Raw genomic sequence first — 144,179 nt, 5'->3', positions numbered from 1 at the left:
CTGCAAATCCTTAGTTTAATGTTGATATATGAACCCAGGAGACCCATTTTAGGGACCCATTTTCAAAAATGTTGGCCTACTTGATTTCAAGGAGGGTTGGTTCAGCCACTTTGGTTATAATCAAGTCTGTGTGCGCCCCACAGTAACCTGGACCTAGATGCTGATAAGATGAGGCCCCCTGTGTTTAATAATACAGGTGACTACAAATCCTGTGTCAGCTTCATGTAAATTTAAAAGAGGAGGGAGTCATTGAACTATTAAAATCAAGAAGGTGATCGGTACAATATTCTGTGTTATTTAATCTCATATTACAATCAGTGTGCTATACTTTGCCTCACATTTTCAGTTTACAGAGTGTGCCAGAATTTTGTCTTGAAAATGAATAGTTGCATGTGAGGGGGAAGCTGGCAGAGGTACTTGGCATCCAGGAAGGCATGAGAGGTGATATGAAATTGTCACCCAGAAATCCATTCATCATTATTATTACTGCTGATTTGTATTATGGTAGCAAGTGTGAGCCCCAGTCAAAGATTAGGAACAAAATCAGAACAAAAAGATAGTACCTGCTTCAAAAAGCTCACATTGTAGGTATAAGATGAGAGGCAACCAGCAAATACCACAAACAGTAGGGGGGGGGACACAAAGTGCCAATGAGATGCAGGTGACAAGCCGCACACCGGCTGCCTCACTCTTGTCAAGGATTTTGTAGGCATCACAACAGAGAAGAGTTTAAGGGAGGACAAGGCGGTGGCTTTGTGGAGAGTTCCTTCCATGCACAGAGGAGAGAGTACAAGGGTGCTTGACAGGGAGGGAATTCATGTTTCTCTCTCTCACCCTCCTGCATAGGAGCGGAGGAGATGTTATTACATTTGGAGAGAGGGCTTGAACTCCTAATTCCTTACCTCAACAACTCTTGAGAGCAACCAACTGGCCCTGGTTCAAGTCTTCAGCACTGTTCAAAGAACAGGGGATATGCGCAGTAGCTGAATGTTTCTGCTAAAGTGGCTTCAGTGAACTAATTAACAAGATGCCATTTGAACGGACATCACTAGGGTTAGAGCCAGCACCCCGGTGAGACTAAGGGAGGTAGCTCATCCCTCTCGCAGCTATTGCTTCAGGCTTCCTGGAGACTCTGGAAAACAATCGTGTAGTGTTTTGCACTCACTTTACATTTGTAAGGTTAACTTCACAATCAGAAAGGGTAACAACATTTTTAAAAAATGACTCTGGAACCCGCTCAGTAGCAATGGGTCAATTCTGCAGAAAAGTCAGTGGCCACAAGATCACAGGATACTCTGGGCACTACTTTAAAACTTTCCAGAGCAGGGACCTAGTCTTTTTACTTTCCTGATTGTCTAATAAATAATAGACATAAAGGAGAGAAACCTGAGATTTTTCTGATTAGCCCTAATACACAGAACTATCCTGTTAAAACAGGGAGATGAGGTGATGGAAAATTCACATATTCTTGCTCAAACCATTGGATTGCTTCACATTGCAGCAGCTGGTACTGCAGTGGCAACAACTAAAGGGTGCTATTTTCTGGGAGATCTTTCTCTGCTGGCAATAGTCTAGTACAATGGAGTTTTACTGCAAAATTTTACACCTCTCCCATCACTCATTAAAGGTCTTCAATGTATATGCCCTATTTTGGGTCTTGAAAACTCCATTCTCTGGCCAGATGTTGACATATCTGGAGGTTCCCTTGGGGCCCTGGATCACACAAGACAGGCATGCTAATTGGTATCTACAGCAGCTCCAAAGGAGTTAGTTACATGCTTCTCCCTTGTCAACATCCATCAGGAACTACACATTAATAACTCTGCCATCTTTTCTCAGGTGAAGGAAGAAAAAGGTAATGATTGACAGTCTTTATATTTTCAAACAATGTGAGAGTCTTAGTTCCCCACTATTAGGTTTAGTGTGTGCAGGTAGAATAACGATGAGATGGGTATAAAAATTGTGTACACACACACACACAAGGTAAAACCAAAAGAGGGACTTCTTGCTCTCCAACATAGCCTGTGCCAGAAGTGCTTCTTGAGCACAGATTAAAATCTGTAGAGCAAATGGTAAGTCACAGCCAGTTCAGGATAAAGTGAACAGCCTCATGCTTCACATTCCTGTAATGATCATGTGCTGTTGTTCCCATACTTGCTTGCTTCTTGTTCTATGCTATTTTTGCTAATGCCAGTGCATTAGTAGTTTATAGAATGTGTTTTTACTTAGTATTTTTCAAATTGATACTAAAACACATCAGTGAGTTATTAGATATTAGGGAGCAAACCTTGGCTGGTGTAAGCCATGGCTACATTTACACCAACTGAGGATCTGGCCCTGGTAGTGCAGTAAGGGTTTCATTGATTTCAATTCTCTTTAAATCAGACCTTAATTGTTTAGGCAAATGCATTATATGCAGAACACTAGCTCAGACACAACCTTAGAAATTAAAATGTCGTTTACTCCGAGTCAGACTATAATAGGCCCTGATAAAGTGGTTCTCACTCCCAGTCTTCAGAAGATCCAGGGGTTTTTTAACCCACAAGTTACAAGGGGAAAAAAGCTCTGAACATTTGACAGCTATTGAGAGAATGAATCTCTACTTAGTGGCTCATCTAAAGAATAAAATCTCTCCCAGCACAAACCCTCCTTTGGACTGCAATACAGATACAGCCTTGCCTGTCAGAACAAAGGTAACATTTTCAAAAGCACCTAAGTCCTATTTTCAAAAGTGAGTTTTTCACTTAGGTGCCTGAGTCCTGATGACTTCTCATGAGACTTTTGCACCTAAGTACCTAACTGTGAAAATAGAACTTAAGCTCCTAAGTCACTTGGGTGATTTTTAAAATTTTACCCTAATTCGTATGTAATTAGAGTTCACAGCCTTTTACCACAGAGATGAGATTACAACATGCTAAATCATATTGGATTCACTATTTCTTGGATGTAATCTGTATACACACAGTAGTCATGCCCACTTCATTGAAACGAAGCCCTTTGGTGGACACCCATGATCCAGATCACACAGCACCCAATAGCATTATTTTTGCAGGTGGGCTCCAAAGCATTTGTATGAATCATCGTTGTTTTTCCACTGTTAGTTTTCTTGCCTTCACCTTTGCTTTCCTTACCACTGGCTGCTGATTTGAATAAGAAAAAGACCTGTTCATCCTGGTTTTCTCTTTGTCATTGTACACATTATGGTCCCTATCCAGAAACCCTTACTCACATCACTAGTGGAACTGTGGAACTAGAGGACAATGGATTTAGCCACCTGATTAAGGACCGCAGGATCAAGCCCTATGTCTGTTGATCGTTAATTATTGATTGTGCATTGGAATGTAGGCAGGTAGGTTAATAATAAAGAACATGATTAGAAAATTATCACACACAAAGTCTTGACATGTGCACCTAAAACTCCATGGATTTATTTATTTTACATATAGAGTATTCAATACTGAGACATCTTGACACCACACACACACAATTATAAACACCAATTTGTAACCTTTCACACTAGGTAACAATGCCAACCAACTCCCCATTTAGCTAAAACCAGGAAGGAAAATCAGAGAAGTAAGAAGTTAGTTTAGATTCATCTGGCAAAGACTTGGACAAACCATCCAGAGTTACAAATGTAAGGATAACAAAACTAAAGAGTTTGGGAAAAGAAATAAACTCTCATGCTGCAAAGCGTATGTCAACCTCTGACTAATGGGGCTTAAGGGAAAAATGCCTACTGTGGGGTTTCTTGCATCTTCCTCTGAAGCACCTGGTGCTGGCCACTCTCAAAGTCAGAAATCTTGCCTGGATGGATCACTGGTCTGGCATGGTATAGCAATTCCTATGTTCCTATACTGTATACTATATTTTAGGAGGTTAGGAGCTTGCTTTGTTGACTGCCCCCCCAAAAGAGTTTTACAGTCAAGAACCCCTTCACTGTAAATGCCTTGTCTCCAGTCCCTCAGAAGAGCTGACACAGATGCATCTGCCAAGCTCATTGTGAGGCATATGTGCATTTCTTTAGTCTCAGTGAAAGGGAAGAAATAGCCCTTTTCTATATGAAGAGATGAAGGCATAGGGTATGTCTACACAACGAAATTAGGTCAAATTTATAGAAGTCGGTTTTGTAGAAAGCGTTTTTATACAGTCGAGTGTGTGTGTCCCCACACAAATGCTCTAAGTGCATGTAGTCGGCGGACTGTGTCCACAGTACCGAGGCAACAGTCAACTTCCGGAGCTTTGCACTGTGGGTAGCTATCCCACAGTTCCCGCAGTCTCCACTGCCCATTTGAATTCTGGGTAGAAATCCCAGTGCCTGATGGGGCTAAAACATTGTCGCGGGTGGTTCTGGGTACATATCGTCAGGCCCCCATTCCCTCCCTCCCTCCATAAAAGCAACGGCAAACAATCGTTTTGCACCTTTTTTCTTGAGTTACCTGTGCAGATGCCATACCACGGCAAGCATGGAACCCGCTCAGCTAACCATCACCATATGTCTCCTGGGTGCTGGCGGACATGGTACTGCACTGCTACACAGCAGCAGTTTATTGCCTTTTGACAGCAGACAGTGCAGTATGACTGGTAGCCATCGTCGACGTAGTCCTGGGTGCTCTTTTAACCAGGTGCCTGGGCAAACATGGGAGTGACTCAGCCAGGTCATTTCCCTTGTTTCATCTCATAGCGATTGAGTCCTACTGGTAGTGCACTGTCTTTTAATTTTCAGCCAGCAGAAGACGATGGCCAGTAGTCATACTGCACCGTCTTCTGCCGAGCACCCAGGAAGTGACGATGGCTAGTGGTTGTACTGCTCAGTCTGCTGCCAGCATGATGTATAAAGATAGATGAAGTGGCTCAAAACAAGAAATAGACCAGATTTGTTTTGTATTCATTTTCTCCTCCTTCCCTCCCTCTGTGAAATCGACGGCCTGCTAAACCCAGTTTTGAGTTCTATCCTTGAGGTTTTGAGTTCTATCCTTGAGGCGGCCATTCAGTTTCTCACAAAGCCACCACCTTTGTTGATTTTAATTCCCTGTAAGCCAACCCTGTAAGCCACGTTGTCAGTCACCCCTCCCTCTGTCAGGGCAACAGCAGACAATTGTTCCGCACCTTTTTTCTGTGCAGATGCCAGACCACGGCAAGCATGGATCCCGCTTAGATCACTTTGGCAATTAGGAGCACATTAAACATCACACACATTATCCAGCAGTATATGCAGCACCAGAACCTGGCAAAGCAAAACCAGGCGAGTAGGCGACATCAGTGCGGTGACAAGAGTGATGAGGACATGGACACAGACTTCTCTCAAAGCACGGGCCCTGCCAATGTGGGCATCATGGTGCTAATGGGACAGGTTCATGCGGTGGAATGCCGATTCTGGGCTCGGGAAACAAGCACAGACTGGTGGGACCACATAGTGTTGCAAGTCTGGGACAATTCCCAGTGGCTGTGAAACTTTCGCATGCATAAGGGCACTTTCATGGAACTTTGTGACTTGCTTTCCCCTGCCCTGAGGCGCAAGAATACCAAGATGAGAGCAGCCCTCACAGTTGAGAAGTGAGTGGCAATAGCCCTGTGGAATCTTGCAATGCCAGACAGCTACCGGTCAGTTGGGAATCAATTTGGAGTGGGCAAATCTACTGTGGGGGCTGCTGTGATGCAAGTAACCAATGCAATCAAAGATCTGCTGATATCAAGGGTAATGACCCTGGGAAATGTGAGGGTCATAGTAGATGGCTTTGTTGCAATGGGATTCCCTAACTGTGGTGAGGCCATAGATGGAACCCATATCCCTACTTGGCACCAGAGCACCAAGCCAGCGAGTACATAAACCTCAAGGGGTACTTTTCAATAGTGCTGCAAGCACTGGTGGATCACAAGGGACGTTTCACCAATATCAACGTGGGATGTCCAGGAAAGGTACATGACGCTTGCATCTTCAGGAACTCTGATCTGTTTCAAAAGCTGCAGGAAGGGACTTTCTTCCCAGACCAGAAAATAACCGTTGGGGATATTGAAATGCCTATAGTTATCCTTGGGGACCCAGCCTACCCCTTAATGCCATGGCTCATGAAGCCATACATAGGCAGCCTGGACAGTAGTCAGGAGCTGTTCAACTACAGGCTGAGCAAGTGCAGAATGGTGGTAGAATGTGCATTTGGACATTTAAAAGTGCGCTGGTGCAGTTTACTGACTCGGTTAGACCTCAGCAAAACCAATATTCCCACTGTTATTACTGCTTGCTGTGCGCTCCACAATATCTGTGAGAGTAAGGGGGAGACGTTTATGGCGGGGTGGGAGGTTGAGGCAAATCGTCTGGCTGCTGGTTACGCACAGCCAGACACTAGGGCGGTTAGAAGAGCACAGGAGGGTGCGGTGCGCATCAGAGAAGTTTTGAAAACTAGTTTCATGACTTGCCAGGCTATGGTGTGAAAGTTCTGTTTGTTTCTCCTTGATGAAATCCCCCGCCCCTTGGTTCACTCTACTACCCTGTAAGCTAACCACCCTCTCCACCTCCCTTCGATCACCACTTGCAGAGGCAATAAAGTCATTGTTGCTTCACATTCATGCATTCTTTATTAATTCATCACACAAATAGGGGGATAATTACCAAGGTAGCCCAGGAGGGGTGGTGGAGGAGGGAAGGACAAGGCCACACAGCACTTTAAAAGTTTAAAACTTATTGAATGCCAGCCTTCTGTTACTTGGACAATCCTCTGGGGTGGAGTGGCTGGGTGGCCAGAGGCCCCCCCACCGCATTTTTGGGCGTCTGGGTGAGGAGGCTATGGAACTCAGGGAGGAGGACGGTTGGTTACACAGGGGCTGTAGCGGCAGTCTGTGCTCCTGCTGCCTTTCCTGCAGCTCAACCATACAATGGAGCATATTAGTTTGATCCTCCAGCAGCCTCAGCATTGAATCCTGCCTCCTCTCATCACACTGCCACCACCTTTCAGCTTCAGCCCTCTCTTCAGCCCGCCACGTACTCTCTTCAGCCTGCCACCTCTCCTCCCCAGTCATTTTGTGCTTTCCTGCACTCTGACATTGTCTGCCTCCATGCATTCATCTGTGCTCTGTCAGTGTGGGAGGACAGCATCAGCTCAGAGAACATTTTACTGCGAGTGTGTTTTTTTCACCTTCTAATCTTTGCTAGCCTCTGGGAAGGAGAAGATCCTGTGATCCTTAAAACACATGCAGCTGGTGGAGAAAAAAATTGGGACAGTGGTATTTGAAAAGACTCATTTTATAAACATTGGGTACACTCTTTCACGGTAAACCTTGCTGTTAACATTACATACATAACACATGTGCTTTCGTTACAAGGTCGCATTTTGCCTCCCCCCACCGGGTGGCTAACAGCAGGGAACATTTCTGTTCAGTCATAGGCAAACAGCCCAGCAGGAACAGGTACCTCTGAATGTCCCCTTAAGAAAAGCACCCTATTTCAACGCGGTGACCATGAATGATATCACTCTCCTGAGGATAACACAGAGAGATAAAGAACGGATGTTGTTTGAACACCAGCAAACATACACTGCAATGCTTTGTTCTACAATGATTCCCGAGTACGTGCTACTGGCCTGGAGTGGTAAAGTGTCCTACCATGGTGGATGGAATAAGGCTGCCCTCCCCAGAAACCTTTTGCAAAGGCTTTGGGAGTATACCCAGGAGAGCCACGAATGCCAGGGCAAATTAATCATTAAACATGCTGGCTTTTAAACCTTGTATAGTATTTTAAAAGGTACACTCACCAGAGGTCCCTTCTCTGCCTGGTGGGTCCGGGAGGCAGCCTTGGGTGGGTTCAGGGGGTACTGGCTCCAGGTCCAGGGTGAGAAACGGTTCCTGGCTGTTGGGAAAACCGGTTTCTCCGCTTGTTTGCTGTGAGCTATCTACAGCCTGCTCATCATCGTCTTCCTCGTCCCCAAAACCTGCTTCCGTGTTGCCTCCATCTCCATTGAAGGAGTCGAACAACACGGCTGGGGTAGTGGTGGCTGAACCCCCTAAAATGGAATGCAGCTCATCATAGAAGCGGCATGTCTGGGGCCAGAGCGGCCGTTCACCTCTCTGGTTTTCTGGTAGGCTTGCCTCAGTTCCTTAAGTTTCATGCGGCACTGCTTCGGGTCCCTGTTATGGTCTCTGTCCTTCATGCCCTGGGAGATTTTCACAAATGTTTTGGCATTTTGAAAACTGGAACGTAGTTCTGATAGCACGGATTCCTCTCCCCATACAGTGATCAGATCCTGTACCTCCCATTCGGTCCATGCTGTAGCTCTTTTGCGATTTTGGGACTCCATCATGGTCACCTCTGCTGATGAGCTCTGCATGGTCACCTGCAGCTTGCCACACTGGCCAAACAGGAAATTGAAATTCAAAAGTTCGCGGACCTTTTCCTGTCTACCTGGTCAGTGCGTCTGAGTTGAGAGTCCTGTCTAGAACGGTCACAATGGAGCACTCTGGGATAGCTCCTGGAGGCCAATACCATCTAATTGTGTCCACAGTACCCCAAATTCGACCCAGCAAAACCAATTTCAGCACTAATCCCCTTGTCGGGGGTGGAGTAAGGAAATCGATTTTAAGAGCCCTTTAAGTTGAAAAAAAGGGCTTCGTCATGTGGACGGGTGCAGGGTTACATCGATTTAACGCTGCTAAATTCGACCTCAATGCCTAGTGTAGACCAGGGCATAGAGACATATCAAAAAAAAAAAAAAAAAAAAAAGCTTGCAAGTCTGAGGACTGGCTTTTCCTTCTCTCCTGCCTTATCCATAGAACTGAAATCAGCAATTTCTTAGCAACTTTTCTTCCTAGACATCATAAGCCAGCTCCTCAGTTGGTATAAGTCGATGTACCTTCACTCAGCTCATTGGAGCCTTGCTGGTTTATACCAGTTGAGGATTGGCCCCAGGTTTACAGGATAAAGAATGATATAGCAGTTCTGGGTTCAAATTCATTGGCTCTGTGATAGTCCTTGAAAAGAGAGAAAGAAATGCAGTAAAATCCTAAAGTTGACAAACTTTCTGAAACCTTTATTTCTAAAAAGATAAATCTCCCCTCTGAATCTCACAGGGAGACCTTCTATTAAACACAGCTACATGAGTACAGGCCCAGCAGCTCCGGCTGATTTCTAGCAGTAATTTTCTAGCCGTCCTGAAGGTGGAGCTACTTGCTTAGCTAACTTGTAACCTCCACCCATACTGTTCACCTGTCTGGCTGGAATCAGGGTGATTTCCAGCAGGTCCTCATAATTGTGTAAAAATGTACATGAAGTATTAGCTAGGAATCAAAGCTATTAATTCAGTGCAATAATGAGAAAATTCTAAATACTAATCAAATTGGGTTGTTCAGTGCTGCGTGATTTTTTGGAGGGAGGGGAGATTTATAATTATTAGCTCTAGTGCTCAAAGGGGGAGTATACAAGCTACAAATTTCACTAGTATTTTATATGAACTAGTATTTATATGAACGTCAAGCAGAAGTGAAATGGCACATGTCCAATTTGTTATATTTTTGATTACCAAAGGCCTTGAAAACGAGAAACTAAGTTCACCAGGGAAGATATAAACTTATTTAATGCAGTTCTCAAAACACTGGTAGGAAAAACTCAAAATGTGGTATTCAAACGTGAACAAAAACATCCCAAGTTAGTCTATAGAGGGATTCATGACATTTTAGACTGATTTTTCATAAATTCAGATGGATTAGCTTGGTGCATTAAGAACAACTGAATGCAGCTAAAATTATTCATTAAGTTAAAATTCAAGGACAAGACAAATGATTAAACATTGCATCTCAGGAGCTTTCCTGTAAAATAAAGCTTTAACAAACAAACTAAGCTAGCAGCAAAGTATGTAATGACTTAAGTATAAATTGTGGAATGAAAACAGGAATGGACTTTAAATCATCATCTATGAAAAGTAGCTATGCAAACTATGCAGGATAGCACTAAAAGTAAGACTGGGTGAACACTAAAAAAACCCAACTTTCAAATAAAAACTGCAAATTTATTTTAACAGTATTCACAACCTTCTTAATTATCTTTCTGTGTACATTCATCTGAGTGATTTTATTGTTGTTGCTGTTGCTCACAAAGAATACTAGTGGAAAGAGAAAGTATTGTGAATATTCACATGAATACATTTTTACCCTGTTAGCGACTTATGCAAGCTCTTTCCAAATTATGATATACTCAGCCATCCAGTCAGGAAACAGAACAAATACCATTGTGGCATAGATGCCCTGTCATACAGCATGAACTACAAAGAGTAAATACACAAAGAAATGTTGAATAGTTCATGAGCAATCAATAAGTTGAAATGTATTTCCATAAATATTCAATCATTTCAATAGCAAACAAAAATAATAAAAATTGCAAACAACTTCACAGGCCTTATTTGCAAGCAGGAGAAGTGATTAAATTTGTCAAGTAAATTGTTTGCTTTGTATAGTTCACTTAGCTTTAGTTAAGAGGTATTTCCTAAAGTCATTTCTTTCATCTTTTGATAAATCAGTTTAAACATGAGGGAGACAAGGTAGATGAAGCAATATGTTTCATTGGACTGACTTCTGTTGGTGGAAGGGACAAGCTTTTGAGCTTCATAGAGTTCTTCCTCAGGTCTGGAGAAGGTAACCAGAGTGTGAGAGCTAAATATAAGGCAGGATAGACACCTACCTTGTCTCTCTCATATCTTGGGGCCAATAGGACTACAACATGGAAAAAAAAATTAAAAATAGACAGAGAACAAAGCAAGACAAGAAGGAGTTAACACTTTTTAAACAAAGCCAGAAGAAAAGAGGAAATAATAATCTTGTGGTAGAGAGAACAGGAGTACTTGTGGCCCCTTAGAGACTAACAAATTTATTTGAGCATAAGCTTTCGTGGGCTACAGCCTACTTCATCGGATGCATAGAATGGAACATATAGTAAGAAGATACACATACATACAGAGAACATGAAAAGGTGGAGTAAGGCTAATTAATTAAGATGAGCTATTATCAGCAGGAGAAAAAAAAACTTTTGTAGTGATAATCAAGATGGCCCATTTAGACAGTTGACAAGAAGGTGTGAGGATACTTAACATGGGGAAATAGATTCAATATGTGTAATGACCCAGCCACTCCCAGTCTCTATTCAAACCCAAGTTAATGGTATCTAGTTTGCATATTAATTCAAGCTCAGCAGTTTCTCACTGGAGTCTGTTGGTGTGGCTAATGTGATTAGGTCCTATGATGGTGTCACTTGAATAAATATGTGGAAAGAGTTGGCATTGGACTTTGTTGCAAGGATAGGTTGCTGGGTTAGTGTTTTTGTTATGTGGTGTGTGGTTCCTGAAGAGTATTTGCTTCAGGTTGGGTGGCTGTCTGTAAGCGAGGAGTGGTCTGTCTCCCAAGATCTGTGAGAGTGAGGGATCACTTTTCAGGATAGGTTGTAGATCTTTGATGATGCGCTGGAGAGGTTTTAGTGGGGGGCTAAAGATGTCATCAATATAGTGCAAGTTAGGGGATGAGAGCTAACGAATGTGTGGAATGTTGGTGTCTCCCAGCTATCTCTGAGACACCACTGACTTCCTGAGGAAACTACAATCCATCGGTCATCTTCCAGAAAACACCATCCTGGCCACTATTGATGTAGAAGCCCTCTACACCAACATTCCACACAAAGATGGACTACAAGCTATCAGGAACAGTATCCCCGATAATGTCACGGCAAACCTGGTGGCTGAACTTTGTGACTTTGTCCTCACCCACAACTGTTTCACATTTGGGGACAATATATACCTTCAAGTCAGCGGCACTGCGATGGGTACCCACATGGCCCCACAGTATGCCAACATTTTTATGGCTGACTTAGAACAACGCTTCCTTAGCTTTCGTCCCCTAACGCCCCTACTCTACTTGCGCTACATTGATGACATCTTCATTGTCTGGACCCATGGAAAAGAAGCCCTTGAGGAATTCCACCATGATTTCAACAATTTCCATCCCACCATCAACCTCAGCCTGGACCAATCCACTCAAGTGGTCCATTTCCTGGACACCACTGTGCTAATAAGCGATGGTCACATAAACACCCCCTATACCGGAAACCTACTGACTGCTGTACTTACCTACATGCCTCTAGCTTCCATCCAGGATACACCACATGATCTATTGTCTACAGCCAAGCTCTAAGATACAACCGCATTTGCTCCAACCCCTCAGACAGAGACAAACCCCTACAAGATCTCTATCAAGCGTTCTTACAACTACAATACCCATCTGCTGAAGTGAAGAAACAGACTGACAGAGACAGAAGAGTACCCAGAAGTCACCTACTACAGGACAGGCCAAACAAAGAAAGTAACAGAACGCCACTAGCTGTCACCTTCAATCCCCAACTAAAACCTCTCTAGCTCATCATCAAGGATCTACAACCTATCCTGAAGGACAATCCATCACTCTCACAGATCTTGGGAGACAGGCCAGTCCTTGCTTACAGACAGCCCCCCAACCTGAAGCAAATACTCACCAGCAACCACACACCACACCACGAAAACACTAAACCAGGAACCTATCCTAGCAACAAAGCCTGATGCCAAATCTGTCCACATATTTATTCAAGTGACACCATCATAGGACCTAATCACATTAGCCACACCATCAGGGGCTCATTCAACTGCACATCTACCAATGTGATATATGCCATCATGTGCCAGCAATGCCTCTCTGCCATGTACATTGGCCAAACCGGACTGTCTCTAAGCAAAAGAATAAATGGACACAAATCTGACATCAGGAATCATAACATTCAAAAATGAGTAGGAGAACACTTCAACCTCTCTGGCCACTCAGTAACAGATTTAAAGGTGGCAATTTTGCAACAGAAAAACTTCAAAAACAGACTCCAACGAGAAACTGCTGAGCTTGAATTAATATGCAAACTAGATACCATTAACTTGGGTTTCAATAGAGGCTGGGAGTGGCTGGGTCATTACACATCTTGACTATATTTCCTTAAGTTAAGTATCCTCACACCTTCTTATCAACTGCTGGAAATGGCCTACCTTGATTATCACTACAAAAGTTTTTTTTCTCCTGCTAATAATAGCTCATCTTAATTAATTAGCCTCTTACTCCATCTTTTCATGTTCTCTGTATGTATGTGTATCTTCTTACTTTATGTTCCATTCTATGCATCCGATGAAGTGGGCTGTAGCCCACAAAAGCTTATGCTCAAATAAATTTGTTAGTCTCTAAGGGGCCACAAGTACTCCTGTTCTTTGAGGATACAGACTAACATGGTTGCTACTCTGAAACTAGTGGTAGAGAGACAATCTAAACCAATGACAAGATAAAATATAAGAAATGGACAACAGATGGGCCAACTGGAGAACACATGGCTTCTGTAATTAACCTTGATAATTAATGATGATGATGATTAACAATCCTTACCTATCACTTATTCCAAAACAAGAAATGCAGGCTTTATGGGCCTTATCAAAAACCTGCTGAAAGCAAAGACAAGAATCCCATTGGCTTCAATGAGCTTTGGATCAAATTCAAGCCCTTTGAAAACGTATTTAATTTCAAGAAAAGTTACAGTATTTGAAGAAATAGAACTTGAAAGCAATCTCTTCCTCCCTGTATAACTTCAATAAAATCACATGTGCTAGTTATCCTCTGCCACTAAAACCTGAAAGGTTTTAAAATTCTGCTGTCCATCTCTTATGGCCATTGGATTTGATTTGATACTATTCAGAAACTTGCAGAAGTGATCCTGTTGTGCTAAGAATGAGAGTAAAGCCAAGAGAAGCTTATGTTTTATTATTTTTAATATTTGCTAGAGCTGGTAAAAATAGCAAAAATTCTTCTTAAAAATGTTCATTAAAAAATTCTTGCCATTTTCCACTGAAATTTCAAAAATGTGCATCAGTGTTATACCGAACAACTGCATTTATTCAGTCATGGGACAGAAATATGCCATGTCACCTGTGTGTCCAGTCAAACAGCTCACATTCTGAATATTAATACTCAAAAGAACTGTTCAAAAATGAGCTACAGGCCAATAAATATTCACAGAAATTATCAAATGCATCACTTTGATAAATGAAAACATTTGAGAAAAATCACAGCTTGCATGTAGATAATCAGTGAAACAAAAAGAAGGCAATATTCACTAGATAAGTTATTCTTTACAAATTATTCACCATTATATTAGGCATTGAAATAGCAGTTGAAACATTCTCTAGAGATAAATGTAATCCATCATCGTGGCCTATTGAATTCTTTTCTATTTTCCAACAAGTTCCATACATTCAAAACTTGTTTTCGAATCCGAATTCTCCTGTTCCTAAGGCCTACATTAGGAGGTTGTTTCCTAAGGATAACAATGGTTCCTAAGGATAACCATTCAATTCCATCTTCTATTACGCATGGTCATCTGGAAGACATGCAATGGGGGTGGACTTTGGAGTTGGAGGATGAAAACTCTAGACTTGTTCAGGGATTTCTTGGTAATAAATGGCAGGGTGGCCTATTCCAGCTCTCATATTTGGCAGCAGCTGGAGCTCAGAGGTGAACCCAGGTATATAGATATAAGCACGACTAGTAATAAGAGTTTCAAGAGAGCCTGTCAGGACTCAAACCATTTGTATGCATCAATCAGGCAGTTATTCATGCTCCTAATCCTTATTGACAGTGGACACTCCATACACCTGTATGGAATTGTCAAATTCTGGCTCACCCTGCCTACTGTTTGCCTGATCGTGCGTACATCAATAGATGTTTTGATCAGAGACTGCAAAGGAAACATTTGTATGGCTTCTCTGTTTTTTAATTATTATTATTTAATTACAGTTGTCTCTTTATTATGCATTAATTTATTATATTTATTAGTTAGTTTCCCAGTGTATTCCTTTCAACACTTATAAATGCTTTACATGATCTGTGAATTAGTAGGTGAGTGTTCAAGTAGTTCTTTGGGGCAGAGACTATCTGTGATTCTGGGTTTATACAGTACCTAGAACAAGGGGGTCCTAGTCCATGACTAGGACTCTAAGGTGTTATGATATAATCATCATCATAAACCATATGAACATACCCATGGATATGGATATTATTTAACTCCCCGAGTATGTCTTTTTTTCTGTTCTTCCTCAGTGTTTTTATTTCCCCTCTACACTGTATATTTACTCCTTTTAGAGCATAACTTAGGGCCTTCTCATTCCTCAGAAACTAACAGAGTTTATGGGATGGGAAGGAGGATGGAGAGAGTGCCATCCTGACTTCACAGAAGCTCCTCCATAGGGTCTGTGCAGGGAATGGGTTCTGTACTGGGATGGTGATGGAGGGATAGCTGCTGTCTATATTATCCCTACTCAAAACTCATTGGGTTCTGACAGGAGCAGCATTAACTTATCCATTAACATTCCTACTGTTACCCAGTATGGTGTCAAACACCCCAAAATGGGTATTCTGGGAACAGTGATCACTGGCAGATTGGAGACTGAGGGGACTGTAGGGAAATGCAGAGGTACAGGATCTCCGCATGAATGGCCCAAGATCCACACAGATGCTAAGAGATCCAATCATTTTGGAGAGTAAAGCTTCTGCCATTTCAGAGGGGTGAAGCCAAAATCCACAAGGAAAGAAAAAGGAAATGGCATGAGTGAGAAATGACAGTCCCATAAGTAGATTACACTTGCATGGGGAATGGCAGGGAGCTAAGTGACAAAGACAGGAGCCCATTCATGACACATGAATACAGCAGCATTTTGATAGGGCCGTTCTAGATCTGAAACAAAATTATATATATGAAAATTCAGTAGGAAAAGGTATCATTTTGCTGTATTAACTGCTGCTTTACAGGTGCCAGATCTTGACATAGGGCTCATCTTTCTGCTTTTGAACAGAACAAGGATTGATTACTGTGTGCAACTCTGCCATTCCATTGGAGACTATTCACACTCAGTATCACAGGATAGATCACGTAAGCAGCGACACAACCAGGCAGAGGAGGGAGCTGTCTTCTGATGATGGGAGTATCCACTTTCCTCTGCTTATAACGTAGACGCAGATAATCACCTATTGGTCAATCACTGGTGGTAAAATGGCAGGCTTCCTCTATTCAAACTGGTGTATTTACATGTGGTGCTGCATAGTCAGAATCACAGTACATAGCTGCTCCAGCTACATAACACACATGGAGCTAATAGGCTCAGTTGTCCTGTTTCTTGCACAACTATTACACTTGAAAAAGAGGTGCACATTGCTCTCAGTGGCACTGAAAATCCCATTGCTAAGGGCCTGTCCATACTAGAGTTTTGTCTAGATCAGGAAAAATTGTCAAGTTAAGGATCGACTTAGTTAACACAAGCTATCTATCTTGGCCTAAACCCAACTACGTCCCCTGGTGTACACCTGGATCAGCTAACTTGTATCAAAATACTATTTACCTTGTCTACAAAAGAGTTTTCAAACGTGTTTGTTCAACTGTGTTAGCTAGCTAGCTATGTTTTAAAAGCACATGACTCATGTCCAACCAGAACTAACTAATACAGCTCAAACTGTTTTGAATTCTTGCAGTCGATAGTTCATGTGACAAAGTGCTCATGCATGATCTATAGGATAAGATCAATGCACAGTCAACCTGTGGAACTCTTTTCCAGAGGATGTTGTGAAGGCCAAGACTATAACAGAGTTTAAAAAAGAGCTAGATAAGTTCATGGAGGATAGGTCCATCAATGGCAATTAGCCAGAATGGGCAGGGATGGTGTCCCTAGCCTCTGTTTGCCAAAGGTGGGAATGGGCGACAGGGAATGAAACACTTGATGATTACCTGTTCTGTTCATTCCCCCTGGCGCACTTAGCATTACCACTGTCGGAAGACAGCATACTGGGCGAGATGGACCTTTTGTCTGACTCACTATGGCTGTTCTTATGTTCTTAAGGATTACTTGCTTCAATTATTCAAATAATTTCAAACCACAAATAAATTCAAGGAAAATGTACACTGCCTGTGGACATACTGCAAAAGAAAAACAGGCATATAATTACTTTTTTAACTAATTATATGTCCAGCTCTAACTGACATGATTATTGCCAAGGTACTGTAATTAAAGAAATTACATTTTGAGATATAAACTTGATTCTCTTGAAGAATTACAAATTTCACAGTGAAGAGGGGCTTCAGCTTTTTGGGTTTCCCAAAACTAGAAATGCAGTTTCAAAACAATAATTGACAGACATATTGAATTACAGGAGGTCTCAGGAATAGTGAAGTTAGAATCAGTGAGATTTCTCCCTCTTAAAAATATGGATAAACAGAAAACTGTATAATCTTCTTTAATTACACATATCTCCCAATTTGTCTTGTTTTTTTCCTTATGCCAGTGCAGAGAGAAAGATCATTTGTTCTTACAAGACAGAATTTTCTATTTATCTTGTTTATACTCATTCTTTGTTTAAAAGAAGTCCTTCTGAAATATTAAAAAGCAACTAAGAAATTTAAACTAAGATATGCTTTGCCTGGCAAGGCTCCAGATGAATTTCCGAGGGAACATTTGCATTTTCCCTTCATTGCTAAATTTGTGGATCATGTCGATCAGTAAATATGAGGTGGAAACAGAGTAACTAGGATTGTGCACTTTGGACTAGGACTGTACAATTTAAAAGGCATATTTTGTGACGCATTATCTGTTTCAGAGTGCAATGTTAAGAGCTACTGGGCCTGTTTCTCACTTCTCTTGCCATTTGTTGGTTGCTTTTTTCAATGTCAAAGAGATTTAGCAAAAAACAACAGAATTAAATGATAAAATAGAGCTATAGGAATGCAAAAATAATGGCCCTTGTTCTCTACTGCTTTGCACAATACCCATGCCACACACATATAACAGAATCTACAGGAGCAATATGTAGGGTCCTAGAAAATGGAGCGAGTTGATGATCACAAAGGTGATACATGGGCTGAACAAAACCAGGATACGGGGCCTGATTCAAAGTTAATTAAAGGCTATGGGAGTCTCTGCTGACTTCAATGGTGTTTGGATCAGATCCATGAAGAGCCACATCCATGCATGGACTCGAGAAATGATTCCCTAAGCAGCAACCACCCTTACTGTTGTTTGTAACAAGAGGTGCTGTTTGATATCTAAAGTGTACCCAATACCACATCTTTCAAATATTTTATACCCATTTGGACACTTGTTCCTTGATTAAGATGCTTGGAGAGAACATTAGTGTGGTGAGAAAGAATGCAGGATGCAACAGTACAGGGTTCTGATTAAAAGAAGATTCACAGCTGGGATGGATGATTTTTGACAGCTGTCAGAAAGTGGATTGCTTTTTGTGTCAACACTTCTAAAGAGCTGTTAAAAACAAGACACGCTTTACACTACACCATGTCATAGTGGTTTCTAAATTGACTGAAATGCCACTGGGTAATGCAGGTGGTGGAGATTGGGGGGAGAAAAGGAAGGGAAGATCCCTCAAAGCAATTGTATTGTATATAATGTATGATGTACCTCTAGAGAATTTACACCTTGTAGCCAAATTCACTCACCGCTAGGCATCCTGTCATGGCATAGCAGTTCTTTCACCACTAGCACCCCTTACCAACAGCTGCTCCAGAGCAGTGGTGCTATCTCTGACAGGAACTCTCAAAGCAGTCACTGTCTCAAGTCCATGCCTTCTAGGGTCACAATAGTCCAAACTAATAGTCTCAAAAACACCTTTAACACAAAGATGTGGAGCTCTTCCTCAGCCTGTCTTCAGATCAGCCTGCAGACCCCTGGCTATGCTCAATAACCCTTATGATAGGCCTGTACACCCCCTTCCTTGGGGCTGGTAGGAGAACCAGGTCCCACCCTTTTTTCTGGATTTCAACCCAGAGCCCTTTACTAAAAAGATATGTCTGCTCCTGTACCTGTGTTGTAATTTCCCTAGGCTACTTCTTACCCAGCCTCTTAAGTTCTCCTCTGGGTGTCTCCATCTTTTCCCTGATTAATCAGGGTCTCTCCTGGGCCTCAGTGCCTGAAGAGCTTTCCTGCCAGGCTTTATCACCACTTAAAGATGGGTCTTATTCCTATTACTGCTACCACCTTCTGCTCTTTATGGGGAAGTGCCTGATTCTCCTCAGTTGGGGCTCATTCTGTAATCAGGTTGGCTTAGGGCAAACAACCTATTACATACCTACCCTGCTTAGAAAGAAACAACTTGAAGTGGGCTGATTCTACAAGGATAGGAGTTTTCTTTATTGGACTGTGATAGACAAAGAATTTTCCATGATGTCCAGTTCTCTGCAGAATGTTTGAAATACAGACTGAGTTGAGTTGGAGAGGTAGAAACAAAGCTGCATTATATAAGATATAATTATGACTGGAATATCTTTTTTCATTCCAATGGATCATTGATTTAACATTCTTTGTTTTATTATCAGTGGATACCTACAACAGCCACATTTTGAATGTGATTTAGAATCATTTTGTATGTACTATTACAGTGTTCTGATAACAGTTTCAGTATCATTTTGATGGGGGAACTCAAACAGAGCTAATATTTTTGCTCAGAATTCAGCAGAACATTCAGTTTGTGAGTGAATGGACAGGGTATTGTAAGTATTTTCAGACTAATTATTTTCTAAGGAGGGAAAACAAAAGCAGTCCCTTTAAAGACAACACTAAGGAGATTTCTATTTAGAGGATATGTAATAACTCATATTGAGACAGCATTTTAATCTCACCAAAGCTTTAGATAATCTGCTGGCACCTGTGTTTGTTCCTCTTCCATCCCATTATAGTCCTTAGACTTAGGGTCAAAGGTCTGACCTTGCAGGTTTTACGCATGGCAGTGGCCCCATTAAAGTCAGTGAGATTCTTGACATGAGCAAGGCAAGCAGGATTTGGCCCTGAAAGTGTCACCCATGAGGAAGTGGTCCCAGTGTCCCCGTCAGTTTATCTCCATTGAGACATTTTGCTCTTCTTTTGAGTGCCACTTTCTGTACAGTATTTCCTGTGATTTGTGTTGGAAATGTGGCAGCGATTACTAGAGGAAAGTAGGACCTGTGGTATCAGTAGACAACATAGTGCATGTATAGTATAGTTACACATGGGTCCTGCATAAACAAGACCAAAACTGTCTTAGTAAATCAGATGAATATGTATTAGCTAGGATCATAGAATATCAGGGTTGGCAGGGACCTCAGGAGATTATCTAGTGCAACCCCCTGCTCAAAGCAGGACCAATCCCAAATTTTTGCCCCAGATCCCTAAATAGCCCCCTCAAGAATTGAACTTACAATCCTGGGTTTAGCAGGCCAATGCTCAAACCACTGAGCTATCCCTCCCCCATGATTATTAAAGAATTATCCAAGAGCTTTCTCTAAGAAGTGGCTATTGTATTCCACATCATTCTCTATATAGTGTCTATATACTATATAATCTAGGTTACTGGATAGCTTTATAGGCTGTAAACTCTTTGGGGTAGGGGCTAGCTATCATGATGGGTAAACAGGGGGCCTAGCAGGATGGAGCTCCTTCTCTGTTGGGGCCTTTAGGCTCTACTGAAATACAAATAAGTAATAATAATTGCATAACCCCAAGTCCAGTCCATGAAGTCTGGAGGAAGGGGAGAGAAACAGAAAAATATATCTTTGTGTGTATAGTTTGTAATGGGGGGGGACAGACGAGATTTAGTGGACACAATGCTGGGCACTGTACAGGAGCACAAAAAGGCAGATGGTGAGAGGGAAAGAGATTCTTTATGTCCTATACTTTTAATAATATAGGTTTGCTTCCTTAAAAACCGATACGCATAATTTTGAAAAGGTTAAAATAACGTCACATTTATCTAATTCTTTGATGCTTTAATGCATGATTCCCTTTTTAAAGTGTACACCTAGGAAGAATGGTGCGTCATTAAGGAAAGGAAAGAGGCTTGCAGCGGACAGAAAGCAATTTCCCGTAGCAGGTGCATATAGCAGGTGGTACACAGTGTACCTGCAACGAAAAGGTAGATTTAGCCTAAGATTTTATTTAATATGGAAACCTTATTGCATCCTGAGCCACTACTGGGGATGTGCCAAGAAATCGTGTCTGCAGCATGATTTATTACGTGAAAATACCACCGAACTAATCAGTGGAGTTACTAATTAATACAAATCTGCATTTTTGCATAAGCAATTAGTGCAAAGAGAGTGCAATGAAAGAGGAAGTTTGACTCGTTTAATCTCAGTGCCTATTCAAGCGGAAAGACCCACCAGGGCAAGGCACTGGGATCTACATTTGGATTTTTTTCTCTTTTGATTAGTTAAAGGAACTAAAAGGTCAAATTATCAATATTTAATTCAAATGGAAATGCGTTTGTTAAAGAGGAAAGAAAAGACTTTATTTAAACAAGGTGAGACTCTGGGGGTAAATGCCGGGATCAAAAATAATTAGATTTTTCGGTTACAACAGCGTCTAAATCCCATCTGATAAGAATCCTAGTTCCTAATAATAGAGGTGGTTTGACACCAATAGCACAGATTTATTGACAGTCCTTAAACTGTAGCCCAGGCGGTTGCTGGCCTAACAATACCATCTAAATATTTGTTTTAGTGGCACACACTTCTGTGATTTGTTTGGGAGTTTTTTAATCAAGTAGAATGATATTTTAAATCTATTGTGATTTCATAATTGTATGTACTTGACCAAAGGAGTCACTTAGCAAGCTGATAATTAAACCTTAGTCGTGATGTATTTTCCATTAACTAAATAGAAGTTTACATTTATAAAATTAAAAAAAAACTAGCACATTGAGGCCATTGAAATTAAAACACTCCCTCCGAGGGGGCAAAAACCTACTAGAAAAGAATTTAGAATGTGTATTAATCTCTAGCATAGCCCTGAACACATTCTAAAATAATATATTATAAGATACTAACAGATTCCAGTTTGGGCAATACATGTATATTTTTAAAATCCATAAGTCTATCTAAACGATATGCAAGAAAAGCTGCCTGTATCTGAACCAGAAATACGATAACCCCATTTGGTTTGGACAGTTTGCACTGCGATTGCTTGTGTCGTACTTTCCCTTGAAGTAATCTGCAGTCGTTTGAAGGAAATAAGATGGGGGCCGGTGATTTAACTGAAATGAGGAATTAAAATTGCTCCTCTCTTTAAAAGTTAATGCGCAACAGCGGAGAAGAAAAGCTATTTGACATATGTAAACAGCGGAGGAGGGTGGAGGTGATGTCCGGTGGCCTAGACCGGGTAACTGACACTGGGAGCTGGCCTTGGTGCTGATTCGCTCCCCGTTTGCCCCCTGCGATTTTTGCTATCAAATTCATCGGCTGGCTACACAGTTGTCCAGAATGTAAACTAACAGGGACTATTTCAATTTTGCTCCCAGTCTAGGAAGATTAAAAATCCCAACCCGCTTATCGAAGGCTTCTGCTGGGAGATCGGCCTTTGTCCGTTACCTGGCTCTGGGTTCCCATTCGGGCTGCAATCTGCTTCCGAACCCTACTGTAAAACAGGTGTGAGACCTTTTGATCAAACCACTGCAAATATGGGGACGCCTCCAAACGCCTAACCAACATACAAAGCCCTTCTAAGTCTTTTTTAATGAGCTGTAAGTGGCGACATCCACCAACGGCTGGGGATGGAGGGATTCTATATTGGCAACTTTTTATTTTAAACACTCGTGTTCTGTCCTTGTTTGATCCCGTTCATTGTTTGGGAAGACAGCAGCAAATGTAAATAACAAATACAGGAGAGACAGGCAAACCGGGCTGTTGATACAGTAAATCATTCACTAAATTACAAGCAAGGCTTCCTCTCTACGATAGCTTAAAGCTATTTGGGGTGGGGGGTGGGAATCCTTTTTTCTTCGTTCTCGCAGGTGCAATATGAATCAATTATCTTAATTAAGATAATGCAGCAAACCCAGGAGATTTACTTGGGACGGATTTTTCACTCTGGACAACTGTAAGGCATTTTAATAGCATTTCCACGCCTTCCTCGCCTCGATCAGCAACACACACTTCCCTGTAGTTTACGAAAGCATTTGCTCTGGTACATTTGATTTGTCTTTCTTTAAAAAATAAAATGAAGTAAAAAAAAATAAAAGCCCCAGTATTACCGAATCTGTAAATCTTTCGCCCCGATTGTCTGCTTTGTGTTAACTGTTAATTTAGCAGCTCAGCTGAGTCCAGAAATGGGAGCGGGGAAAGAGGGAACTAATGTTAGAGACCTGCAGCTTTCTGGACGTTGGGAATTGTTTTTGTTTTAAGGGAGGAAAGACACCTCCTTTGGGGAAAGTCACAGCAGTGCAGAGAAGCAGACGAGAAGCATTGCCCAGAGAAGCATTGCTCAGAAGTCCAGTCCTACTCCATTGTTTTCTCAGCCCGTCTTCCCTTTGCCCTGCCGCCCCCCCTCCCCCCGCCACGCTTTCTCTCCCTCCACCCTTGCGTGCCCCTCGGCCGGTGATTCTTCCTTCTGCTCCTGCTGCCGAAGTAACCGTTAGGCCAGGAGCAGGCGCCAGCAGATGAACTGCAAGCGGGCAGCAGAGAGGAGCAGATTTGGGGGCAGTGAGCCGTGAAAGGGGCTTTTGTTTACAACGCGTGCGGTTCGCGTGCCGCTCTGCGAACAGGAGCCCCCAAGCCCGGGCGGGGGGAGGAGGAAAGAAAGAAAGAAAGAAAGAAAGAAAGAAAGAAAGAAAGAAAGAAAGAAAGAAAGAAAGAAAGAAAGAAAGAAAGAAAGAAAGAAAGAAAGAAAGAAAGAAAGAAAGAAAGAGAAGCCTGAATGGAAGCAAGGGGAAGCTGAGTCAGAAGCCAGATGGAGAAGGAGGAGGCTGAAAGTCAGGAAAAAGGGAGATGCTTAAACATGATCAAACATACAGGTTAGGAGAAAAGGAGAGAGATCGGAATTCCAGAGATGCAGAGCCAAAGCGTGACAGTCAGAAACAAGTTAGGGAGAAAGAAGGTAAAGCAGAATGGATGGGAGCGAGGGCTAGATACGAATAGAGACCGAGAAGCAGAGGGGAAGACGGAACCAGAGAGTGAGTGGCAGACAGGGTGAATTTGAAACAGTCTACAGATAAAGCTCCCTCATTCTCTGATCATCCTGCCTGTTGGCCCTTGCCGTCAATTTCTCTCCAACTGCACCAAGAAACGTATTCTGTACCTGCAACCTCCAGCTTCTTCTCCTCACCGAACTTGTCTCCTGTCTCTAATTTAGAAATCAGAACCTGTCAGTCCTCCATATCAAACCCAGTTATCGTTGGATAATTTTGGCGAACTAGCGAGTTCAGTTTTCCCATATAAACCGGGAATATGTAAAATATTCAAATAGATATGTGCATTAAAATATGCTTGCTGCTTATTGCAAACTTCACCTGATTACAGTTTTCTACTGTTTATTATTGGTTTTTTCACGTAGCCACTGTATCCATGTTTTGATCTTTTGTCATTCTAGTTTATCTCAAAGTTGTACATTTTAATACTGAATAAATATAAAATGTAATCAAAATACGATTTAAAACATTTCAGAAGCTGAAATAAAAAGTATATCTAACTATTCCTAACCTCACCCCCGCCACTTGAAACCAGTCCATTTAAAGAATGCAAAAGTGTAATTTGCATTACATTAGTAGGTTGAGAGGAGAATCCATCCAGTTTGACTATTTGTCCCGTCCGATCGTTAAAGTGGACCTAAAAGTACAATGTCAAAAACAACAATTTCCAAGCCAATACCTACAACATTCTGTCGATCTGAGGGTATTTCTGCCTCATAGTAAGAGAGATGGAAGCCAGAGACAAACAACACAAAGTAAACGGGTTTAGATTAGTAGGCAGACAGTTCTATTGCATCTTTGCTTCCCATAGAAGAGGTTAGCCGAACCTCTATTCGTGATTTTATATTCAGATGTGCAAAGAGACGCATCACCTTTCCACACGAAGCGAACATAATGGTATGTAATATGAGAACAATTTAAAATAGAAACATGTCCAGATCCAGACTGGGTCCGTTCATCGTAGTTAAAATAATTAGTACTGTCCGTTATTAAATACCAGATACATTTTACACGTTACCAAAGTTTAACTTGAAACAAACCAACACAAAGTAACTAGATAATGGGCAGATATCCTTAATCAATAACTATGATCAAGACAAAAAAGTCTTATTCTAGTGTTTTATGTTTACCTCTAAGCCAGGGCGATATGTAGGGTGATCAATGTGATGAAAATACTTTAAAAATAACACGACCTGAAAATAACAAAAAATATGTTTCAAATCTGTTCCTGAAAGATAGAGTTATTAGTTTCACATTTAAAGCCGCATGAAGCCAAAACAAATTATTTTCTTTCTTTCTTTCCCTGTCGTGATTAAATCCTTAGATAATGTGTACCAGTCATAAAGCTCCACTTGTTACCATGCAAGTCAGGATACTTCCTTGTTAAAATGCATCCCTATGAAACTTGGCAATGTTTGCGAACTCAAGAGATCTGTTTAAAGACTTTTAGAGTAATTGCCTATAAATGGTCTTTTAAAATACAGTGTTGACAATTGATTTTTAAAGAAGGGGATTAATTTCGAGCAGAAATGGGAGGAAAGTATGCCTCACAAACTCCAAACCATAGAAAGAGCTGTCCGATTCTGTTAAGATTACCAGCCATCAAGACTCGACACCTTCATCAACGCACAGCACCTTAATTCTTCATCTTGAATCGTAATTTAAATGTAAAGATCTATACATATTTACTCTTAGCCCTCCGTTGAAGTGGATGCATTAATAAAGGGGTCTGAAAAGTAGAGCACAGCACGCTGCTCTTGTTTTCACTTCATATTACAGATTTGCACTTGAGCTACTGAACAGTGAGAAGGCACCTAGCATTGCTTTCAAACTAGAACTAAACAGCCTATCATTCTTCCCCAAATAACCAATAAAGCAAGAACCATTCTGATAAAGTATTAATAGAAACGCTCACTGGTCCCTAGGTATAACATTTACTTTACCTACATCTTTAAAAGATGTTCATTTTCTGGTGACAAAGTTAAATTCTATTTAAACGTGCAAAGCTTGATTCGTGACACATACAAAGGAGACTGTTTCAGAGTAGCAGCCGTGTTAGTCTGTATTCGCAAAAAGAAAAGGAGTACTTGTGGCACCTTAGAGACGAACAAATTTATTAGAGCATAAGCTTTCGTGAGCTACAGCTCACTTCATCGGATGCAAAGGAGACTGTGTAATACTTTCAAGGAAATGTACAACCCGACCTAGCACGTGGCCTTTTATATAGATAAAAAGATATATGCCTGGATGATAACCGAAGGCAATGACACTCCGATAGTGAAATATATCATCAAAATGTGCGTTTGTTTGTGTGAATCTGTGTGGGGGTGTTAACAAGCGCACAGGACTGGATGAAAAGTGCCTGAGAGGAATTCAGGAAATCAGGTTTTGAGCTGTTTAGGTGAGTGTGACAGTGCAATCATTGACATTTAAGGTCTACAAGATCTTTAAAAGTTGCTCAACTGTGTTTCCAGTGAGGAAAACAAATACACTAAGGAAGGAAAATGCTAAACGGTGCCTTCACTGGCAAAGTGGAGAAATTGCAAACGCCCGCTCCCGGGGCAGAGGTGAGGAGTGGGGTTGAAGGCACCAGACTAGGAGATAGTAACAATTACCGTGAAAAGAGGATATGTACATGCTGAAACCGCAGTGGATCTGTTCCCCGTCCCTGCTAACCAACTCTACGGGAAATTTCTTCTCTTCAAAAAACCAACAAGACACAAATCCCAGCGCAACAACAGCAGCGCCAGGAAAGGGCTCCCCTTCCCAGCGGCGAAAGGGTTAATCTCTCCTGCGGGTACAAACAGGTCCGCAGACTCTCTCTCTGGCGACAGATGGCCACTTTCTTTGGGCCACAAAGGGCTGGAATCGAGAGCTCCGCTGAATACAAAATGGGCAGGTCACGTGAGCAGCCCGGACCCCTTTGCCTGACGTGGATTGCCATATGGCGCGTGCCGGGGAAAGCGGAGGGAGGAGGGGAAAGAGGAGGGAGGAGGCACAGGGGCGCAGGCGCTGTAGGCTATTAACAGGGAGCGCCTAGATCCCCTCGACCCCTCCCTCTCCTTTAGCATCGCTGGCCCCGCTATATAACCTGCGCGTCCTGCACCCAGCCCCTAGAAAAAAGAGAAAACATCCTCCCACAGGAGAGCTCTCCAGGAGTAACAGGGTTATGAGACCATCACTGCAAAGGACACGCTAAAGAAAAGAAGGTAATTATAACCCCCGACTTCCTCCCCCGAAACAGAATTTCAGTACAGATACCTGCAGCTGTATCTAGCTACAATGTGCGGGTGTTTAATGCAGTTTTTTAATCTGCCTACAACGGAAACAGTGTAATGCCCCAGCATCTCAGTGTGTTTCATTCTAAAACATTATTTCCACAGATTGCGATTATGGGAACTTGGGGTTTTTTTTTAAAAAACCCGATTAATTTTTTTCACATATTTAGTTGGTACTCCTCCTCTTCCTCAAGCCCCAGTGTAAGTTTGGTCTGAATAGCATGGTTTTCTGTCTATTTTGTAATTTGCCACTTATATTTGGGGGGTGGCGGTGGGAATAGAGGTAATACGGGGAGTTAATTATAGAATGGACTTGATGGTCAAAGGGTTTGAATGAGAAGGGTATTATTTCCCATAAAAGCAGAGAAGGTTGTTGGGAAAAGACGTTGGAAGAAATACTGCTGCAATTTATGGTAAAGCTGCTGAAGTGTAAATCGGGCTTGGAGGGTCGTTTAGGTAAGCGGTGAAGAGTTTGGAGAGGAGAGAGAAAAGCGCGTAGGAACTGCAAGAGCTGCTACCTGTTACCGTGTCGGAGGTACCAAAGGCTTCAGAAGCCACCCACAGCCCTGCGCTCACTCAATTGTTGCACCGACGCCCTTGCGTTCACCTCGGCAGAGACTTTGCCAGCATGGAACGCTGCAGCTCTGCGAATGATACTTGGTTTCATCTCTTTGTGAAAGGGCTCAGCGGAACTTTGAGAATCCTGAAATGAAAGGAACAAGTAGTTTTCAGGTGGACAGTTTTTTAGAGAGAGTGTCACACCTGATCCCCCATCTGGAGAGCTGAGCCTTGCTTGGCTCTGAACAGTTCTGGAGATTGCATTCTGGCTATGGTACCGGGGGGAATTGCAGCTACTATAGGGAGGCGGTGGGAAGACAAGGAGAGCAAGAAAATGAATAAAACCTGTGGTTACTGGATCTTTGTTTACAACTTTTCCCCCGTAGAATCTGCAAACGTTCACAAAACTGCTTCATGTACTCCGATCGTGTCAATCACATTTTCTTCTGCATACTCAATTTATATTCCCCGCTAATATTAGCAAGTTGCATAATGGCATTGGAACATAAATGCATCAATTATAAGCGAGAAGCGCAGGCACAATTAAAAGTTTAATTTCTTATTTTGGGGAAAACATGCCTTTGGCCACCTCTCCCCCCCCCACACACACACACATTTTGTATATATGGAAAGAGAGAGGGACGGCTGTGGGAGGAGGGTTGTGTTTCTTCTGTTTAAAATGTTTCTTCTTTTTTTCGTCCCCTCTTAAATGCAGGACTTCAAAAATGACCAAATCGTACAGCGAGAGCGGGCTGATGGGGGAGCCCCAGCCCCAGGGTCCCCCGAGCTGGACCGATGAATGCCTCAGCTCTCAGGACGAGGAACACGAGGTGGACAAGAAGGAGGAGGATCTCGAAGCCATGCAAGCCGAGACCGAAGAGGACTCGCTGAGAAATGGCGATGAGGAGGATGAAGACGACGACTTAGAGGAAGAGGAAGAAGAGGAAGAGGAAGAAGACGATGATCAAAAGCCCAAAAGACGGGGTCCCAAGAAGAAGAAGATGACTAAGGCGCGCATGGAGAGGTTCAAGCTGAGGCGCATGAAGGCTAATGCCCGGGAGCGGAACCGCATGCATGGGCTGAACGCGGCTCTGGACAACCTGCGCAAGGTGGTGCCCTGTTACTCCAAGACGCAGAAGCTCTCCAAGATCGAGACCCTGCGCTTGGCCAAGAACTATATCTGGGCGCTCTCCGAGATCCTGCGCTCCGGCAAGAGCCCGGACCTCGTTTCATTTGTACAGACCCTGTGCAAGGGCTTGTCCCAACCCACTACCAACTTAGTAGCCGGCTGCCTCCAGCTCAACCCCAGGACTTTCCTTCCCGAGCAGAACCAAGACATGCCGCCCCACATGCAGCCGGCCAGTGCTTCCTTCCCAGTGCACCCTTACGCCTACCAGTCCCCGGGTCTTCCCAGTCCGCCCTATGGCACCATGGACAGCTCCCATATCTTCCACGTGAAGCCTCCGCACTCGTTTGGGGCTACTCTGGAGCCATTTTTTGAAAGCACCCTCACTGATTGCACCAGCCCTTCCTTTGACGGACCCCTCAGCCCGCCCCTCAGCATCAATGGGAACTTCTCTTTCAAACATGAACCTTCCAACGAGTTCGATAAAAATTATGCCTTTACCATGCACTATCCCGCAGCTAATCTGGCAGGAGCCTCAGGCCACGGATCAATCTTCTCTGGCTCTGCCTCTCGCTGTGAGATCCCTATAGACAACATTATGCCCTATGAGAGCCATTCCCATCACGAACGAGTCATGAGTGCCCAGCTCAATGCCATCTTTCACGATTAACCCTTCAAAGCGCATCAGCCTCACCACAGAGAAGGAAACAAATCGACTGTATGTACAGTGACTGACTTGTTTACAAAGGGCAGCCCTTTGGGTACCACTGCTACGAAGTGCAAATACTCCAAGATTCAAGTGATATATGTATTTATTGTCGTTTCTGCCTTTAGGTGAAACCGGGATGCAAAGTTCCTATTCACCTTCTGTATTATTTTCTAATAGCTCTTGAAAACTACACTGTAAATTTGGTGTAGGGGTATTCAGATCGTTTTAATTATCTGATCGGGATAACAAAATCACAAGCAATAATTAGGATCTATGCAATTTTTAAACCAGTAATGGGCCAATTACAAAATATATATAAATCTATATTTTTCAACCAACATTTTACTACTTGTTACCTTTCCCATGCTGAATTATTTTGTTGTGATTTTGTACAGAATTTTTAATGACTTTTTATAACGTGGATTTCCTATTTTAAACCATGCAGCTTCATCAATTTTTATACATATCGGAAAAGTAGAATTATATCTAATTTATACAAAATAATTTAACTAATTTAAACCAGCAGAAAAGTGCTTAGAAAAGTTATGTTGCCTTAGCACTTCTTTTTTTTCAAATCGCTAACAAAATGCACAGTCCTGGCAATTTCTTTCCCATGAATTTATGTCCCCCCCTTACAATTAGAACCAGATCTCTAATTCTTGAGAGGATATAAGAATGAGATACTTATTTTCTATTAAAACATATCAATTCAACACATTACTTGCACAAACTTGTATATAAATATTATAAGCAAATGCCAACACCATTCTAGAATCAAAAGCTGCTTGACTATCACATACAATTTGCACTGTTTCTTTTAAGTCTTTGAACCCCTTTGCATTCCGTAATTTTGAAGAGAATTTGAAAATGATGTTTCCAGACAATATAAATGCATGATTTTATACATATTCACACAATCGGTGGTTTGTCACATGCTCATATTATGAATTGGACCCTAAAACTAATCCGGATGTTAACGTTGGGCTATATATACCTATTGTAGTCAATTAGTACAGTAGCTTAAAACAAATTCAAACCATTTAACCCATAATTAGAACAATAGCTATTGCATGTACAATGCAGTCCAGAATAAGTGCTGTCTGAAATGTAATGCTGGTTCAACTGGAATCAATCTGTACTGTAATTTTGTTTGTAATCCTGTATATTATGATGTAATGCACACTGGGATTTTAGAAACATTCATCCATTTGCAACAACATAGTATTGGACATTTGATCGAATGTTGCATTTCTCTTAATATGTGATTTTTTTTCTTAGTGTAAGTAATTCCTATGGGATTATTGTTTTACTTGGATAGCTCATGAAAGGTGCAACATTTATTATTTGTAGAATAAAACGGACTCAAAAGCAAAGTCCTGGATTCTTTCTTTGTTTTTATTTTTGTTTTGTTTACTGTAAAACTACACTATTTTGTATTGCTTGTCTGTTTAATTGTTTAATTGCAAAGGATGTAAATAGAAATGTAGTACAAATTTTTGAGTAATATGAAGATGTCTGAATTTGAGTTTTTAACTTCAGGTTGCTGGTTTTGACTTTTGTGTACTCTTTGTGACTGATGTGACCCTTCACATTAAAAAAAAAGACAGAAGTGTTAACATTTGTGGGCTACCAAAAACTCACAAAATTTGCCTCTACTCTCCATTTTTTAATCCTTGTCACAACACAGCAGGGTTGAGAGTTGGAGTGGATTTCTTTAAACTTCAGGAAGCATCTTCATGTCTCTATCTTCCCTTGATTTTTAATACTTACAGATTTTCCTGGTGCTCAGTGCTCAGAGAGCCCTGAGGGAAAATGTACATTTTAGCCATTATTTTCAAATAGAAAGTGATTCAGCAATCACTAATGTAGTTTAAGTGAACCAGTCATTAAAGGATTAATTCTGACTCATTAAGGATTCCCTAAGTGGTACATAAAAAGCGAGTTATCCAAAGTTGTTTGCCCACAATATGGGAAGAATTGAGCATTTATGATCCAACTATTTGTTCATTAGAATGTGCTTCTCCGCCAGAGTCTTTTCCCGGCAGCAGGTGCTGGCCTATGATTGGCTTCCATGGGCCACACCTCTTATGGCCATACCTCTCTTGAGCCATTGGGCAGGCTCTTCCTGAGTTTGACCCCAGTTCAGAAGTCTCTAGAACTAATTGCTCGCTCCACTCTGGAAGATCTTGGCTCTCAACTCCACCATAAAGGTGGTGGCTAAGAATGAAGTATCTGGAGAATACTATTTTGGCACCATCCCTTCGCCCCTCAGCAGTGTTTCATTCTTCTCCTTAGCAGCTGCACAGTTGTTGTTTTTCTCTAACCAAGGCCATGATCCTGACACTACCAATTCACCAGGCACTGTTCTCCTTCTTTCGAGACATGAAACATATGGTCCTTTAATTCTTAATCTTCAGTGGCCTCCTGGGGCTGTAGAAACCTACAGACATAAGTTGCTGGAGAAACCTGAATAATCTAATGACCATGAACAATCTAGAAATGAAATTATCAACAGATTTATCACAGACTGGTGCAAATGAAATGAGTGACCTTTTAAATGTCTCCTGGAAACACATTGTACAAAAGTCCTTCATCACGAGTGGGAGATACTTTATAAAGTGCCTTAAAATGAATCCCAAATGAATGAGCTTTCTTCTGAATGAGTGAAACTTGGCAGGTCTAACCATATTATTATCTCCTATTTCAAAAGGTGCTTTATGGAAAAAAAAATCAAAGAACCAAAACAATATTTATATTTGCAATGTGTTTATTGCCAGTCTTTTGGCCTAAAAACAAACACACTAAAAGTTTATTGCTAGGCTAGCTGATTCACTTTGCAGCAACTCGAATTCATTTGGCTGTAGTTGGATAAAGTGTGTTGCTCTGCAGTCTAGAAACTGTTGCTGAGTGAAAAAGAAAAACAATCATTAGAGAACAACTTTTCAAGTACTCCATTGTTCTTTCCAAGACAGAAAGGATAGCTAAATATAGTCCTGAATATCCTAAGGGGAAACACTGAATGACAATTTCTGTGACAAAATTTAAAAAAATCTGACCTAGGTTTGCATGCCTCTTGGTTATATGTCTTCTTCTTAAACATAAGGATTCTTCTAGTCAGTCAAGGGGCAACTCACTTACCACCATCTTTTATTCAAAGGCAGGCACAGATGTTCCTTCTGCAGGGGAGGTTTTAATTTATGAAAATTATATTGTTTATGCATGAATGCACTCTGCATAACACACAGTATTTCCATGTGATGAAAGAAATACCACAAAACCAGTGCCAATGTCAGGAACATATTCTGCAAATTTAGTCGCTTAAATGTTTAATGAATATTTGGAAGGCATTTTCAAACCACAAGAAACCTTTTTAATTACCTTCTCTTTTTTGCAGCTATTAACAAAATTCAATTCCTCTAACCAATGCAATTTACTTTAAAGGCCTGACTATGCTTTTGAATATTTGTTACCATGGTACTTCAAAAGAAATAATAATTAATAGAACAAACAAACTAATAAAGAAAATAAATTATATATTTTGGTAGATACTCCATTTTATACTTTTTCTTGTGAGTTTTGTTGTTTCTATTAGTGTTTCCCCATCACCATCATGACCCTCAGGCAAGACCAATATATTTTGAGTTATTTTTTCATGGTGCCTTTTCTTATGATGGTACAATATTATTTTTCATACTGGAAATCATAATACGCCAAATCCTGAAGTCCTTATTCAGGGTCTGATTGTTGTACCCCATCAGATAGTGTTTAAAGAGAAGAAAGTACCTGCACAGTTCTCCTCACAGATATCAGTAAGCTGGTGGGGTTACCCACCATCCTTATGTGGAGTAAGATGAAAGCATGATTCTCCAGCACATATGGATCCCAGGTAATCAGCAGGAGGTTGGGACCATCTGCACAGAGGCCCTGTGCTTTCATTCCAGCTCTGTGCACTGGTGGCCCTTTCCCTATCTCAGTAACATAGCTCCCTTAGAACAGAATGTTTGGCAGTTGGCAACTGCCCAAGAAGCCACACTTAAAAGGAGATCACCATCATTCAGGGGGCTTAGTAGAATAGTCTTTTCACCATGATCTTCTTAGGGCTGACGTGTGGATGGTATTCATGGCCTGACCACTCTTTCCTCATCCCCATCCACTTCTTGCTTTCTTTTCCTGCATGGGCCTCTGAACCCATCAAAAGCACTCCATAGGCTCTGGGATAAGTAGGATCACTGCTACAGAGGTGGCTGAGCCCCCTCGTTATGCTTGGGAAGGATGTGATACATGGGTGAAGGATTATAATTGGGAACCTCAGATTTAATCAATACTTACTTCATTGACTTCAAACAGTTGAGTAAACCACTAAATGATAACAATGTATGATCTCAGAGGCTACTAACAGGGCAATAAATATTCTAAACTCAATCTTGGCATAAATATACCAGCCATTAAAGCAAAGCTTTTTTAATTAAAAAGAAAAACAACTTTCAGTCACCCAACACAAGTTTAATGTAAAATAAGTTAGAGCTGGTGAACTCCTAGCCTATATATTGCTTTCACTGTTCTAAAAATAAAGGATTTGAAGTGCCTCGGATACTAAATTTTGAAAAGAAGGGTACATTTGATAGGATAGTACATAACTGCCATAAGGAACCCTACCAAACAATTTAAATAATTATAGAGCCAAATGCTACTTATCTTATTTATGCAGACCTTACTCATTCCTTATTCAGGAAAAACTCAGAGAAATCAAATCTGCCATAGTGGGAATTTTGCAAGACAGAGTCTGGAGAAGAACTGCAGAATTTGGTCCTTGTGTTTTTTTATTTAAAAAAATATAAATATGTTTAGTTTTTAGCTATCAAGCTGGGTTGTCTTGAAAAGTATGAGTTAAAATGTACATTTAAAAATGGTCTAAATACATTATTTAGCTAACAGACATATTACAAAGAGTTTAAGATATATTAATGTGGCTTGAAATGATGGGTTGAAGAACTGTTCTGTATAAATGTGTACATAAGTGTTTTTTAAATAATTAAAATACATATTTAACAAACTGTCAGAAGCGAGGTAATCGAAAATTAAGGCTGATGTTGCTCTTTAAGCATTTCTTTTATGTATTTAGGTTGCCTATGGGGTGTGTTAAGCATAGAATATCAGTCCTGATTTGCAATTTCCTGGCCTGAACCAGTTTGCATCACAGACTTAATTGCATGTAAGATAAAATAAAGTATAAGTCATTGTGGTCTACATTCTGGTGAGAGCAGGACAAAAACCAGAATTCTGATTATAGTGTTATTGTACATTTTTAACATAACATATCAAACTTAATGCAAAGAAGAAATAAAATGCCATTCTGACCTATGCATTCTTTTTTCATCTTACTTCATCCATATTATATCTTCTTTTGTTTGTCTTGTTCTCCCCGATCTTCCAACTCCTTCACTTTTCAAAATTCCTTTTGCCTTGTATTGCCTACCAGTTGCCTCTTGTAACTAACTGTTCAATCTTCCCCATGTCTTCTTTGCAGCCATTTTGTTCTTTGCCTTTTTTCAAGTTTACTTTGTCCTTCAGAGCTTAAAGCTCTCTCTCTCTCTCTTTGCCCCCCTCCCTCTTCCTTGATCTAGCTTTCCTGTGATAGGACACCAATAAAGCTCACCCACAGAAAAGGTTTCTACTGCTAGAGTTCTCAATAGTATTTCACCCATGGCTATATCAATCTTAGAATTTTAGAAAAAGCTGAAGCTGATGTTTGATATTTCTGATTTAAAATCAAGACAGAAAAAATTAAAGTGTCTGGGTTGAAACAATATTGAAAACTGTAGGTACACGGACTACTTTAGACTTTAGGTTCTTCTCTAGAGTAAACATTCTAGAGGGTACATACTTAAAAAAAAAAGGTGATGCTCCAGGTTTAAAAATCCACGGCATAGTATGGACTTTACACACTGGACCTAATATTGTAACAAAGAGTGGTCATAGCCAGAAAAATATGTAAGCCAGTGATGTGCTTCCAATGTCTAAATCCAGGGTCTTCCAGAAATTTCTCTCTCTTAGCTTCTGATACAGTCCAGCAACCAGCAGTTTTCAATTTCACTCTCCAGTCACAACCTGGTCATCAACACTTATTGATTCCCAACAGCACTTTCAATCCTCCCCTAGTTCTGATTTTTCTTCCCTGAGTTCAGCATCTGACAATCCCTCCCCAGTCAAAAACTGGTCATCCAGATTATCCTCAGTCCTGACCATCATCCCAAGCCCTTTTCTACTTGCAAACTTCTTGCTGGGAGAGGACATGTGATATGAACTTCTCCATCTCTTGGTGGTTGTTCCTCCTCCATTCTTTCCCCCACACGGCTGCTATCCCTTAATGTTCTTCCCCTCTTCTCCTACCAGGAAGTTGTCCCAACTTTTCTTCCCTCACTTGGCAAAGTTCTTCAGGAAAAATGTTTCTGGCCCTTGTCCTGCTCTCTCACATGAGTACAGCAAAAGAGACAGAGCTTTCTACAGCAGGGGAGGGGTAGCTCTGGAGGAAGAAGGGTTGGCAGCTTTCCCTGTTTCCTGCTACTCCTCTTCTCTCCTTGTTAGCATCTTCTCTGGTTTTGCCTCTCCTATTACCAGCTGCTACCATCTCCTGCCCTTTCTGTTGCTTTGCTCCATGTGTGAGTAGCAGGGGAAATGAAACCAATCTGATTCAGTTCCAATGGTCCTACGTATTACAAGTACAACAGAGAAGCAATAATAGGTGACTACTGAGTTTCAAACATAAAGGATAACTTATGTAAAATATAGCACAAATCTATTTTTAAAGGACATCATTCAACAATGTTTTATTCATGGTGCAAAATCATACTCACTACAAAATCAGACATTTGAATCACAGTGCATGATCTTTTGCACAATTATTGCTGAAATAAGGGGCAAAGTGTGTCCTCCGTTGACTTGATGGGAGTGCACTGTGGAACATTAGATACAATAACTGATAACAGATCATCTTTAAAGTGATGTACATTCCTTAATATAAAGACTGCCAGTCTTTTTAAACATAGAAAATAACCAACATTTTAATATGAGGCTCCCGTGTAGCCCCTCTAAAGCCCTTCCAGGCAGCAGGAAAAAGTCATCTGAAGATTTTTTACACCAAATCCATCTGTGGTTATGTTCTGCAACTTACCTCCTTATCTACCCACATTGCTCTAGGCTTCCCTACTCTCATTGGTTTATTGTCACTATATTAGCATGCCTATTTGCAATAGGAGGACACACATGACGAGTTACAGAATCTTTGAGCAACTTGTAACAGTATTCTTACTATCTTATCCATATTTCTGGTAGCAGTGAGCAGCATGTCTCCCACATGTTGCTGACCATGCCACAATCAGAAATAGCCATGGGCCTCACCTCCACACCTAGGACATCCTGTGAGATCTGCAGAAAGCCAAGACTATAGTGTGGAGACCTTGTACCTTTGTATTCAGTCTGGACCCTGGTGGCTTCCCTCCATTAGGGACTTAACCAAGATGTTGCTGTCTCTTGGATCTCCAGGAGAAGAGGCCTTGGTGGAAGATGTAATTTGGTATTACCTTTTCCCTGGACTCTCCAGCATGCCTCTCCTCCCCAGCAAGATGGGGATGACATGTCCTGCTCAATCTCAGACCCCTCTCTCAACTCAGATCCCAGATCTGCAGAGAGGCTTTTGTGCTATCCAGAGAAGCAGGAACAGGAATATGTAGGCAACTGAGGTCCTTTCTACCAAGGAGATGGGAGATCTAAATAGGGAGGTTTAGAAGACCATAGCCAGAATCTACTGAAAGGCAGATCTACACCAGTGCCAGGTGGAAATGATTATAGTTAGTATGTATAGAAAAACTCTTCTGTTGTGACAGCTAATCTATGAACTGAAATTACATCTGAATTTAAATATATTTTTATACACCAAATTAATTAAGTATATTGGAAATCCATGTATTATGCATAGAATAACAGTTGTCTTGGGAGAAAATACCAGCCTGGAATTTACTCAAAGGTTTTGATAATGGAGTATTTATTAATGGCAGCAGAGGCCAATAAATCTAATGTTCCCTCTAAGGATTTCCTTTGCTACATACATTATGTATATATTTAATTTTATTCTTTTATGTTTTTAATCTATTTAATTAAAAATATTAAGTTATTGATTTACTATCACCTTAAAGTAAAATTAATACAAGGCTATTACAACGTTCATTGATGTCAGTTGAAGGGTATTACAAGTCTCTTGGGAACTGTAATACTCTTTCACTGATGTCAGTAAAAACTGTAATACCATTCCACGGACACAAAGGAGTTATCAGAAATAAATTGGCATTTATTATTTGAGATATACAGGATAGGCTAATAAGTGGTTCCAGAGACAAATAAAGATTGCTGAAGCAGTTAGTATAGAGCATAGAGCCTGAAAGTTGATGTACCTATTCTTATTTTTATCATATATTGTACTTTACCTTCTAGTTAATGATTTAACTTTCCTTCTAAGTGACATCAGTGAAAATACATTAAAGCTCTAATTGCTGTCAAATAACTGATACAGGTTTTATTGGTTCATCTACTGTTATAGTTGTCTTAATAATACTCTGGAAAGTATATTTGGTCTGCAGTTTTTTATCCTGCTATACCAACTTGTGGCATGAGTTCTGTTTAAACAAAAGACAGATTTTCTACATAATTTAAAAGTTTTGCATTTTATTTTGTTATTTCGCAAAGTATATAGATTCCACCAAAGAAGATCCACATGGAAAAAAGTATTTGGTACAACTTACAAAAAAACAAGCAAAAAAGAAGTCAGAATAGTTCCCTTATTGCTAAGAGTTTTAAGCAAGCAGAAGTTTTATATGATTAGATATTTGTCCCTTGTAAAATAATCCTTGTTAAAACAAGCTTTTAATTATTTGTTATAAAATATGGTAATATACTACTATATTTTTATTTTTCAAATTTCATGTACAAGTACTGCACTTAAAATATTTTCACAGAAAGGTTGACATGATGATCCTATAACAGCTGTATAGTGGTCACTGGTGGAGACCTTGCTGTTTATCATTCTTGACCTGTAATTCTCTTTTTCTAAAATCTCTATCTGTACTTTTTATGTAAACAAAATATGTTAAAGCCAAATTGTGCCATCAGATTTGCACACACAAGTCGCAATCTGAAACAATTATACATTAATCTTCAGACAGAAAAGTACTGACCTATTTTCTCTTTTTATTAAGAAAGTGCTGATATGACAGGGCTATTATTACACTGTCATGTATGATGGCAATCCTGAGATAAATAATAACAATACTGTGTTCTGACAATTGTGATTGTATTCCAATTATCCATGAAGGGACAAATGAAATCTAATTTCCCAATCCCACAGTTTCCTATTTTTGGTAACACTGGTGCATGCCGGGATGGGAGCCCTACCATTGGTAAGGTTTCTGTGGATGCCAGGGTTTTCACACCATAATTTTGGTGTGCTCCAAGCAGCTTTAGGGAACAAGGATGAAATCCTGGCCCCATTGAAATCAATGGCAAAATACGTATTGACTGCACAAGGGCCAGAATTTCACTCATTTAAAATGACTCCACCACCTTGTTTACGTTATTCCGGCATATTGCTATCAATGGTGGTGTTGAATTGGTGTAGAAATGGTGGGAAATGTTTGCCTAAAACACAGCCCTTCAGATCTATGTTTGGTGGCTGACACTCAGTCGACCCTAGAGAAAACTAGTTTTGAGTATAACTTTTTGTTTATAAAAGTTGTAACAAAAGGGTCATCAGGAACTGTTGTGCAAATCATGTGAGCTGGTTAGCCAGCATAACTGGTATTACATAGTAATAATGTTTTGCAATTGCACAGGGCCCTTTTTTTTGAGAATCTCGCTGCAAACATTTGCTCATCTCCCCTTCATACAGCGTTGCTAAGTCCAGCCATTCAAAAATCATGAGTCAGCTCTCCCAAATCATAAGAGTGTCTTAACAAATCATGATTTGCGTGTGTGTCTCTCCCCTCAGAAGGGTATTTTAAAACGAACCCAAATCAACCCGGATTTGAATCTTTACCCTGCACGCTGATCCCACCTTTGTAAGCTTTTCTCTGCAGCCATGAGGGCAAGAAACTTTTTTAAAAATGAAAAGCAACATTCTTATGTATCCCATGACCCCAGGAGCTATGTCTTTAATACAAACCACAACTATTGCCAGGCTTGAGAAAAAAAATCTGAGAGCTGTTTGCCATCTATTTATTTAGGAAAACAAGCTTACAAATTCCCTGCCATGGTAACTACCAGAAACAAAACAGTCCTTCCAAGCCCTAGCTTTTGTGTAGAGAGACATTATACACGACCATAATCATCAGATCTTTCGGTGCAACCGGGTGTTACCGTATTACAACACTTATAAGTGACAGCATGTCGTTGCTGGTGACTTTCGTAAGAGGAGTGAAATCTCCAGGTAGAGGTAAAAGAGGGAGCGGCAGCAACACTTGGAAGAGGGGGGCGAGGGGGTCTGAGGCTCAGGGGATGATCCTGCTCCCATTGGCTTCTGCGTGGTGGGGTCCAGCCTCTCCAGACAACCTGGGCAAGCTCACAGCAAAGGGCCTGATCCTATTAAAGGCACCTCAGGCTTCGCATGGGCTAGGGCCAAGGGACCCCTGCCCCACGCCGCCAGCAGCGGGCAGGGCGGGCGGCATCCAGCCCTTTCCTCCTTTAAGGAGGCGGGCCCGTGGTGAAGGCTGCGCGGCGGGCACCCCGCTGAGTAACGAGTCCTAAGGGGCTCCAGCCGGCGGCATTCCGCGCGCGCGCGCCCGCCTCCCTCCCGCCGCGCGCGTGCGCGCGCGCGCCCGCCTCCTTCCCGCCGGCTCGCGCCCTCTCACGGGCGGGGCGGGGGAGCCGCTGCCTTGGCAGCCGCCGGGACGCGGAGAGTCTCTCGCTTCCACTTGGCTTGGAGGGGGGCGCCGCCGCCATGCTGGGGGCCGAGACCCCCTTCCCCCGCCCCAGGAGGGAAGCTTGGCCCGAGCTCGCGGAGGACCCTTCGCCGCCGGGGAGCGGGGCGGAAGACTCGGCTGGGCAGGGGATCGCCGCCACCGCCTCTTCCTCCTCCTCGGGGGCGCAGCGGTGCGGGGAGGGGGAGGAGAGGCGGGGGGCGCCCCCCCTGGACAGAGACCCCCCGCGCGGCGGGGAGGCGGCCGGGGGCGAAGAGGAGCCGCTCCTGAGGGGCATCTTCCAGATCGGGAAGAGGAGCTGCGACGTGGTGCTGAGCGCCAGGCAGCTCAGGTGGAGCCCCATCCAGCCCGAGAGCCGCGGGGGTGAGTGAGGGGAGCAGGCTGGGGGGACCCTGCTGCTGCTGCTGCGATGCACCCCCACCAGCCTTCAATGTGCTGTCAAGGAGAAGGTGGTTTGGGGCTGGCGTAGTCCCCCCCTCCAACCAAAACTGACGGATAAGTCTCCAACTCGTTCCCGGAAATGATCCGGCCCCATCCCATCCTGAAGGCGCATGGGGGACTGTGCATCGCCCCTTTTGCCACTTTAGTTGGTCTTGTTTTGAACACTGGCTAAACTAATTGAGGACAGTTCAGGCCGGGAGGGATCAGGGACGCCTGCAAGCTCTACAAGGGGCTGAGCAGCCACAGGGCAGAGAGCAGCAGCGGGAGGAGGTAGTTGCCAGAGTATGTTGGCTGCAAACGTATTAAGTTACTATAACAGCTAAAGTACAAAAAGAAAAGGAGGACTTGTGGCACCTTAGAGACTAACAAATTTATTAGAGCATAAGCTTCATCGGATGCATTTGGTGGAAATGTATTTTGCGAATACAGACTAACACGGCTACTACTCTGACACTAAAGTACAGCATCACTAAAGTACCATTTGCCCCTTCTGGGGAGGGCCAACCCTTTGTGTTCAGTTTTTGGACCAGTATCACTTTATGCTTCTGTGGTTATTTCCTTTTTTGCCAGACCTCAGATTTTACCTATGAAAGGAAGACAATTTGCATCAGATGAAATTTTCAGAACAAAACTGCTGAATTTCTAGTAGAAGAGGGCTTTTTGCTAGGGTTCCATCTTACAAATCAGTTTATGGAAATTGAAAGCTTACTTAAAACAGGATTACAGTAAATTAGTTAAAAGAGATAATTACTGGCATCACTCTCCACTTTAAATCTGTGCCAGCAATAAAAGTGGGGAATTTAATTAAATAAGGTTATCAACCCTAAAACAAAGTATCTCTGGACAGTTTTTCATTATTATTATAGTATATAAACACTATGGAAACATGAAATAGTGTGTCTTACAACTTTTAGCCATAGGCAGAATAGTAAAAGGATGTTTATTGATTCTGCAGCATCAGTTTTTTGCAGGGCTTTGGAACTGTGCTCTGGCTCTGCTCCAGCTTCAGGCAAAAACCTGCAGCTCCACTGCTCTGGAGCTGCTTTGCACTCCAGCTCCAGGCTCTGCTCCAAAGCCCTGGCTTTTTGCCTTTTAATCTAAATGACAGCTGTATATATGTTATATAGTAATTTCTTGTGAGATGTGTCTAAGTTTTAGAGTGAAGTTTGTGGATCAAATCCTGCTCCACCTACTCAGCTGAGTAGTTCTTCATATTTCGAATGTGAGTAAAGCGGACAGGATTTAGCTTAGTGTCTTTATCTCAGGGTTTTGTGTCAAACTCCTTGATATTTATTATGGTGCAATTTGAAAGGCAACAGCAAAAGAAATTAAGCTCCAGCAAGTTGTCCTGATAAAACAATCTTCAATGAGCAAAGCTGTTGATTGAGTAAAACAAAATCTGTTTTGCAAAAGATTTTACAAAGGGAAATTTTTCAAATATCTGCATGCTCTTAATTCAGAGTTACAGATAAAAATTTGTTTTTCCAGCAACTTGGCTCTTTCAGCAATTGCTAAATCATAATCTCTGCTCACATCTTCTCCAGGGTGTCCACAGTGGGACTCTACTGTACTTATCTTTTAGAGCTGGGTCTCCGCAGAAGGCAAATGGTATGTTTAATAAATGCTGAGAGGTGCTTATTGTATGAGAGAATTTTGTGTTCAGCTGTAAAAAGGAACTTTGAGACATGGTAATGACACCAAACAATCCTGTTTTTCAGGGTTCCCCCAATCACAACAGCTCAAAACTGTATGATACTCCTGGGGCATATGACTGTGCACATATGTAGTCCAACATGCCAGGCTGCATCTCCAGACTCTTCAGAGTTGTCTGGCCTCTGTTTATTCACCAAATCATCACCATCTGAACATGGTGCCCTTGTGAATACTGACTTCACTAGATTGGTGGACAGACCCCCTCAGTGTTTGTGTGGGAGTTCCCTTTGTCCACTGTTAGCCTTTGCTGACACTGGTGACGAACACATCTGCCCTGTGATGGGGAGCTCATCTGGGTCCCCTCTGAACTCAAGGTTTGTGGTCCTCAAGGATCTCCTATCTTCATATCAATGTCAGAGAGCTAAGAGCTGTCTGCCTCACCTGTCAGGCTTTCCTATTTTGTGTCCAGGGAAAAAGCCTGTTTGTTCTTACAGACAACACTGTGGTGATGTTTGGTTTACCTCAACAGGCAGTGGGGAGCTCACTCTTTTCTGCTTTATCAGGAATCAATTCACCAATGGAACTTTAACTGAACTCAAAGCCTCTTACCGTCCAAGGGTGCAGAATGAGCTGGTGGACCACCTAAGCAGATAATTTCCAAGCTATCATGAGTGGTCTCTCCACCTGGATGTAGCCAGATGAATTTCCAGCAGTAGGGGACTCCCCAGATAGACCTATTTGCAAAGAAAGCTGTCAGGAAATAACTACAGTTTTGCTCCCTACAAGGCCACAGTCCCGGTTCCATCACAGATACTTTCCTGCTTCCCTGGACAAGCAAGCTGTACTATACTTTTCCCCCAGTCCCACTCCTACACATAGTGCGGCTAAAGATCAAACAGGACCAGGCTAAGTTATATTAATAGCCCCAGAGTGGCCTCCCCTTTATTGGATCTGTCATTGGCAGCTCCAATTTCATTCCCATTGCACCCAGACTTGATCTCCTAAGATCATGGTTGACTGCTCCATCCAAACCTACGGGCCCTTCATTTAGCAGCCTCTAGGCTCTATGGATAAATTGTAGGGAGGCGTCTTGGTCAGAGCAAGTTTTCCATGCATTGTTAAATAGTGGAAAGCCCACTATCAGAGCTGTTTACATGTTAAAATAAAGGCGCTTTCCTATCTGGTCATGTCAGTTTGGGGTCTCCAATGCAGTTTTCTATCCAGGATATACTGGATAATCTCTTGCACCTAAAACAGGTCTGTCAAGGTCCAATTGGCAGCAGTATCAGCTTTCCAGCCGCATGTGAATAACCATTCTATGTTTTCTAATGATGTGAAGGGCTGGAAAGATTTTACCTTAAAATAAGGGAACCTATAATCCTGGCACTTGAATCTAGTTTTGTCGACGCTCAAGGGCCATTGTTTGAGGGTCTAGTTCCTTACTGCACCTACCTCTAAAGGTGGCTTTTCTAATAGGTAGCGCTTCAGCCAGAAGAGTGGCTGAACTGTGTGCTCTGACATCTGAACCACCTTGTACAATTTTTTTTTTAAGGATAAGGCGTACTTGCGGCCTCATCTGAGATTTCTCTCTAAAGTAGTATCTAACTGTCATATTAAAGTGTTAATTTATTTACCTCTGTTTTACCCCAAACCACGTGCCAATAAAGAGGAGTAACATCTGCAAATTGTACTCATTTAAGAGAGCTGGCGTTCTACATAGACAGAACTAGTTTCATTTGTTAACCCAACTGTTTGTGGCCGTAGCAAACAGAATGAAACGTCTCATGATCTGTTCACAAATAATTTTGTCTTGTATAACTTTCTGCATGTGTTTGTTATGATCTGGCAGGCATTTCCCCACTGGGAAAACTGACACCATGTTCTGCAGGATCACAAGCAGCCTCAATGGTGTTCTTTGTGCAAGTCCTTATCCAGGACATTTGGAAAGTGGCAACTTGGTCTTCAGTTTATACCTTCTCATCCCATTATGCTTCTGCTGAGTACTCCAGAGAGAATGCTAAATTTGGATGAGTTGTACTCCAGTCTGTGTGTACGTGAACTCCAATCCTTCCTCCTACATTACAGCTTGTAAGTCACGAAGAGTGGAATACACACATGCAATCACTCAAAGAAGAAAAAATGATTACTAACCTTTTGTAACTGCTGATCTTTAATATGTGTTGCACGTGTCCATTCCATGACTTGCTGTCCTACTCCAGAGTTGTCTGTCAAGAAGGGACTGAGGGAACTTGGGGGCAGCTGGGCCTTCTGTACTGGCACTCAGTGGCACGCATCAGCAGAGGTCTCTGGAGCCGCCTTGATGGGTACCACTGAGGGGAAAAATGTCCAGTTCACTCTGTGTGCATGTGCCCACATGCAGAATTGCTAGACGTGCAACACATCTTGACAAATAACTGTTGGAAAAGGTTAGTGACTTTTTTTTCCCAGCAGACGTGCACTTCATTTAACTTTAGAGTTGGTTGATCTTTTCCTTTTGTTTTAGATCTCGGTGAACATGGCCAGGAAATCCTCTAGTATTTTCAGTTATGGAGTTGTTTCCAGGTGGATTTGAGAGAGGCTGCTCTGCTATCTCTTTTAGGATCCAAGCCTTTGCCACAGCATAAAAGATTTTTCAGTGAAGTCTCACCCCCTCATAACCAGGCTCTTTATGGTAATCTTTCTTTAGGCCACCTATTAAGTTACGCATTTGCCTTTGGAGCCTAAATTTACTGCTGAGTATCCTTTGTGTTTGAATTTATCCTGCCACTCTACATTTGTTTGAGGAAAGCAGTTTTTCTGCTATCAGTCACCTCAGCCCAGAGAGTCAAAGTACTTACAGTTCTGACTTATGATAACTCTGTACTTCATGTTCCACATGATAACGTAGTTCTCCAAGTACGTTCCAGTTTTCTCCCCTGTGTGGTCCCAGCCATCCGCCTTAGCTAGGAAATCTTACTGACCAACTTCTGTTATAAACACAAGACTAGATAAGAGGCCCAATGGCATTTCCTGGACATCCACTGAAAACATAGTCTTCCTTTCCTGAAGTGAAGGGAGCCTTCTGTGTTAGCCCTGGGGTTGCTGTCCTCAGGAGGTGGTCAGCTCTCCTCAGTGGGCTTCCATTGGTCTGTTTCTAAGAACATAATAATGGCCATATTGGGTCAGACCAATTATCCAGATAGCCCAGTATCCTGTCTTCTGACAGTGGCCAGTGCCAGATGGCTTCAGGGCAATTTCAAGTGATCCGTGACCTGCCTTGTACAGTCTCAGCTTGTGGCAGTTGGAGGTTTAGGGATATCTGGAGGATGGGCTTGTATCTCTGGCCATCTTGGCTTCTCCTCTCCTGTCACTTTAGCCTAGCCTTTCTTAGCTTCTCTATAGTTACTCTGTCTCCTTGGTTACTGCTAGTCAGACCCATTTTTCCATACTGATAGGCATAAAAGAAAATCAGATTTCTTATCTTATTAAGAAAAGGAGTACTTGTGGCACCTTGGAGACTAACAAATTTATTTGAGCATAAGCTTTCGTGAGCTACAGCTCACTTCATCGGATGCATTTGGTGGAAAATACAGTGGGGAGATTTATATACACACACAGAGAACATGAAACAATGGGTTTTATCATACACACTGTAAGGAGAGTGATCACTTAAGATGAGCCATCACCAGCAGTAGGGGGGGAAGGAGGAAAACCTTTCATGGTGACAAGCAAGGTAGGCTATTTCCAGCAGTTAACAAGAACATCCTGAGGAACAGTGGAGGGTAGGGTGGGGTGGAGGGGGGAGAAATAACATGGGGAAATAGTTTTACTTTGTGTAATGACTCATCCATTCCCAGTCTCTAGTCAAGCCTAAGTTAATTGTATCCAGTTTGCAAATTAATTCCAATTCAGCAGTCTCTCGTTGGAGTCTGTTTTTGAAGTTTTTTTTGTTGAAGGATAGCCACCCTCAGTCTGTAATCGAGTGACTGGAGAGGTTGAAGTGTTCTCTGACTGGTTTTTGAATGTTATAATTCTTGACGTCTGATTTGTGTCCATTTATTCTTTTATGTAGAGACTGTCCAGTTTGACCAATGTACGTGGCAGAGGGGCATTGCTGGCACATGATGACATGTATCACATTGGTAGATGTGCAGGTGAATTGTTGTTTTTAGTGATGTTAGAGCACCAGAATGGACACCCTCTCAGGATGTTGCAGTGGGAAATTGGCTCTGACAAAGTGACTGATCAGGATAGTGTGGTCTAACCATAATTTTTCCCCAGTTCTGGAAATTATCTGTTGGTGGAGGAGGTAGAATGAGGTACCCAGACCCTGCCCCGGTTGGCTGTTACTTTCCTCCCTGAGTGAAAAGGAGGGCTCACCTATGTGTCAATAATGGTGTTACCACATCAGGGAAAATAATGGATGAAGAAAGGGGAAAAGTTTTTTTTCCAATGCTATCAATATATAACCTGAGATAGTATAGCTGCTCATGCCTGAGCAGCACTTAAAAATCATAGAAAAGAATTAAAAATTTGCAGTGTGGGGTTATTTGAAAACTTAAAGATTTATAATACTTTTTGCTAACAAACAGCTAAAGTGAAATTTAATACTTATGAAAGATACTGGATTAACAGCACTGGAAATTGGAGTCACTTGCATATTAGAATAGCTACAGCTCCAGGAATGGCAAGCTTTTCTGGGCTGTTCTCCCAATATACCTTTTCCCTATCCTGGGAAGATTCTTTGTAGTTGAAAAAGGACTTTATTCTCAATTACTTTTATTCTTGGGCCTCTGTCTTGAGACTGCCAACAAGAATTTCAATTTGTGGCAATTTTGGTATTGGTTTATGATGCAGATGCTTGTCACCTTGGAAATGTACAGAGATTGCCAACTGATTTAATATTGGCCATGGGTCTAAAACTCAGTATCTGTAGATGTGGGGGCTTCTGATAACTAAAGATAGTTTTGGCATGTTTCTTCATTCTTGAAGACCTCTAGGCACATCTAAAAATGTGTGGAATCAAATAATTTATATTAGCATGTAACTAAGGTACCTGGAGAGCTCCAAGCAAATCTTTTTTTATAATACTGAACAATATGTTTTTGTAGAAAATTTTAAAAAACTGTAGAGGAATGTTGTTTTTTAAAAGCATAATAAGGGGGGGGGGATATCAAAACAACAACGAGAGTAAGTCCTTAGTAATAAATGATTTAGGATTAATTCCAAGTACATAGTAGTCTGCTGCCAACGCTATTTAGGAACAGATGTGGGTGAAATAGATACCAGTAGTCTGTTCAGGATATTAAAGTAAGACATCTGTCAGTCTATTGGGTAGTCAAGAATAATGGAAATAGGAACAATACCAAAAATGGCCTATAACAAAATGTGAATTATTGAAGTTGATCAAATTAGAAGGTTTTGATTTTGGCTGCTGATATACAGAGAACATTTTCTTTAATATTTGAACTAGTGGGCTATCTGGTGTCCAGATACAAATGTGATTATATATTCAAGTGGTGGACATAAAAATGAGTAATACTAGATACATCTGACAAAGTCAGCTTTGTATTACACGGTTTAATTTTCATTTTTAAAATTATCTGAATATCTTTAGCAGTTTCACATATTCTAAACTTTAAAGACTCAGCTATTTCCTGAGAGAAACAAAACAAGATTTTATATTAGTATGTCTTCTCTATATCCTTTTTGTTTAATAATGTATAAATAGTCATCTGCTTCTTTCTGCACAGGAACATTAATTTGTGAGACTATTTTTATAAGTGGAATGTGCTGATGAACATTTGTCTTATAATTTATCTTTTATCTTTTGCCACTTTCAGGCATTACTTCTTTGATTCTCAAGTGTGGGAGCAGAAATTGAGTAGAATTAATAAACTGAGTGCATGCTGGTGCTTGTGTCTAGTTTGTGCATACATTAAATTTTTCTGCATACACGCATGAGAGAGAGAAGTGAAAAAAATATAAATACATATTTCTGTATTGGACCCTGGTCCTGCAAACATACATGTGCTTAAGTTAGTGAGTTGGGAATATTCATGCTTTAAATTTAAGTGCTTTAAGTTTTTTAAATTTAAGCCTGTGATAAGGGCATGCAAAGTTGGGGTCCTAGTGCTATTTGGGTTTCAAACAGTAGTGCCCTCATAATATTTGGATTTCAAACAATGCAAGGGAAATCTAATTTATAGGAATTTTTTCAAAACATAGAAATAGTTCTATTGGATTTAGGTTTAAAACAACAACTCCTCCCCACCTCCAAATGCCTCCACTTTGTTTTTATGAAATGTAAATCTTGGACAAATATTAAATTGAGTGGTGTTCTGCACTAAGGAATTATTAGACTTAACTATCTGTAAGCACTGTAAATGGAAAGATACTCTCATTGTAACGCTGTAATTGAAGTCATGACTTGCCACTGGCACTTCCTTTGTGAGTGAGTGTGTGTGCATATAAGGGTGGAGAATATCAGTCATGAGTATGTGGAGAGTCAGAATGTGAGTTCATTGTTGGATAGCTTTGCTTTGATTTTGCTTTGTACAGCGTGTGTTTTGGCAATTCAGTGTTTGTCAAAATATGTTCATCAGCATTTCAAAACTGTTTGAAGAAATCCTGGCTGTACTGAAGTTATTAGCAAAATTGTGACTTGGAATCCATAGAATATCAGGGGTTGGAAGAGACCTCAGGAGGTCATCTAATCCAAACCCCTGCTCAAAGCAGAACCAATCCCCAATTTTTGCCCCAGATCCCTAAATGGCCCCCTCAAGGATTGAACTCACAACCCTGGGTTTAGCAGGCCAATGTTCAAATTACTGAGCTATCCTGTATGTCTGCATGCATTCACTCACTCACCCACCCTCTGATGCTCTCTTGGTTGAACCGTGGTCTTTACTGGAATTGCATAGGATCAAGGACATAGGCAATACCAGTCTGAATAGATAAACTCAAATGTTGCAGTACAAATTGCTACTTTACTTGTAAGTGAGAAAGCTTTGCTCTTTTTTTTTCAAATATTTTTTTCCTTTATTGTGCTACCAAAGCCGACAACTTCAAATAGCTAGAGTTTAGTCCTCTCCTTCTGATTTTTTTTCCACTTTGCCATGCCAAGAATCAGAACCAAGGTGCTCTGCACGGTGGTGAGATCATCCCATGCACTAATTGCTTCTGGTACCTTTCTACCTTCCAGTACCTCTGAATTATCATCTCTGTGTGTGTGCACGAGAGAAGAGCGTTTCACAGTATGATGTTGTTATGATGTACGTTAATGCTGATGGGGTCAGCAAATAGCTTAAATAGATTCACTTGAGGGAAAGGGGGAAGAATGCAGCTATCCATGGTTCCTACCTTTACCCTGCCAGATATGCTTTTGCTTGCTCTTTTCACTGAAATGAAGGGAGCTCAGATTGTGGCCAGCATGTGCTACATGAAAAGGAGTACTTGTGGCACCTTAGAGACGAACAAATTTATTAGAGCATAAGCTTTCGTGAGCTACAGCTCACTTCATCGGATGCATTTGGTGGAAAAAACAGAGGAGAGATTTATATACACACACAGAGAGAACATGAAACAATGGGTTTATCATACACACTGTAAGGAGAGTGATCACTTAAGATAAGCCATCACCAGCAGCAGGGGGGGGGAAAGGAGGAAAACCTTTCATGGTGACAAGCAAGGTAGGCTAATTCCAGCAGTTAACAAGAATATCAGAGGAACAGTGGGGGGCGGTGGGGGGGTGGGAGGGAGAAATTACATGGGGAAATAGTTTTACTTTGTGTAATGACTCATCCATTCCCAGTCTCTATTCAAGCCTAAGTTAATTGTATCCAGTTTGCAATTTAATTCCAATTCAGCAGTCTCTCGTTGGAGTCTGTTTTTGAAGCTTTTTTTTTTTTTTGAAGTATAGCCACTCTTAGGTCTGTGATCGAGTGACCGGAGAGATTGAAGTGTTCTCCAACTGGTTTTTGAATGTTATAATTCTTGACGTCTGATTTGTGTCCATTCATTCTTTTACGTAGAGACTGTCCAGTTTGGCCAATGTACATGGCAGAGGGGCATTGCTGGCACATGATGGCATATATCACATTGGTAGATGCGCAGGTGAACGAGCCTCTGATACTGTGGCTGATGTGATTAGGCCCTATGATGGTATCCCCTGAATAGATATGTGGACAGAGTTGGCAAGGGGCTTTGTTGCAAGGATAGGTTCCTGGGTTAGTGGTTCTGTTGTGTGGTGTGTGGTTGCTGGTGAGTATTTGCTTCAGATTGGGGGGCTGTCTGTAAGCAAGGACTGGTCTGTCTCCCAAGATCTGTGAGAGTGATGGGTCGTCCTTCAGGATAGGTTGTAGATCCTTGATGATGCGTTGGAGAGGTTTTAGTTGGGGGCTGAAGGTGATGGCTAGTGGCGTTCTGTTGTTTTCTTTGTTGGACCTGTCCTGTAGTAGGTGACTTCTGGGTACTCTTCTGGCTCTGTCAATCTGTTTCTTCACTTCAGCAGGTGGGTATTGTAGTTGTAGGAATGCATGATAGAGATCTTGTAGGTGTTTGTCTCTGTCTGAGGGGTTGGAGCAAATGCGGTTATATCGTAGCGCTTGGCTGTAGACAATGGATCGAGTGGTATGATCTGGATGAAAGCTAGAGGCATGTAGGTAGGAATAGCGGTCAGTAGGTTTCCGATATAGGATGGTGTTTATGTGACCATCGCTTATTAGCACCATAGTGTCCAGGAAGTGGATCTCTTGTGTGGACTGGTCCAGGCTGAGGTTGATGGTGGGATGGAAATTGTTGAAATCATGGTGGTGGAATTCCTCAAGAGCTTCTTTTCGCCAGAAGAGTACCCAGAAGTCACCTACTACAGGACAGATCCAACAAAGAAAACAACAGAACTGTCTGAAGCAAATACTCACCAGCAACCACACACCACACAACAGAACCACTAACCCAGGAACCCATCCTTGCAACAAAGCTCCTTGCCAACTCTGTCCACATATCTATTCAGGGGATACCATCATAGGGCCTAATCACATCAGCCACACTATCAGAGGCTCGTTCACCTGCACATCTACCAATGTGATATATGCCATCATGTGCCAGCAATGCCCCTCTGCCATGTACATTGGCCAAACCAGACAGTCTCTACGTAAAAGAATGAATGGACACAAATCGGACGTCAAGAATTATAACATTCAAAAACCAGTTGGAGAACACTTCAATCTCTCTGGTCACTCTAATACAGACCTAAGAGTGGCTATCCTTCAACAAAAAAGCTTCAAAAACAGACTCCAACGAGAGACTGCTGAATTGGAATTTGCAAACTGGATACAATTAACTTAGGCTTGAATAGAGATTGGGAATGGATGAGTCATTACACAAAGTAAAACTATTTCCCCATGGTATTTCTCCCTCTCACCCCCCCCCCCACTGTTCCTCTGATATTCTTGTTAACTGCTGGAATTAGCCTACCTTGCTTGTCACCATGAAAGGTTTTCCTCCTTTCCCCCCCCCTGCTGCTGGTGATGGCTTATCTTAAGTGATCACTCTCCTTACAGTGTGTATGATAAACCCATTGTTTCATGTTCTCTGTGTGTGTGTATATAAATCTCTCCTCTGTTTTTTCCACCAAATGCATCCGATGAAGTGAGCTGTAGCTCACGAAAGCTTATGCTCTAATAAATTTGTTAGTCTCTAAGGTGCCACAAGTACTCCTTTTCTTTTTGTGAATACAGACTAACACGGCTGCTACTCTGAAACATGTGCTACATAGTAAGTATCATAAAGCATTTTTAAAAATGTTACTTTGTGCCTTACATTAGAGGGTCTGAAACAGACTTGCAGGCAATTAGTTAAACTCCATTGCATCCCTTTGAGATGAATAAGTATTAGATTATTTTTACAGGTAGGTAAATTGAGGGGGGGGAAGAGAGTGGTTGCGGAGGAGGAGTTAGTTTCACTTCAATTACAGCAAACTAATGGTTTTGTCTATTAATTTTGGAGGAGAATCTTTCTGACAAATGCTAATCAATCTTTCTTTCATTATTTTCGTTATTTAAAAGAACCTGTGGGCCAAAATTTACTTTTAATTAATTAATTACACCTCCATTGAGTTCAACAGTGTCTTGCCTGAAATCTTATAGCTAACAAATAGTTCTAATCCTGACTCCGTCACAGAAGCTGTAAATTAAGGTAACTCTAATGATGAAGTCAGTTAGATTCACATGAATGGATTTGTTTCTTAGCTATTTCCAAATATTTCTGAATGGCCATATTGTTCTGTGCTAGGGATTTTTTTTTTTTTTTTAGGTTTATTGAAGCCCTGGCCCTACACCTACACCTTAACTTTTACTGGCACTTATGCTTTTTGTCACTTTCATTCTGACCAGGTTACTGATTTGAGCTGTGATATTTTCAAACTTACTTCTATAATGATAAGTTTGTTCTCCATATGTAAAATGAAAAATTGCTGAGTATGTCTTTTTGTGTATTTTTCTTTTTAACTCTATTTTTCCCCTCCAAATACTTCCAAAAAACTTCTGTGCTGACCAACCTGCATTTTTTCATTTGGTAAATTCCCATTATAAATATTCAGATTGAGTAGTTTGAGTGTACTGTATGAAACAGTAACAAGAATGACTGGGAAACAGTGCATCTGCTTTTGTTGGGTCATTGTGTTCACCCTTAAGATAATCTTCCTGTCAATATAGGCATGTTTTATTTGTTAACAATGTGCATTACAAAACAGGAAATAATAAGGAAGTATGTTTGCACCAGAAAACAAGAGAAGTAATCTATAGACATAGAAGAAATCTTGTTTGCTTGCTGTTTCATTGATGTAAATTGTAGTGATTGCATCTTTTGACATTGTCTTTTGGAACACGAACTTTATATTTATTAACCACAGACCTTAAAAATATTTTTATCCACACCAGAAGTATTTACAAACAAAAATAAATATCTGAAAATTCTGTGAACTCTGAATATGCATTCTTGTGTTCTTATTAAGCTGTATTTTAAACTTGACGGATCATACAACGTGTATTTTTCTCTCTTAACCTATTGGCCCCCATTTCTAGTACTTATGTGCTTTTTTTTTTTGTCTGCACATACTGTTGCAACATAACATGTTGAGTATTTGATACATATATTACCATATTGCCATAAGGAGCTGCTATTATTTTAGACACCAACTGATTTCATGAGTGTGTCAGATTTCTTTCACATATGCCTATGTTTTTGTGCAGATGACCCCAAAGAACATCTGTTAGTTTTGTAGTGGTATCTGCTGTTTCCTTTTAGAATTTGACCTTTTTGTCAATTGTCAGTGGGACTCTTACAGAATTTCATTATGAGGTCCTTTCTAAATTGATTTCTGTTCCACTGATATTAACTGTCAGAGTTCTGAGTTAATTGTGTTCTGGCATATCATGACAGTGAGTGTAAGTGTGAAGTGGATTATAAATGAAACTTTAAAAAAATCCTCTCAGGATTGCTGTATTTTGCAGTGCAGCTCTGTTGTTTAAAGTAAGTGAATAAAACATTGTTTTTTAACTGGTATCTCTATCTTTATATATAGTCAGATAGTATATTTACATCCCCTAATTCAGTGGTTCTCAGCCTTTTTCATACTGTGACGTTATGTTACAAGAGAAGAAAGTTTTGGAAAGTTAACCCTCTCCCATTTAACCATAAAGAATGAGAGGATTGTTGAGACCCTTCAGGATGAGAACTTATGCCCTAATATTTCTCTTAGAGTGGTATTCCTTTCATCCACATACTGCCTGAATAATTCGGATTTACATGGATAATGTGTAGGAGAGCTGGAAGCAGCAATATCCATATTCCCAACTTTCGGACTGGTTACAGGGCCTTTAGCTTTATGTTGTGGATCCTGAGGCCTCTTCTCCTGCCTGCTCTAAATGTTTCTCAATATGTAAAACTGGAGTGGGACTCCCTCTCTGACCCATGGAAAATGTTCAGCCAAATTTGGTCTTTCAGCAGTGCAAAGGGACTTCTTCAGGCCCTCTCCACAAGGTTGAGTTTTTCCCAAAGAACAAGGAACTTTTACTACATACAGCTAAAAGAGAGAAAACGTGCATTTGTTGATAACATGGTGTTTAATCTGAAAACCATTTAATGTTTCAGTTGAAATGAATAAGATCTCCATCCTGCAAAGACTTGAGCATGTGTGTGTGTGGTTTTTTGTTGTTGTTGTTGTTGTTGTTTGTTTAAGACATAGCCTGTAGTCCCATAGTTTTCAATAGGAATACCCTCAGCATGTAGTTAAATGCACACAAGTCTTTGCAGGACTGGGGTCTAATACAGCCCTGTTTAATGCATTGAAAAGATATTTAGCCTATCTCTGTTGTATTTGCTGGTGTTTCTATAGCTTTATTCAGTAGTAAATGTTATGAACTAGCATATAGTTACTTTAAATTTAGAAGTGTCTTGCATTACGTAGATGATTATCAAGTCAAAAGGAAACTACTAATTTTTTTTCTCTCCCAGTTTAATACTTTTCAGTAGTGATGTCAAATTAGTAGAGCATGTTTTTATGTAACATCTAAAATGCTGTTATAACTTTCAAATTTCACACATTTTGAAATGTCTTTGCTAAATCTTTATATTGTATTCTGCTAATTCAAAATAGCAGATTGAAATGCACTGCTTCCAGTGAATATGGAAAACTTTGACTGTTCCCTGCAATGACTCAAAATAATAACTCTGTGTTTCCTGGCACAGTGTTATAAAATAGTAAATCTTCAGTCAACCATGAGAAACATACCTCATAAAACTGGAAGTTGTACAGCAATAAATATATCAGTTAACTCGTGAGACTAAATTAGTAAGTAGTCTGTCTTCCTGAGTATTGAAAGGAGTTACTCACTGACATCAGCTATGGCTCTGATATGGTATGAAACAGTAGTATTTAGGTCCTATACTTTGCTTGTTTCTCATGGAAGAATAAGCTTTTCAGCATTGATATGAACTTTACACTAGTCTATGATTTGACAAGATACCAGATACAGTGCAATGCTTTATGTGTGTTTGTATTGCTATTGCTAATTTGAGTAGACAAGTCCTGACTTTTTTCCTCCAAAGTCTTCAAGTCATGAAGTTGGAACTTCGTAGACGTATTATTGACAGCCATAACGTCAAAACACACTACATGGTTTTGAATCAAATGATGTTAAATCATATATTTGTCATCATATTTCTGCATTTCTTTCTGAATCGTCACTGGAACACTTATCACTGTCTTTCTCATAAAATGATCCGTCTTTCAGAATAGACTGAAAGATGTATGCATTGCAGCCATATGAGCCTCCTCATCAGTGCCCTTGGGCTTGTATAAATCCCCATCTATAATAGTCTCACAAGAGCACTCCTCTAAGAGAATACTGACATCCCCAAGAACAAGCGGACTCGCTGACTCCAATGCCACCACAGAGTGAAATTCTGTAATAGCTAAAGTAGAGAGCCTGTGAAAGCGGATAGTATTATACCAATCACATTTTAACTCCATTCTTGAGTTTTCTGGATGCAGGGCCTGCAACAGAGCTAGTCTCTGGGCAACGTAACAACCACAGGTGGCTTATGGTAGACTGCCTGATCTGCTACACTGTCTGGTTGGTTGGTTGGTTGGAGGAGTCAGCAGAACAGCTCTTAAGCCCAGCAGCAGCAGTTCAGTGGCTGCTCAAATTGTCACCCACAGCTGTGAAAGCTCCTGTGCCTGTCTTGCCTCACTCCAGATAACCCATTTCTGACCCTTGGCTCAGATTCCTGACCTCTGACTTCACTCTGACCCTTGGCTCTGGCCTCTGAGGTAGTCTACATGTCAAAGAAAAATCCTTGGCTGGCTTGTCAACCAACTCAGGTTCTCGAGGCTCGGGCTGTTTTATTGCTGTGTAGGCCTCCAGGCTTTGGCTGAAGCCTGGACTCTAGTACCCTCCAAGTTGTGAGGGTCCCAGAGCTTGGACTTCAGCCTGAGCCCAGAAGTCTACACAACAAAGGAACAATCCCATAGCCTGAGCCCAGAGAGCCCAAGTTGGCTGGTACGGGCCAGGTGACTGTTTGTTTTTCTTTGCTGTGTAGACATACCTTGACTCTAGTTCTGACCCTGGGCTCTGACTCCTCACTCTGGCTCTTATTCTGGGCTTCAATTTCTGGCTTTACTAACTCCTGCTTTGACCATTATGTCTGTCTGACTCCTCCAACCATTAGATATGACTGCCCACATCCTGGTCATGTGACACTGACCTTGATATAGTTACATTCAAATGTGGAATGCAGACAGTTCTGACTTTAGCATCTGTGATCTCACATACATCTGTCTGTAATATATATACACTCTAATATTGAAATAGAAGGAGAACACAGTGTGGTAGGGTGACAGTTTTTTCAATATGATTTTTGGGAGGATGCGTTATTCACGAGTGGCAAAGATATGAGTTACATATATCTTCCCAATTGAGTGAGTATTCATAACCTTTTTGCAACCCTGCAACATGATCTATTCTGCATATGCCACCTAATTAACAGTGTTTTACAAAAAATTAAAGATTTTTTTTTCTTTTGGACTTTTTTATATACAGTTGCTTATGAAGCCTGGTGTCTTAGTTACTTTGGGGTTGATGTTGTATAGTGCAGAACACTTGAGCCACATATGCTCCAGAGCTTTGCTAATTTTAATGCTTTGGATCAAGGCCAGAATGTTCAATACCTTGCAGGATTGAGTCTCATGAACCAAATTGTTACAGTGCTCAGAGTGAGCCATTAAAGCCATCCTAAAATAGCTTTTATATACTCAAAACAGATCACAATTTCAAAGGCTCTCATGGGACTTCCTAAACTAGGAGTGAGTGCCAGGTCCCTTTGGAAAATTGAGAATAACCTCTTTCCAGGAGTACAAAGGTCCTGTTTCTAGCCCTGCAAGATCATGAAGTAACACTATAAATTGAGCAAGTGTGTATATGTGGAAGACCTCAGAACTGGTGTAGGACTGAATCTTACTGATCAGGGGACTTGGGTTGGGGATAACCTTTGGGGGAATGTGGAATTCCACATTTCGGAGGAGAGAAGCAGGGACCAATTCTATGGCAGTATTTTTTTTTTAATATTGTTTTCTTTTTAATTATTCAGTCCCACTTTTTGAAGCTGTTTGAGTTTAGAATGTAAGAATGTTCTTGGGTGAGGTAGAAAAAGGTGCATGTAAATATACTTGCCACATGGTTCTGCTGTTTATCACATGGAAATCGTGTGTGTGTGTGTGTGTGTGTGTGTTGCAATTCCTAAACAAATAAGGAAGTTTATAAACAGAATTTGATCCCTGACTGATTTTCCTGGCTTTTGTCTATTTAGGCTACATAAATAGCTAGTTACTTAAATGGCTTTCAGTATGAAATTAGTTGTCACTGTTAGTTTATTTGAACTGTGACCATATATCTTTTCTGTCAGTTCATATACTCAAGTGAGTGTAGGAAAGCGTGCTTAGCTAGGTTTTGTAAAGCTCTGGAAATGCAAAGCAACAGATGTTATGCTCAGCACAATTGCATGTATCCTGGAAACAAATCTTTATAGAGTACAGACTGATGCTTAGAAAAACAAAAATTTGCCATACAAATGACAAAGTTAAAGGTATCATCAGTAAAAACTTATGACTGAATATAATGCTGTTTTGCAATATTGTACCTGAATGTGAACTTTTAAAAACATAAAGATATAGTTATAAAAACATTAAAAGGAATGCATAAAGTTCTATGGAAAAAAAAGACTTTATTGTATTTAAGATAGGGTTATCATAGTTTTTTTTTTTCCATTTATGTTAATTGTTGTGATGTAGCAGAAATGGAAAAAATATACATAATGAAAATTCTTTTTTTTTTAAGTGAACTTGTGGGGAAATGAACTTGTGTATTACATTTTTTTTTTGCTTTCTGTGATAGGTTTTATTTACTATATTATTGCAACTTTGTAGAAAATTATTTGCATGAGTAGATGTCTCTGATAATTTTGCTTTTAAAAACTTATGTAAAAAACACATCCTGCCCCTTTGAACATATTGAGGAAATTGCATGACAGAACCAGATTACCGTTCTACTTTTCCATTTTTTTAAAGTGACTTTTGTGCTTGCAATAGCTAGAAGCTTAAGTCAACTCATCAATAACAGAATAAATGTAGTGGTCTTTTGTTGTATACTTCAGAGTGAGGTCTTTCTCTATTCCATTTCCAGAAAAACAGCAATTGCCTAGCCCTTCCTCTAGAGGAGACACAGGGCAACCCCCTCAACCTCAAGCTGGGGGTCTTTGTCTGGGCTGTCAGAAAAAATTGTAGTGGCTTCCTTAATAGTTCCCCCTCCCTTGGAAGGGAGTTGATGGGGTGGGGGAATTAAGGCATCCCCTAAAGAAGCTGAAAAAGCCTCCCTTAATGTCTGTTTACAGCAAGGAGCTGAATCCCTTTCCCCAGCCCCTTAGTCCTCATATGAGGAAAGGGTAATGGGATCCCAGCAATGGGCTGGGGACCAGATGTGGAGGGCTTTGGGGCTGACAGCAGCCCTCCCCTAGGTGGAAGCGATTCAGGAAGGAATCATGACCTGCATTCTGTGAATTGTTGCTGGCTAGTTCCCAGATGAGTTAATACAGTTGCAGCCCTATGAAGGGCCAAAACCCAATACCTGTAAGATCCCACTAGAAACATGCCTGCTGGATGATGATTCCCTGTTTACAATTACATTTTGAGACTTGTCAGAAACTTTTTAAATACATTTAGTGTATGCCATGTTAATTTTATATTCTAGTTTTTTTTAATCAAAATGTTGTCCAGTAGCAAGTCAATTGCTTTACAAAAGTCCAACTATATTTCATTAATACTATTGCTTTTATCAAACTTGTGATCTCATCACAAAAAGATATCAAGTTAGGCTAACAGGTTCTGTGTTCGTTGGCATTATTTAAGTTACCCTCCTTTTATTCTTTACTAATCAAATCTTGTAATGGCTGTTTCATTACTTTGCCTGGAGTTGATGTCCGGGTTAAAGGCCTATAACTACCTGGGTCATCCCATTTACCCTTTTAAAGAATTGACACAACTATAGCTTTCTTTTGGAATTTCCCCACTGTTCCAAGAGTTATGGAAGATCAACATTAATGATCTAGTAAGTTCCTCTGCCAGCTCTTTTTTAAAACTTTTAGATGCAGTTAGCTGGACCTGCTGATTTAAAAATATCCAACATCAGTAGCTGCTGTTTAACATCTTCCTGTGTTACTATTGGAATAGAGAGTATTTCATCATCATATGATATGACATCATCTGTTTTCCCCCATACAGAACAGCAGTATTTGTTGAGCACGTCTGCCTTTTCTGCATTATTATTGACAATTCTACATTTTCCATCTAGTAATAGACCAATAACATTGTTAGGATATTTTTTATCTTAAGATAGTATAAAATCTCCTTATTGTCCTTGACTCTGCTGGCAATAGATTTCTAGTTGCATGGCAGGGTGGATTTGATTTAAATCACTAATCAGGAAGACTAGATTTAATCATGGATTGCTACATAAAGATGCATAAAGATGTAGGTTTCATTTTTAGAAGGTACACACTATATACCTTTTTAAAGTGATTTGTTTTGAAAACTTTTCAGATTAGTTTTACAGCTATATCAGAAAATGATTGATTGTTTGGTTATTTCATTTACCAAACAGATAGTTCACCTCCCAATGACTTCATAAATACCTCCAATTCAACAGGTTAATCATTAATATTTGGAGGATTTTCTTGCCATGCTATATTAGGAAGAGAACATCACCAGACATTTAAATTGTTGTTTGAGGTAAATAAAACAATGTTATGTATTCTGGATTTTTTTCTTCAACAGCAAACATATAATATTTTAACAAAACAAGCATATGAATTTTTGAATTGAGTTAAATGTTCACGTTTTTTAAAATCAGGTTTGTTTTTGTTAAATTTGTTATGAACTAAAATAGTCAAATGAAATATTTAAAAAAAAATTAAATCGACTGTGTCAGCCAGATCAACATGAGAAACTTAAAATCTTGGCTTCTGCAGCTAACTCAGTCGTCTTTACCTTTATTTTCCTGTTTGTTCATAATCTGGAAAAGAAAAATAAGCTTTCCTGCTTTTTCAGGTCCCAAACAATTTCTCAATTTGGAATGAGTTAGTCCAAAGGAAGAAAATATTCTTTCTACAATGGCAAAAGAAGCTACTGCTGTTAAAAGTGAGATTATCACTTCAAAAGTCTCTGAATCCAAGTGCTTAAATGACTTCCACCAGCTCACTGGTGTGACTTTCTTTAAAACATCTTAAGCAAACATATATTTCTTGAATGGTTCACCCTTAGCTCTGAAGTTTGTTATAGTTGGCATTAGGGAGGGATGATTGCTGGATGTCCATGTCATAGCCGCCAACTCTTCTTCAGCAGTCTGGTTCAAACCTTCGTACCGAGTATTGAGAATATTTTCAAGAAAATGAGCTGGAGATAGTGTTTGTCCCATTTGTTTTTTTTTTAATGCTTGTAATTTAACTCTCATTGCATATTTCTTTTTTTGAAGATCTCTCTGTTCCTTCCAAATTTCAGCAGCGTCAGCAATAAAACAGCTATTTCCCTGCGTTTTGTTCAAGGCTAAAGAAATAGGCTGTAGAGTACTCAGCATGTATTCAACATTTCTCTTAAGCCCAGTGTTGAGAACTTTGGCTGTGACAGTGCCATCTATTTTTTCATGACTTTGTTTGCAAACTGTCATCAGATTAGGTCAATTCTTGATATTGTGATCAAAACAGTCAACTACTGAGTTGGATTGCACGTCTTGTAGGAGAGTTAGCTTGGTTCCTCCCACTTTTTTCAGAGCAGCTGCTGCAAAGTGGTTCTTACAGAAGTACTTCAAGGAGACAAAGGTGATCAGGAACAGTCAACGTGGATTCACCAAGGGCAAATCATGCTTCACCAACCTGATTGCCTTCTATGATGACATGACTGGCTCTGTGAATATGGGGAAAGCTGTGAATGTGATATATCTTGTCTTTAGCAAAGCTTTTGATATGGTCTCCTACAGTATTCTTGCAAGCAAGTTTAAAAAGTATGCATTGGATGAATGGACTATAAGGTTAAGAGAAAGCTGGCTAGATTGTCGGACTCAATGGGTAGTGATCAACGGCTCAGTGTTTAGTTGGCACTAAATCAGAGTGTCCCAGGAGTCGGTCCTGGGGCTGGTTTTGTTCAACACCTTTATTAATGAGCTGGATGATGGGATGGATTGGACTCTCAGCAAGTTCGCAGATGACGCTAAGCTGGGGGGAGAGGTAGATACGCTGGAGGACAGGGATAGGGTCCAGAGTGACCTAGACAAATTGGAGGATTGGGCCAAAAGAAATCTGATGAGGTTCAACAAGGACAAAGTGCAGAGTCCTGTACTTAGGACGGAAGAATCTCATGCACTGCTACAGGCTGGGGACTGACTGGCTAAGCAGCAGTTCTGCAGAAAAGGACCTGGGGATTACAGTGGACGAGAAGCTAGATATGAGTCAGCAGTGTGCCCTCATTGCCAAGAAGGTGAACATTATATTGAGTTGCATTAGTAGGAGCATTGCCAGCAGATCAAAGGAAGTGATTATTCCCCTCTATTAGGCACTGGTGAGGCCACATCTGGAGTACTGTGTCCAGTTTTGCCCCCTCCCTGCCCACGCACAGAAAGGATGTGGACAAATTGGAGAGAATCCAGCGGAGGGCAACGAAAATGATGAGGCGGCTGGGGCACATGACTTACAAGGAGAGGCTGAGGGAACTGGGCTTGTTTAGGTTGCAGAAGAGAAGAGTGTGTGTGTGGGGGGGAGATTTGATAGCAGCCTTCAACTACCTGAAGGGGGGTTCCAAAGAGGATGGAGCTCGGCTATTCTAAGTGGTGGCAGATAACAGAACAAGGAGCAATGGTCTCAAGTTGCAGTGGGGGAGGTTTAGGTTGGATATTAGGAAAAACTATTTCACTAGGAGGGAGTGAAGCACTGGAATGGGTTACATAGAGAGTTGATGGAATCTCCATTCTTAGAGGTTTTTAAGGCCTGACTTGACAAAGCCCTGGCTGGAATGATTTAGTTGGTGTTGGCCCTGCTTTGAGCAGGGGGTTGGACTAGATGTCCTCCTGAGTTCTCTTCCAATCCTAATCTTCTATGATTCTAAGTATTTTGCAATTTCAACAACATTAGCCTTTATTTCTGGAACACTGAAGCCTTTGTCTAGGAGGTGCATCACTTTTGATTTAGGAAGTTGTAATCTATAATATTAAAGAATTCAGAGCATGTTTTTCTACAGGCAGCATGAGACATCCTGCATATGTCACTCAGATTAAAGTTCACCATGATCTCTCAGCCTTTTTCCTACACATTTATATATAGGTGCTTGAGGAGTTAGTCACCCTGTTCCTTTGGTGAAGAAGACACCAGCTAGTATCCCATTTTGTGCTTTATCTGTTAGGACCTTGATCCATTAGCATTCAAGGTAACTTTTTTCTGAGCAGTCAGTGATTCAAACAGGTTATGGCATTTTTGGCTTAGAGTGCCACTTGATCTTTTCTAAACAGGTTATAACCATTGATTTTTAACATTCCTGTCATGCATATTCAACCAGGTTTCAGCAATCCCAACTACATCAAATTTATGCTCATAAATTAGCAATTCCAATGCTCTCTGTTACCTAGGTTCCTAGCATTTGTGTTTAGGCAATTAAAGAATTTCTTCTCTTCATATCCTTTGGTTTCTTGATTAATTTTATTCTCAACATCGTGATTTTGTGCTAAATGAATGCTCGTTTTTTCCTTCTTTTCACCCTCCCCTCTCATTAGTTTAATGTTCTCCTGATTATTGTAGTCAGCCTGTACCCAGGATGATTAGTTCCCCTTCTATACAGATGGGATAGCCTCCATCTTAAAACAGCTTCCATCCCCATAGAGCAGTGTTTCCCAAACTTGGGATGCTGTTTATTCAGGGAAAGCCCCTGGCGGCCGGGCTGGTTTGTTTACCAGCCGCGTCCGCAGGTTCAGCTGATCGCGACTCCCACTGGCTGCGGTTCGCTGTGCCCGGCCAATGGAGGCTGTGGGAAGCGGCACGGGCCGAGGGATGTATTCTTCAGGAAGAATAAACAAACAGATTTTAAGTGATTATAAGTCAAAGCATAAGAAGTCAGATTTGGTCAAATGAAATAAAAGCAAAACACATTCTAAACTGATTGTAACACTTTTAGTGCCCTTACAAACTTAGATGCTTCTCACCACAGGATGGCTGGTTGCCTTTCAGCCAGGCTCTCCCCTTTGATCAGTGCTTCAGTTGCTTGGTGCTCATATCTGTAGATTGAGCTGGAAGAGAGAGAGAGAGAGCATGGCAAACGTCTCTCCCTTTTATCATGTTTTTTCTTTCCTCTTGGCTTTGCGACCCCCCCCCCCACGCAATGCACTGTCAACCTCTGGAACTCCTTGTCAGAGGCTGTTGTGAAGGCCAATACTATAATGGGGTTCAAAAGGGAGCTAGATTCATGGAAGATAGGTCCATCAATGGCTATTAGCCAGGATGGGCAGGAATGGTGTCCCTAGCCTCTGACAGAAGCTGGGATTGGGAAACAGGGCAGGGATCACTTTGATAACCTGTCTGCTCATTTCCTTTGAGGCACTTGCCATTGGCTACTGTCAGAGGACAGGATACTGGGCTTGATGTACCTTTGGTCTGACCCAGTATGGCCATTCTTATGTTTGAAGAGGTAATGCTCACCTAAGAAGTCCCAAACTGACCAAGGGAAGGGGGTTAACTCACTCGAGAATCCAGCAGATCCTGTGTTCCTGCCTAGGCTAGTGTCCTTCGTTCCTGTGAGATTTGGCTGGGTTTGTCCCATGTCCTAATGAGGTGTGAACTGCCCCTCTGCCCCTGGAGAGTTTTGTCTGGGCTTGTTTTAAGCCACAAGGACACATTTTCAACCTCATAACTATATACATGAAATTACAACCTATAACATTACTATAACAACAATGCTCAAAAAAGAAAAGGAGTACTTATGGCACCTTAGAGACTAACAAATTTATTTGAGTATAAGGAATGCATCCGATGAAGTGAGCTGTAGCTCATGAAAGCTTATGCTCCAATAAATTTGTTAGTCTCTAAGGTGCCACAAGTACTCCTTTTTTTTCTTTTTTGTGAATACAGACTAACACGGCTGCTACTCTGAAACAATGCTCAGTGCATCATGAGCCTTCCGAAGACACCCGACATGACAAACTTTGCATTGGATACCACACAATCATATTATAAGGATGAACATGGCGGTGCAGAGTGTTCCACCGAGGTACAGAGTGTTACAATCTCTATGTAGAATCCTTACTGGTTCTCTTCTCTCTGGTGGCCACAGCTTGCCCATCTTCCTCCAGCTGTGTAGAATGCCGGCTCGTCGTCTTGTCTCTAATGGCTACAAACTACCAGGCCTCCTCTCTCATTTCCCCTCTCTCTGATTCCTTTGTGATCTCTTCCTTTTTCTCTTAAATCTGGGGTAGTGTTGCTTCCTGAATTTTGGTTGTTCAGGAACTCATCAGCTTCTCTGATGCTCTGTATTGTCTGCACTTGCCCTTCCAATCCAAGAATCTTTTCTTCAAGCACAGCCACCAGCTTACACTCTATGTATCAAAAAGTCCCTTCTGGCTTCAGACAGGAAAGAGTACATGGCACATCTGTCACAAGTCACAGACACAGTTCCATTGCTAGCCATTACATTACTGAGTGTAAAACTGTTCCTAGAAGACAAGCCTTTCAGACTGGCTTTCCAAACTACCTCTGAAACTCTCCTGTTTGTTGCTCATTCTCTATGTGCTGTGGCCTTTCACACCTTCTGCCCCCAGTTCTACTTTTTATGCCAGGGCTTTTAAGGGGGTACTCAAAGAACAGCATATGTCCTCAATAACTGTGCCAAGGGAACTCTTCCAGTTGGATCTGGACCTTTCAGAGCCACTTTTTGCCACTCTGGCTCTTTTACTTGGCATTAAGTGGCCTGAGCAGGGTGAGAACCTCACCCTATACAAATAATCAACAGTTCTCCTTTGAGCGATTGTGCATATATATATTCCATTGTAGGTGTGTATGCACCCAATGCAGTGGAGTCAGAGACTTCTGCCAGCAGTATCAGAAGGTGGTGCATGTACCCTGCTGTCCTTGTGCACAGAGCTGAGGGGTAATGGGGCATGTGTGCCACCTCCCTTTCAGTTCCTTCTTACCATCTGTAGCAAGAGTTGGATATCAGTTTTATTATATAACCAGCATTTTTCTAACTATTTAGTACATAGTTCTATGGTGTACAAATTTTCATTGTTATAGTATAGTTAATCCTGGCTGTCTGTGAAAATGCAGAGGTCCCCAGGGGTTTAAACCGTGTTCCACTTGCAGGCTGTAATGCCTGTAAGTAATAAATACTTCAATTTATTTTGCTTGGGAGAGGGACATGTCATGGATAAACGTCCCATATGTACCTCTTTCCCAGCAAGAACAAAACAATCAAGGGAATTGGAATGCTTAGGGAGCATTGCTTATAAAGATGATGTGCCCTTTTCAGAGCAAGACCCCAGTCATGAGAGAATGGAGAGCTCTTCTACTAAAAGTGCTTCTCCAGCACCTTCAGGCTCTAAACCAATGACTGGAAAAAGAAAATGCTCTTTTTCTTCTCTTGCAGTGACTTTGAAGCTGAAGAAGTTTCCTTGTGACACAGAGAGATTGATGAAGTCTGATACTGTGATCCACAAACAGGGCAAATAGAGTAAAAGACATAAGTCCTCTGGTACTGAGTCAAAATCTAGGCATAAGTGTCAGCATTCACCAGTACCATGTGAGGTGGCACCATCAACTCTGGCCCCAGCAGGTCCATCGAGGTCAGTGCCTTCAACTTTAAAATTATCTACAATATTTTCAGTGAAGCAGACACCTTTGTGGTAATCCACTCTATCATTGGGACCAGTGCAACAGGTACTATCTACCAAGAATTTACCTCCAATCTCAGTACCATCGACACAACAAGCATATTTTGCAGCAAAAGACTTGTATACCTTTCTTTCCCAAATTCACTGATCATCATTTCAGGTATCAGTGATGGGTTCTATCACTACACTGGCACCATCGGAGCCACTGGTGCAGTTGTTACAGCAGATGGAATTTTGTCCTCTACAACAAGGGCTATCTGTGTCTACACTGGTACTGTTAGAGCCAACTTCGATGCAGTCGGTGCCACCAGTGCAGGAACATGCATCGCCGCAGTAATTGAGACCACCACTGACGCTGGCTGGAACAGCTCCCTGCTTTCCTGAAGAGAGCTATATCTCTTCTTCTCATTCTGAGCAAGACAGCCTGTTTCACTCTACATGTCAAAATCTAGGCATATTGCATGAACTCATGGGTTGGGGCAAGAGTATTAACCACCGAAGGACATTCCCTTATTTTGTCTGCCACCTTGGGCAAAGCAGAGACTTGACTACCCGCTTTGGCCGTCCTGGACACATTGGACTGATGTTAGACCTTCCAGATGTCTATCTGCAATGCAATCTAGAAGGAAGTCTCAATCTCCTTCCCAGCAAGGAAAGACCCTATATCTGTGCATTTGTGAGCCATCCCCAACTTTGGGGGTTGCTGAAGAAGAGGGAGGAAATCTTGGATCAGCCCCCACATATATCCTTGTTCTTCTCTGAAACCATTACTTCTGAATCTTCCTTGCCTCCCCTAAGGACATGCAAGATCTTATAAAGCAGGTTGCTACATCTTTAGGAATACAAGCAGAAGTTGTGCAGGATAATCGGTACAAGCTGCAAGGTATTTTACAGACTTCAGCCCTCTGGAAGAGTACCTTTTCAATTAACGATACTTCTTAGATCTGGCCAAAACTCTTTGGCAGATTCCAGCTTCCATATCACCTGCTGTCAAACCCATGGATGATAGGCATTATATATTTCCTCAGTAGGAATTTGAATTTTCATTCACTCTGTTCCAGACTCTTCTGTAGTCATTGCAGCTAAGGAACACTTGAGCCAATCTCAATTCAAGGCTACCTCACAGGATAAGGACCATAAAAGACTAGACCATTATGGCAGGCAAATTTACCACCACAAGCCTCCAAATGAGGATTGTAAATTACCAAACTTTGCTGTTCAAATATGTTTTTGTTAATTGGACTTTCATAGCAAAATTTGCTGACAAGTAGACAGAGGACTGTAGGGACCATTGGCAACAGTGGCTGAGGGACATCTTACAGCTTGTACATCTCCTAAAACAGCCATTGATTCATCCTGTAGTGCCTGATGCTCCATTGTCATAGTGATTTCAATGAGGCATTCTTCCTGACTGCAGGTCTCTGGCATTCTCAAGAACTGAAAAACACAGTTGAAGGTTTTTGAAGGATCTGAATTGTTCTCAGAAAAGACCAATGATGTGATGCATATGTTAAGATTCTCATATGACTCTGCACTCACTGGGAATCTATACTCTCATGACAGAGGAGGCAATTCACATCTCAGTGCACTTCTTTTTATCAGCCTAGACTTCCATGATTCTTCCAAGAAGAGATCCAAGCCTCCCATATGTCAGCCTTCAGCTGTGTTGGCTGCTGGGTCCTCTCACCAGACTTCCACTACAACAAGGGAATAGTTTTGATGTTCCCATTGAGGACAGTGTACCGGTCAGGGCAAATCTCCTGAACAGATTTATCAGGAAACTCAAATTCAGGATGGTCACCTTTTTTGTCTGTCATTTCATCTCTAGAGATTGGTTCTCTGCTCTTTTATTAGCAGGATGTTTACTATCGTATAACTACATATCCTGGCCACAGAAAACATCTGTGGTTTATATGAGAACACACACTACCAATACATAGTACTATGTTTTGGTCTATCCTCTGCCTGGAGGTTCTTCACCAAATGTATTACAGTGGTCATGGCCCATCTCTGGCATTTAAATGTATCCTTGCCTGAATGACTGGTTGCCTGATGAAAATCAAAGGAGCACGTTCAGAACTGCATCAGTCAGATTTTACAACTATTCCCTCATCTGGGGCTGAAACTGAATGTGGAGAGATCAATATTACTTCCATTCCAGCAAATACATTTTATCGGTACAGATCTTGATGCCTCCATACCCATCACTTACCTTCTGAAGGACAGGTTTCTGTCAGTACTCACCCTTTCAAAATGCTCAAGTCCAGGCCAAGAGGAACAGTATGTGCTTGCCTCCAGCTTCCAGAGCATATGGCCTAGTGTACATACATGACTCAGCATGCCAGATTTCACCTCAGGTGTTCGAAGGCCTGGCTTCACTACATATACCAGACATACTGGGCACGCTGACTTGCATACTTGCATAAGTGCTTGTCTCCGTGGACTAGCTGATGAACCCTCCAAAGTGTAGTGTGTGAAAACATAGAATCAAATGCCTTTGGCATTAAGAATGGGGTGAAACGGGGGATGGGGAGAAGGGGATGTCTTAGTCCCTGTGCTCTTTAACATCTACTTTTCGTTCCTGCTTCTTCCTGCATTTAAGGGCAGCAGTGATGGCATTTATCTTCGAACCAGACAAGATGGAGGCTTGTTCAACATCACAAGATTTAGAGTGAAACCAAGGTGAAGGAGCTGGTTCTGAGATATTTCTCTCTTTACTGCATCTACCTTATCCTTGATATGGCCTTTGCTAGTCTCCCTGTCTTCCTTCCCATGGGCTGATAAGTAAATGAGTGGAAACGTCCCAAGATGGGTTTGTGACTCCCTGAATTAATGACTGCTCATTCTTCCTGAGGGGTTCAGTCAGCATGCCTATTCCTGATCCATGGGATAATAGTTTTTTCTTTTTGTCTGTCTTTCTCACACAGTATGATACTGTTTCTGCCATTTCTCTCCTCTTCTCTTCCCTCATCCCACCATGTCAGTGGAATTCTGAACAGGTACATGGGTCTGCCCATGTAAATGCAATTACAGGATTAGGAACTAAGATTGTAAATAAACAAAAGAGGAAAGAAGATGATTGCTTAATAGGAATGGTAGTGTTGATTACTGAGGTATTACCATGTGCAAGGATGTACGTCAATAGTTATGAGAACTACTTTTTGGTTTAGTTATTTTGTTTTTTGTTTTTAACCAGCTGACATATATTCATGTACGTGTTGGGCATGGTCAGATATGTTTGGCTTTTCTGTAGGAAGTCCTTGGTGTATTACAGGGTCAACTTTTATATTTTATATTGTAACCCACTGGGACATGGTATATTTATTACCACCCATTTTCATTCATTCAACATCTGCTTATTTCTGCCTATTATATAAAGTGTCTTATTTGTTTAATTTAAAAAAAATCCTGCTCCATTTGTTTAATTATTATTACATGGACCAAAGAGTCAGGGGTTCATATCTGCATGGCTTGTGATTGTTCTCTGACCAGGAAATGGCCCTATGAACATTTCCCAAACACATTATTTGTACCTGTTAGTTGTTTTCCTAAATTGTTTAGTATTTTATACAAACTGGAGTTCTTGCTTCCACTACTGTTTACTGAATGAATTTTAATTTAATGCATTTTAAATATCCCAAATAAAACTTCTTTAATTACTTCTTCCATCCTTATCTGAACATGACTAAAAATGTTTTTTCTTGTTGTTCGTTAAACCATTGTTTAGAATTGTCAATAAATTTTACCAGTATTCTGTAAGTAGCTATTGTAATTGGAATTATAAAAGAAAAATGCAATATTTACACAATTTATTTAATCGTAAGTGGATTGCAAGTATATTGAACAGTTCTGCTGCTGAACAAAGATAAACATAGATGCTTAGCCTGATGCACAGGTGGACATCATGGTGTTGAGCATCATGCAGTGAAACACATGGCTCAACACAACATGAGGCAAAGAGCACACAGTTTGAGCTAGAATTCATTTTATGGATACCTTGCAGATTTGTGCATGTCCATTTTTTGTGTTCCATGTAGTTTTATATAGAAAGTTTATAGCATAAACTACTCTAAAAGAGTTGTCTTATCTTAGTCAAGATACATACTTTATTATGTAAGCCTCTTCTGTATCAATATTTTAATAATTTATCTATTTTCATAATTGGCTTCCTGTATACAGTATTTACAATCGGTGCTGAAAAGGAAACTTGCATCCATCTGGAAGCAATAAACTTTTCTAAAAGACTGCACTCTGTTACTTAATCCTGTGATTTCTTACTGTGAGTGAAATTAGGGTTTGCTTCAGTTGTGTCACATCATATTGATGTCAAATTTGTTTGAAAAAGCTTTGACAAAAGTGTTGAGCTACTGAAGACATTTTAAAATAATGAAATGAAACTCCAAAGATTGCATTTTCCTTTTATTACTTGTGGCATAAACATCATTGTAAAATATACAAAGTATACAAAATATACAAATATACAATAAAATAATGTTACAAAACTAGTAAAATACTTATATTTTGTAAATTGTTATCTTTATGTGAAAGACAAATGGTTGCCTTGCGTTTTAGGGTCAAGTAAATGGCTCATATACTGCAATGTTGTTCCCCTCAGGTTATTTCTAGTATTCCCATATACTTTGTATCATGTATATAACACTTGAGGAGAAAAGACATAATACGGACATTTCTAAGATTAAGAATAAAAATTATAGCAATACATAGCAGTGTATGTTACATGGATTAATCCAGTTTTACCATAAAATAGGCTTAATTTTTCTTCCCCCTCCCCTTTCTTGGAAATGCATTGTAAGACAAAGTAGTATGGGGCTAGATTAATTTCCTGTAGGCATAGGGGGTCTGATTTACTTTCTGCCTGTTCCCATTGGTGTAGCTGTGCTGGAGTAGAGAAAGGGAAGGAGATTTACTCCTGTGAGAGAATGCTAAAGGCACTATTGCCTGCCCCGGGTGTTCTGTTGGGGAGCGATGCTTTAAAATTTGTCTGGAGTTGCATCTGAGTGCTGCTGGTGGAGGTTGCCCTCGGTGAGGTGCTGAATCGGCACATATTCCAGACAGCCTGAATCTATCATCAGCTTGATCAGTCCTACCCACTTTGGGGTTTGTGCTGACTGATGCTAGCCTCTACTAGAGTGTGGTTATGGATGGCTTGTGCCTCTCTGCCCCTGCTCTAGGCAGATTTACAGCTGGCAGGATCCCACATCAAAGCTGGTACATCACTTGTAGTTAATCTGATTTGATATATGAATGTCTAAAGATGTTTTGATGTTTCACTAATGTCTCAGATTATTAAAGTAAATATGTCATTATTTAGTAGATGCAGAAATACGTATGTGTATAATATGTTAAATCTCCCAATGGGACATAAGTACATACTGAACTTGAAGCATGTTCTTAAATGCTTTCATGGTTAGAGATGCTTTCTTGCATTGGGACATAAGTGAATTGCCTGATGCCACTCAGTAAAACAGTGGCAGAGCTGTGAAGAGCTCAGAATCTTCAGTGCCAGTCTTCTGTTTTGAATGTTAGATCAAACTGACAATAAAATCATGTGTTATGTACATCATCCTATCATTGAAGATTGTATCCCATTTTAATTATTCAGCATTACTTTATTTTTCATTTAATATTCTTTTATGTATGTATTATAATTAGTTTTAGCAACTAAGCAAAAAGACTTCTTGTGGTGGGATGTTACCATGCCAGAGTTTTCTTTCTATGACTTTTTTAACTTTTCATTTAAGTTATTTTAAAGGGCTTAAAGGGAAAAATAGACTTTTTTTTCCTACCTTAGAAGATTTCACATCTGTCTTCTCAGAATATTGTACATTGTTACTTATAGTGCAACTTAAGACCTATTTGATTTAATTTTCTTAAAAGAAAATGAAAAGGATTTTCATAAATGTGAGTAAAGTGCTAATAACAGTCTTAGTGAATTCCTTGCTCCTGCTCTGGCCCTTCCATGTTGCGTAAAAGGGCTGAAGTGATGTAAAGGGGCCCTAAAAACCTTGGATCCAGATATGGGAGGATTCCCAGAATCTGTGGAAGATGGACATAAGGCTGCTTTCCGAGGACCTCTTTGTAAGTCCTGCAGTAGGGGGTGTACTGGAAATAAGGAAGGGATAAGGGGAGAGAAATGTGCTGGTAGGGCTGAAACACACAGCACTGGGGAGATTCCGGGCAGTGCTGGAACTTGTAGAGCAGCCCAGGGGAGGCTGCCATAACTTAGGCTGTTGGGCTGCCTACGTTATGTCAGGAGCGCCAGAGCAGACCGAGATCAGGAAGGCACAAAGATGTCTTAGATGCCCTCCCCCAGGGCTGTGAGTTCTGTGCTGTGAAAAAGTGAGAATTCAGAAATTGCCAAAATAAGTTTGTTAGGGAATTTTATGTGTAGTGCGACAAATTTAATATCTAATGACCTGGATGGCAGATATTAATAGAAACCACATTTTAAAAATGGTAAATATTTTAAAATCTGTTCTGAAGCAGAACCTTTAACAGGCCCAGAACTATACTTGCATTGTTGTAAATTATTCATTTAATACCCGATTCTGCTGCTTTATGTGCCAGTTCTGTTTTATATTTTATAGTATATAAGGTGCCACCGGTACTCCTTTTCTTTTTACCTATTGTACTGGATGTACAAAATTTGGCAACATATTGTAAGCCATAGAAATAATGTTAAGGGAGAAATGAATATTTTAATTTAGAACTATATTTTCTTTGCTAGTTCTAATTGTATTATTTTCATAATTTCTGTAGAGCTCATCACTGTGTCTGAGTGCCTCGCATTCATTAATGAATTAAACTTCACAGCATTTTGTGAGGTAAAGAAAAAATTCTCTCAATTTTACATAGAGAAACTGAGGCAGAGAGTGGTTAAGTAACTTGCCTAAAATCACACTAGGAATTTATAGCAGAGGAGGTAATAAAACCCACATCTCAGGACTCCCAAATCCTATGCTTTAACTACAAGATTATTTTTCCTCTATATTTTCCCTTCTTTTGTGCTTGATATTTGTAAAAGGAATTACAGAAAGGAAATTCTGTAACAATGTAGCATTGCACTTTTTATACTATGTCAGGAGATAATGCACATATGGTTTAAGAACTGTTCAGAAAACGCTTTATTTTAATATTACTGTTAAAATATACATAGCAACAGCCTGCTAAATTCTTTGTCACAAATATTCTTAATTTTCAGCAGGATTATTTTATTTTTTGTATGTTTTGATCTTTTTGGCTCTAAAAACATAGTTTTGTTTTTTTTTAAAAAAAACAAGTTTAACCTTATTAACAAATAAATTTTTGGTTTTCTATTAGTCCCTTACCCACAGTTTTATCTCTGTGTGTGGTGTATTCAAACAGAATTTTATATTAGGAGATTAGATCATCCTAAATAGCAAAAAATTGTAGGATAACCCCATTGCTTGAAAATCTAGTACAGTTTAAGTAGGTGTATAAAATGCATTGTTAAAAATTCATATATCAGGCTGGCTTATTTTTCATGCTGTATTTGAAAAAGTGGACATGTGCAGAAACTGCGAGTACAATTAGCGTCAAGCAGCTAAATCCAGCTCTAATCCTGTTTACTCTCTACATCAGACAGATGTGCCAAGATTGATTTAGACAAGCCCTTGGTTTATAGTAATATATATATATTTTTTAAAAAAGCTCCATACGTTATTCTATTTTTGTTAGACCTTTGCTAAATGTTAAGTGTCGTTAGTTTTGCTACTAAATACTGTAACCTACTTTATACTGGTCTCTTCTCTGCTATCATGGTGACATGACAACCTGGCTGGAGAGATTATCTTTATTCCTTGTAATTAAATTGACTTTTTTTTTCCAGACGATACAACAATAGGAAGTGGGTGCTGAATTAAATAAATAGCATGATATCTAATAGATGTATACTTAAATCCCTTGCAAGAGCAGATGGTACCCAGTATCTTTCTAAGTAATGTGAGAGGACAGTTAATGTTCTGAAACAGCTAGCAATAACGAACATGATACTAATGAACCAATAGTTCTTAAATGGAAAGAAAAACTGCAGGTCTAAACCAAGATTATATGTCTGTTTAATGTGAATTTGGTTTCTAGATCACATCTGAAATGTTTTTGTTTGATCGATAGTGCAAGTTAAGTTATATAAGTTCCATGATCATAGTTGTATCTTACATATCTTTATTTTTTCATTCTATGAAAAACATCGTTCTTTTTACCAAACAACTGCAAATGTGAGGCTATTCAACCCACCTAGAAGATTTGTATGCCTAATTCCTATTAATTTTAGTGGGATATAGGTATCCAAATCTGTTAGGTATCTTTGAAAATCTCAGCCTAAATATATTTCAAGCAGATTTTTAAAGTGTGGCCTAGAGTATGTCCTTTTCAATGTTTCTGAAGTTTAAATTTTGACTCTTACAAGAAAATCTTTTTGAGTGCTCTAATCTGCATATAAAATGCATGTATTTGGTTTATTAGAGAGTACTATATTTTCTTTATGAAAAAGAGAAGGTTGGTATTCATATGACCAGCCCAGGAATCTGACACATCTAGAGCAGTGTTTCCCAAACTTGGGACACCGCTTGTTCAGGGAAAGCCCCTGGAGGGTCGGCCTGTTTGTTTACCTGCCGCATCCGTGCTGTGGGAGCCACGATCGGCCGACCCAGCGGATGCGGCAGGTAAATAAACTGGCCGGGCCCGCCAGGGACTTTCCCTGAACAAGTGGCATCCCAAGTTTGGGAGACACTGATCTAGAGTAAGTGGAGGGTAAATAGGACTAATTTAAAACTGACAATGTCAGGTTTAAAATATTACTGTTAAAGAAATGTTCTTACCTACATTATAATTTTCTTGCATTTTGAAAATTAAGGATTTTTAAAATCAAATTTGCATTTCATTTATTTATTTATTTATTTATTTTACCTTTTTGCAATTTACTCTTCTTATGCAATGGAAATATTCATTTTCACTTTTGTTTGCAGTCTGAATTTCAGATTCTCATACACTATTACGGGGTGGCCAAACAGCAGCTTAGGGATCCCCCCACAGCCCCTCCATTCTCTGCCTACCAGACTGGGGGGAGAGCTCAGAGCGTTTGCCCTGCAGTGGGGTGGTGGGGCTAGGAGCTTCTGTTAGATGACTGGTGCCTGCTGGGAGTGAGGGCAACAATTTTAAGGTTTGGCCCACCAACAGCTTGAGTCATGCCCCCCAGACACGCTCCATTTACCCTCAGCAGCCTCTCCCTGCAGCTCCCAGGTGTTAGCTCTTCCTGGAGATGCAGCGACAAACAGCTGGGAGCAGCAGGGAGGGGACACTGTTTCAGCTCCACAGGAAGAGGCAGCAGCAAAAGCAGCGGCTCTCATTGCAGCTCCCAGCTGTTTTCTGCTGCCTCTCCCCATGGTCACAGATCCCAGCTAGCTGCCTTGCAAGGAGGGGGCCCGGTGGCACCATGTGACTGAGCAGGGCCCATAGGCGCCGACTCCGTGGGTGCTCTGGAGCTGGAGCACCCACGGAGAAAAATGAGTGGGTGCTCTGCACACACCAGCAGCCAAGCTCTCCTCACTCCCGCCCCATCTCCTCCTCCTCCTCCTCCCCTGAGAGCACTGCGTCCCTGCTCCTCTGCCTACCTCCCAGCGCTTCCCACCTGGCTGCTGCCAAACAGTTGTTTGGCAGTGTTAGCATGCTCCAGGAGGGAGGGGGAGGAACAGGAGTGTGGCACACTCAGGGGAAGAAGCGAGGCAGGGGCAGGGATTTGGGGAAGGAGTTGGAATAGGGGCAGGGAGGAGGTGGAGTTGGGGTGGGGACTTTGGGGAAGTAGGGTGGGCAGAGGCAGGGCCTCATGGAAGGGGCTAGGGGCAGACGTGGGGTCGAGCACCCATTTGAAAGAGGGGAAGTCGGCACCTATGGCAGGGCCAGCACACCCTGGCAAAAATCTGGTGGGGTATGTGACCCCATGTGGCCCCCCCACAAGGTGTTGCTTCTGGCTTCTGTCTGGTAGGGGGGAGAGGTCTCGGGGCTTCAGCCCCACAGGGCATGCCTACTATGGCTCAAACTTCAGCAGGAGCCCTGGCAGGCACTTCTGACAGGGATGAAGCCCCTAGCCCCGGCAAGCATGTCCCGGCTCTCGAACTTCTAAAGATTGTCGCATACAGCTCGGAGGGTCAGTAAGTTTGGCCATCCCTGCGCTATGATAATGTAGCAATATTTGTGTTACTTGCAGCATAAGGGAATAGTTTAATTTAAACAAACCATTTGCATTAGAAATGATTTCTTTAAAGAGAATAAATAATGAACACATTCCTATTCCACTGAGTGTTAAATACATTGTTAGCAAATACATTATGTGGTAGACATAGTATATACCATATTAATAAGTATTAGGATTATATTAATATATTTGGATGTTGGTAAGTTGTTAACTGAAAGTATTATGAACTTCCCACAGTTTTGTTCACCCATGTCAAGCATTCCACAATACTTTGCAAAGCAGAAATCAGCTTTGGCATTAGAAAATTTGGAAACTTGTCAAAGCAAAGATGCATGTTTACTTTGTACTAAGTACAGTTAGGAAATATTTTCATTGCTCATCAGTACTTTAGAATGTAATATTCAAAACAAGTTATGGGAAAGTACAGGAAAGAACCAAGAACAAAGGTGGTACAAAATAGTGAGCTAAACTTAAACTTTAAGTGACATGTTACAAAACTCTTTTTACTTATAAAATCATATGCATTTCAGCAAGCAATATTTATCATATCTTTGAAGCACTCCTTCTATACAGGGAGCAGGATGCAAGAATTAGCTTCCAGAAGGAGGCTATTTATGACTCTCTTTCATACTGTATTGCTTTGTCGTTAGAGAATAAATTTGGCTAAGTATGGTTATTTTGTCTCTTGAACATTTTAAAGAATTGGCTACACCTTTTAGTCAATACACACCAATTATAGTTAAGGCTGCAGAACAGTTTACTTTATATAACTGTTAACAGTCTTTAATTACACGATCACATACTATTTTTTTCCACAGGAGCCCTGCATCATTCTGTTCAAAGAATGGATGGTGCTCAATTAGTGATCAGCTATTTAGTATTTTGTTTTCACCTCCTTCAGTGGGTGGGCCCAGGCCTTATTTAGTGCGTACTATTCAAACTCTGCCCTGAGGACAGGATTACTACTTTCTTCTTGGACTTTTCTATAGAGTGCATCATAATAGTATCTGAGTGTTTCATAAATATTAATGAATTTATTTTCACAACACCTCTGTGAGATGAGGGCATATTTTTATTCCTATTTTACAAATGGGTAACTGAGGCACATAGAGATTAAGGTAAAAAGTTTGACAACCTGGGAAATATCTGTATTTTTTTAATAAATATTATTCATACCCATGTGTGTCATGGATTACTTGCTGTGGGGTAGATCAGAAGGAGATGTTAAAGGAACAAAGCAGAAAAAGCAAAATAATGGCAAAGATAAGGTACTAAGGTACTTGAGAATCCCAAGGCTCCATAAGGGAACGTTGTGGGAAACTGTTAATTGGGGATTGTTTCTGCTTGGCTCCTTCCTGACTGGCAAAGTTTACTTTTCTGAGGTAGAACCTGAGATCAAAATTAATACTAAAACCTTATAGGGTATGTCTCTACACTGCAGCTGGAAGCGAGCCTCCCAGCCTGGGTAGACACACAAACTAGTGCACTGGACATAGCAGTGTGAACACTGCAGTGTGGGCTGTAGCATGGGCTCTCAAGCCCAGATCCCCTGGGCTTGAGAGTCCAAGCTGCAGCCCAAGTCACCATGTCCATGCTGCTAATTTTAGTGTACTAACTCAAGCTCTACTACCTGAGTCTGTCTACCTGTTCTGTGAGGCTTGCTACCAGCTGCTGTGTAGACATACCCACAGATACTAACCTGCGGAAAGGAAGGGGGAAGTTGTCTGTTGTTGCAGGCTGACACAGACTGGCAGAGTCGGTCTGCCGCAAGCAGGCTGTACCTTGGTCCTGAAGTAAACAGGAGACACCAAAATTAAGCCATTTCTACCTCTGTGATTGAGGGGACTGTCAAGTGTAGGTAAGACAATATGCTTATAGGTCTTCTTACTTTAAATCCATTTTTCTGATAACTGTGTACCTTTCGGCAAATAAATCTTATTTTGTTGTGGAAGATGCTGCTTCTGTGTCACCGCAAGGTGTTACAATTTACAGGTTCCTAAAGGGAAACTTGCAGGTGCCAAGCCTATTGGGCTTGCTAGGTATCACAGTTGGCAACCAGAGGGATGTGGAGATGTGGTTGGATAGTGAGGTCCCACCCCAGAGAGCAGTGGAGGCAACGTCCTGCCACTTGATAGGGATGTGTACTTCGGGGACTAGAAAAGGATTTTGGAAGGGGCAGTTACCTAGATGTGACAGAAAACATCCATTAACTTTAGGTGCCTGATTTGAGACAGCTAGGACCTTATACTACAGAGGACTTAGCATTATGTAACATGTTCAGATCATAGTTCCTATTGACTTCAATTGCAGCTGTGAGTGATTTGCACAAGTGCTGACCAGACTCCAGGAACTCAAGTTGGGGACCCAGAAAATGAGGAAGAGTTTGGTTTAGTGATTTGTCTCGCATCACATAGGAACTGTATAGCAGAGGAAGGAATACAAATCCAGTTTTCCAGGGCAGCATTCAGCTACCTTAAGCATAAAATTAATAATTCTCTTCCTGCAGTCCTCTGCCTTATTCACTACGTGTCTTCCAACTGCTGTAACAAATGAGACAAGGGTATCACAGAAAGTAGCCTCGCTAACTAACTATTCCGCTCATTCATCCTCCCAGTCTACTCCAGCTACGGTCTGTTCTGCATTCAGATCAGGCGGTGTCCTCTTTCACCCTGCTGTGGTGTAAGCATGGGGAACATAGAAAAAACAATGTTACTCTAAATTTTGCAGCGTGCAAGAGTATAGAGGAGCAATTGCAGGGAAAGTTCTGCTCAGTCCTTACGGTCCTGGGCTAGAGTGTTCTCAGTGCAGTTGGACTCTTCAGATTAATGTAGCTGCCAAGCTTTTAACAAGCCTCTACTGAGCCTCTGTGAACTGTGGGTTTTTTCCAAAGGCTTAAAACTTGGCTAAATCTGCATGTTTTTGAACAAGAACAGGCTCAGCTGACACAGAGGCAAATTCCCTGGCAAATATCAAGTCCCTATATCAGAGTGGAGATACTAGAGCTTCTCAGTGGGACAGTTGTATGAATTTGTTTTTTAACCTGGACAAAACATATTTCCCGCAATCTCATTCTCAGAAATGTATGAACTGTTTTAACTGGAACCTACAAAACAAACAAACAAAAACCAGTTTGAGGCAGGCACTTAATGTGGAAAATTTCAGTCTTAATTTAAATTTAACAAAGTTTTAAACACTCCAAACTGTGATCTTATAATGGGAAGGATAGGACAACCATAAGTACAGGCGGTGGTACCTGCTCTGTCGATAATAAAATCTGCATGGATATTGGTAATCAACAGGCAAGAACATCCACCAACTTCTATGATGTAAGAGCTGTGGACAGGTCTTGCCCTTGCCTTTTTCTGCTAGTGTCACCTCCCCATCAGATTCATAAGTCTTGCAAGGTTCTTGTGCATCTATTCAATACCAGCAGAATACAGAACTTGGGGGTGTGAGATTTTGATCTCAGAATGTTTTTAACTCCCTTCTGAAATCTGGTGGTTTTGCAGAGATCAGTCCACTATTCCTACCAATATCCTTAAAATTCGGCAGAGCCCTTTTTATGTATAGTATGCACAATGAAGTACTGGTATATTGCTTGGAAACTTATGAGATAACATTAATCTCCTGCTCATCCACACTCCTGCATAGTCATTTAAGGTGTGTTGAGGTTTGTGTGTGTGTGTGAGTGCTCACTCCCCTCTTCTGGAGACACATGGCTACTTTCTTCTGACAAGGGTGCAGAGGGCTCCTCTCTTCTCTCAGCTGTCTCTTCCTCCTCAGTTTACCTCTGGGAACCCAGGAACATATTCCTCTTACATTTCCATCCTTTTAAGTTTATATTCCCTTTCTACTTCCCTTTCTTGGGCTGTTGCTTTTCTGTTTCTAGCTCCTTCTCTTGACCTTCATGCTTTTGGTCTTCCAACTCTAATGTTCTCTGGCCTCCTCATGCTGTTCTTTTCTTCCTTTCTTTATAGGACTCACTCTACTATTTCCAGCTTTCTGGTCTTCTCTGCTATTTCCAGCTTTTGGACCTCTATCTTGGTCAGGTCAAGGTCCAGGGCTGCCTTGCTGGACACTGTGTCAGGCTGGTTTTCTAAACCTACACCTCCCTCAGTCTCAGGCTCTTTTGCTGGATCAGTCAGATCTCCTTGCAACTTATCACATTCCATGAGTTGAGATCTCATTCCTTCCACATTTTTCTCTGTAGCATTCAAGCCATGTTCTGTGCAAAGTTTTCCCAGCTGCTTTCTGATATGTTTAGCATATGTCTCCTGCTTTTCTTTTGGTTTTTATTTCCCTTACCCAAAATAAACAAATTGGAAACAGTTATTTTCTATCTTCTCACTTTTGCATCTGTGTCGGTATCATCTCTAGAGTATGACCCTTAGTTAACCAGCAACAGTTAACCAGTTGGAGAGTTTGCCAACTATGCCATTGTGCTGCTTCCTGTGAGTACCCAGGGTTGTGAGGCACCTTGCTACCACCTGTCATTAGAGAGAAGAAGCCTTTTCTGTGCCTGCTGTGGGTCAGTTCCCCAGCTCTATCAGCCATGGACAACACAAGCATTCCTCTCTCAACCTATTCAGGTTCTGGTGTTTCTGCAGATTAGCAATAGGCACACTCCAACCCCCAAATCTTCGAAGTGTCCAAACCTGGTCCACTGGACACTCAGATAATTCACAAATTCCCTGCCCCCAAAGGAACAGTGCACATCAGTTTATCAGTTACACCTCAGATCATCACACAACACTTAGATATGTTTGTGGCACTCTACCCGTAAGCAACCCTGGAAACCCATATTCACCACTGTCATATAATTGATTTGTTTCATACAAAGCATGCCATGTAAGATATATGAAAAGCCATGATCTGCTGAAACCCATTGTTCTGTCCAAATGTGTATAGCGTTGGTGTGTATCAAGTTGAGATTTCGCCGTATGGTTGTTACTGAAGTATGTTGTAAGTTTGCTAGTGGCAAACCGCTTACAGGAGCATATGACAGAATGTACTCAATTGCCATTAACAAGCAGGGGAGTTGTAATCAAGGGATTTACAATTCCAGGACAGTTGTGCAAGCACCACACAATGGGGACTGCTTGACCCTCTTGCACAAGACCACACCAGGGGGCCTGCTTAACCGAGAGAATCAGGGAAGCCTGTCAGGACATGTCGAGACAAGTGACTTCTAGGCACAGGGACTAAGGATGTAGAAGAGAAAACAGTGGCTGCATGTTTTGGCCTCTCCCTCCCCAATTCAACACTTGGAAACACATCTGGAAGGGGGAAGGTGGTCCCCAGGCTAGAGGAGAATTCTAGCCTCTGTACTGAAGATCTATTAGCTGCCTATGCTATCTATCTGGGTGAGACAAATCCTGTTAAGTTTATAGAACTTAGATTGTGCATTTATTTTTTTCTTTAGTAACCATTTCTATCCTTTATGCCTACCACTTATAATCACTTAAAATCTATCTTTTTGTAGTTCATAAACTTGTTTTACCTAAAACAGTGTGTTTTGGTTGGAATGCTTGGGAAACAAACTGGTGCATGTCCTCTCCACATTGAGGGAAGGGCGGACTGGGTTATAAACATATACTGCTCAGGCTTCTGACCAGGACAGGATGGTATAGCACTGGAGAGCAAAGCTGGGGGGAATTGGCTGGAGCCTCGCTATTATTAGTTCATGAATGGCTGGGAGAAGCATTCATGGAACTCAGCTGGGTGTGTCCCTGCCCGTGGATGTCTGTATGCGTGCAGTACCTACCAGAGGTTTGCAACTTGTCACAACAGCTTAGTGTAAGAGGGAGCCCAGGTTAATGAGCCAGAGGGCTCAGTGGTACCCCAGTTCCAGATTGCACCCTGGGAAAACCCATCATGTTTATAATGAAAACAAGCAAAAGTTTATTTAACAAAGAGGAAAAATTCAAACAATAGTAAGTAGAAGTATTGGAAACAAATGGTTACATATAAAATAAAAACATACACATTCTAGAACTTAGACTTTCTTAACTAGTTACTGTTATGTCTTATAGGGCAAAGTTAATCCCAGATCCTTCCAACATATTACAGTCAGGCTTGGCTGTGATCTTCCATTCATGAGAAGCATCTTATCATCTTCTGGTGACCTACCTTAACTTGCATACCTCTGCTAGACAAATTCAGACTGGAAATAAGGTGTCAATTTTTAACAGTGAGAGTAATTAACCAATAGAACAATTTATCAAGGGTCATGCTGGATTCTCTGTCACTGACAATTTTAAAATCTATATGAGATGTTTTTTCTATAAGATGTACTCTAGGATAGCTGAAAAACAACTGAATGTGAACTCTCAGTGTAATGTTGTAGCAAAAGCGCTAATGTGATCCTTGGATATATAAACAGGTTAGTAGAAGTAGGGAGGTGACTTATCTCCGTATATGGTCTTGGTGAGATCAATGTTGGAATATTATGTACCGTTCTGGTATTCACATTTTAAAAAGGATGTAGATAAATTGGAGAGGGGCAGAAAAGAACTACAAAAATTATTCAAAGGCTGAAGAAAATGCTTTGCAGTGAGACTTGAAGAGTTCTATCTGTTTAGCTTATTGAAAAGATTGAGAAGAGACGAGATTACAGTGTAAAAGTTCCTTCATGGGGTGAAAATACTGGGTTTTAAAGGGCTTTGTAATGCAATGCAGAAAGGCATAACCCCAGTCAGTGGCTCAAAACTGAAGCCAGACAAACTTAAATTAGAAATTAGGCACAAATGTTTAACAGTGAGGTTGATTAACTACTGGATCAAATGACCAAGGGAAAGAGTGGATTTGCCATCTATTGATGTCTTCAAATCAAGACTGGAAAATATGCTTTAGCCAAACAAGCTATGCATCAGTCAGACATAAGTTATTGGGCTCAATAGGTGAAAATTAATGGCCTGTGATATGTAGGCAATCAGATTAGATGATATAATGGTCCCTTCTGGCATTAACTGTAGGACTAACTCTAACTTCTTTGGATAGAAAGGTTGTCTTTGTTGTGAAACACGTACTTGATTATTCTTCCTTTTGGTTTTCTTTATCAATACAATCCTTGTAGTCAGCTAGAGATGAACTTAGATGTATTGCTAATGTTCACCATTCCATTAGCTGATCCAGAGCCAAGTAGAGTCAGAGAATCTGAGACAAATGTTTCCTCATAACATAAATTCTTCCCAAATTGTTTTTAGATTATCTGCTAAAAATAAGGTTTACAATTCAGTGGATTGATGAACTTTCTGGTGCCATCCCATTAAACTGTGAGAACAATTGAGACAAGTTACTTTCCTTTTCAAAGTGGGGTTTCTCTTCTGAAGTCCTTGCTCATACCTTAAAAGTTGTTATATAAAAAAAATAAAGGTTTCTTCTTCTGCAATCCTAGGAAAGCAAGATTTGAAATCTCCTCCAGAAAAAAAATCCTTTTGCAATTTCTCCCCCTGTGCTTCAAGATTGCTAGTGGCAACTATTCATTCAACAGAATCTTTTATGGGGTTTGCTAAAGAGAAAGGCACAAAGTCTTTCTTGGGGATTTGAAGAGCTTTCTGAAGTAAGGGCTTTCCTTTTCTTCCCCCCTCTCCCCAGGAAGGGGAGAACATTGGAGTTGTGACTAAACAGAGGATACAAAAACTTTCCCTAGGGTATACGCATGTCATCGCAACCCAAACTCGGTTTGGTTTTGAGGAATCTACTCTCTCTACTTTCTGATATGAGAGCAGGAGGGGATAGGCCTGCATAAGCTTTAAATGGGTCAATGGTACTTCTCAGAGTTATTTCAAGGTGGCATCCTCAAGGTCAGTTTTCATAAACATGCATCCCAGAGACTGGTCTGGCATCCAAAGATGCATAAGAAACTTCTCTGTAGCCTTGATATAGTGCTCCCAATCCATTGCCAGTCTCCAGGGACTGAGGGTTTGAGTTGCCACTAGAATTTGAGGCTGTTTTGTTCCAAGTCAAACTTAACTGAAAATTTAAATAGAAGTTAGTAATACCAGTGACCCAGTTCTAGTTTAGTTTGTTTGGTGTGTGTGTGTGTGTGGTGGGGGGGATGTTTGCTTTCTCTGATCTAGTATTTTCTAGTATTCTCGTCTAGTACCTTTCTCATTTCTGAAGATCATGCAGTTATATCAAATGAGAAAATAAAGTGGGCATACTGATAATTGCTACTAAGACCATGCAGTGATTTATTGGACACAGGGAGCTTATTTTATGAGATTGAATTAAGGGATAGAGAGATTTACAGAATGGAGGGATTTACAATTTTTGTATATACAACTTTCTCTAATTTCTAAATGTAAAAAAGGAGGCTCAAGACCTATAAAACAATGCTAATTTCTTACAGCAGGATATTAAACTTGAATGTTAGAATATTGGGAAAAGAACACAACCAGTGATTTATGCAACTGATGCACAAGAAGTCAAAATTTTAAGATGTAGACCAAACAATTAAAATATAAAACATAGCATATATAAAATATAAGGTTTCTATTAGTGTGAGATAGGAGTTAATTCATACTGTTAATATAGTTTTCTTTCTTTTAACAGGTCATTCCAATATGAACATACCATGTAAAGAGGAGTCTGTTGAAATCAAAGATATATTTTCTGTAAAATTGAAACGTCGTCGTTTTGCAGGACAGAAGAAAGGCGGTGTGTTGTTAGGTATCACGGTTTTTGTATGCCTGAAAAAAGAAAATAAACTAAAGGACTCTGCCGTCAATTTTAATAATTTAAGTGAAGACCACTGCCATTCCTGGTTTAGATGTTTGAAGGAAATTTTGAATGGTAAGCACTTTTTCCAAAGATAACTCATTTCTAACTTCATCATAGTTTTATTATGGGACTAGTTCTGTAATATGTAATGTATTCTATATGTAATGTTGAATGTGGGTTACTGTAGTCTTAGAACAGCTTATTGTTTGTTTGCAAAGTAAAAGGTAAATATTTCAGTATAAAGGACACAAAGATTACAATTGTTGAAACCTTTTGCTCACTAAAGAAATTTATAAACTTGCTTATTGCAATTTAATGTAAAATTTAAGAAGAGGAAGAATAATAGTAAAATATCTACATTTAGAAAGTAAACAGATTAATTGTGGAAATGTGGTGTAGTCATAATATTTCTACAGCAGTTTATGATAAAGTATGAGAGCAATTTGATGAATTAATAAAGAATAGGGCTGTCAAGTGTTTAAAAAGAACTAATTGCAATTAATCACATGATTAATCATGCTGTTTAACAATAATAAAATATCATTTCTTTAAATATTTTTGGATGTTTTCTACATTTTCAAATACATTGATTTCAGTTACAAAAGAGAATACAAAGTGTACAGTGCTTACTTTACATTTATTCTTGATTACAAATATTTGCTCTGTTTAAAAAAAAAAAAAGTATTTTTCAATTCACCTAATAAAGAGAGAGCACTGAAGTACTTGTATCATGAAAGTTGAACTTACAAATGTAGAATTATGTATCAAAAATAAAATAATGTAAAACTTTAGAGCCTACAAGTCAGTCCTTACTACTTTTTCAGCCAATCGCTCGGACAAATAAGTTGGTTTACATTTGCGGGAAACAATGCTGCCTGCTTCTTGTTTACGATGTCACCTGAAAGTGAGAACAGTTGTCTGCATGGCATTGTTGTAGCCAGTTGCAAGATATTTATGTGCCAGATGCACTAAAGATTCATACGTCCCTTCATGCTTCAGCCACCATTCCAGAGGACACGCGTCCATGCTGTTGACAGTTAGTGCTTCATAACGATCCAAAGCAGTGCGGACCGACACATGTTCATTTTAATTATTTGAGTCAGATGCCACCAGCAAAAGGTTGATTTTATTTTTTGCTGGTTCAGGTTCTGTAGTTTCCACATGGGAGTTTTGCTCTTTCAATGAGACTTAGGGTATGTCTATATTGCAACTGAAAGCGAGCTTCTCAGTCTTTTCCTGGTACGTGGCAAACAGAAACAAAAGAGTCATCAGACTTGTAAGTTATCTCGAGCTAGCTTGTCTCAGGGCTATAAGCCTGAGAATGCCCGTTCTGGCTTCAGGCTGGAGCTCGGGCTTTGAAACTTGGCAATGGGGTGGGGAGTGACCTTGGACTCCAATGAGAGTTTACTTTCCACAAGAGAGAATCCAAACAATAATAAGTCTCCCCAACCAACTAAAAGATTACCCATCAAACACCATATGTACATATGATGGTTGCAGGCCCATTAGTGGTACTCTCCTAGTTAAAATGGTGGGAAGATCCTCTTCAGATGTGCAATGAACCCCCCCTCCCACCCCCAAACACACACACCTTTTTTTTTCCACCTTTACCTACCAAGATTGTGGTGACAGATGCTTCCATGCAAGGATGGGGGATTTATCTAAATCACTTTCAGATTTGGGGCCTGTGATCCTCTCAAGAAGCTCACCTCCATATATATGTCCTAGAGCTTGGTGCCACTGATCTGACATGAAAGCATTCCTGCCTCTTTCAGGATCCAAAATGCAACTGTTGAGAGACAGTACCACAACTATCCATTATGTGAACAGGCATGGGGGAGCAAGATCATCTCCACTCTGTCAGGAAGCCACATGGCTAAGGGATTGGTACATTCTGAATTAAATCACACCGATGTGCTGCACTTCACTTTAAAACACCTTGGCAGATCAACTTGGCAGGCTATTCTCCAACAACCATGAGAACATATTTTGGTAGTGGGGATTCCCAGAAAGTAGACCTGGTTTAGTCTATGCCACTGTTTCAGATAATTTTAAACATGTTTGTCCATACCAGGAAGGTCAAAGATTTTATTCTTTTTATCACCACTGTTTTTTTCTTTACATGCTGCTTTTAAACTTTCGGCCAAAATCTGTGCAGGTGTAAACTGGAAAACTACATTAAAGTCAATGGGTCTGTGCCAGTTTTCACCAACAGAGAATTTGATCCAATAATTTTTTACAAGTTCTATAAAAATAATGCTAAATTGGGGGAAAGGCAATATTTCTCAGTATTTTGGGGAGGGGGTAAAAAAAAAGACTACTTTGTAGAAAATCCTTATTAACCTCATTAGACTTCAGTAGAGGAAAAATAATAATAAACTTTGCAGTATTTAACTTTATGGGAATTTGACTGCAATTTAATATGAACCTCTTCGTAGGTGTTCAAAGCAGGTCATTGATTTTTCTGATGGCTACGTGCTGAAAAAAAAACAGATATAACAAGCAAATAAATATTAAATATAAATGCATTTTAACCATCATCTAAAGTGCAAAATGAAAGAGCCTACCAACAGAAAGAGAGAGAGATTCTCTTATGCAATTTTTATTATGGTCGGTCTGTCTTCTTGCTATTTATTTTTTGATTCTTAAGCTGCATGTTTTCTCACCATACTTCTGGTCTTGTGTGATGGTGTAGAATTTATCCTAATGTTTTGTAGGTGGTATGTGTGTTTGGAAAAGAATAGTTTAAATATTTTCAGAATAAAAAGCAAAATATATATATTTTAGTAACTAAACTAATGTTTTCCCAGTGAGAGAGAAGCACTGGAAAAGGAATAGATTTAATTCAATAATGAAAAGAGCATTATAGTGGCTTTCACTGATGACATACAGTGTGTAATTTAAAGAATTGTCAATTCCATGCACGTCTGCTAAGTTAACAAGAACAAATTATTATATAGTGAGACTTAATCCTTTTATTTTCTTTCTATGATAGATAATTATATCAAATGTAGGAAAACTATATTACTAGTGAAAACAAGAAAAGCTCCACTCTGATAGTTTTTCTCCATCTCTTTTTTTGAAAAATGCAGAATATAACAAGTTTGTGACAGAGAAGAGTATATCTGACTGATCTGCAAAATTATATCTCTGTGGTCACAGCCTATTAATAGTAAATGAGTTTTACTTAGAAAGAAAAACAGTCTTCAGTGTTATAGACTATTAAACTGCTGCTGAACCGTAGTCTTAGAAGCTGGAATCCTGAATCCAAAGCTTTTCATATTTTAATGTGACCATTCTTTTAATAAATGGTAATTCATGGCCTTCTCCTGTTTCTATTATGTTAAAGACACTAAGACAGGAGACAGATCCCTCACTCTGTCAAGAATAGAGATGGTGAGGAAGTTTTTGACAAAACAATTTTTCACTGGAAAATGCTGGTTTGTCAAAACCAAACTTTTTGCAGGAGCATATTGATTTTAATCTTAAAGGTGTGTTGGGTAGAGAAAGAGAGAGAGAGAGAGAGAGAGACCGACCTGTCCCCCTCAGAATAGCCAATAGCAAAGTGATCTAGTGGTTAGGGCACTCACCTGACACATGGGGGAGACAGTCCCTGCCTAAACTACCAGGCTAAAAAATCTCTCTCCCTTTCTTGTCAAATGAGTATTTAATTTATACCCAGCAGGACAGCTCCAACAGGAGAGACTGAGAGAGGTCCACCCCAGAAAAGCCAATAGCTTGGTAGTTACAACATTCACCTGTGATGTGGGTGATCCAGCTTCCAGTCCTTGCTCTGAATCAAGAAGAGCAGAAATTAGAATTTTGGACTGCCACAGCACAAATGAATGCCCTAACCACTAGGCTACTGGCTGCTTTGGGTGGTTTCTCTTTGGAAATATTGAAACATCTTAGTTTGTTCCTGATGCAGAACTGGGAAAAAATTTCTAAAATCTCAGTCTTTGCAGGACAGGAATGCTGTTTCCCACTCAGCTGTTATCAAAAGCAGATACCAGTGAAGGCAAAATAATGAATCTATTACTATTTCTGCTTGCATTCTCCTCTAAATTTTCTGAATAGGAATATTTGGGATGTTTCTCATCTTCCCTGTTTCTTAAAGGTCAGGCAGGGGCTTTATCCCTAAACATCTATATATGAAAAAGTGCCAAGATTCCTGCAGATCTCAGAATACTCGTAAGCGCAGGCTACTTTATAGAGAGCAGCAAGTGCCTGTGCTTTCCTCTTTGAGTTCCCTGCATTCATCAGTGGCTGTGATGCCATATGTTCCCCAATGGCAGCTGCACTATCCCCTACTCAGGTTGCTTTGGGTTCAGCCAGAAGTAACCCCCTTGTGGCTTTTCAGTTGGGACCCCCCTGGATCTTAGAAAAGTATTATGTGCAATGTGGCTATTTCCAGCTCTTTTGTCAGTCCCGTTCCCTCTGCAGACCTGCAACTGTGTAATGTTTAGGTGTCGGGGAAGAATACACATTATCTCTCTAACCCTCTGGGTATGGGGAATCTGCAGTCCTCAGAGTACCAAAGAAAGTCTGTGTAGTTCATATGTCATTTTAAAAACAAATAAAACAAAACAAAAATATCCACGCCACAAATTTTCTTGTTTCAATTCTGCAAGTACAAATTCACTTTTGAAGGCAAATCAAAGAAATAAGACAACTCCTCCCCATAATTATATCTAGAAAATCAACAATGGCAATTCAGTATTATTCAAGTGACATGAGATACATATATGGAAGAAATGCAGGTACTTCAGCAGCAGAATTGTTAACAATAAGGCAAAGAGCATAATTTGAGATTTAAAAAAAAAACCCAAGTTATCAATATGTCAAACATAGGAAGGAAGATTTTCAATGGAATATGGATTTTCTAGTTTTTATACTTTTTAGTAATTAAGAGGGTTCCTTAGAAATTTCTTCCACCTTCTGCTGGGAATAGGATAGAAACTTCTTTTTTTTTTAATTGTTTAAGGGTAAAATTTTCTGAATTGCCTAAGTCCCATTCTCTTTCAATAACATTCAGGCTTTTAAGTCATAATAGGTACTTTGGAAAATTTTACCTTGATCAGCCATGAGTATTCATGCCTTGACCCACAGCTTGTTTTCAAAGCAACATTATGAAAGACATCTTTACAAAAGCAACTCATTGGAAATCTGTCAAAAGTTTTGTTTTCACTTTTTACAGTGACAGAAAAATCTGCAAAGTTTTGTGCTTTTTAAAAGAATTATTACAGATTATATGTGCATCTCTCATTTCATCGTATCTAAAACATAGATAAGGTTTCCGGTGAATTATTGCATTATTTACATGGGTGATTTTTTATTACACCTAGGCTGGAGCAGATGAAAAGCAGGTGGGTTACCAAAGTAACTGCATGTGTACATGTGAGCAGCTATCGGTAAACATGTATTTTTATTGGGCACAGTAGCTAAATATTAATTAAGGATGTGTTCCTAATAATCTAAAATAGATGTAATTACTGATTTATGTACCTTATATGGAAAAAGTCAAGATTTTGTTGTTTTTGTTTAATTAAACTACAAAAAGTTTAGTATGGGTGAATTGATGTGAATTATATTTTGAGGGCAGTTTTGATGAAGACCTCTTGAAAACCTTTGCTGAAATGCAAAATAAACATTATTTTCATTTTGCTTTTTTGTGGGTTGTTTTCTATATTAATGTTCCTGGTATGTGCTATTCTCCCCCTCACCAGCTCCTTTATCCTCTTTCTGGGTAGTATTCTCTATAGCAGAATTTGTCAACAGTTGGTCCATGGCCTGGCATCGATCCACAAGCTCTCCCTGACACAGTTTAGGAAGGCAGCAAGCCAGTCCCTGGTATCAAAAAGATTGAGAAACACTGCTCTATAGCTTCCTATTTGTGTGTAATCACATATGTTCCAAGAGTATCTACTCTGTAGAGAGTGCAGCTTTCTGAGAACTTCAGTTCCAACTCTATCTTGTCTATGTTACAATGCTCAGCCTCTTCATAGCTGAATACCTATGTGTAGTTATTTAGATCTCTGTTTTATAACATATTTTCATTTTTTCTGTAGTGCTCCAAATGAAGAATAAGTACATAACTTATTTTATGTCTTCTGAATTAGACTCAATGTTTTCAGAAGGATGACTTTTGCTTTTATTCATATGGGTACATACGAAGAAATAAGCCTTTCTTTCAATATTGTGGTGTTTAAGAGAATATGGTCTTTAGTACAAATTAGTGTATGTTTGTTAGTAGGAAACAACCAAAAGACCCAGAAGAGAGATGCAACAATACTCAGCAATGTTTTTATCTGCAATAATTTAGATTTGATACGACTCTAAATAGACATTTTTAGACATTCAATAAAAGTATATTAGAAAGCCTTTAACTTTTTGGCCCTGAGCGTTTAAATGTATTTCTTTCTTTCTTTCTTTCTTTCTTCAATGGGTAGTCTAAAATTTAGCTTGAAACTAAATGATATAGTAGCTGTTAATATAAGAATGTATTATATTTTATGTGCTACTTTGCAGCACACCTCGCACACTAATATTTAATGTTAAAGTCTGCAGCTTCATGCATGAAGTTGTAATTATACTATTAATGTTAAATATTAACTTTGGTTAGTATAACATTAACTGTGGTGTATCCATAGTTGCACTAACAAATCTTTGTTTCACATTATTAGTTTTTCTTTTGCGTAACATACTTGACGTTGCTTATTGTGTAAAATAGTTATAAATGTACATGACAGTGACATGATTCAAAGCGCTTAACTTTTGTAACATAAACCTACTGCCATAAAGCTAAGTGCTGAAAACAGCACAGATGTGTGCCTGAGAATAGCGTCTCTCCTGCCCTATGAGCCTTTGTTTTCCAAACACCCTGATTAACCCCCACCTTTCATGGTTCATTGATTCACTGATAGATCAAGTTTAAACTAGTGCATATTAGCACATGTGTTAGTACCAGAGGAACAGTTGGCCATTCTGTTTTAGATTGCTGGTCCACTTCAGATGGAGGAGCTACGGTAAACAATATAACAGAATATCAGTTTGTGAGGATACCAGAGGGCTGAAGGACTGAAGTCAGCTGCAAATTAGTAGTAAATCTAGTATATGTTGGCAATAAGAGTTACCAATAATTATTTATTAATTTCAAGAGATTTTCTGAAGATTTCAATTCATAATTTGTTTTTGTACAAAATTTTTCATTAAAGGTGAAATTGTTTCTTGATGAATACGTAATTCAGAAGTCCAGGCCCGTTTGCTGCATTTTAACACTTACTATGGGATGGGAAACTTTTTTTCCCCACTGTTCCCCTGAACCAGTGTTTGTCATGATCATCTTTCAGTCATGTTTATTGGTAACCATTTAGTACACACAAAATCATATAATCAGCGTAGTATATTTCTTCATGCTGAAATATTGAACAATCAGTTGCATGTGACTGGTCAATTTAAGTCGATGCTTACTTTTTTATAAATAAAATTTTGTTGTTTTTTAGCTCTTTTTGTTTTTTCTAAACCAGCTAAATTGTTAATATTTAAAAAGCAGAAATTTTGTATACAACATAACATTATTGTGGTTTATTCTTTTTATTAACTGCTCTCTCCTGTCAATGAATCACATTAGGATCCATATAATATCTCCAATCTACTTATCAATAATAATTCACTTTTTAAAGAAAAGAATAATCCAGATTTAAATGATAGACCAATTTGTTAATTTTTAGAATTGCAATTTAGATTCTTTTTAAGGGGAAAAAATTGCACTCATGAATTTGTGGTAAAATTTGTGGTTCAGATGCAAGTCCCCTAAAATTTACCATTTTAAAAGATTTTAAAATGTGCCGTATACCTATCCTCATTTGAATGCCCAGATTACTTTAATACTTTGCATAGTCCTTTTTGGGCACAGGCATCTTAAAAAAAATTAAAGTTTTAAATTTTCTATGTTAAAGTTTAAGTGGGGTAGCAATATTTTCTCTCTCTCTCTCTCTCTCTCTCTCTCTCTCTCACCCTTTCTCCTGATCCTGGCAGGCAGTGAAATTAGAACTCCATTCTTTGTGTATGTCTTATCCATACAGTTTTCCAACACCTCAAAGTTCTCCACTTTTTCACATATTCTGTACAAACCTTCACAACCCCTGACTCTTCTCTCTCCAGTTTGTTCATAGTAAGATTTGTTTGTTCATGTAGTTTAAATATATATTTTACGAACAAATTAGACTACATACAATTAAAATGGTGATATGGTGTAAAGTTTAAACAGTTATTTTCCCCCCAAGTTGGTTGAAGCCAGCTCACTTCACCACAGGTAAAAATACTGGAAAAATAGGAATCCTACCCCTGCTACAGGCTTGCATGATTTCTCTCTTTATACTTTAGACAAAGTAATAATTCATGAAAACACTTTTTGTTCTAATTAATTATATTAAATTTTTACATTTTTAAGTCTTATTACTTCTTAATAGTCTACCTGTAAAAAATTAAGATAGTATCAGAGGCCACTGTAATTCTACAGTATACTACTTGAGTTAACAGTCTTGTAGTAGCAACTATGAAATGTTACAGCCTGAGAACCTTTTGTTTTCAGCTGTTCTGCTTATTTATGTCACTATGATAAAGACGTTATTATGGTGGTTCAGTAATATATTTTTACATTGCTTTCCTTGTTTTGCTTTCTCATAGTCTAAAAAATTAGTTAATATAAAATAAAAATAATTAGTAATCATTAACATTATTGAGTACACATATTACTCAATATTGAAACATCATAAAAGCATATACCTTGGTTATAGCAAATGCTATAAATGTCAGTTTCAGCAGCTGAACCCAAAATGACACAGACTGTCTTCTGGATGAAATATGACTTGTCTTTTGAGTGGATTTTACCAGGAGTTTAAGTATTCTGCTTGAAGTACAGATATTCAGGGAAGGAAGGACATATACCTGGAAGAAGGGAGCAGGCCATTAGTATCCTCTCTGTGAAGATATTTGTTTCTTTAGGAGAATCATGCCTTCAAATGATATCTCTTGAGGATTCATCTATTGCAAGAGTGCTAGCTATTCTTTGAGGATCCATGATATTGGAAGAGGAAAAGAGCCCAGCATCAGTTTCCCTTGAGAATTCTATGAAATGTATCTGGATGACTCATGTTTCAGAGTAGCAGCCGTGTTAGTCTGTATTCGCAAAAAGAAAAGGAGTACTTGTGGCACCTTAGAGACTAACAAATTTATTAGAGCATAAGCTTTCGTGAGCTACAGCTCACTTCATCGGATGCATTTGGTGGAAAAAACAGAGGAGAGATTTATATACACACACACAGAGAACATGAAACAATGGGTTTATCATACACACTGTAAGGAGAGTGATCACTTAAGATAAGCCATCACCAACAGCAGGGGGGGGAAGGAGGAAAACCTTTCATGGTGACAAGCAGGTAGGCTAATTCCAGCAGTTAACAAGAATATCAGAGGAACAGGGTGGGGTGGGAGGGAGGGAGAAATACCATGGGGAAATAGTTTTACTTTGTGTAATGACTCATCCATTCCCAGTCTCTATTCAAGCCTAAGTTAATTGTATCCAGTTTGCAAATTAATTCCAATTCAGCAGTCTCTCGTTGGAGTCTGTTTTTGAAGCTTTTTTGTTGAAGTATAGCCACTCTTAGGTCTGTGATCGAGTGACCAGAGAGATTGAAGTGTTCTCCAACTGGTTTTTGAATGTTATAATTCTTGACGTCTGATTTGTGTCCATTCATTCTTTTACGTAGAGACTGTCCAGTTTGGCCAATGTACATGGCAGAGGGGCATTGCTGGCACATGATGGCATATATCACATTGGTAGATGCGCAGGTGAACGAGCCTCTGATAGTGTGGCTGATGTGATTAGGCCCTATAATGGTATCCCCTGAATAGATATGTGGACAGAGTTGGCAAGGGGCTTTGTTGCAAGGATAGGTTCCTGGGTTAGTGGTTCTGTTGTGTGGTGTGTGGTTGCTGGTGAGTATTTGCTTCAGATTGGGGGGCTGTCTGTAAGCAAGGACTGGTCTGTCTCCCAAGATCTGAGAGAGCGATGGCTCGTCCTTCAGGATAGGTTGTAGATCCTTGATGATGCGTTGGAGGGGTTTTAGTTGGGGGCTGAAGGTGATGGCTAGTGGCGTTCTGTTGTTTTCTTCGTTGGGCCTGTCCTGTAGTAGGTGACTTCTGGGTACTCTTCTGGCTCTGTCAATCTGTTTCTTCACTTCAGCAGGTGGGTACTGTAGTAGTAGGAATGCATGATAGAGATCTTGTAGGTGTTTGTCTCTGTCTGAGGGGTTGGAGCAAATGCGGTTATATCGTAGCGCTTGGCTGTAGACAATGGATCGAGTGGTATGATCTGGATGAAAGCTAGAGGCATGTAGGTAGGAATAGCGGTCAGTAGGTTTCCGATATAGGGTGGTGTTTATGTGACCATCGCTTATTAGCACCGTAGTGTCCAGGAAGTGGATCTCTTGTGTGGACTGGTCCAGGCTGAGGTTGATGGTGGGATGGAAATTGTTGAAATCATGGTGGAATTCCTCAAGAGCTTCTTTTCCATGGGTCCAGATGATGAAGATGTCATCAATGTAGCGCAAGTAGAGTAGGGGCATTAGGGGACGAGAGCTGAGGAAGTGTTGTTCTAAGTCAGCCATAAAAATGTTGGCATACTGTGGGGCCATGCGGGTACCCATCGCAGTGCCGCTGACTTGAAGGTATACATTGTCACCAAATGTGAAATAGTTATGGGTGAGGACAAAGTCACAAAGTTCTGCCACCAGGTTAGCCGTGACAGTATCGGGGATACTGTTCCTGACGGCTTGTAGTCCATCTCTGTGTGGAATGTTGGTGTAGAGGGCTTCTACATCCATAGTGGCTAGGATGGTGTTTTTAGGAAGATCACCAATGGACTGTAGTTTCCTCAGGAAATCGGTGGTGTCTCGAAGATAGCTGGGAGTGCTGGTAAAGAAGGGCCTGAGGAGGGAGTCTACATAGCCAGACAATCCTGCTGTCAGGGTGCCAATGCCTGAGATGATGGGGCGTCCAGGATTTCCAGGTTTATGGATCTTGGGTAGCAGATAGAATACCCCAGGTCGGGGCTCCAGGGGTGTGTCTGTGCGGATTTGTTCTTGTGCTTTTTCAGGGAGTTTCTTGAGCAAATGCTGTAGTTTCTTTTGGTAACTCTCAGTGGGATCAGAGGGTAATGGCTTGTAGAAAGTGGTGTTGGAGAGCTGCCTAGTAGCCTCTTGTTCATACTCCGACCTATTCATGATGACGACAGCACTTCCTTTGTCAGCCTTTTTGATTATGATGTCAGAGTTGTTTCTGAGGCTGTGGATGGCACTGTGTTCTGCATGGCTGAGGTTATGGGGTAAGCGATGCTGCTTTTCCACAATTTCAGCTCGTGCACGTCGGCGGAAGCAGTCTATGTAGAAATCCAGGCTGCTGTTTCGACCTTCAGGAGGAGTCCACCCAGAATCCTTCTTTTTGTAGTGTTGGCAGGAAGGTCTCTGTGGGTTAATATGTTGGTCAGAGGTGTGTTGGAAATATTCCTTGAGTCTGAGACGTCGAAAATAGGATTCTAGGTCACCACAGAACTGTATCATGTTCGTGGGGGTGGAGGGGCAAAAGGAGAGGCCCCGAGATAGGACAGATTCTTCCGCTGGGCTAAGAGTATAGTTGGATAGATTAACAATATTGCTGGGTGGGTTACGGGAACCATTGTTGTGGCCCCTTGTGGCATATAGTAGTTTAGATTAGATCACAGACCTAAGAGTGGCTATACTTCAACAAAAAAGCTTCAAAAACAGACTCCAACGAGAGACTGCTGAATTGGAATTAATTTGCAAACTGGATACAATTAACTTAGGCTTGAATAGAGACTGGGAATGGATGAGTCATTACACAAAGTAAAACTATTTCCCCATGGTATTTCTCCCTCCCACCCCACCCCCCACTGTTCCTCTGATATTCTTGTTAACTGCTGGAATTAGCCTACCTGCTTCTCACCATGAAAGGTTTTCCTCCTTTCCCCCCCTGCTGTTGGTGATGGCTTATCTTAAGTGATCACTCTCCTTACAGTGTGTATGATAAACCCATTGTTTCATGTTCTCTGTGTGTGTGTATATAAATCTCTCCTCTGTTTTTTCCACCAAATGCATCCGATGAAGTGAGCTGTAGCTCACGAAAGCTTATGCTCTAATAAATTTGTTAGTCTCTAAGGTGCCACAAGTACTCCTTTTCTTTTTGGATGACTCATGTAAATTTATAATTGAATGGTTTGGAAGTTTTTTCCAACACACTTGTTTTTTGTCTGATGCTCTCTTAAATAATACCATAAAATCAAGGATTGTTCTTCCAGGATGTAAAGATATACATGATATAAATACCCAGGAAGAGCCATACCTGATGGTTCTTTTTCGAGTAGTGTCACTAAGGATGCTTCACTTCAGGTTCACATCCGCCCTTGTGCCTTTAATCAGAGATAGTTGGTAGCAGTGTCCATTCAGGCATGAAGGCAGTAAATTTCTAGTTCAGGAGACCTCTCTAACCGGTAGCTGGGACCAAAAGACACATCCTGGCCTATTCAAGGAAGGAGTAGAAAGGCTCTAGAAGTAACTCTGTCCAGCTGCCTTCTGCTTGAAGGGCTATCACCATAATGTGAGGAATCTGAAAACAAGGAAACTAAATGCCAAAAATGTACAGAACTTCTGGGGTGGGGGAACTCTAATTAGTCTTTAATTTAAAGCATAATTTCTCAAGAATCTCTGAAGCTGATTCTCAAATGTACATATGACCAAAATCTCTAAAACAAGTATAACATTCAAAGAAGATTCAGTTCTCAAGTATTTTTGTTTCATGTTCCTATTGTGCCTATTCTAGTTGCATATCATCCTGGAGGTCCCCAGTATGTTAAGGGATAATTATCAAAAGCGATTCATTCCACCAGACTGTTGCAATGATGAATGAAGATCAAATCAGATCATTTATTATAAATTTGTACAGTAAACATGCTGAGTCTTTATCATAGTAGTCTCTCTAGTTTTGTATGGGTTCTCATTGTGGATTAACTAGTTTTAAAGTTACTGTAGGCTTTTATGGAAGAAGGGATTTGTGATTAACATTGGCTTCCTCCAGCATCAGGTTATTTTGTTTCCTTAATTTTGATGCTCATAGCTAATCTTGACAAGATTATATATCAACATTTGAAGAACTGGGCTAGATTTTCTATACTTCCTTTCAGTTTTCAGGGAAGATGAAAATATATTCTTTAACACTTTTAGTCCTTTAATTTACATTCATCAAGACAAATGGGTTAGTAGTGCTATTTTTATTCTTAGAGTTTTCCAAGGCTTTGATACTTGGAAAAGTTAATTGTCTTCAATGCAAAAATATCTTTTTTTCCCTTGATATTGACATAGCTTTATTATTAGCATTTGTTGAATCTCTAAGAGTATGCTATAGGCACCTTTTACAATTCAAATGTTCAGATGGGTGTTCAGATGTTTTGTGTAATTCCTTTTCAACCTTCAAAGTAAGGTGAATGAAGAAAGGGCAGGGATCCTAATCAGCAATTGCAAGATGTATCTGACTTTAAGGATTGAACTATGTCCCACTTAGGGTAAGAAGTAAAAATTTAGTTATGTCTCTTTCTGGCTTTGGAGATAATTTTTTCACTTAGCACAACTGAGCATAAGGCACTTTCATACTGAAAGCATTATGCTCAGTAGCTCTGCTAGTCTTAATGCTGTTCCTTCACAACCTTCTTGAACCCTTATGCAAGCTTACAGTTGAATAACAAACTATACTACATGTTTTCTGAATTTGCACTTGAAGGCAGTACTGCACAGAGCACATATATGTATGTAGGTATTTCTATTAGAGAGCATGCATGTACAGATATTAATTTACTTTAACATTCATTATGAATTTGTTCAAATCATACATTGTAGAGAATTACCAAAGAAACAGTTAGTCTACAGAGCAGTCCTCAGTTTTTACAGCTCAAGATCAGACTCACTGTTACTGGCATATAATGCTATAGGTGATGGTGACTAACTTGTTCCGACTGGTTATTCTTAGCTGTAGACTAATAAGCAGGTCAGAGCTTCAGTGGCCTCAGGATTAAGGGTCAGATTAAGATAATGAGCACACTCATTCAAGAAGACAATAAGGGCCTCTAGGTTTATTATAATTGCTACCCTCAAACCAAGTCAAAAACACTTTATTAATATGTTTAGTTTTTTAAAAAACATAAAGCTTTCCCAGTAATCTCAAGGATGTTTGCTTAAAAAGTTTGATTCACCTGTAAAAATATCCAAATGGGGTATTTGTCTTGAAACCTTTTGTGCTTTTTTTTTTTTTTTTTTTTTTTTTTTAGGCTTTCCAAATAGACCAAAGTCCCTAAAAGTATTTGTTAACCCAAACAGTCATAAAAAAGAAGCTACTCATGTTTATTACGAACAAGTTGCACCTCTCTTTAAGCTTGCTGACATCAAAACTGACGTCACAGGTAAGTTGCTTTTAGAACATGATTTAATCCTTTTTTTTAAACTGATACTTAAGCAACCAAGAAAACCTGAATTTACTGATAATCCTTATTGGCTTTATGTACAAGTAGTGCATTGAGAATTGAATTAAATGTAATATTACCCATTTGGTTTTATTTCATTTCACTGCTTTAGTTTTAGCAATTCCATTATTTATTGATTATATTTTATTTTGTATAGTTTTTCTACTTTAGGAATATTTTACACTTCGTGTGGGTTTTTTTTACATTGCAGTTTGATTTATTAAAAAAGGAAAGCTTGAATCTCACATAGGTCTGATGATGTATGTTTCTTATTTGTGGACTCTTCTTGAGTTATTAAACTTCCTATATAATCCTTTCCTTTCACAAGGCTGTTCTTTCTTTAACTCAAATCCTTGCTATTTGGATCAAACCTGATCAGCAGAACAGATGTAAATTTGCTGGGAATTTACAAAGCTATGTAAGGTTTCTGATGATGATTTAAACTTCATGCCATGGAAGTTTCTGATGATGATTTAAACTACTACATTAGAGATTGCGTGAACCATGATATTATCTGAAACCACAAAATAATGTAGGAGTTTATGGTCTGGCTTTCCCAAGTTGTGATGGTGGTGTTTTTTATTCATGGATGTAAATGTTTTTAAGAAAAAAATCCATTCCTCCTTTTGGCTGTTTTTATTCTCATGCAGAAGATACTAACCTCTTTTTGTAGTCAATGGAGCAAATCCAGCTCCCTTCTCTGTAGCCTCACAAGTGTGGGAGGTTAGGGGAGAAAGAGATCCCACATAGCATGGAACACTGTTTATGTATGAGTCACCTCTGCAATAATGTACTGTACAAAGGGTGGGAGGCATGTTGCTCTGTTGATCTTCCCATTCTTCCTCCCCCATAAGGGATTTTAGATACATTGAGGTAAAATAGCTTCTGCTGAGTGTCCCTGCAAGCACTTTGTTGTGTGGGAAAGAGGATTCCTTCCCCAGTCTCCTGAATTTCTCTCCAGTCTCCAGCCTGGTTGAACAGGCTGCTCCCTGGGGTCTTAATCTTAGCTAAAGTGTTGATTACTTTTCCAGCACAACTTCAATTTCTGTACTGTAGTAACTTTTTCCAAAATTGTTCTCAAGCATACACTAATGCTGCAAAAGCTGCATTATTATATTTCCATATTCCTGCCAGTCCTATCCAGTGGATAGACACCCACTGATGAGCAGGTTGTATTTGCTTGAAGGCCAAAAAGTTTGTTTTATTATTTTTACTTTTCAAATGTTTCCTCAAATATTTGGAGGTAAATTTAGTTCATTTTTGTTGTTATGCAAGATATTGCACATAAGTCTAAACAAATAAAAAGATTTTGACTTTTTTTTCTCTTGCCCTGCATTATATCCCACATCAGATAGGCATGAAAAGTGCCTTTTCTGCCTTGAGGAAAATTACTCCATTCAGGGATCAGTGTTCTTTAGATGAAGTCAAGGAAAGAATCATTTATAGTTTCAGTCATTAGTTCCAAGAGGCCACAGGGGAGAAAAAGCCGTTATCTGGCAAGGTATTACCATTAGATCTGGTTGTATCCCAGTGGGGTAAGCATCTCCAAATCCTAGGAGTTTTCAGAATTATAGGGTTTCTTGGATGCAGTCAGATCACTTGTCTGCACTGGGGTGCTTGCTGGACTTGTCAAATCGCCCGACCCAGCATTCTCCAGAGACTTGATAGAAGCCCTGTTGGATGATGTGAAACAGTTATCTGTGCAGAGCCTCAATTATTTCTGCCAGGGGACTTGTCAGACTAGTTCCTTCAAATATTTTCTATGGAATTATCTTCTCCTCAGCAGAGTGTGGATGAGTGTGTTGGTACTATTAGGAACCGAGGGTCTGGCTCAAGCTCTTTTTCTCAAAGGATCCAGGATGTATACAGTTGCTGCTGGATCCAAATTTAATGTGGTGGACTTCTTAGCTCTGATAAGCTGATTTCATCCCATACTGCTGCAGTTCCACATCCGGGCGACCCTGATTCATAATACAGAAAAAAATTGGTGCTTCAGGTGTCTCCTTGTACAGATCCATAATATATTTTTGTGCAAGTATTGTAGATTATGAGGCCCTATGATCCTCTGCCTTCTGCATTGGTGGTTTCTTAGTGAAAGGTAGTGAAAAGGCATAGGTGTCCTCCTCCCAGGAAGTCTCCTCCAAAGAATATGAAAGATCCTGTGGAGATTCTTTAGCCTCCTCCACCTGAGTCCTCTAGATAGGAGGTACTACCTGATCTAGAATCAGATGCACTCTCAGGAAGATGAGAAACCGGTCATAGTGACCCCTCTGCTTCATCCCTTGCTGTAGTTGTCTTAAAGCTTCCTCTTTGTTTCCAGCTGACACACAGACTTCCAGACAGAGTGGATGGAATAGCTTGTAGCTTTACCCAGTTAGATGCATAAATTATCTGATGTCTTGGAGCTACAAGAGAAAGTAGCACTCCAAATCAATGAAGGTTTGCTGAAACCGGTTAAATTAATTTGTAACCACCCTGTATTGCAGGGGTTGGCAACCTTTCAGAAGTGGTGTGCCAAGTCTTCATTTATTCACTCTAATTTAAGGTTTCATGTGCCAGTCATAAATTTTAACATTTTTAGATGGTCTCTCTCTATAAGTCTATATTATATAACTAATCTATTATTGTATGTAAAGTAAACAAGGTTTTAAAATGTTTAAGAAGCTTCATTTAAAATTAAATTAAAATGCAGATATCCGTTTTTAGTGCAGTGGTTCTTAACCTGGGGTGCACGCACCCATTGGGGTTGCAAGATGCCCTTTCTGGTGATGCGAGACATGTGAGATGTTTTTAGAAGGTAAATCTTCAAAAACACAATTTAAGCACAAGCACATAAGTGCAACTACTTTGTTTCATCAAACCTATGTATTTATTAACATTATACATTTTTAATGATTACTGTAATATACAAAGTTTTTAAGTTTTCAAGTTTTTAAGCTAATTGTAGTGTAATTTTTGATAAGGGCTGCAGAGTGCTGGGCCCAATCCAGGAGCAGAGCGCTGGGCTGGCTGCCGGTACCCCAAGCCGGCAGGATGGCTGAGCAGGGCCGGAGGCTGGCGGGGGCTGGCTGGGTGGCTGGAATCCCAGGCCAGGAGGCTGGAACCCCAGATCAGCAGTGAGGTGAGCTGGACTGGCCACTGGTATCCCAGGACGGCAGCAGGCTGGCAAGGGGCTGGTGGCCGGAACCCCAGACTGTCAGCGGGCTCAGCTGCGTGGCGGACAGAATCCCAGACTGGCAGTGGCTCACCCGGCTCCTGCCAACCAGGGGGTTCCGTTCACTTTGCCCAGCAGTGGGCTGAGTGGGGCCAGCGGCCGAGACCCTGGCTGGCAAAGGGCCGGCAGCCAGAAATCCAGACTGTCAGCGGGCTGAGTGTAGCTGGTGGACAGAACTGCCGCCAGTCTGGGTTTCTGTCCACTGGCTCCTGCCAGCTGGGGTCCCAGCCGCCGGCCGCACTCAGTCTGCTGCTGGCCAGGGTTCCGTTCACTCAGGCTGGCAGCGGGCTGAGCAAGTCCGGCGGCCAGGGCCCCGGCTGGCAGCAGCATGCCTGTAAAAATTGGCTCTTGTGCTGCCAGTTGCCGACCCCTGCTGTATGGGATCTAGGAAGTCTGATTCTTTATACTAAGTCTCTAAAAAATGATTTGAATATTTTTTCAGTACACCAGTACTTCTAAATCCATCTACAAATACATTTTCTATAAAGTAGAGAGGAACTAAGAATTGTTAGTGAGAGAAATATTTATTATTTGTATAGCACTCAAGGTTCCAATCGGCATCTCGGCCCCATTGTAGAGGTTCTGTGCGCTTATTAAAAAGATGGTCTTTGCCCCCAAAGAGTTCACAATCTAGGTTACACCCTTGAGCTATGGAATGTAAGTCTTGAGAGAATTACACCTACTTCCTAATTGCCAACTATTGCTCAATAAGTTTACTTTTTGACTATGCACTTGACTTCTGTAGCATGGTTGTGTGGAAACAATATATTTTGGAAGTTTTGCCATTGACTTCATTGAGACCAGGATTTCACCTTTGGGGAATTAGTTTAGTTTTTTCCTTTTTCTACTGGCTGTCACATATATCTGGAGGGCTAGGGAAAACAGAGCTTTCTCACTTGTCTCTTTACCTACTTTTCCATAAAAACAGGTTGTCATACCTGTTGTAGTTCCTTTTCAGACATCCTTTGAATATGTCTAACTTCTGTCCTGAGACACTTGCTAGGGATGCAGAAATAAAGTTTCTAGACACCATTAATGACTGCTTCTTGCAGTGGCTAGTCTTGGAATTTTAGATTTAGTCCTAAGTGGAGCACAGGATCTGGTCCAAGAGGTGGATATAGATGAACCACTTGGTAATAGCAACCATAATATAATTAAATTTAATATCTTTGTAGGGCAGGGGTGGGGGAAATACCAAAGAAGCCCACCAAAGTAGCATTTAACTTCAGAAAGGGGAACTAAAGAAAAATGAGGAAGCTAGTTAAATAGAAATTAAAAGGAACAGTCACAAAGGTGAAATGCCTGCAAGATGCATGGAAATCACAACAGAGGCTCAAATTAAATGGTTTCAGAAAATGTTTATCCCAAATTTAAAAATTAGTAAGAGGATCAAAGAATGCCACCATGGCTAAAGAACAGAGTAAAAAGATGGTTAGGGGAAAAAAATTGAAGTTAGATCCTACCAAGAAAGATAAAAAGGAGCATAAACTCTGGCAAGTGAAGTGTAAAAGTATAATTAGGCAGGCCAAAAAAAGAATTTGAAGAGCAACTAGCAAAAGACTCAAAAACTAACTGCAGTTTTTTTTTAAAGTACAGCAGAAGCAGGAAGCCTGCCAAACAATCAGTGAGGCCACTGGACAATTGAGGTGCTAAAGGAGTACTCAGGGAAGACAAAGCCATTGCAAAGAAGCTAAATGAATTCTGTGCATCTGTCTTCACTGCAGAGGATGTGAGGGAGATTCCCACAACTGAACCATTCTTTTTAGGTGACAAATCTGAGAAACTGTCCAAGAAGGAGGTGTTAATAAAGGAGATTTTGGAACAAATGATAGATTAAACAGTAATAAGTCATCGGGACCAGATGATATTTATCCAAGAGCTCTGAAGGAACTCAAATAGGAAATTGCAGAACCACTAACTGTGGTATGTAACCTTATCACTTAAATCAGCTTCTGCAGTAGATGACTGGATGCCAATTTTTAAAAAAGGTCCAGAAGTGATCCAGGCAATTACAGTCTGGTAAGCATAACTTCAGAGGAACTACAACAATAGACAAATTCCTGTTATTCCCCCAGAATAGTTGTCTGTCATGTTTCATGTTCGTTCCCTCCTCAGATGTCTTCTAAGATATTACTGTTAAGAGCCCAATATGTCTGGTGTTGAAAGTCCAGGCATAGAAGGACAAATCTAATCCTATTTACTTGTAAATTTGATTGAGCACAAATAGTGCTATAAAGGGATTTGGTTCCTGAAGGGAAAGGAGATGTTTTATTTTTTCCACAGCAGGGAGATACAGAAACTTAACTGGATTTATTTCATTTCAGAAGGAATCATATGGAGAGTGTAGAGAAGTCATTGCTACAGGGAGTAAAAATCCATCAATCTGATTGGCCATTTTTTTCTGCCTATTTGTTCTAGAAGGTAGAGAGAGAAACCCAGAATCTGTGCTGCCAGTCAGAAGAGAGCAAATTTACAGGCAGGTGGGATTAAAATGTTTCATACTCCAAACAATTTTACATTTTCAGATATTAATTCTTTTTAATATGTCACTATTAATATGTTTCATATCTTATGCACATGTAAAAGGACAGGTTACTGCACCAAAGATCTTACAATTTAAGGGCCCAAACCTGCTCCTATTAAAGTCAATGAAAACAGGATCACTCCCCAGATTAGACAAAATACAGACAGATGGCCTTATCAGGCAGTGGTTACTCATATGAGTAGTCCCATGATTTCACTGAGATTGCACATGCAAGACTGATAGGAGCAGGCCCAAAAGTTAGGCAAAAGAATATAATAGAAGAATAATGTGGCTGGGTTTGTGTATGATGTTAGTGCCAATATTTGTATATGTTTTAAAAATAATGTTGTTTGTAATGTAAGTTCAACTAAAGAAATAGGAGGTGAGATGTGGAAACACACACAGATGAACAGAAACTAATTTTCTTGTATACTGGTAATGAGTCAGTTAACAATAGCATTTTGACTTTTCTTAGTCTCAAATTTTAAGGAAAAAATCTCCAGCTTTATACAAGTTGTATCATTTAAACATTTGTATAATCTATAACAGATATACTGAAATACCAAGGTATGACAATAATAAAGAGTCACTATGAATATTTTTAATCATTTAATGTGCACAACTAAGACTAACCATCTTTCATCTAGCTGGTTTCTGCCTCAGTTGCTTTTTAAAAAAAAATGCAAATAAATGGAGGGTATGTTGTAACTTTTTAAAAGGGTAATATTATCATTAGTCTGTTAACATTGTTTGTGCAATAGCTAATGGAGTTCTTTCTATAAACCAAATAACCTGCCAATAGCTAAGTTTTATATAAAAACTTTTGTAGATACGTTAGTTAATAGGAAATTAAACTAAACACTGTTTTAATGACATTAACCACCTGTTTCTCTTGCTAACAAAAGAATAGTTTTAAATTATTTTCTGATTTTTTTTATTATATGAAATGCTGTCTGAACTAACTAAAAACATATTCAACATATTATTCTAAAGGCAGTTCTAGTTTGGCAATATCCAGGGTATTGCAAGGTTTATTAGCTTCCTAACACTCCTCCTACAGGTAAACTGGGAAAATTACATGACAGTTCTATAATTGTTAGTATAGAAATACACATTTATTTGTACATTTAAAAACACTTTTAATTGGGAATGAATAAAAGTTTTGGTAGTGTTCACTTGTACTCTTTACAGAAGTTTAGGTACCTCACTAACAGCAATGTTAATGTCCTTTCAAATAATGGCTTTAGATTTTATCGGGCAGTAAGGTTATATGCCATAGTTCACATACATACTGTAATATTGGGTACTTAGAATAAACATTTTTTTCTGAAATCTTCGAGGAATCCTCTATGCTAAGGATTCAGTTTGAATTCATTGTAAATTAACAGCTACATACATTCATCTTTAAAACTTAAAACGCATTGTTCAAAAGTGTCATACAGTGAACATGAACCTCTGAAGTGACATAAGAATGTGGCTAGTTAGTACAGTAAAAATCACAATATTTGTATGTATTTTTTGTTTTCTCTCCCACCCCCAAACAATAAAAAATATTTTAATAATCTTTTCAGAATGGTTGTAGAAAATTCTTATATATAGAACAGAATACACAAAAGTAGCTGGCAATACCTATACCTGTAAGTATTCAAAATTTTTGCTGTTGGAAAATGATAATACAAAACTTTCCTCAAAAATTTGGATATTTTATGCCTTGCTATTTATAATACTAATATTAAATTAGAGTTTTTCTTCCATATATTATAGCTCACCAGAGATTACCTTTAATTCTAATTTCTGTAGTAATATATTTTGTATAGTAATACTACTATATGTTATATAGTAATGTATTTTTAGGAATCTGTGTGTGAGAGAGAGAGATACTCAACCTCTTTGCTACTATATCACACACATGCATGAGAATGTGATATAGGTAAATGAGTAAATTGCAATGTAACATGTACCACTGCTCATTATCTTACTCTTTTCTTTATCTGCCTTTTCTGGGAAAGGTTAGTATTATAGTGTCAAATCCATTTAAAATTGATACATTGTTATAATGTTTAGAGCAAACTGTAAAATAACACATTGGTAGGACTTGTATAAAATTACATAGTAAGAAACCTATGTACTGAGAGTCAGAGCCAGCGCTAGGAATAAGCAGGCTAAGCAATTGCTTAGGGCCTCAAGCAGCTCAAGCCCCTTTTAGTTGCCATGACAAGTATGTGTTGGGGGTGGGGGACAAAATATTCCTTCTTAGGGCCCCCAGAGGGTAGCTGAGAGTCCAATACAACTGAAAACTTGCACTTGTTGTTGATTGTAAAGTAAATAAAGTTTGTCCCAGGACTTTAGCTTTTTTTTTTCTCCAAGTATTAGCACCAGTTAATCTGTTGCTCTACATTAGCAGTTGTAATCCTATTGGGCTTAGTCTGTGGCTAAGGACCCAGTATTTATACATGTCATGCTGAACTGTCCCACATATTGAAAGGCCAAAATGATTTGCTCACTATCTTTTTGCTTTTATCTTCATTGTAGGGATTGTTCTTGAACCCTTAGTTTCTTGTGGGCTACTTGAGTTATGGGGCTCTGCTAGCTATGAATATGTGGCTTTAAAATAGGAGCGGAATGTTGGGGAGCTGTCAGGCACCAAATCTAGGTTTTGCTGCCTGATCCAGTGATTAGTTTGCTGAGATGGACTCTTAGTAAAGTTCACCGAAGAAGAGCACTATCACATGACAGCTAATGAGTTCAAAGGCATGTGTAGTTTCCTTATGAACAGTGTTTCAGAGCTTTGGTTCTTGATAGTGATTAGGTATTCTTTTCTAGGTACACTGCATCTTTAAATCTTAAACCACTTCCATAAGGTCAAAAAATTCAGATGAAACATTTTTGCCTTGGAATTTGCTGGTTTGTCAAAATCTAAATGTTTCATGAACTGCCCCTGATTTGGGGCTCCATTCCCTTTTGCAAAGAATTTTGGAATTTTTGACTTTCATTCAGAAACGGAGCAAACTTTCTCTGCCCAGCTCTAGTTTGCATGTAGAGTCTTTAGACAAGCTTCTCTGTGCTGGCCTTGGACCTTATTCTTTGGTTTGCCTCCTGTTTAGAGTTGGATCCATTAGGAAAGCATTTCTGTGCCTTGTCCTTGGATTTCTACTGGAAAAACCAGATACCTGATCCCTTTCTCAGAAGAGCTCAAAATAGATGCCACATACCTCTGCTGTTTTGCTTTGATTAAGCTTTTAGGTATCTTGGAAACTCTCCTCTTTATGCATCATCACGAGAGTTGAGACCAGCAGGGTTTGCGTATTGTTCCCTGATTTGAACCCTAGAGGGGGAAAAGAGAAGTGTGTTCTTAGAAGGGGACATTAGCACTGAAATTCACTTCCCTCACTGGTTCAACAATAAACAAAATTTCTCATTCTTCAGCATGTGCTTCATGGTCTTTTTGTTCATCCATATGTTTGACTGAAAGAGGTGGCTTGAATGTATTGAGTCATGTGTGTTTTGTGTAAGCTCTTTGTGAGTTGATTTCATTGTGAATGGATGTATATTACACTAAGAAGCCTCTGAGTACATTTTAACAAATCAAAAGGAAAAAAAAGAAAAAAAATCTAATTTATCATAGCAAGCATACCATGTAAATTTTTTTCCCAGTACTGTCATAATAAGTTGTTTAAAAGTTGCAATGTTCATTTAAAAAATTCTGGTGCAGCCCATTATCAACCATATGGTTGCAGGGGAGGATTTTTTTATCACCGTGAAATACTAATGATATAATGTTTGAGCCCTTTTTACATGCTCACATCAAAAGCAATGTATTTGCTTTGTTTTTGCTTTGCTTTGTATTTGTGTTATGTTAGTCACTTTTATTTTTTATGTACTATAGCTGTTGTTGAGGGGATTTAAATTCCCACCGGGAAGAACAAAGAAGCTGAATGCACCAGTGCCTTTAATATTAAGCTTTTCATCCACCTAAGAATACTTCTCTATGAAGCTAATATTGTAAACAATGCTAGAAAACTGTTTGTGGTCACGCAACAATATATGCTTCAGCAGCAAAATTGTAATTCACTAACTTTGATTTCAAGATAGCATACTGCTTCAAATTCTTCCCTGGTATGCTAACCTAGTTTATAGTTACAGGAATTTATTACTGTGGAAATTCATTAGCAATGCTGAATGATAGTTCTCTGAAGATGTTCATTCTGTTGTTGTTACAATACATTTTTCATATTAGTAATATGTAATTAATGACTGCAAATTACATCACTTTCTATATCTTTAAAATTAAATAAATATTGACAAGTACAAATATTAAATATACTTATTAGTTCGAAGCTTTCCATTCATGTCAGCAGCATCTGAGTGGTCAATAGAAATAGTACAATATAATGTTGGGGTAGATAATACTGTGGATATTGAATCATTATTTTAGACACCTAAACTAATAATTTTAGCAATATCCAGAAACACTGGAGAAAAAGCTTGAACTGTGATAGCACCAGGGACAGACAAGCATGAAAGATTAATGTAATCTTGCATATCATGATGCACATTCTTACACAAAAAATCCATCTGCAAGTGTCATGTCAGTCAGCAGAAATCTTTGATGGGTGGATGCAGCTGGGCTGTCTCTTCTGGCAAAGCTGCCCTGGAAAATTCTAAATGTGGTTATGATTCTTTGTGCCATCTGTAGTATACCAGTTTATCCTGTCTTCATTGGGATTTTCAGTACTACACAGGGCATCAACAATCGCAGAGACAGCAATATAGAATGACAGATTCATTTCCTCCAGAGGCTACAGGACTCTGGTGTATACTTGTGCCACCTTGCTCCTTGTGTTGTTTTCTGTTGTCACTGGTATTTGAGTTAAACATAGAAAAATGAAATAAAATCAGATTTTTAGTTAAGCAGCTTGCATATTCTAACATGGTCAATTGAATGTGGTTAGTATTTAGATAATTTACTTCTATCTGATGATAGACTTGAACTTTTCCGATAATATGCCAAATGTGCCATTACAGAAACCTGTATTTTTGACCTATGAACAAATATTGCTCATCCGATGAATTTGAAAACACCAGCTTTAAATTAGAAACTGGCTATATATCAGACACCACCAAATAATTTATGTAATAGAGTATGATTTTGACCTTTTTGTTTATAAAGTTGTTAAACTTTCCAGCCATTTAATACTTTAATGCATTTAATTATCAAAATATAAGCAAAAATAAATTCTGACTTATTACTTTATTTTCATAGAGTGATAAAAATAAGTTGTTTGAAGTTGGTTCTTAAAACTTTCAGTATCTTAATTATTAAAATATCTTTCATAGTAACTGAATATGAAGGACATGCTCTCTCATTGCTAAAGGAATGTGAACTCCACGCATACGATGGGTAAGTTTGGTATTAGTTTTGCTTTATACTGTGAGGTATCTAATAACAATCACATAGGGCTTGTCTAAACAAGCACTTAGTTCACAACAAGCTGGGGTGTAAATCTACCCTGTACTAACCTATTGTCCCATGGACCCTGCTGCCATACACTAAAAGTTCCCTAGAGTGCTTTGAACTACCCCCTTTGAAAGCTCCCGTAGGTACAATTTTAGTTAATTTATAGAATGCCTGCTGGTAAAATTTTAGGTTGTATTAAATTTATTACCCTGTTTTCAGGTACATACTTGGACCAAACAGATTAGTTCTGTTCTAAAACTGGCGCCTGTAGTGTGATTATTTCTTTTGTTTTCAAAAATTACCTTAGTAATTTTAAATTTCATATTCTTTATTGATAATTGAATAGATAGTAATCCATAACTCTCTTAAGCATGCCTAACCACCTCCCCCTCCGCCACCCAAAATAAACATTAAAGGCTTCTTAGATCATTTCCTCTTAAATGTCAACCTTCTTTATTTGCAAGAATGACAGAACTGCTGTGCTTTAAACTCATAGATTTTTTTCATACAAATGGTTCCTAATGTGAAGTTTGATACTTTTCTCTGTAAAAAATGTTAAACTTGAACATTTTTCCTTAAAACTCCTAAAAAGTGACTCAAATTAAGTTTAATCAAAGAATGGAAATATGTTTTCTGACAATATTAATAGAAATTATATGGACCCAATCCTGTCAGCTTTGAAGTCAGTAGTACTGTTTTTGACATGAGCAGGAACAGGATCAGGCCCTGTGTAAATACTGTAGTGCTATATAGCATGGAAGTCTAACCGCTGTTTTTACAGCCTTATTTTGAATTTGTATTTTCTTTTACTTTTTCCAGTGATCCATACAAGAAGGTTTAAATTGTGCCTTGTAAACCTCAAGAGTACTTCCAGAACAGTTCTACCTCTCTTACGTAATATTAGACAGTCACTTGCAAAGATAGTATTTATATTTTCACCTTCTGGTACATTTGCTTCCTAACCCACAAAGGGAGTCTCTTCTAATTTGTGGCTGAGGCATGTTGGTGTGACACAGCTTGTTCTACCTATACAAGATTTCCATTTTCTGTCAAATTTTCCCCCTTCATGAGAATTTGTTTTTCTTAATTATTGGAAGGATTTTAAAATGTATGGGAAGACAAAAACTAAAAACATATGAATAGCTAAGCCCTCTACATTTTAAAAGTGTATCTGAAAATTACTTCAAAGGTCTATTTTTACCTTTTGTAATCTCTTTAACCGAAAATTGGATTAGAAAAGGTAACTTCTGTGGCTTGGTGGGAGGGAGGCAGAGACAGGCAGTATGGCAGCCTATGGAATCATAAGAATTTCACTCTCTTCCCATGGATCTGTAGCTCAGCGACTATCTTCTCTTCAGTTACATTTTTTTTTCCTTCTGTAGGTAAGTGAGATGTACAGACAGGCAGTTCAGGTGGCTGGCTAGCAACTACCACCTTGCATGCACTTCAGCTATGGTGATAGCAATACAAAATCTATATCAAGATAGGGAAAAGGCACTATGTTGTGTTTCTTGCCAGAGTTCTTTGTGCACTGTGTCTAAGGATCATCTTTTTGCTCACTCTGAATGGCTGCAGCTTCCATCATTAGGAAAGAAAGCAGCAGCCCTTGCTTCACCAGGGGCAGTCCCCAGTAATTCCCCAACAAAACCTATTCCCAATACCTAAAGCAAAGGAGAGGCAATGTTCCTAGTGAGAGCAGGGAACTGAAGAAACTGTAGCTAATAACCCTGGGAAACTAGGGAGAGGATTCTGGACCTTGAGCCAAAAGGAATATAGTCTTGAAGAACCTACTCCCCAGAATTATCTTCCTGAGCAAGACTGGGCAGATAGATACAAGTCCCAGAAGCTGTATTTAGCTTTTGGACAGCTGGAGTTAGGTTTGTTTTCAGCCTTGCAAGATGAGTGATTCTCTCCCTTTTGGTACTTGGATTTCGGCTTACATTTAAATCAGCTTTAACCAGGACATCTCCACCCCACCCTAGGGCTTAGTAGGGTGCTCAATTTCTCACACTAAAGCCAAATCTTAGTACTGATATGGTGATCATGCCCCTGGTGATGCTGCTAGTCCTAGCCTGCTGTACATCCTTAGCTTTGTTTTCTTATATCCAGTCTGAACTATGATAGAAGCATGGAAAATGCATGCAAGTCTTTTCTCCCTAATCAAGAGCTTAAAATGTCATGGATTTTTGAGAGAGAATTTTCAGGTTAGACAGGTGTCAATGGAAACTGGTAAGAATATTGCGCCTGATGACTGTTTTGTTTGTTTGTTCCCAGTGGAGGCCTTCACATACTCCCATAGAGTAGCTCAATAGAATCTAATTCTAGTCTAAACAAAAAGAAAAGGAGTACTTGTGGCACCTTAGAGACTAACAAATTTATTAGAGCATAAGCTTTCGTGAGCTACAGCTCACTTCATCGGATGCATTTGGTGGAAAAAGCAGAGGAGAGATTTATATACACACACACAGAGAGAACATGAAACAATGGGTTTATCATACACACTGTAAGGAGAGTGATCACTTAAGATGAGCCATCACCAGCAGCAGGGGGGGGAAGGAGGAAAACCTTTCATGGTGACAAGCAGGTAGGCTAATTCCAGCAGTTAACAAGAATATCAGAGGAACAGTGGGGGGTGGGGTGGGAGGGAGAAATACCATGGGGAAATAGTTTTACTTTGTGTAATGACTCATCCATTCCCAGTCTCTATTCAAGCCTAAGTTAATTGTATCCAGTTTGCAAATTAATTCCAATTCAGCAGTCTCTCGTTGGAGTCTGTTTTTGAAGCTTTTTTGTTGAAGTATAGCCACTCTTAGGTCTGTGATCGAGTGACCAGAGAGATTGAAGTGTTCTCCAACTGGTTTTTGAATGTTATAATTCTTGACGTCTGATTTGTGTCCATTCATTCTTTTACGTAGAGACTGTCCAGTTTGGCCAATGTACATGGCAGAGGGGCATTGCTGGCACATGATGGCATATATCACATTGGTAGATGCACAGGTGAACGAGCCTCTGATGGTGTGGCTGATGTGATTAGGCCCTATGATGGTATCCCCTGAATAGATATGTGGACAGAGTTGGCAACGGGCTTTGTTGCAAGGATAGGTTCCTGGGTTAGTGGTTCTGTTGTGTGGTGTGTGGTTGCTGGTGAGTATTTGCTTCAGATTGGGGGGCTGTCTGTAAGCAAGGACTGGTCTGTCTCCCAAGATCTGAGAGAGCGATGGCTCGTCCTTCAGGATAGGTTGTAGATCCTTGATGATGCGTTGGAGGGGTTTTAGTTGGGGGCTGAAGGTGATGGCTAGTGGCGTTCTGTTGTTTTCTTTGTTGGGCCTGTCCTGTAGTAGGTGACTTCTGGGTACTCTTCTGGCTCTGTCAATCTGTTTCTTCACTTCAGCAGGTGGGTACTGTAGTTGTAGGAATGCATGATAGAGATCTTGTAGGTGTTTGTCTCTGTCTGAGGGGTTGGAGCAAATGCGGTTATATCGTAGCGCTTGGCTGTAGACAATGGATCGAGTGGTATGATCTGGATGAAAGCTAGAGGCATGTAGGTAGGAATAGCGGTCAGTAGGTTTCCGATATAGGGTGGTGTTTATGTGACCATCGCTTATTAGCACCGTAGTGTCCAGGAAGTGGATCTCTTGTGTGGACTGGTCCAGGCTGAGGTTGATGGTGGGATGGAAATTGTTGAAATCATGGTGGAATTCCTCAAGAGCTTCTTTTCCATGGGTCCAGATGATGAAGATGTCATCAATGTAGCGCAAGTAGAGTAGGGGCATTAGGGAACGAGAGCTGAGGAAGCGTTGTTCTAAGTCAGCCATAAAAATGTTGGCATACTGTGGGGCCATGCGGGTACCCATCGCAGTGCCGCTGATTTGAAGGTATACATTGTCACCAAATGTGAAATAGTTATGGGTCAGGACAAAGTCACAAAGTTCTGCCACCAGGTTAGCCGTGACAGTATCGGGGATACTGTTCCTGACGGCTTGTAGTCCATCTTTGTGTGGAATGTTGGTGTAGAGGGCTTCTACATCCATAGTGGCTAGGATGGTGTTTTTAGGAAGATCACCAATGGACTGTAGTTTCCTCAGGAAATCGGTGGTGTCTCGAAGATAGCTGGGAGTGCTGGTAACGAAGGGCCTGAGGAGGGAGTCTACATAGCCAGACAATCCTGCTGTCAGGGTGCCAATGCCTGAGATGATGGGGCGTCCAGGATTTCCAGGTTTATGGAACTTGGGTAGCAGATAGAATACCCCAGGTCCTGGCTCCAGGGGTGTGTCTGTGCGGATTTGTTCTTGTGCTTTTTCAGGGAGTTTCTTGAGCAAATGCTGTAGTTTCTTTTGGTAACTCTCAGTGGGATCAGAGGGTAATGGCTTGTAGAAAGTGGTGTTGGAGAGCTGCCTAGTAGCCTCTTGTTCATACTCTGACCTATTCATGATGACGACAGCACCTCCTTTGTCAGCCTTTTTGATTATGATGTCAGAGTTGTTTCTGAGTGGATCACGGCTAACCTGGTGGCAGAACTTTGTGACTTTGTCCTGACCCATAACTATTTCACATTTGGTGACAATGTATACCTTCAAATCAGCGGCACTGCGATGGGTACCCGCATGGCCCCACAGTATGCCAACATTTTTATGGCTGACTTAGAACAACGCTTCCTCAGCTCTCGTTCCCTAATGCCCCTACTCTACTTGCGCTACATTGATGACATCTTCATCATCTGGACCCATGGAAAAGAAGCTCTTGAGGAATTCCACCATGATTTCAACAATTTCCATCCCACCATCAACCTCAGCCTGGACCAGTCCACACAAGAGATCCACTTCCTGGACACTACGGTGCTAATAAGCGATGGTCACATAAACACCACCCTATATCGGAAACCTACTGACCGCTATTCCTACCTACATGCCTCTAGCTTTCATCCAGATCATACCACTCGATCCATTGTCTACAGCCAAGCGCTACGATATAACCGCATTTGCTCCAACCCCTCAGACAGAGACAAACACCTACAAGATCTCTATCATGCATTCCTACAACTACAGTACCCACCTGCTGAAGTGAAGAAACAGATTGACAGAGACAGAAGAGTACCCAGAAGTCACCTACTACAGGACAGGCCCAACAAAGAAAACAACAGAACGCCACTAGCCATCACCTTCAGCCCCCAACTAAAACCCCTCCAACGCATCATCAAGGATCTACAACCTATCCTGAAGGACGAGCCATCGCTCTCTCAGATCTTGGGAGACAGACCAGTCCTTGCTTACAGACAGCCCCCCAATCTGAAGCAAATACTCACCAGCAACCACACACCACACAACAGAACCACTAACCCAGGAACCTATCCTTGCAACAAAGCCCGTTGCCAACTCTGTCCACATATCTATTCAGGGGATACCATCATAGGGCCTAATCACATCAGCCACACCATCAGAGGCTCGTTCACCTGTGCATCTACCAATGTGATATATGCCATCATGTGCCAGCAATGCCCCTCTGCCATGTACATTGGCCAAACTGGACAGTCTCTACGTAAAAGAATGAATGGACACAAATCAGACGTCAAGAATTATAACATTCAAAAACCAGTTGGAGAACACTTCAATCTCTCTGGTCACTCGATCACAGACCTAAGAGTGGCTATACTTCAACAAAAAAGCTTCAAAAACAGACTCCAACGAGAGACTGCTGAATTGGAATTAATTTGCAAACTGGATACAATTAACTTAGGCTTGAATAGAGACTGGGAATGGATGAGTCATTACACAAAGTAAAACTATTTCCCCATGGTATTTCTCCCTCCCACCCCACCCCCCACTGTTCCTCTGATATTCTTGTTAACTGCTGGAATTAGCCTACCTGCTTGTCACCATGAAAGGTTTTCCTCCTTCCCCCCCCTGCTGCTGGTGATGGCTCATCTTAAGTGATCACTCTCCTTACAGTGTGTATGATAAACCCATTGTTTCATGTTCTCTGTGTGTGTGTATATAAATCTCTCCTCTGCTTTTTCCACCAAATGCATCCGATGAAGTGAGCTGTAGCTCACGAAAGCTTATGCTCTAATAAATTTGTTAGTCTCTAAGGTGCCACAAGTACTCCTTTTCTTTTTGCGAATACAGACTAACACGGCTGCTACTCTGAAACCTGTGATTAGTCTAAACAAAGTGGTTCTTGATGATTTCTATTAAAATAACAAAAAATTGTTTTCCTTGTTTGTCTCCTTAGGCTATGCAGTGTAGTTGTAGCCATGTGGATTCTAGGATATGACCTCCCTCACCTTCTCCTTAGGCTGTGAGTTCCTCCCAGCAGGCTGACCTCCTGAATGTCCAGAAAGTACGCAGCAACCAGGGGCTTTTACTATAAACAAACAAAAAATACAGGCACAAATTTGCTGAATCTAATGTGGGGGTGAGAACCCACTTACAGGGTTCACATTAAAGTGCTCATAGGAGTTCTGGCTTTATATCATCTTATGGAAGATTAAGGCAGTAATGAATGCAACATAAGCCTTCAAAACTTTATATCTAACAACAACAAAAAGTAAGATCAGACAAACAACCAAGGACTGCCATTAACACGCAGAAAAGAACTATGCGCCAACCTTTTGTGTCATGGAGATTTAATGGTTTTTATGTGGGCAATTTTTAGCCAGAACTTCCTTTCTTGTTTGGGGATGAGGTGGCTCCTGGTTAAAAATAAATAAGGAAGAAAAAACTATAGGAGATGAGGAAAAGTGTCAACGTTCAGAGAGTACAATTTCAGTATTTATAGTAAGATATATTTTGTTTTCCAAGGAGTTTACCATTATAAAACTGGCTGAATTTTTGGATATAGTTGCAAGAATACAACAGAAGATTCATACATGCATGCAGAAGTTTAAGTAATGTCCTCTGAACAAACTTTTACGTCAATTTTATTCTTAAACATTTGGAGAGTGCTAATGCCCATAGTTGTTTTATTATTAAATTATGTTTATCTGGGGAAACTTCTATTAACATTCACATACATTGCTTTGTAAAACTGCTTAATAGCTGTTTAAGAAACAGAAAAAAGACACTAGCCACAGCAGTACTTTTACAGACAAAAGTATTCTCCTCTATATCCACAGCAGGTGGGAGTTTAATTACCTACTACAGAAACAATGATTAAGTACCTTCATGCAGAGGATTGCTGGTAGTAGGGTTTTATGCCTTGGTATATTCCTCAAATGTTTGCATAGAGTCAGGATTAGCTCTCTTGAAATGGGTTTTAGCCTTGTTTTATTATATTTTTGGCAATTAATAAACACTGACACACATTTATGGCTTGATTCTGTAAGGTCCTGCTCTGTCCCTCATCCAGCAAAGAACTTAAGCAAGAGCTTAATTTTATCCATATGAGTAATCCAATGGCGAGAGTATTCAGCACCTTATTTAAACTATCTTGCATAGCTGATTTATACGTAAGAGTTGTTAGATATTTATTTACATATAATATTTAATCTTCCTCTGAAGTACAAAGGAGTATACATTGGAGAGAGCAAAAATAAAGGATATTACTGTTGTATTTAGATTTTAGAGTAGCAGTGAAGTTTTGATCACTTTCCAGATATGACTATTCAGTTATAGTTCATTTTATTCTTCTGAAGCCACACTCTTTTTTTGTATTTTCAGTTATATCTTCTCTGCCACTTGTGATATCAATAAAAATGCATAGAGCAAACTTTTGAGCTCAGCTGTCCTGATGTACATCCAGCCTACATAGTCTTCAATGAAGTTATTTAGGATTTACGTCAATATATATGAAAGCAGAATTTAACTCAGTGTTTTGGTTTTAAGGCAAGCCTTACTAAACATAACTCAAAGTTACTGCCATTTAGTCTCTGCACTCGCTACTAAATCACAATAAGGCTTCCAAAGGTTCACACAGACCTGGAGCCAGTGACCAAATAATTGATATCCTAGCTTTATCGGCTAGAGTCCCCATGGTAAACCTTCTCTTACGAGTACATGGACCACCTTCAGTGTCAGAGCATAAAGCTCTTTTTCAGGCCCCATCCCTTTCCAGTCCCTGAATGTTTTAGCCCTCCATTCCAAAGCTGCAACCAGTTCCTTTGCGAGGCAAAGATGTTTCAGTTCATGTCACGCGACTCTTGCCCACCAGTTTTTGACACTCAAATTGTTTACCACTTTACTTGCAGCGATAGAATGCCTCCTCTGCTTATGTGCCACATCCATATGCAGGCACATTGAATAACACTCAAATCAGTGACCTGAAGAATATTTAGCCTACGATACCACAAGATGTACCAAAACAGTGTGAAACAGAATGTGGCAAATGCATTACGAGAGAACTTCTTTCCTGAACTAAATAAGATGAACTGCTAAATGTCTTCGTGCCATCTGGCCCAAAGCGGAAGTTTGCCTCTTCTATTCCAGTACCTGTTTGCCCAGCAAGTTTTGAGAGTATTTAAAAATCAAATTTATTTTTCATTATTTATACTGTTTAATTCCTTTTTTAATTGTGCCCAGTTTGGATTATAAACATAGATTTAACAGTTAGGCTTTCATTTGTAGTCTGTCTGGTTAATTTCATTTCCTAGTTCTTGTATGTAACTTTAAGTGAGTATTAATGTGTTTAGCAATGGCCAGATCTGGTGATCCTTTTCATGTTGATTAGTATCTTGCTTCTCAAACAAACCCATTGAGACTATCTGGGATTGCCTGCAGGAGCCAAGGTACTACAGCATGTGAGTAAGGGTGGCAGAATCTGGCACAGTACTAACAGTGGAATCTTTAAAATAGGTAATATTTTGTATCACAGGATAGCCTTAATAATAAAGAATAATGCATAGAAATCATGTCATTGTGAAGAACATGTGGACTGCCTGTAATAATTCATGAATATTATATATTCTGTTTGTCTAATTGTTCTTGTGTTGTTTCCTATGTGTGTACAAGGGGTTATTTTAAAGGGCTGCACATAAACAGAAAGAGGTGCACTCAGAGAGATCAAAAAAAAGATCAGAGTGCAGTCAGCTCTATAACTGTGACAGTCATGTTGAAAAGAAGGAACCAGTGCCTTATAACATTTATAGTATTTACACATCTATTATTATTATTATTATTACCACCACTGTAAATTAAGATATCTTATCTATAAATGATTTTAATGCCTTCTGAGTTTTCAATAAATTATTGAAAATAAGCAGTATTTTATAATTTTGGATTACATTAGTATGTTATCAAAAAGAAAAGGAGTACTTGTGGCACCTTAGAGACTAACAAATTTATTTAATTTAATTAGTATGTTATGTATGCTAGCATGAACAAAACAAGAATGATATGCTTCTTGCCACTGAAAGAAATAAAGAGTGCATGTGCAGGTGAGATAGAGTATTAACACATTCAGATTTCCCATGTTTATTAACCTACTTGTCCTACTTCACAGATTTACAGCTGTCTAGTTACTGAACTTGGGAAGTGATGTTTCTCTTAGTCATTATGATCTGTACACTGTGTGGGGGTCGGGGTGGGGGGTGGGGAGGTGTGTATTTCTCTATATGTAACTACAATTCAAATACCTAGATATTATTTTGTTTTTAAAAACTATTTAGAATATAAGTATTTGAATTGTCCTTATGTAGATATTTATTGTGTTATAATTGTCCTTCATTTATGGATCGACTATGATATATGAAACAAAAGTATTAATCTTGTAATGCTGAGCCTCATAGTTGATTTTTTTTTTTTTACAGGGTGGTTTGTATTGGTGGCGATGGGTCTACCAGTGAGATAGCTCATGGTCTACTACTTAGAGCTCAGATGGATGCTGGGAGAGATACAGATTACATTCTTTCACCTGTCAGAGCACCACTTCCTCTTGGCATTATACCAGCAGGTGAGAACAGAAGATACAGATTCATTTAAGTACCTTTCTTAAGTCTCTCTGATATATTATAGACTCTAAGGCCAGAAGGGACCACTGTGCTCATCTAGTCTGATCTCCTGTATAACACGGGCTATAGGACTTCCCTGAATTAATTCCTGTTTGAACGAGAGCAGAAAAACTAGAAAATAGAAAAACTATTTTGATTTTAAAATTTCCAGTGATGGAGGATCCACCACATCCTTTAATAAATTGTTCCAGGGGTTAATTACTCTCTCTGTTTAAAAAATTGCCTATCATTTCCAGTCTGAATTATACTGTTTCAGCTACTAGCATAAATAATAAATCTTATTTAGATTAATTCATAGTAATGGCACAATCAGTTCCTTACCTGTGGGAGGATCCTCTGTGAGAGGAAATTTCAGTTCTCCCCCTCTCCTCCTCCCCATTCTCGAGTTCCATGGGAAGGGCACGTTTCATCTCCATGCCCTCATGGAAATGGTGCCATCCTTGTGGATGTCCCTGGTGTCCTCCTACTTCCCTCCACCAGTTTCTTTGGCAGCATCTCCATTGCAGCAGGCTTCCAGGAGCTCCCCTTAGTTGCAGCTGCTCCAGCAACCCTGTGGTAAATTATGCAAAAAAGATCATACGGTGTCAGGCTATATTAACTCTCTTGACTTATCTCTGCAGGGCTTTAGGGGCAGAGTGTGCATCCCGTTGACTTGTCCTGTCCCTGTCCCTATCCCAGCTGAGCCTTCCATTGACCTGACTCTGTCCCACCTGTTCTTCTTTCCACTACCACCTCGGTTTTTCCGTACTTTCCTGCTCCGTCAGCATCTGCAGTAGAATCTCAGAGTTATGAACACCTCGAAATGGAGGTTGTTCGTAACTCTGAAATGTTTGTAAATCTGAACAAAATGTTATAGTTGTTCTTTTAAAAGTTTAAAACCAAACATTGATGTAATACAGCATTGAAACTTTACAGAAGAAAAATGCTGCTTTTAACTATCTTAACTATCTGTGCTTGTTTCATTTAAATTTTCTTTGTCAAATCTTTTTTTAAGCCCCCCACATCTTTTTCTTTTTAAAGTAATTTACGTTTAACACAGTACTGAACTGCATTTGCCTTTTTTTGGGGAGGGGGGTGGTCTCTGCTGCTGCCTGATTGCATACTTCTGGTTCCTAATGAGGTGCGTCATTGACTGATCAGTTCATAATTCTGGTGTTTGTAACTCTGAGATTCTACTCTACTCTGGACTAGGCAGAGAGATTTCCACAGAGTCCAGAGAAAGGGATGATACTGCAGAGGTGATTAAGAAACCCCCATGGGGAAAAAGGGATATCTATGCATGGAGAGTCCCTTTTGTTTGTGGATGTAGGGCTTGGGGGGGACAGGCTGATTGGACTTCATATTTCTAATTGCATTTTTCATGTATCCTTTATGACCAGTAAGGAAAAAAATGGAGATATGTCTTTTCTCTAAAGCTAATGGCCATTCGTACCTTACTCTTTTAATAATTTCCCATAAGAAATATTGAAGTAAGTGCATGGGTTGCCTTTGGAATGATTTCAGCTATCCATATTCCTCTCCTTTTTAAATAAATCTTGGTAGTCCTTTGCAAGCAGTATTAAAGAACTTCAACTTGCTTTTGCTTTTACAAATTGTAAATAACAGCAAAAACATTTTTAAAATGCAGTATTTAAAATAAGCAATAATTAGTAGAAAAATATGATGGATTATATTAGATATGATTTAAAGTACACAAGAACAAGGGAATGGTTTAGTGAGAGACCACATAATGATCTCAGCTACATGAAGCAAATAAATGTTAGGCCAGCATTCTGACCTTCACTTGTCATTTGAGTTGCTGTGAATGTGGTAGTGGTTCTTATGAGATGGAATCTCTCCAACTTTTTACTTCATGCAGTTTGGATGTGCTTAGGTTACTGTTCATCTTCATTAGTACTTATTCTCTTGAGTTTAAGGAATTGTACATCACAACCAAGAAAGATAGGTGCACCCAGAGGAATGTGCATTTAGAATACGTTTGGGAGTAAGTTGAACTGTAGGGTGATTAAACTAATTTAAATAATGAGAATATAACAAATGCCTTTTAAGAGAGAGTTTTATATTTTTCTTAATCGTATTTTGGTTAAGTATTATGTCATGCTGATTATATGTACTTCAGAAATTACTGGTTTTGGATAAAATAGTATATTTGTGTGTATTTAAAGATATAGCAATAGATCATTAAGTAATTTTATAAATAAATTCACTGCACAAAATACCATGCTTTTCTGGTTGAGTTGATTAAGAATAGAAGGTATTTTAGAGAGTATATTATTTACATGGATTAGAGTTCATTTTCTGCCCCTTAGAGTCGGTATAAGATTTACAGTGCTAAGCAACAGTTTACAAGTTTCAGAATACTTGATGAGAGAGGACTGCTTTTGGAGCAGTTAGCCTCCTGGGGAGTGAGACCCAGAGGGAGTGTGTTTTTACTAAAATACTTCAAGTCAGTAGACCAAGCTGCTGTATTGTGGTCAAAATCAAATGGATCAGATGTGGGGAAGCCTGCAGTTGAACTGCTGGTCATTAGCAATAGTGTTTGTTGCTATGGGAACTACTGCTAAGGCACAAAGGGATTCAGATAGAGGGGGGAAAACTGGAAGAACATAAAAATAAAAAAGCAATCCAGTTGTTATAAAATAAGAGACAATCTATACACTGATTATGATCCTTATCATCCTAAATAGTTCACTTAAATAAATTTGTGCTTTCCAATTAATTGGACAATAAAATATTACCGAGGGACTGTTAATTTCTATGATATTTCAGGCAAAGAATGAAAGTGTTAGTGCAGTTTTTCATGAGAATTTTAGATAGGCTTGACTAGGAAGTCATTACATCACATTTATCTGTTTGGATGTGGGACACATTAACAGCTTTATGAATATTCATGTTGTCTGGTTAATTACATGAATTGTTTTGCAGAAGTGCATGTACTTCCAAGGACAGGGTTATTGTTTTTATTTTTATTTTTATTTTTTTTACAATTTCTGCCTGGTACCTCCATCATGCTTTAGATGAACTATTACACTTTTGTCCTAACTCTGATGCTTTCAAGAGGGGATAGTGAGAAGTAGCTTATTGTCAGGGAAAGAAGAGAAAATTCTAACTAGAATTTTGTTTTTCTGGATAAAAAAAATCTGTTGTATTTTTTTTAAATATATTTTGTGATAGTTTTGTAGAATAGTGCCAAAAGTTGAGTCTTTTTAAAAACAAATAGTCTATTATGAGTAGTACCTAAATATTTAAGGCTAAATAATGATTGCACTGTGTAGCTTATGGGTTCATGGCATTCATTTTCTCCCTCTCCCTAAAGCGACAAGGTGCAGAGGCACCACACAGTCTCTGGTAAATAACATCTCAGGCCAGAAAGAAAGGAGGACATAATTTGGAAAATTAATAAATAGCTTAAAAAGGCAAGCAAGTATACTTTTAATGTTTTGCCTATATATTGTCTGCCTGTTTACTGTTTACTTGTGTTATCTGTAGGCTTTTTGCAGCACATTGTATGTCTGTGTAATCCTAATATGATGGGATCCTGATCCTTTATTGGGGTCGCTGGGCACTACCATCATATATATGTTAAATAATACAAGTTTGTTGGGAGAAAAATCTTGTTGCCTATAAGTGGATGTGTTCTAGATCTGTTCTTAATGGTACTGGTGGATAGGATCTTTTCTGAGCACAAGACCCAAGTTCTGTCCCTTTTTTTTAAAATGTCAACATGTATTTTGCCTCCTTACGTGAGACAAAAAAAAGGTGGATTGTTGTCTTATCTTCAAGTGAAAATGTGCATGTTGACGGCTTCTAGTCTAGTACATAGTATATAGATTTAAGAGGAGGGTACAGTGCTTGGGGCCTATTTGTTTAGTAAGGACCTGATCAAATCTCACTGAAGTCAATGGGAAGATTGCAGTTGATGTCAGTCAGGTCCTAGCTGTTCATAAATTTGCTTCAGGTTGCAGTAGCAAGTTGCCCAACAGTGCAAAACAGACTGGTTCTGATCTATCAAACTATATTTCACTCTATGCAATGTCTTTATTGGCTTGATCCCTAAAGACGTCAAGTGGAAATTTTTCAAAAATGTAGCACCCCTATTGCAGTCAATAGAAAGCAAAATTATTTTTGAATAGTTTCTAATAATCCAATTTGTGTGGTTTTGGGGATTTCTGTACGCATACCTGTTTTTTCTCCTACTGTAATTTTGGAGAGGGATTTTGCATTTAAAACCCCTAGTAAGTCATTAGTATCAGTACGCAAACTTTCCCATCTTTTAAGTACTGATTGAGTTGGGATTCACACAAGCACTTACATAACAGGTGTTAGATTTCAGAGTAGCAGCCGTGTTAGTCTGTATTCGCAAAAAGAAAAGGAGTACTTGTGGCACCTTAGAGACTAACAAATTTATTAGAGCATAAGCTTTCGTGAGCTACAGCTCACTTCATCGGATGCATTTGGTGGAAAAAACAGAGCAGAGATTTATATACACACACAGAAAACATGAAACAATGGGTTTATCATACACACTGTAAGGAGAGTGATCACTTAAGATAAGCCATCACCAGCAGCGGGGTGGAGGGGGGGAAAGGAGGAAAACCTTTCATGGTGACAAGCAAGGTAGGCTAATTCCAGCAGTTAACAAGAATATCAGAAAAAGAAAAGGAGTACTTGTGGCACCTTAGAGACTAACAGATTTATTAGAGCATAAGCTTTCGTGAGCTACAGCTCACTTCATCGGATGCATTACTGTAGCTCACGAAAGCTTATGCTCTAATAAATTTGTTAGTCTCTAAGGTGCCACAAGTACTCCTTTTCTTTTTGCGAATACAGACTAACACGGCTGCTACTCTGAAACCTAAGAATATCAGAGGAACAGTGGGGGGTGGGGTGGGGGGGAGAAATACCATGGGGAAATAGTTTTACTTTGTGTAATGACTCATCCACTCCCAGTCTCTATTCAAGCCTAAGTTAATTGTATCCAGTTTGCAAATTAATTCCAATTCAGCAGTCTCTCGTTGGAGTCTGTTTTTGAAGCTTTTTTGTTGAAGGATAGCCACTCTTAGGTCTATAATCGAGTGACCAGAGAGGTTGAAGTGTTCTCCAACTGGTTTTTGAATGTTATAATTCTTGACGTCTGATTTGTGTCCATTCATTCTTTTACGTAGAGACTGTCCAGTTTGGCCAATGTACATGGCAGAGGGGCATTGCTGGCACATGATGGCATATATCACATTGGTAGATGCGCAGGTGAACGAGCCTCTGATAGTGTGGCTGATGTGATTAGGCCCTATGATGGTATCCCCTGAATAGATATGTGGACAGAGTTGGCAACGGGCTTTGTTGCAAGGATAGTGGTTCTGTTGTGTGGTGTGTGGTTGCTGGTGAGTATTTGCTTCAGATTGGGGGGCTGTCTGTAAGCAAGGACTGGCCTGTCTCCCAAGATCTGTGAGAGTGATGGGTCGTCCTTCAGGATAGGTTGTAGATCCTTGATGATGCGTTGGAGTGGTTTTAGTGGTTTCACTCCCTGAAAAAGCACAAGAACAAATCCGCACAGACACACCCCTAGAACCCCGACCTGGGATATTCTATCTGCTACCCAAGATCCATAAACCTGGAAATCCTGGACGCCCCATCATCTCAGGCATTGGCACCCTGACAGCAGGATTGTCTGGCTATGTAGACTCCCTCCTCAGGCCCTTCGTTACCAGCACTCCCAGCTATCTTCGAGACACCACTGATATTCTTGTTGATGATGCGTTGGAGTGGTTTTAGTGGTTTCACTCCCTGAAAAAGCACAAGAACAAATCCGCACAGACACACCCCTAGAACCCCGAATTCTCTGATATTCTTGTTAACTGCTGGAATTAGCCTACCTTGCTTGTCACCATGAAAGGTTTTCCTCCTTTCCCCCCCGCTGCTGGTGATGGCTTATCTTAAGTGATCACTCTCCTTACAGTGTGTATGATAAACCCATTGTTACAGGTGTTAGGATTGCAAAAACAGTTTTGCTTTAAGATTGGAAAATGATTCTAACCAAACCATTTGGAACAACTTCATTTATGAAATGTCATGCAATGGTTCAGAACCTGTGCTTCAAACTCCAGAGATTAAATGTTATAATGGGCTTTAAAACATAAAATGGTATTGAAGATGCATTTGAAATTCTTTGCCAAGGATAAATTTTGAGGTCAATGCTGATTTAGTTAATTTTCTAACCAAAAATGTTTCAAGTGCTATACATTATAGTATTACAGACACTGAATTAAAAAGCCCACATAATTGTATTTTATAGGGAAATTTTTTTTAGAAATGATAATTTTGCTTTGTATTTTGACACCTATTGTACAACCACTAAAGGAAGGGAAAATCAAATAACATGGAGAAAATACTTGTTCTGTCAACTGAATGATGGATTTATAAATTGTAGATGGAATTTATGAAATTGTTTTCTGTGTCTAGTTGTAATGTCCTATTATTGTGCTGCATAGCAAGTTGATAGTATTTCTTTTGAACCTGTCAGTTTCCATTTTCACCTCAAAGTACTTCATAACCCTAATTTAACATTTTTTTTGTTTTAGAAGAGAGAATGCAATTGAATAAAAAGATTAATTGTATAGCAATTTCTTTAGCAAAGAAGAGATACAGAGATGAATGACATGTTTCAGAGTAGCAGCCGTGTTAGTCTGTATTCGCAAAAAGAAGAGGAGTACTTGTGGCACCTTAGAGACTCACAAATTTATTTGAGCATAAGCTTTCGTGAACTACAGCTACAGCTCACGAAAGCTTATGCTCAAATAAATTTGTTAGAGATGAATGAGTCAGATTAAATTTTTTATTCTTTAGAAAAAATGCAGCTTCTTTAGAATTCTTAACGTTTGATGGACAATATTCTCCATAGAATTTCTATTGCATTCACACACTCTGATTGTTTCCATGAGGTGCATTGCAAAACTGAAGATGTAAATTTCAAAGGTGGCTCTACACGCAGCATCTTGTTAGATGCATTCAATTATTTCCTTCCTGTGGTGTAAATCCTGGGGTCATTACTCAGAGCCCCATCCTTCCAGGTACTGAGGGCTTCCCATGATGTGCTGAGTACTCTCAACTCTTGTTGAACTTCATGTGAGATGAGTTCACAGGAAATACTAAGCATTTCCCAGTTCTTAATCAATCCTTATTGAAGAAAACTGCTACAAAAAGCAGTACGAGTTTCACTGAATAAGAACCTCAGGATTTGGTTTTAGCTATATATTTGGATGCATAGCCCCTCCCAAGTTTTGTAATTCCTCCCTTCAGTAGGACATCGGAGATATTGATGTTTCTTTGTTGCAAACATGTACCTTTCATTTTAGTGCAAAATGTTGCTTTTAAATTGTTTACTTTCTTAGTATTAGGGTGTGTAGGTTTTTGTTAGTAGATTTTCTTGTGTTGTCATGTGATTTTCTGATAGCCAAGTTAAGTGCACCTGTGAAATTTAAGGTGGCCTCAGGTTTCCAAAATTTTTCATTGCTGCCACAAAGTGTTACATACTTTTAAATACCCTTTTCAAAGATCCACACTCCTCTGCCTATTTTTTTTTCAGTTGTAGGCCAAAATTGCGTTAATTGCTAATGGATTTGAAGTGAGGATTGTTATTTTTTGCATACATAGGAAGGCAGTAATCAATGGGCAGAGGATGATGCATAGTTTACCATTGCAACATAACTTCTATTTACAACTTACTTTATATAGTAGACCAGGCTAAAGAGTCTTGCCCTGTGGAGTAGAAAGTTTATTCAAAGGAATCCCGTTACAAATTCAACCAAATTCTTCTTCCTCAAAAGTCTATATTTAGTGAAACTTTGTTTTATTTATTTTGTTTTGTATTCTCCAGTCTATCATTCAGTAACATTCTTATAACAATTGTTTGTATTAATTTTTACAGGTTCCACTAATGTTTTGGCTCATACTCTTCATGGAATCAACCATGCAGTAACTGCAACACTGCATATTATAATGGGTAATTCATAAATGTGTTATCAAAAGCTTTTAGATAATTAAAAGACATATTACTTAAAAATTTGAATACATGTTCATAAAGGAAGAGAGTGCTTGCCTAACAAATCAATGAAATTTTGTTGTGTCAGGGTGAAGTTTGTATCATAAAATAGTTTTGGTTTGAAAGGGACCTCTCCTATGAGATCTAATCCATTGTGTATCTTAACAGAGTTGATTCTCTAAACTGTTCTTGATAAACTATTCTTGGGTATCTAGTATGACTATTAGTAGCTACATCGATGAGAGTTCACTACATTCCTTGGCAGATGGTTTCATTGATTAACTGTTTCATACTGCTTTTCTTTTAATTTAGTAAGTCAGGAAAAGCCAGGCAACCTTTAACTCTGTCCCTTATGTATGTGCATTATGATACACAATTCACTGGCCTGATCATACTTTTTTAAAATTCAGGATGCCTGCCTAATAATAGTAGGAAAAATGGGTGGTTGAAGCAGTGATTGCAGCAATTTTTATCCTCATCTTTTGGTGTGGGTTCAAGGCATACCAACAATTTCTGGATGGAAGTAGTTGTTTACTACACAACATGGCATCATTCACCATCCAACGTGCACAATAAATGGGGCAGAATTTCTAAGTATGTGAAAAATAATATGTGATTATGCTATTCAATATTATGTATTCAAAAGGGACAGAATTAAGGATACCAGTGCAACCTTAACTTAGACTTTTCCTGAATTTTGAATATTTCACTTTGCATCATTAATGTTCCTTTTAAGGCAGATTTTTGTATGGAACTGTATTGACTTTCTTGTAAAGAAAAATGGTGGGGAAAAACCCTGTTTCTTCAAGTGTAACTGTTTGCTAGACCTCAGCGGAATGCTTTATTGATTAATATATCAATTGATGCAAGAGCACTTGTTTCATTTCAAATATTAATATTAAACATGCCCCAGTACATTAAACTGGAAATTTTGCTTCACTTTCTTTTTCACATATGTACAAATCCAATGGAAACCTGAGAGAGAGAGAGAGTTTATTAATGATGATTTCCATTGTTTTTTTAGGTTCCCATGTCTCGAACATAGGCAGCTAGTTTTATCAGATAGAAACCAGCATGTATGTTTGAAGTATGTTTTAAAGTCCTTATAACTTGGCCAATGAAAATCAGTTTTCACCTGACCATCAAATCATGCATCTGTTATGTAAGGGACTATGTGTAGATAAGTTTAGGTTGCAAACTAATGGAATATTTGCAGCTTTGATGTCTACTGTAATATTTCAGGACATATACAACCAGTGGACATCTGCACTTTCAGTAGTCCAAGCAAGCTTCTTCGTTTTGGGTTCTCAGCTATGTTTGGTTTTGGTGCAAGAACTCTGGCTTTGGCAGAAAAGCATCGCTGGATGCCTTCCAACCAGCGGAGAGATTTTGCTGTAATTAAAACACTGGCAAGTCTAAAGTATGCTGGTTTATTTTCAATATTTTTATTTTCCTCATTAAAATGTAATATTATTACCCTCGGTTTTACCAGATGTTAAATATATATTAATATATTTCTTAATATTTATAAAAATGAGGCTGCAGGCAGACACTTTTCAGGTTTTACCATTGACTTCCTTGCAATGTCACCATTTAATTAGGAGAAGCTTCTGTATATTCAGCATCGTCATCTTAAAATTATTTTAACCTTAATAAAAGTAGATTTAGCAGTCAGAATATTGGTTTATGCGGAAATGAATGTCAATATTTTTCTAGGCCAGAGGAATGTGAGTTATCATTTCTACCTCTGAAAAATTCGCTGCAGGGCTCCCAGGAGAATGTTACGTAAGTAAACCTGACTTAAACAATCCTGTATCTATACAAGTATGTATCTTTGAAGATAAAATTAGAACAAAATGATGCAATATTATGACAAGGCAAAATGGAACTTTTTCTTTTAAGATTGATTTAGTTAACTATTATTTTTTTCCTTATATAAAGTATTCATTAGCTTGCTCTATTGTTTTACTTTTGATGTTAGCAGTACAGAGTACCTGTCAGACAAGCGCTACTCCATTTTTGTTCACTTTCTTCCAGTGTCCTAGATCTAATTTATTCTTAGATAAACTGTAACATTAAATGTTGTTCAATTACTTTAAAACATTTATTTCTTTACCTTCTTTTTAATTGTTTTATGTGACACATTTTTATTTTTAGAATGAAGAAAGAGAGACTTAAAAAATTTGGTGAGTTTCAAATTAAATTGTCCTTAAAAGTGAACTGTGTTTGGTTAAACTAGTGTAATACCAAATTACTCTGTTTTATTTAGACAGCAAGGTTCAGTGGCACACAATCCAAGATCACTTCCTGAATGTGAGCATTATGGCAATCCCATGTCTATGTTCAATGGCACCAAGAGGCTTGGCACCTAATACCAGGTCAGTACGGGTTTAAAGAATTAGAGTAACGTCTATAAATTCTGACATCTTACTCTAAAACCTTGGCTTTTCCTGGAATGCCTGCCTGTGTCTCGGGCTGTCTAGACCTTCTTGTAGTCGGGGGAGGATGGACTGCACTTGACTCCATAATCTCAAGAATTGTAATCAGTTTTTGGATCAAGTCATCTAACTAGAATAATTATTGGATAATTACTGTGATTAAATTAGTTGACGACAAGACTGACTTAAGTAGTAGTCATCAAGTAATCATCTGTCTCGGGTTTCTTGATAGGAGGAGAACTGGGTCATGGATTTCTCATAAAAATTCCTCTTGAACTGGAATTCTCCAGTTGGGAAAGTCATGTTGATTTTTTTCCCCCCATCATAAAGAATTTTAAATGCTTATTTTGTCATTTTGACAAATTTAGGAAACACAATTTTTACTAATCCCTCTAAATTAAAAAGGCATCTCTCATAGTTTCAGGGGAACTGTGTAGTGCTGGCGATTGGTTACGAAAGTTAGATCTTTTCACCTTTAGCTAACTAATCTGAATATAATCCCAGATTAAAATGTTGAAAATATTTATCATCGGATAGATAGCAAAGTATGAAAAGTGGTAACTGTGAATAGTGAGTTCATAATCAACTGTGCCCCAGCCAATAGCCCATTTTAGTCAGAAGAACTGAACAAATAGCCATTGCATTCTTCAGTCATGCAATCAGTTTGCCTTTACCTTGTGCCTGTTGTTTTTTCTGCAGCTTCCCAACTGTATGGGATGTTTTGGTTGCACGTATCAGACCAGATCTCATGCAGCTTTTATTGGCTTTTGGCAAAAGGCTACTCACCACTACGTATTATAACTTGCTTTGTTCGCTTCAGCCCCTCTTGGCTGCCTTGTAAGCAGTTTAAACAGATATTCTTCAGAAAAGCAAATTCACCAATCCATATTTGGTACTCTTGGGATACGGCTCCCCTGTGGGAGATAGTTTTGCTGAAAAGTTTTCATACCAAAACCATCTTCCTTAGAGAGGGAAATGTAAGGCATCATAGCCTGGATTATTATTAGTAGTACTATTTATTTGTTTATTAAGAGAAAAAGTATGTACTTGAAGATAGTATGTTGATGTTCTATACTGTTTAGAAATCTGTTCTGTCAACATGTTCACTCTCAGTGCAGTTTTCCAGGCAATAGAAAAGGTTCTGTGTAGATTTTAGGAAGAAGGTCTTTCAACTTCCCCTCTCGTCCTCTCTAATCTATCCCCTGTCTTTCAATGGTTGCAGATCTAATGACACCTCCAAGGCACTGTTTAGAGCCCAAGTGCATACGAGTTTCCCCCCCCCCCCCGGCATCTCAGATAACAGTGTATTACCGTGTCTTCGACACAGCCTGAATTCCAGCTGTCAGCACTGTTCTTCTAACAAGATGGCCAAGGAGAAGCGCTCAGCTAGATAAAGAGAGGGGTGCTTTCCCTGCAGGTGCCTCTTGCAGCACAGTGAACAGCAGCAACACTGCACAGGGTGGAAGATCAAATGCTGCACCAATTGCAGCAGGTATGTGAGCCATTTGTGAAGCACTTGGCCACCTCTGCAACCTCGCATACTGTCTTGTCTCCAATTGTCATGTTTCCCCCCGAGAGCCTGTCCATTTGCATCTTACAAGACATTTTGATCAGACTGAACACATTGGGTCTGACTGACCACTGTTCGTGTTAATCTAGTTTTACAGCTACTAGTCTAAAGCCTCAAAAGTGACTATGATTTTGGATCCCTCAGTATTTGGGTGCCCTGCTTGAGACACCCTAAAGGGGTTGATTTTCAGAGTGTAGGTGCTCAGCACTTTCTAAAAATCACCCCCTTGAAAGTATCTCAGTGGCACCCAAAAATGGAAGCATACAAAATCACTAGTCACTTCTGAAAATGTGGGCCATAATGACTAAATAAAATATTCTTGCACAAAATTATATGCCTGCCTGGCAGAATATGTAGGTTTCTCGATCATAAAAAAGTGAGCTAGAGAGAACATTTTCAAACACCTCCTTCACCTTGCATCCCATCTCAGAAAACCTCTGCAACATCAGATGACTCCACAACAAAAAAAGATTGTCCCAAACTAAGAGTTGCCACTGTAGAGGATACTTTGCAGAATGTTGAGGTCCACAGGGATATAGCAATGCAGAATTCAGTATGTGCAAAGGCAAAGTCCCCAGCAGGGCATAAAGCCCATTCAGAAAGATCTATGACAGCATTTTAGGAAGACAGTATCTTAAATTGTAACTTTGAGATTGAACATTGGCATCCACTTCTTAGCAGACACTATACAATTAAATTATCACCCTCATAGATGCTGCCTCTGTCCATCATGTCCTCAAGCTGATAGGATCTCAAGTCTTTGCTGTTCTCCTCCAAGTTTTTCCTTCCTTTCATTTAATTCTTGATTGTTAACTCCAGTAGTCCTGTCAGAATGTTGGTGTCTTGTGTATGAGATTAGAATAGTCTCATTAACATCTGTAAATTGCTCTAACAGGTGAATTTATCAGTCAGGGTTCCTTACTTTCATATCACAGATTGCTGACATAGTTTTCTGTGTTAAACAGTTTTTATTCATTGTTCCTGTTGATGTTTCATTTTGTGGGCTGCTGTACATAACAGACCCCTCTACTGAAGGATGTCTTTGGCACAAAACTTGTGTGTACCATAAAATCCCTGCCCCAAGGAGTTTACAATCTAGTGCAAGTATTAAGGGCCAAATCCCCAGATGATGTAAATCAAGATAATTCAATTAATAGAAATACACTGATTTATGTATGATGTTGTTTTGTGAAAGGACAGTCTTTACATCATCTTTTAAGTAAGCAAACATGTACAAATATTAATTTGATTGCAGTATTCTATAACTAGATTTACTTTTAATTGATTTTTATATGAAATTCATCAGCTTTTTATGTGAAATGACTTTAGATTAATGTTAATTTCATAATTTAAGTATAATGGATTCCTATCTACATTGTTTGTTTTTTTTCTGAAACTGACTGTAATCAACAAATGAACTGAAAATTTACAAAGCATTTCAATATTTACTGTATTGCTGTTATTCCTTGGTTTAGGATTCTATTTACCATTTATTTCATTTAATCTATAGATTTCCTCTTTTGCCACAGTTAACTAAAGTGATTTGAATTAGATTTAAACATTTGTATATATAAAGCAGTAGAACAATTAAACTTAATCTGTAATTCTCTCATGATAGTTTATTAGACTATATCTTTAATTTCATGTGAAGTAAGCATCAGAATAAGTAGCTCTCAGGAGTAAGCTGATTCTTATGTACAATTTTTGGGAAAGTATTTGATTAATAGCTAAATAAAAATCACTGAAGTATATTGAAAAGTTCTGAATAAATTTAGTAAAATTAATCTTGTTTTATATTGATTTTTAAATCAATTTAAAATTGTGAATTTAGTTTAAGGACTTAAGACCTTTGAATGTAACATTAGTTTAATCAAAACATACTTTTCAGGTTGAATAATGGTAGCATGGCTCTTATTGTTGTACGAAACACTTCTCGGGCAGAGTTTATAAAACATCTGAAACGATATGCCAGTGTAAAAAATCAGGTACAGTTAATCCTATTTTTTTGTGTGTGATTATAAAAGAGCCACTAATCATGAAGGTAGACATGCTACAGGAGTTAACATTAGTGTCCTCATAAGGAGACTTAGTTTCCCTGTCAGAATGCATTAGCCCCCTTTTATCTGATTTTTGAAAATCTCTAATCAGACTACTACCGATTAGCCTATTTCAGCCCATCTGTTATGGTTTAGTTTATATGTGGTTTACACCAGCAGTTGCACAAAAGTGTAAAGCTCCTAAACTAAAATAAGGACAGAGAAATTTTGTGTTTAAATTTAGTGTACTGAGATTAAGGGCACATACTGGGGACCAGATGCTACTCTTCAAAAGAAACAAATACTTAAGTCCACAATTTTGGCAAATCACTGCATGCTATGATGGCAGCAGTAGTTTTAGCAGATTATGCCCTTTGATTTTCATAGATCTCAGTTCCTGAACCTGGATATGAATGGACTATAGGAGAGGTTTCCAGATCTGCCCTTTAAAAACACATGGTCAATATTCCACCTTTTATTTAGCTGCATCACAGAAATTAGAGTTAAGTGGTGCTTTTGTTTCTTCTATCAGAGTGCCTCACTGTTGCTTCAAAATACTTAGTGCAAACCGAAGTAAATGTATAACGTGAAAGTATACTGATCATCTTCCAAATGAGTCATATCATTATGTAAAATTAGTGATAGGCAAGTTTTTAGGTTTGGTTCAAATAATCATTCAGAATTTAGGACCTTTTGAAGAAGTGTCATTCCTTTGTGCAGGATGTCATCCCTGGGAGATGCCTAGTTCCATATTGTGGTGGCAGCAATATGCCTCAGAAAAGGCTTTATGCCTTTCTCATTCTGTCAGCTAGCACTTGTGAAAAGAAATGTGGACCCACTTTATAAGCTACATGAACCTTTACTATGCCTATAACTCACCTCATTTGGGTCAGGGTTACTGGTTATGATGGACAAGCCGGAAAAAACACAGCATAACTTTCGAATCCTTGAGTAAGTCTGCAGAGTTGAAAAATACATCATTTTGTTTGTAAACTGAGCAAATGTATCTGGAAATAATTGCATGACAATAAAAATGGAATCCTGTGATACCATTTCTATTGAGTCACTATTCAAAGTAAAATAGCACATTAAATTATGAACACTGGCTTGAATATAAACAATACATTTCATGGGATCAAAGCCAGAGTCAAGATTTTAGTTTGTTCTATCCAGGAAACAAGTTGCCCATAAAATGTAAATGACTGAAAAAATCGCATGACAAATGGGTAGTTAATGTCTCTTGCTTTATCTACATTGATATTTACTAGTGTGTTTTCTGTATCCATAGTGCACCAACGTGAACACCATTAAATTGAAACCTTCTTTGGCAATGCTCTAATGCAATACTTAGCGCTCATATAATGCTTTTCATCTGTGAATCGGATACTGTACTTTACTGGAATTAATTTCCAAACTGGACAACATTAAATTTGGCTTGAATAAAGACTGGGAGTAGATGAGTCATTACACAAACTAAAAACTATTTCCCCATGCTAATTTTCCCCCTACTGTTACTCACATCTTCTTGTCAACTGTTTGAAATGGGCCATCCTGATTATCACTACAAAAGTTGTTTTTTCTCCTGCTGCTAATAGCCCACCTTAATCTATTAGTTTCGTTAGAGTAGGTATGGCAACCCCCATTTTTTTCATGGTGTGTGTGTGTTTGTGTATATACAGATATATCTATATCTGCCTACTGTATTTTCCACTGCATGCATCTGATAAAGTGGGCTTTAGCCCACAAAAGCTTATGCTCAAATAAATTTTTTAGTCTCTAAGGTGCCACAAGTACTCCTCGTTCTTTTTTCTTTCCCAAGTTGCCCAGTTTCATGCTGCCTCATACCTGAAAATCAGCAAGACACCTTGTTTGCTGCTCCTGTTTTCTAAAACTTATTCTACTTAGATCAGCTAGTTTTTTCTGTTTATGAAGTCTGTCTCTCTGTGTGCGTATTGTTCAGAAAGTAGAAATGTTAAAGAAAGCAAGTTTATATGTGAATTTTAGTAAAATAGTAATCCATTGAAGCTTAAAACTCTGAACGATACTTGTCTTTGTCTGAGGCATTGTTTGATCAGAGTGCATTGGCTTTATGCTACTCAGTTGGGGAAGAACAATTAATTGTAGCCTAAAAGTCTCCCACTGAAATCGGCACTCTTCAGCAAATTCTGGCTTCTCTGTGGGAGATGTCTCAGTCTCCCTTATCCTTCTTCCCTGTTTTTTGTAATTTCTTAGTGAGAACTTTCCCAAGAAAGATCCACTTCTAGGCAACTCCAGATTGCCATTCTGTACCAAAATAAAAAAAATTTGCTCAGATGATAGTTTCTTGATCTAAATTACCATGAAATGTTCAGAAGCTGTATGTCTGATAGTTTAGGATTAACTAAATTTAACTTTTTTTTACATACTTTTCATATTAATCTAAAACCATGGGAATAATAGAAATTGAGTGCCAACAATATGGTAGGTACTTCATAACACAGAGGAAGCCATAGTACTCCCCCTAAGGATCTTTGTTTAAATAATCTAAATATTAAGCTGGGAAATAAAACGGTGCTCTACATACTCCACATAAATAGCTGTTTTGAAATTCTTGTACCTGGGAAGATTTATTGTAGGAAATATTCTCTGCACTTTTTCTTCATTCAGTTTAAGTCTGAGGTTCTAGGGTATTTAAGGAGAAAAAGTAAGCTTTTAATTTCACAATTTTAACCTATTTTGAGTTACCTCTTTGCCTAATAAACATTTGTGTTTGTTTTAGTTTAATTTTCCCTTTGTTGAGACCTATGCAGTTCAGGAAGTAAAAGTCCAACCAAGAGCTAAAATTGGGTATGACACTGAAGAAAATGTGTATTTGCATGCTACTTCTGCAGAAGGGAATTATCCTTGGAATATAGATGGAGATTTAATGGAAGGAGCATCAGAGGTTCACGTTCGGTAAGGCTAAGCATAGTAACATCGGATTTGATGAACTAGACTATTGGCCCATCACATGTGATGTCCAGCCTGCAGGCGTAGTCAGGCAAAACACCTGCTAGACTTGACCAATTGTACTGTTATCTCTTTCTTGTGTACAAGAGATAGCATTCCCCCAAAAAGTTGACTTTAGGAAAATTTGTTGCTAAAATTGTCAGACGGGTCTGCATTCTGCCATTATTTAAAATGGTTCTAAAAAAGAACGTAGTAGTATAATACATCAATATATCAGTGCATATCTTAGAAAATGTGCTTCTGCAATTACATTTTTCAGCTACTAAGGATTGCACCAAATATGAGAGGGCAGAATCAAGCACACCATGGACTTTGCATGTCTATCTTTGCATGCTAAAATTGTACATTCAATTAATACTGTGGCAATACAGCTCCCTGCATTGTTGAGGACCAAGGGTCCTCCGCATAAGTGTTGACAGCTTAGTATATTGTCCAAGAAAAAAAAATAGTTTCTGGGTAGAATAGAATTTCTATCAATCTCAAGGCTGTAAATAATAGAATTTTTCAATGGAATTGTTTTATTGAACTCATAACATTTCATAAAAGTTTGTATTTTACAAAATCTAAAAAACTGGGCCTAGTATGAGTTGGCTGTTTAAGAGATTATCACAAATTTGCCACATTATTCCCATATAAGTGCTAAATAGGGAATGTTGCAAATGTTCATATTTTACTGCTGCTCACTCTGTAATTCCCATATCACAAAATGGGGTGCTGATGTTGTTCAAAGTGAGCTATGTTTATCCTGGAGAGAAGAAAGTTGTCATTACACTAGGTTCATAATGCAGTGGGCATTATTTCAGGTTGAAAAGAAGGCCTTTTTTGAAGGTTCAAGATGAACTCCCTACCAGCCAGACCCTGAATTCTGAGATCAGACTTAAGTCTGCTGCTTGGAAGTGCCCACCCTGCCTTTTTGTGTATTTGCAGAGTTAACCAAATATGTAGTGCCATACAACAGAACTTGTTTGATTGTGAACAGTTAGTGCTATTTGAGGATGGTTAAAGAATGGAAATACATGAACACCCGCAGTTGAACAATCCCTGGAGTGGAAAGGGGAGTTGGCTTATTCTCCAGTAACAACACTGTGGCCAGCCAGAAACATGGAGCTGATGGTGGGAGGCTCACTGTAACACAGGGTGCGGATGTGGGGGGAATGAAAGAGGGATGATATCCCTTTCCAACCCAAACCTCCAAAATTAAAAAGATTGTCTCTCAGAAGTTTTTAGTAATCCAAAGAAGAGACTGGAGTAATCATACTCCAGCTTAATTTTATTCCATATAATGTATTTTTGTCCTCAAAGAAAATGTTACATGAAAACTACAACAGAGTTAATAAATTACTTTATTTTTATTTCTTCACATCCTAGGGTGCACCCACAACTTATTAACCTTTATGGAGTGAGCATTGATGAACTGGATGATTCCAAAGCAATGTGCAGTTGTCTGTAGAAGAAATTTATGAAGAAATGTGTTTCATGGTGCAGGTTCTACATAAAAGACTCATTTTCATCTTTAAACAGCTATTTAAGGCCCATTCCTTCACCCACTGAAGTCCAAGGACCAAGACTGAAATTAGGATGTTTATATAGAACTAACAATATTACAAAGAATTTTATCAAGTAAAATAATTGTAATTATTAAACAAAATGTTTATAGTTTTAACCTGAAAATAAATACATTGACAAATATACTTATTTGTAGGTTTTATATATTTGGTAAAAAAAAGTGATTACTAGAATTTCAGCAGGAAAATATAAAGTTTTTTTTAAACAGGGTTTGAGTTCAATTTGGGGTCTGATTTGGTTACCCTTAATTATATCTAGTCATATTTTACTTCACTGGTAACCCTAATTCATATCACTAGAACTAGTCAGAGTAAAGTACTACTTACTGTGTGTTGGGGTGGGCATAATTTGACTTCTGTCAAGTCCTTCAATTTCCAGATAATCTCTGACCTTTAAATGAGATGATGTAAAAATTTGCTTGCTTTCAGCATGCTACTACTTAGGTCTTAAACTACTTTTCCTTTTACAAACAGTATTCACTTAGAATGTAACATTTGTTCAAACTTACTTAGTTTTAAACTTTAATGTTATAGAATATATTTAAAGATTACTTCATCAGTAAAACTGGGTAGTAATCAGCATAAAATGCATTAATTTTTTGCTAGAATAAGGCAGCAATGCTGAGTAAGATTTCGAATTTTAGATTGAGTGATACTTTCATAGTGCACATATTTTAAGTAGAAAGTAGGTATGTAAACAGATTAATTTTATAAATTACATGGTAAATGCAATAATTATGCATGACACTGGTACAGATTAGGATTCCAACCTTCATGGGAATTGAATTTTTCATGGAACCGTGGCTATCCCCTGCATTGCGATTGGTGGGAACTAACATCTTGACAGATTTGTCAGCCTGCTTGACCTGCAGGAGGAGAAGGAGCTTAGATGTGTGTGTGCTCTTATTCATTAGGTTAAAGATATGAGGCATCCCAACCAGGGCTGAGGGATTTCCCTGTGACTAAACCACAGATGTTGTTGCCCATTGGTCTTTAAGGCCTCAATTCATTAAGCATTTAAGTCATGGGGATTTCACTATGTGCTTAAATCTTTGCTGAACTGGGGCCCAAGTATTTAAATGGGATTAGTGAGGACTACAGGAACACACCATAAGTTTGATTCATATTTTTTAATAAGCATTACACCTCAACCTTAAACAATTAGTAAGGATATTTTCTTTCTCCCTCCACTCCCTTCACAAGTAGCACCAGCAAACGGTTATTCATCTTCAAAAAACATAGAACCAAATTCTGTCTTCATACTTACATTAACGTCAACGGAACTGCAGGGAAGGCACCTGTGGGCAGAATTTGGCCTGCAGTAACCAGCCAAATAACCTGCAGTATAGTGGATTACAAAGTAAATCCCGTGGACCCCAAATTCTGCTCTCCATTACAATGGTCTAAAACGAAAGTCACTAGTTACTTGAATGGCACTACTCCAGATTTGTGTCACTATAATTGAGCAAAAAGAAAAGGAGTACTAACAAATTTGTTAGTCTCTAAGGTGCCACAAGTACTCCTTTTCTTTTTGCGAATACAGACTAACACGGCTGCTACTCTGAAACCTATAATTGAGCAATTTGATGCTATATACTTAATCCAGAAGCATTAAAATACTGCGTTTGAGCAGTGAAAACTGAATTTCTTCTTTGATTCTTTAAAGATATCCCATCTTTATAAATCATTATTATAGATTTAACTGTATTTTATTACCTCTGCAAATTCTATCAACAAAATAATTAAATTTGCAAAAGATAGTGTACATAGTTGTTTTTATTATAAAATTCAATTGAATGATCATTTATTAATAAACATGCTGTCATCAGGAAATCCTACATTCACACTTTTCATTTACTATTTAGATTAAACCTCAATCTTTTTGTTAAATTAATTGAATTTTGCTTGTATATTTCAGAGAAATACCTGATCAATGTTTACATACTAATAGCATAGTTTGAATAGCAATGTGCAATTTCCAAGTAACACTTGTGCATTTAGTTATTCACTAAAGCAATTGCAAAAAAATCCTTTGTAATCTCATTTCCTTGCATTGTTTGTATTAAAGCAATTTTAATGCTGCTCTCAGTATTTGAGGTACAGTTCTCACAACACACTATATTAGATTCTGTTCAAATATGTTTTGATTAAAGTGCAATAATTCACTTGGCTCTATACTCTTTAAAAGTCCTTTTTAGAATATAAATTTTGCAAATAGTTTAGTTTTTCAGGATGAAATATTTCACTCATAGCACATTTTGTTCTAAAAATGATCTTTCTATATGTACACATTTGTTTGTTCTTAATATAATGCTGAATATTTTAGAACAGAAAGCCAATGCCTTGAGGTGAGATCTATTTTTCAGAAGTGTGGAAGCCCCCATGACACCAACTGAAGTAAATGAAAACTACAGGTGCTTGGCCCTCTGTGGAAAATCATGCTCGGCTACCTTTGGATTCTTTAGCCTTTTCCACTTTGGAAAAATGTATACAACTCTATATTAGCAAAATAACTTGTTGAGGGCAATCTTTGTTGCTATTAACTCTGGAGCTTTATTACCAAGTGATGTTGCATAATCAGTTTGTGTGATGTCCACGGTTACTACATAAAAAAAAGATCCTGGAACTAAATTTTCTAGTAGCAGTCCACAAAGACAGCAGAGAAAGGACAAAGAGCCCTAGGAAATAGTATTCAGAATAACAGCCGTGTTAGTCTGTATTCGCAAAAAAGAAATGGCGTACTTGTGGCACCTTAGAAACTAACAAATTTATTTGAGCATAAGCTTTCGTGAGCTACATGCATCCGATGAAGTGAGCTGTAGCTCACGAAAGCTTATGCTCAAATACATTTGTTAGTCTCTAAGGTGCCACAAGTACTCCTTTTCGTTTCTTAGGAAATAGTATGTGTTGACATACTAAGTTTAAGATGAGTTTAGCACTTGGATGAGATGGTGCATAGACCGGAGAATGAAATCCGTTCCCACCTAGAACAGGTATCTGTGTACTAAAAGTAGGTGGCATTACTAGTATCTCTCTAAGAACCTGAAGGGATCACCTGTAGGAGCAATTCAGTCCCCATATAAATTCAGTTCTTTCCTTTCTACTGACACTTGAGTGCCAGTTGCAATGGTGGCATGAAGCTGAAAACATATCCACTAAGAACTGAACTTAGATATCCCAACTATTTTATTATACAGGTTTCAGAGGGTAGCAACTTTTGGGCTGGGGTTGCACATCTAAGGATGGAATTTAGCCCTATGGAGTTAGGGTTTTTTTTAATTTTCATCAGAGCCTCTTCTGTCTTCTACTGGAAGTGTCCTTAAATACTACAATGCTGAGCATTATAGCAACACTTGCAAATAATAATTGTTCAGGAAAACACATGAATGTCTTTCACTCCAAAACCTCATGCTCTTGGTGTTTGAGGAGAAAGAGGGAGAAACAGAATTAACTGTATGCTCCTGTCCTTATCAGCTAGTACTATGTTAAGGATGGTTGATGCTGATAGCCGCAAAAATTTGACTCTTCTCAAGGTAACTCTCAATGTGATGCATCCTTGACAGGACATTGAGTTTTCAGTGCTTATCAGCACAAAAAACCTTTCCACGCACATCAATTAATGGTAAGATTTTATGCTGCCCCTCTTAGAGGCTCAGCACAGAACTCCCAGCCCAGGGAAGGGAAAGCTAATGGGGTTTTAAAGCCACCTTTGCATCCTCCCCGTCCTTGACTGCCCTGGAACTGGAGTAGCCCCTGGCATAATTTAGATAGCCCTGGATGTCTGTCTAAATTACAGGTTCCAGAGTAGCAGCCATGTTAGTCTGTATCTGCAAAAAAAAAAAAAAAAAAAAAAAAAGGAGGACTCGTGGCACCTTAGAGACTAACAAATTTATTTTGAGCATAAAGCTTTCGTGAGCTACAGCTCCGAAGAAGTGAGCTGTAGCTCACGAAAGCTTATGCTCAAAATAAATTTGTTAGTCTCCAAGGTGCCACAAGTCCTCCTTTTCTTTTGTCTAAATTACAGCAGCCTCCCAAGCTGTCCTATGGATTACAACACTACCCAAGACCTCCATAGCGCTGTAGCTGTGTCTTAGTCTAGATCCTGCAGGAGTGTTCAAAAGACCTCGTGGCTGTCTTCTACAATGCATGCACTGGAGGCCTC

General features: G+C 39.5%; 2 protein-coding genes and 1 long non-coding RNA gene across 5 annotated transcripts; 2 read left to right on the top strand and 1 right to left on the bottom strand.

The window, feature by feature from the left end:
• Nucleotides 1-27,078: 27,078 nt before the first annotated feature.
• Nucleotides 27,079-30,755, top strand: NEUROD1 (neuronal differentiation 1). The gene is made up of 2 exons (XM_038421991.2): nucleotides 27,079-27,233; nucleotides 28,576-30,755. Exon 2 carries the CDS (start codon nucleotides 28,586-28,588, stop codon nucleotides 29,654-29,656), a length of 1,071 nt encoding a protein of 356 aa, XP_038277919.1. The 5' UTR covers nucleotides 27,079-27,233; nucleotides 28,576-28,585; the 3' UTR covers nucleotides 29,657-30,755.
• A 9,799-nt stretch (nucleotides 30,756-40,554) lies between these two features.
• Nucleotides 40,555-140,141, top strand: CERKL (ceramide kinase like). 3 transcript variants are annotated; one of them, XM_043505430.1, is made up of 14 exons: nucleotides 40,556-41,022; nucleotides 85,492-85,731; nucleotides 100,055-100,186; nucleotides 111,322-111,385; nucleotides 121,182-121,324; nucleotides 129,307-129,381; nucleotides 130,663-130,840; nucleotides 131,137-131,205; nucleotides 131,578-131,606; nucleotides 131,690-131,798; nucleotides 132,558-132,650; nucleotides 135,317-135,413; nucleotides 138,223-138,398; nucleotides 139,821-140,141. In XM_043505430.1, the coding sequence occupies exons 1-14, from the start codon at nucleotides 40,680-40,682 to the stop codon at nucleotides 139,900-139,902; spliced, it is 1,830 nt and encodes a 609-aa protein (XP_043361365.1). In that variant the 5' UTR covers nucleotides 40,556-40,679; the 3' UTR covers nucleotides 139,903-140,141. The 3 variants fall into 3 exon arrangements, with proteins under 3 accessions (XP_038277443.1, XP_043361365.1, XP_038277439.1); XM_038421511.2 differs by lacking the exon at nucleotides 132,558-132,650 and having other exon boundaries at nucleotides 40,560-41,022; XM_038421515.2 differs by lacking the exons at nucleotides 132,558-132,650; nucleotides 135,317-135,413; nucleotides 139,821-140,141 and having other exon boundaries at nucleotides 40,555-41,022; nucleotides 138,223-138,393.
• Nucleotides 139,787-142,709, bottom strand: LOC122458151. The gene is made up of 2 exons (XR_006278033.1): nucleotides 140,788-142,709; nucleotides 139,787-140,408 (listed from the first exon to the last, which is right to left on the bottom strand). It is a non-coding gene; the product is annotated as an uncharacterized LOC122458151 (long non-coding RNA).
• Nucleotides 142,710-144,179: the final 1,470 nt, after the last annotated feature.

The sequence above is a fragment of the Dermochelys coriacea genome, chromosome 11 (assembly GCF_009764565.3).
Source record: "Dermochelys coriacea isolate rDerCor1 chromosome 11, rDerCor1.pri.v4, whole genome shotgun sequence".
Taxonomy (NCBI): Eukaryota; Metazoa; Chordata; order Testudines; family Dermochelyidae; genus Dermochelys; species Dermochelys coriacea.
This window is presented reverse-complemented; position numbering and strand designations above follow the sequence as displayed.

Bases quoted from the DNA above. Each gene is read 5' to 3' on its own strand.
- NEUROD1 (XM_038421991.2), top strand. From the start codon at position 28,586: ATGACCAAATCGTACAGCGAGAGCGGGCTGATGGGGGAGCCCCAGCCC.
- CERKL (XM_043505430.1), top strand. From the start codon at position 40,680: ATGCTGGGGGCCGAGACCCCCTTCCCCCGCCCCAGGAGGGAAGCTTGG. The intron at 41,023-85,491 runs GTGAGTGAGGGG...TTCTTTTAACAG, and splicing joins CCAGCCCGAGAGCCGCGGGG to GTCATTCCAATATGAACATA. The intron at 111,386-121,181 runs GTAAGTTTGGTA...TTTTTTTTACAG, and splicing joins GAACTCCACGCATACGATGG to GGTGGTTTGTATTGGTGGCG.